The sequence below is a fragment of the Eumetopias jubatus genome, unplaced genomic scaffold (genome assembly GCF_037043125.1).
Source record: "Eumetopias jubatus isolate StellerSeaLion01/CBP00866 unplaced genomic scaffold, mEumJub1_p1.0 scaffold_3, whole genome shotgun sequence".
Classification (NCBI taxonomy): Eukaryota; Metazoa; Chordata; class Mammalia; order Carnivora; family Otariidae; genus Eumetopias; species Eumetopias jubatus.
This window is the reverse complement of record NW_028274809.1, coordinates 193941158-194063695: the sequence shown is the minus strand read 5'-3', so window position 1 is coordinate 194063695 and position 122538 is coordinate 193941158. Positions and strand designations below refer to the sequence as shown.

Sequence of the window (122538 nt, the reverse complement as noted above, 5' to 3'; positions counted from 1 at the left end):
CTGAAGGGCTCCTCCTGGGAGACCACACCACCCTGGCTAAGACGGCAACAAGATTATTTTCTGTGGAACCCTACAATGTGAGGTGGAAATACCCATGTTGTCCTTACGTCACGTCCTTCCTCCATAGATTCCAGTTACCATCATGGAAGCCTTCAGCATGGGTTTTGGGAAACTTGACGGCACGTACAACCGAAGGCCTTTGGTCATCTCTCTGCTACCTGTCTGCTGATCTTACAGATGAGGAGAGGGGCCTTCCAGCCCCCCTGCTACAATGAAGCTGACATGAAAAGGGAAGTCAAATGGCCTCAGATAAGTAATCTTAGCCTCTCTGATGCTCAAATTCAGTTGATAAATAGAAATAGAGTTCTTTGGTAAGAAGACAAACCGCAGTTTCATATGTTTTACCTCTCCTGCATTCCTCCCCAAACTCTGAGTGCTGATACCGTACAGATGAATAAGATCAAGGATCGCTAAAATAGGACAGGCAGATTTGCAGACAATCTGGGCTCAGAAGCAACACGCAGAGGCCAGGGAAGCTGAACTGCCCCCCTCGACCTGGCTGGGGCAGGAGCACCAACATGCAAACTGTGCCTCGGAGACCAGAATGGTTTAAACTGGTCTAAAGGGAATTGCTGTTCTAGAGTCAATATCGTGTACAGAAGCCTGGGAATGGGTGGGCTTCCTCCAATGCTCTAGCTTCTGGTGGTGGTGACACTTCCCTGGGGGGAGGGGGGAGGAGGGTGGCACTTGCCTCCTGCCAATAGTTAATGCGAGTAGATTTCTTTTTTTTTAAATTAATTTATTTATTTGACAGAGAGAGACACAGCAAGAGCAGGAACACAGGCAGGGGGAGTGGGAGAGGGAGAAGCAGGCCTCCCGCGAAGCAGGGAGCCCGATGGGCTCGATCCCAGGACCCCAGGATCATGACCTGAGCCGAAGGCAGATGCTTAACGACGGAGCCCCCCAGGTGCCCTGCAACCAGATTTCTTAAACGTAAGGAGTTTCTTCTGATACCAGCTTCCAAAATGCAAGTATTTGCTACAGAGAGTTTTACTACAAGATGCTGAGGGTCCATAGGGGCAGGGAGGAGCAGGGGTCAGACCCAGGATCCCAAATCCAGGGTGCAGGACCAGGACAAGGGAGAGGCGGGTGTGGATAGCGAGGGCAGCTGGGGCGGGAGGACTGGACACAGGGCAGTTTTGGGAAAGCGTTAATGGCAATGGCACTCCAGGCTGGACAGCAGAAAGCGAGACGTCAATAGGCTGTTGAGAGTGCATTCTTCCTCTCTACCCTCCCTAAAACCTCCCGCACAACACATACGCCGATTCTTTCTCCAATCTAGGTTTGCTGTCCTATAACTAGACCACAGATTCCTTTGGGGAAAACCGTTTAAATTCTTGGCTTCTGGGCGCCTGGGTGGCTCAGTTGGTGAAGCATCTGCCTTCGGCTCAGATCATAATCCCAGGGTCCTGGGATCGAGCCCTGCATCGGGCTCGCTGCTCAGAGGGGAGTCTGCTTCTGCCTCTCCCTCTGCACACCCCACCCCCCCGCTGCTCGCGCTCGCTCTCTCTTGCTCTATCTCAAATAAATAAATAAAATCTTTAAAAAATAAAAATAAATTCTTGGCTTCATGGACACTCTCATAAGCCATTGACAGGAGGTTGGAGTAGAACGACGTCTCAGTAAGGCAACTGGGTGCTATGATTAACCCTTACAATGCCATCTGACACAACAATCATAAACTCACGACTCTCCCACCAAACCCGCTCCTCCGTCCAGCACCCCCGTGCAGGAAATGAACTATGTCCACCCCGTTGTTTGCACTACAAACCTAGATAGAAGTCAGATACCTCATGTGCTCTCAGTAACTAAAACCAGTCACCAATTTGAAATATCTTGAATTCTTCTCCTTTTCCCCATCTCCGCTGCCATTCCCTGGCCCCACTACTATCCTCTTCACTGAGGACTACAAAATAACTCCTCTTATTCCTTCCTCCAAATTTGTCCCACTCAGATCTCTTATCTATTCAGCAGACAGAGTGATATTTTATTTTTTTTAAGATTTTTTAAAATTTATTTGACACAGAAAGACACAGCGAGAGAGGGAACACAAGCAGGGGGAGTGGGAGAGGGAGAAGCAGGTCTCCCGTGGAGCAGGGAGCCTGATGCGGGGCTCGATCCCAGGACCCTGGGACCATGACCTGAGCCGAAGGCAGACGCTTAACAACTGAGCCACCCAGGCGCCCCAGAGTGGTATTTTAAAAATGGATGATCGTGCTCCTTCCTGCTTAAAATTTTTCAGTTTGCAACCTGCTTTTGGGTTGATAAGAGCCTAGGGGCACGGAAATGGACAGACTGCAAGTGAGGCTTCTCTTCAATGCACTGCTGGTTCACACAGGGTAGGCAGAGTCCTGGGCACCTAACCCTGGAGAAGTTTGCATAAGCGCTGGAGACAAATGTGTGTGCTGATATCGCTAGACTGAGTTAGGTCCAATCGGTCTGTAGTGTGGTGCAGGGCGCCGAGTTCTTGCTGGCCTTCTGTCTGGTGTTCTGCCCATTGCTGGAGGTGGGACGTTGAGGTCCCCTATGTTGTTGTAGAACTGCCTATGTCTCCCTTAAGCTGTCAGGGCTTGCTGCCTTTATTTAGAAGCACTGATGTCTAATGTGTATATATATGTATTTGTTTTTTAAGTTTTATTTATTTAGTAGTCTCTATGCCCCACATGGGGCTTGAATTCACATGCTCTTCGACTGAGCCAGCCCGGTGCCCCTAGTGTATATATTTGTTTTTGTTTTTTTTTTTTAAGATTTTTATTTATTTATTTGAGAGAGAGAGAATGAGAGATAGAGAGCACGAGAGGGAAGAGGGTCAGAGGGAGAAGCGGACTCCCCACTGAGCGGGGAGCCCGATGTGGGACTCGATCCCGGGACTCCAGGATCACGACCTGAGCCGAAGGCAGTCGCTTAACCAACTGAGCCACCCAGGCGCCGTATTTATAATTGTTATATCTTCTTGTGAACTCACCCTTTATCATAGTCACATTGTATTATTATTATCATTACAGAATATCCTTTGTCTCATGTAACAATTTTTTTAAAGATTTATGTATTTGAGAGAGAGAGAGTGCATGTGCGTGTGTGCAAGCCGGGGGAGGGGCGGAGGGAGAGAATCACAAGCAGACTCCCCACTGAGTGTGGAGCCCAGCGCGGGGCTTGATCCCACAACCCTGAGATCACGACCTGAGCGAAATCAAGGGTCAGGCGCTTAGCCAACTGAGCCACCCAGGCGCCCCTCTTGTAAAAATTTTTTACTAAAATCTATCTTGTCTGATATTAGCATAGCCACTTCATTCTCTTTTGGTCACTAATTGTGAGTAAAATCATTTTCCATTCTCTCACTTTCAACCTATGTGTCCTTAGATCAAGATCAAGTCTTCTAGGCAGCAAATAGCTGGATCCTGCTTGTTATCCATTCTGCCAATCTATGGTTTTTGATCCATTTACACAAGTATACCTTATTTGCTCAATATATAGATTTATAATTATTTTATGCATTTGTCTGTTAAATCAGACAGGAAATTAAAAGTGGAGCTACAAACCAAGAATACAATAATTTGCCCATGTATTCACCCTTACCAGAGGTCTTTGTTTCTTCATATGGCCTCTGGCTATGTCTAGTGTCCTTCTGTCCCAACCTGAAGGGTTTCTCTGTAACATCTCTTGTGGGACAGCTCTAGTGGAAACAAACTCTTTCTGCTTTTGTCTATCTGCAAATGTCTTACTTTCTCCCTTATTTTTAAAGCACAGTTTCTCCGGATACAGAATCCTTGATTGGCAGGTTGTTTGGGGTTTTTCCCCCAACATTTTAAGTATGTCATCCTACTGCCTTCTGGCATCCATGGCTTCTGATATGAAATTGGCTGTTAGTCTTACTAAGGATCCCTTGTAAGTGATGAGTCACATCTCATTGCTTTAAAGATTCTATGTCTTTGTCTTTGAGTTTGATTATAATGTGTTTCAATGTGGGTCTCTGAGTTTATCCTACTTGGAGTTCATTGGGCTTCTTGGATTTATAGTCATATCTTTCATCAAATTATACACCATGACCAAGTGAGATTTATTCCAAGGATGCAAATATTTTTCAACATAAGAGAATCAATCAATGTAACACATCACATTAATAGAACTATACACACACACACAAGTATATCTGTTAGATACGTCTATGCCAATGTTCATTGCAGCATTATTCACAATAGTCAAAAGGAGGAAACAACCTAAGTGCCCATCAGCAGGTGAGTGGATAAAAAAATGTGGTGTAAATATGCAAAATGGAATATTATTCAACCATATAAAGGAATTAAATTCTGACACATGCTACAACATGGATGAACCTTGAAAATACTATAGTAAGTGCAATAAGTAAGACACAAAATGGCAAACAGTGTATGATTCTACTTATAGGAAATGTCTAGAATAGCAACTTAAGAGAGACATAAAGTAGCTTAGTGGTTACCAGTGACCGAGGGTAGTAGAGAGTGGGGAGAGGTACTATTTAATAGTCACAGAGTTTCTGTTTTGGGTGATGCAAAGTTTTGAAATAGATAGTAGTAATGGTTACACAACATTGTGAGTTTAATTAATACCACTGAATTGTACACTTAAAAATAGGCAAAAGGCAAATTTTATGATGTATATTTTACCACAATATTAGAAAATAATAATATACGAAAAACCATTGAATTGTACATTTTAAATTGGTGAATTTGATGGCACATGAATTATAGCTCAATAAGACTATTTTCTTTAAAAAAGCTATAAAGGACAATTGGGGAAGATTACATATGTTCCAAAAATTAGATAAGAGAAGACATTATTATTTTGCTCAGTATGACAATGGTGTTGTGTATGTGCAGGTGATTATCTTTTTTCTTAGAAGTGGCATGGTGATGAACTGAGTTCCTAAGCATCATGATGCCAATACTTTACTTTTGGATGGTTGGGGAGAAAATGTATGTGTGTCTTTCAGATGGGAGAGGAGGAGGAGGAGAGAGAAAGAGAGAGTCGGGGGAATAATGATAACAGTTGTTTAGATATGGGTGTGTATTTTACTATTTGCTCAACTTCACTGTATTTTTTAAAAGATTTTATTTATTTGAAAGAGAGAACATGAGTGGGGAGGGAGGGCAGAGGAAGGAGAGGGACAAGCAGACTCTCCACTGAGTGAGGAGCCCAATGCAGGGCTCGATCCCAGGACCCTGAGATCATGACCTGAGCTGCAGTCAGACGCTTAACCAACAGAGCCACACGGGTGCCCCATCAAACTCGCTGTATTTTGAAGCTTTCAAAATAGTTGGGATAAAAATCCCATTCTGTTCAACATTAATCAGAAGGTTCTAACCAGTGCAGTAAGGCAAGAAAAAGAAATTGAGGCATAAATATTGAAAAGGAAGAACTTAAACTATCTTTAGTCCTAGATGATATGATTGCATATGTGGAATATCACAGGAATCTACTAAAACCAACCAGTAAATTTAGCAGATTCTCTAGAAATAAGACCTGTGTAATAAAATTAGTATGTTTCTATATAACAACAAACTATTGGAAAACAATTTTAAATATTGTTTAAAATAGCATGAAAAATATCAGCTTATTGGGAATTAATTTAGATGTGCAAAGATCTATAGAAAAAATATAAAACACTGCTTAAAAAATCTAAAGTAGACCAACACTTTGGAGATATATCATATTCTTGGATTGGGAGACTCAGTATTATTAAGATGCCCATTCTTTCCAAACTAACCTATAGACAATACCATCTCAATCAAAATCTCAACATTATTTTGGAAGAAATTAGAAACCTGATTTTGGGGAAAAAAATAGACTTCACTTTTATAGCAATTTTAAGTTCATAGCAAAACTGAGCAGAAAGTACAGAAAGTTCTCATATACACTCTGCCCTGCACCTACACACAAATTCTGCCCAAATTTTAAATGGGCAGAGTCACTACCCACCCCCCACTCCCCAAATTCTGCACCACAGTCGTACATTTGCTAAAATCAGTGAAACGGCATTGGCATGGCATAATCACCCAAAGTCCATGGTTTACACTGGGGTCCACGCTTGGTCTTGTACATTCTATAGTCTTGGCAAATGTATAATGACATGCATAGAATCACACTGATCCTGCCCTAAAAGGCTTCTGTATTCCACTTCTTCATCCTCCCTCCCCACTAAGTCTTGGCAATTATTGACCTTTTCACTGTCTCTACAGTTTTGCCTTTTCCAGAATGTCATATGCTCGGAACCTTACAGTATGTAGCCTTTCAGACTGGTTTCTTTCCCTTAGCAATAAGGCTTGATAGCCTATTTATTTTTAGCACTAAATAACAGTCAATTGTCTGGATGTACCACAATCTTTTTATACATTCACCTACGGAAGGACATCTCAGTTGCTTCCAGGGTTTGGCAATTATGAACATAGCTGCTATAAACGTGTATGTGCACGTTATCGTGTGGACATGTTTTCAACTCATTTGGGTGAATATCAAAGAGCATGATTGCTGGGTCTATGGTAAGAGTATGTTTAGTTTTGTCAGTGACTGCCAAGCTGTCTTCCCAAGTGCTGTATCTTGCATTCCCAGCAGCAAGGAATGAGTTCCTGTTGTCCTGCATCCTTATCAGCATGGGTGTTGTCAGTGTTAGATTTTGGCCGTTCTAACAGGTGTGTAGTGGCATCTCATTGTTGCATTAATTTGCGAGTTCCTAATGACATATGTGGAGCATCTTTTCATTATGCTTATTGCCATATATGTATCTATGTGGGTCTGTTTCTGGCTCTCTGTTCTGTCCCTTGATCTATGTGCCTGCCCTCCTAATACCACATTCCTGATTACTGTAGCTTTACAGGAGGTCCTGAAGTTGGATAGTGTCAGTCCTCGAACTTGTTCTTCTCCTTCAACATTGTTTTGGCTATTCTGAGTATTTTGCCTCTCTATATAAATGTTAGAATCCGTTTGCCAATATCTATACAAAAACTTGCTGGGATTTGATTGGGATTGCACTGAATCTATAGTTAAAGTTGGGAAGAACTACATCCTGCCCTTATGAATGAGGCTTCTGACTCATGAACATGGAATATCTCTCCATTTATTTATAGTTCTTTGATATCTTTCATCAGAGTTTTATAGTTTTTCTCATGTAGATTCTATACATATTTTGTTACGTTTATACCTAAGTATTTCATTTTGTGGGTACTAATGTAAGTGGTATTATATTTTTTTATTTCAAACTCTACTTGTTCACTGCTGGTATATAAGTGATTGGCTTTTGTATACTAAGCTTGTATCCTGTAACTTTGTTATAATTGCTTATTAACTCCAGAGTTTCTTGGCAACTCTTTTGGATTTGCTACACAGACAATCATGTCACCTGCAAAGACAGTTTTATTTCTTTCTTACCAGTCTTTGTACATTTTCTTTTCTTTTTGTTCTTTTTTTTTTTTTTTTGCATTAGCTAGGATTTCCAGTATAATGTTGAAAAGGAGGAGTGAGAGAGAACATTCTTGCCTTGTTCTTTTTTTTTTTTTTTAAGATTTTATTTATTTATGAGAGAGAGAGTGAGCAGGGGAGGGGCAGCGGGAGAGGGAGAAGCAGGCTCCTCGCTGACACAGGGCTCAATCCCAGGACCCCAGAATCATGACCTGAGCCAAAGGCTGACACTTCACCAACGGCCACCCAGGCGCCCCTCCTGCTTTGTTCGTGATCTTCGTGGGAAAGCACTGAGTTTCTCACCATTAACTATGATGCTAACTGTAGGTTTTTTGTAGGTGTTCATTATCAATTTGAGCAAATTCTCTTCCATTGCTAGTTTGCTGAGAGTATTTTAAAATCATGAATGAGTATTGGAGTTTGTCAAATGCTTTTTCTGTGTCTATTGATAGGATAATGTGGTTTTCCTCTTTAGCCTGTTGTAGATTTTAGTACAATTTCTTCCTTAAATGTTTGGCAGAATTCACTGTGAACCCACATGAGCTTGGTGCTTTCTGTTTTGAAGGGTTATTAATCATTGATTCAATTTCTTTAATAGATACAGGCCTATGCAGACTGTCTTTTCCTCTTGTGTGAGTTTTGGCGGATTGCGTTTGTTGTGTCAGAGTCCCAACTTATTGGTAGTGATGCTCTCAGCTAGGAATGCCTGAGGCTTTCATCTGGACTCGTGTTACTCGTGGTGAGCCCACAGACATTCCCTACCAGGGCCAACATGGGGACTGACCCTTGTATTCTGATGGTCACAGATGCGCTTCCACAAAAACCGTCAGGTAACTTTGAGGAACAAGATTTATTACTCACAATTCCTGGAGGGTACATGGAACACCCAAGGGCCACCCAGTGAGATCACAAGGAAACAGAGAGCGCGTGAGCCTGGGGCTCTGCCTTTATTAGGATCCAAGGACACAGTGTCTAGGGTTTTTTTGGTTCTTTATTGGCTAACTTAATGCATAAGACTGGGAATTAGGGCACAGAAGGGATATATGGGGTCATTCAAACAGTTACCTAGGTTACCCAGAGCTTTCTGAAAGAGGGACCTTCATGTTTGGGGATGACATAGTTCCTTATCTGTTTATTTTGGGGGGGCCGCTGGTAGCTGTGTCATACAGGTGGAGATACATTTATTCAAGATAGTTGTCTTTTGAAATGGATGCCTCAGGAATCAAAAACTTAATGTCAGATGAATGGATAAAGATGTGTATATACACACAATGGAATATTACTCAGCCATCAAAGAGAATGAAATCTTGGGACACCTGGGTGGCTCAGTCAGTTAAGCATCTGCCTATGGCTCAGGTCATGATCCCAGGGTCCTGGGATCGAGCCCTATATTGGACTCCTTGCTCAGTGGGTAGCCTGCTTAATCCTCTGCCTGCCACTACCGCATGGATGGAACTAGAGAGTATTAGGCTAAGTGAAATAAGTCAGTCAGAGAAAGACAAATACCATATGATTTCATTCGTATGTGGAATTTAAGAAAAAAAAACAGATAAACATAGGGGAAAGGAAGGAAAAATAAAATAAGATGAAATCAGAGAGGGAAGCAAACTATAAGAGACTCTTAACTCTAGGAAACAGACCGAGGGTTGCTGGAGGGGAGGGGGTGGGGGGATGGGGTGGCTGGGGGATGGGCATGAAGGAGGGCCCGTGATGCAATGAGCACTGGGCGTGATATAAGACTGATGAACCACTGAACTCTACCTCTGAAACTGATAATACACTGTATGTTAATTAAATTGATTTTAAATTTTAAAAAAGAGGAAAAAAAGCTTAACGTCAGTCACTTAACACTACAGTGTCTTTTAAGTAATTAGTTCATTTCATCTGGGTTATCACATCTGTGGGTCTGTGGGCAAGGAATTGTTCATAACATGCCTTTTTTTAAAAGATTTTATTTATTTGACAGAGCACACGCAGGGGGAGCAGCAGAGGGAGGGGGAGAAGCAGACTCTCTGCTAAGGAGGGAGCCCAGTGTGGGGCTCAATCCCAGGACACGGGGATCATGACCTGAAGGCAGACACTCAACCGGCTGAGCCACCCAGGTGCCCCCATAACGTTCCTTTCTTATCCTTTTAATGTCCATGGATCTGTAGTGATGTCCCTTCTTTCATTTCTGATATCAGTAATTTGTGTCTTCTCTTTTTTTTTTTCTTAGCCCAGCTAGAATTTTATGATTTTATTGATATTTTCAAAGAAACAGCTTTTAGTTTCATTGATTTTCTCTATTGATGTCCTCCTGTTTTCAATTGCATTGACATCTGGTCTGGTTTTTCTTATTTACTTCTGCTCACTTTGGGTGTAATTTCCTCTTCTTTTTCCAGTTTTCCAAGGTGAGAGCTTAGGTTACTGGTTTTAAATCTTTCTTCGTCTTGACTGGGGTGCTCACTGCTGTCAGTTCCCTCTAAGCACTGCTTTTGTTGCATACCACAAAGGAGGTAGGTTGTGTTTTCATTTTCATTTAGTTCAAAACACTTTCAAATTTCTCTTGAGATTTCTTCCTTCATCCATGTGTTACTTAGAAATGTGTTGTTTAATCTCCATGTATTTTCAGAGTTTCCGGTGACAATCTGATTTCAAAATTTATATTTAATACCAATACCTGGTAATATCAAGACAATCTTGAAGAACAGTACTGTTGAAGGATTTGCATTACTAGATTTTGATGCCACATTAAGACAATGTGGGGTGGCACAAAATAAACAGATCAAGGAGACGGAATAGAAAAATCCCAACAGACCCACATGTTTACAGTTACTTGATTTTCAAAAAAGGCACTGATGTAATTCAACAGGGAAAGGAGAGTCTTTCCGATAAATGATGCTGAGTCTACTAGATTTCCATATGGAAAAAAATAAACTTTGCTCTGTATTCATACCAAGCTCAAAAAATAATTTCTGAAAGTTAAATTTAAATTTTCCGGAAGAAAACAGGCCCTTGGGATAGGCAAGTGTTTTTAAAATCGGACAAATGTGGCACTAACCACAAAAGAAAAAAAAATGTGTAAACTGGACTTTATCAAAAGCTAAAACTGTTGCTCATCGAAAGCAAGTGTAGAAGACATCCACAGACTGGGGAACATATTCACAATAGATAAGTCTGATAAAAACTCATATCCAGAATATGCAAAGAACTACAAATCAGTAAATAAAACATAAAGAACTCTGTTAAAATTGTCAAAAAACTGGAACTATGTTAACACTATTAAAGAAGAAATCTGAATGGCTAAGAAGCATGTGGAAATGTTCCCAACTTCCTTAGCAATCAGGAAAATGCAAATTAAACGATGGTGGGATACCATTTCACACCCAAAACCAAGGGGTTGGTAATAAAAACCGTTGATAAAAATGTGGTACGACTGGGACTGTCCTACCTTGCTGCTAGGAGTAAAATGTTAGAATCTCTTTGGAAAACTGCCTGGCATTTTCTAATGAAGTCAAGCATACCAGTGCTCCGTGACGCAGCAACTGCATTCCCAGAGTATGCCCAAGAAGAGGAAGTGCGTATGTCTACCAAAGACATCTTCCAGAGCCCTTCCAGGGGCACTGTGTGTAATGGCCCCAGCGGCACCTGCCCAGTGCCCCTGCATAGAAGGAGAAGCAGCGATATGGGCACACGTGGAAGGAAGGTCCATGACCACAGGCAACATTGGGGTCAACTTCCTCACTGCTTTGAGCAAAAGTTCCTGATCCAAAAGACTACATTTTGTGTGAGTCCATTACTACAAAGTACCAAGTAAGCAAAAAAGTAAGCCAGGTCACCTGTGGTTACTTGTGGGGGTAGAAATGAATGGAAGAGGGGCGCCTGGGTGGCTCAGTCGGTTAAGCGGTTGGCGTCTGCTTTCGGCTCAGGTCATGATCCCGGAGTCCTGGGATCGAGTCCCAAGTCAGCTCCCTGCTCAGCGGGGAGCCTGCTTCTCCCTCTCCCTCTGCCCTCCCCGCTGCTCGTGTGCTCTTCTCTTTCTCTGCTCTCTCTCTAATAAATAAATAAAATCTTTAAAAAAAAAAAGAAAAGAAATGGATGGAAGAGAAGATCCTTCTATGCAGGGTCTTTGGATGCTGGTAAGGGTGTACTTCTTGAGCTGGGTGTAGGTTAAATAGGCGTGTTCAGTGAAAATTCATTAAGCTGTAAACTTGTGATATTCGCACCTTTATGTAGGTGTGTTATACTACAATAGAAAGCTTTTTAAAGTGCCATTTGGCAATAGATCAAAAATGTAAAATACCTAGGAATAAAGCTAATGAAAAAAATACATAAGACCTCTTCACAGAAGTCTACAAAAACTAAAGAAGAATTAAGTAAATGGAAGGATCTGCTACACTCATGGATTGACAGAGTCAGTATTGTAAATTGGCCAATATGTATACATTTGAGTTGGTTCTTAGTCTCGTTAATTATCAGGGAAATGCAAATGAAGACCACAAGCAGAAATCGGTTTATACCCATTTGATGTGCAAATCTAAAGGAGTCTGACAGTGGCAAGTACTGGAAAGGCTGTGGATCCATCGCATTCCTTATACACAGCTAGCAGGGATGTAAATTGATGCCATCACTTTTGAAAATAACTTGGCATTATTTTATTGGGTTGAGTATTCCCATACCTTACTGCCCAGCCATGCTGCTTCTAGGGTGTATCCGGGGGCACACTCAGCATCAGGGTTTACACTAACAGAAAACTGAACCACAGTTCAAGGTCTGATAGCAGGAGACCAAACAGGGATGTGTATCCCCCAACAGGATAATAAGCAGCACTGACTGTGAATGAGGCAGAACGTCCCTCACGCCCACCCCACTGACGGCTGAGGAACAGCAGCCTCAAAGCGCACACTCACTCACTCACACACATATAAGAAAACAGATAGGAAGAGACCAGAGGGGATGGTAAGCACCAAATCCGGGGGGAGTAGCCACTTCTTTGGGGGAGATGTCGGTCCTCGGCTGGGTGGGGCTGCACTAGTATCGATGTTCAGCCGACAAGCGTAATGAGCCAAGCACGCACCAGCGTGGCTGTGGGGGGCCAGAGGTCCTGACTACCCGGGTCGTTCCCTCTGAGGCCCAAGGCCGGAGACATCTCAGCGTCACTTCCAACCCCACCTCTGCCCACTTGGCCCTGCACGTCCGGCCCCTGAGGACCACTTCAGCCCTCGCTGGCCCTGTTCCCCTTTGGTAACCGGACTCCGGTCAGACCAGAGACTGGAGATCTGGGACTGCTTCCCCTTCTCACTTTATATAGTTATTTTTAGTGGTGAAATTTATAAGCACTCTTTCTTCTGTCTGGCATTTTCTGTATTTCTGTATAAATATATAAAACAAAATCTTAGTTTTAAAAACCCAGAAAACATCTCTTAGTATGAAAGCTGCAAATGGATGGTTTGCCCTATCCAAGATTAAGAAGGAAAAATAAAAGCAAAGAATGTAGCCAACATTCACAGCTCACAGGATTCTATGCAGAGTTCCAGATTTCTGGCTTCTTTCAAGGACTGGGCGCTCTGGCCCCAGGGGCGGTGCATCCCTGCAGGGTGGGCCCCTCAGGCCCCTCCGGGCCACCTGCTGAGGGGCCCCTGCTGGGCAGCGCAGGTGTGTCTGTGATTTCTGTCTGCCCCGGCTGCCTTCCTTCCTCGGTGGGCTCGTCTTTCTCTTTGGTGTCCTTATAGGAAAAAAGACTCCCCACAGCAGCGGAGAACCATCTAGTCTAACGACCTCCTTTGGCTGATAGACAAAGGAAATGGGCATAAAGTGGTCTGGAGCCTGTTGGGGTGGGTGGGCGGGGGCCTGGGACCCACAGGGTGAGGGAGAGGAGGTGTGTGGGTGTCAGTGGGGGCTGCTGGCTGGAAGGGGTGAGATCTGTTGTGCTGAGGACGCAGGAAAATAGGTCCAGATGGAACCAAAGTGGGAACCAAGGAAGAAATCCAGAACAGACCCATTTCGGGGGCTAGTCCAGTTGGCGATGAGAGAGCCGCAGGGTCAGCCAGTGCTCAGCCTTTCAAGGAGACACCAAAGCAATGTTTTAAGGGAAATTCTCGCTACCTGGGACCACAGAGGGCGGGCAGTGGAGGAAGGCCAGGGAGTGGAGCTGGAGGCCAGGTCAAGGTCAGGCGGGCCTGCGGGCAGGGGTGGGGCACCCTGGGACAACACCAGGCCGAGCCCAGTGTACTCTCCCTTTCTCTGATTTAAAATGGTCCCACCGCGGCAACAACACAGTGTGAGTGTTAACATGACCCACCTAACCCCCACCAAGAAGGTGAGGAAAACCCAGCCTCCCAGGCAAAAAGCTTCGGCACAACCACCTGGGGATGCGGGATCTACAGCCAGAGGACCTCAGAGGAACCCATCTGCTCCCTGTCCTTCTTTCCACGTCGCATCCGGTCGATGATGTCACTAGAGTCCCTGGACGCAGCAGGGCTGGTGGCTGGGGCTGCCCCCCCCATCCCACCAGCCCCTGCCGACCATGGTCTCGGGGCCTCTGGCCGTGGGGAAGAAACAGGTCCCCGGGCAGCCTGAGCAGCTATCTCTGGAGAGCGGGCTACAGAACCCGACGGGGCTTCCAGCCTCCCGCGTGTGGCTGGCGATGAGATGTGTGCTGGAGAGAGCTGGGGCCCTGACCTCAACGCCACACGGACCGGAACCCTGGCCAGGGATCAGCAGATCCCCCAGCAGTCCGCTGGGGAAGAGAGGGTGCCCAGCATGGCTGACGCTCAGTGGGAAGAGGGATGCTCTCAAGTGGGCTATTTGGCAACAGCTTCCCCCCCCCCCCACCTTCTATCACAAACGTCGTGGAACAAAATGAAAATCGCTTGCGCGGTACGTGACAAGAGCGGCGGTCACTAGAGTTCAGTAGAGGACTCCCGGGGGGTTTCCAAAGGTGCTCTGGGCATTCAGCCATTAAGGGAGGTAAAGGGGCCTTTTTAAAGCCACAGGTACATTCTCTTATGGAGACAGGAAAAAAAAAAATAAATCCACAAGTACGATAATAAAATAAGATGCTTTTACTCATTTATTCTCGCCGGAATGGCTGCCGCGTCTCCTGCCCTCCTACACTCCCTCTGTGCACCCCGCAAACCCTCGGCTTCTAATCCATGTGTCATGATTTCTATGTTTAATCCCAAGAGGTTTAGTTGACGCCTCCAGGGCAGGGATGCCCCGGCAGGCCCCCTCCCCCACCGCTCGGTGCACGGCAGCCCCCGGCAGGCCCCCTCCCCCACCGCTCCCCGCGGCCCCGCCCACCGGCCCGCTCGCAGCTGGGGCACTGGGCAGGCCCCGCGCGGATGGAGACCCGGCGCCCCCCGCACGGCTAGGCTCCCCCTCCGCAGTCATTCCTCAACCGCGCCCCCACTGCAGCCCGGGACCCGCACACCAGCACCACCGCGGGCACCTGCACCCCGACCTCCCACTGACCCCCACCTGCACCACGGCCCATCTTAAAGTGAGAACTGTGAGAATTTCTAATGCGGGTTCTTGAAAGTAGTGTTGGCTGAGTCCCAGCGCTGGGTGGCGGGTGAAGTCGCTGTGTGCTTTGAGGGCGTTCCCCAGTCTCCGTCTGAACGGTGCAGAGGGGCCCCCAGAGGCCGGCTGGTGGGCGTCCCGGTGCCGGGAGCCAGGGGGGTGCTGGCAGGCCTGTGTCCGCCTCTCCATCTGTCATCTCTCATCTATCCCTCTGTCCTCTGTCCCTCCATCTACCTGCGTGTCTACGTCTCCATCCGTCATCTCCCTCCATCACTCGTCTACCCTCACCTAGTACCTACCCGTCCACACACGCGCACACACTTGTTCCCGCAGAAACTTAGTCCTTTACGTTCTGTCACTGGGTGTAACTTCTCCTAGAGCACCTGCCTGATGAGGAAAGCAACAGAACCTCCCAAGCTGGGAGGACTCCGCGCACTGACCCCGTGACAGGTGGGGCAGCCTGAGCTCGTGCGCTCCCCTGCGGGAAAGGGACAGCAGCTCCCACGCGCAGCCAGGGGAACCAAGCCGGACGAGTGGCGTCAACCTTCAGGCTCTGGTCTGCGGGGCGGCCCCAAGGAGGCCCACGCCCACGTCCCTTTGTGCCCGCCCGTGTCCCCGCCCCACACCTTGGCCCCGCCTCCGCCCGAAGTCCCGCCCACTCCCAGCCCAACCCCCCGCAGGCCCCCACGTTCATCCAAAGCCCTGCCCCCGCCGAGACCCCCACCCCACCGCGAAGTCCCCCTATGCCCGAAGCCCCACCCGGGCCCGCACCTGAGCGGCTCCCACTGCTGCAGACCCTCGGGGCCCTGTCCCGGCTGAGCCGGCAGGTGGCTGGCCCCAGGGCTGGCCCCGGTCGTCCTACACACCTGGTCTCACGAAGTCCCGCAGCCGCGCGGATGCAGGGCCCAAGGGGGGTGCAAGGCACCCCTGCGCCGCAGGCCCCTTCCTGCGCAGGCACAGGAAGCCTCGGTGTCCTGGGGCCACGGTAACAAGGCAGTTTCACTGGGTGGCGGGCCAAAACTCTAGCCCATCTGGTGGGAGGAGAGGGTCCAGACCTAACGAAGCTCAGGTTCTCAAACTATGCCAGTGATGGGTACACACAATTGCCACGGAGTGCTGGTAGGAGCCTTAGTGGCCTGGCCTCTCTCCCCCTCCAGGGGGTCAAATTCTCTGTGAGTTAGTCCAGCTGTGGGTGTTGGACCAGAATAAACACAATCGAGAACCATCAGCATGAAGGGGATGTGATAGCAGAATTAGAACACCACAAATGGCAGATGCGAGTGTATTTTGGAACTGATAAGTGGGTCAAACGCACTGGGAGAAGTCAAAAATGGAGCTGTCGGTTTTCAGTGCTTGCCAAGGACTTGTTCCTGGTGCAACAAAGTGTCACGGGAATTCGTGCAGTCGAAACACACAGAAGAGACCCTCACGGGACGGAAGGCAGACGTCAGCTCGCAGCATCAGCCAGCTCGTTTCTTGTGACTCTGGGAAAGCTGTGGAGGAAGCATGAATCAGGAAACCTAGAAGCGGGAGTCCATGGTCCTTCATCCAGCCCGGAAATTTCCTTATCGTGGGGCTGCGGCAGGTGATTTCTGGAAGTCTGTGGGCTGGACGGCAGTGTGTAGCATGGTCAGGGCTACCGACGCAGCAAAGGTGCAGGCACCCCACCATCCCAGCGAAGCGTGCCCTATCCACCTCCCTGGGGCCCAGCTCCTGGCCCGGCAGTGGCCCCATGGCTGACGGGCTTCCCGGCATCGGGGATGGAGGACCTGTGGCCTTGCAGAAGGCCTGGCTCCGTCAGAGCAGGCGACCGGGAGGGCGGGCCGACCTTCATGCTTTACACGCTCAAGTTGTGAGGCCAGACATCTTGCCGACTTGCTGACCACCAAACTGTCATTTTGGATTACCCTCCACTTTCCAGTCCTCCTGGGTTTGTGTCCATCTTCCTTCTGTAATCTTCACATTTCAAGTCAAGGTTTGCGGGAAAACGGCGGCTACCAAAAGGAATTTGGAAATGTGCGTGAACCTGGAAGGCTACAGCCCGCGCTGGGCAGACCGGGCACTGGAGCTGGCCGAGCGGCACAGCCTGGTGTGGACGAGGGAGCCACCCACTGCCCGTGCAGGAGCGTGGTGCATGGTCCCAGGGCTGAGAGATGGCATCCTGGGACAGCCGGCCTATGTTCAGCCTCAGTGTCCATCCGCTGGGCTCCCGGGGGCTTTCCTCTTGTTCTTGGGGTTTTCTCCTCTCCACCCAGGATGCGCAAGGTCATGGCCATGACTCCACGGGCACGTGGGGTCCTTCGTGAGGCTGCTGGGTCCCATCCTCTAGCCCACGTGGGGCGGCTCCCCAACCTCCACCTTGATGTGCAAATTCACCTTCCTTTTACCTTCTTGGTGGACCCTCCAAATTTTGGAGGGCTTTTGTAAAACGTCAGGAAGACTTGCAGGCTACTTCTGTCCTCTGGACTATTATGATCCACCCTGAGTCCATTTTGAGGGAAGAAAAGGTAATTTAGGGGAGGAAACACATCTCAAAATATTGTCCAACCCCCCATGTGAGGGATCCATGCTGAGACAATGCTTTGATCCCTAAAGCGGGTTTGAGGTAACAGCAAGTCCGTAAAAGCGCCTCCCACAGGACATGCCCCAGGGAACGGCTGCAGGACCCGCCCCATAGCTAGGGCGCAGCGCTTGATGTGATGTTCTCCCTCTCAGACACTCCTCATTTTGAAATAACGATGCCCCTTTGTAAATGCTCTCTTCTTTCCCCGCGCCCACCTCCCCTCCCCTGTGCGCACACGCTAAGTTCTTGGGTCATTTCTCCACACTTTATTTTATTCATGAATCATGAAATAATCTGGTTACATTAAAAGAGATTCCAGTTACTTGCTTCGTATGGACAACTGGTACTCCCCCAGTGTGCAGCCTGCACCCCAGTACCCCAGTCTGGACGGACATGCAGGCGCTCCCCGAGAAGCACGCCAGCCTCCCTCTCTGCTCTGGACGCCCGCGGTGGTGCCCGCCTGGCGCCTGGTTGGGGCCGAAGCTGCTGGAAGCCAGGGTCTCCTGAGCGCCCCCATGGCCCCCCAGCCCAAGGAAGCACCTGCTTTCTGCCCTCCTGGACCCTCTTCCCTTATGCTGGCAGTTTCAAACTCTGACTGGCCACCACACACGTGACACACATGTGTATGATGGAGCCAAAGGCCCGGCAACAGCACTTTCCTGGCTGGGTGGCTGTGCTCCCATGGCCATGATCCACTCCGGGGGACGCCTCCTCCACCAGAGTCGGCTGTTGGAGAGATGCTACTCAGTGATCCACGGAGCCCAGTGCCGCGGCGGCTCTGTTCCAGACTCTGTTCCTGGCTCGGAGGCCTTTATCTTCACCAACTGGGTTCACGTGTCCAGTCAGCAAAGGCGCAGCCAGGGCCGCCACGAGCTGGACGGCTGTGCCTCCCGGGTGCTCCCGGCCCAGCAGCACCAGCCCTGCCTGGAAATGTGTTAGAAACACTCATGTTTAGGCCCCAGTCCCGACCGATGGGACCCGGACTCCGTCTGGGCAGAGCCGTGCTGGGTGGACAGCTCCCAAGTCGTCCTGGACTCGTGGATGCCCCTGGGCGTCCCCCCGGACCCGTCTGTGATGCAGCCACACCCGCCACAGGTCAGGCGCTTTCGGGTCGCTCCCTACGCCACGTCACCCCTGCCCTGGGACTAGCGCCTCAACACAGGCCGTCAGAGAATCTTTTGTGGCTCGTGAGCATCCTGTGGAGGAGGTGACAAAGGCTGACCGCCACCGGGTAGGTGCTAACGGGCTGCTTGAGAAGCACCTGGCACACACACCTGGGCGCCCGCCCCCGGGCGCACCCCTAGGTGCACAGGAACGCTTCTGTGTATACCTGCAGGAGTCGAAGACCCCGAGGCCGCATGTGAGGAACCCCTGCCTCTTCCTCCGAAACTGTTCCGTGGTGACAATGTTGGGACACGGCTGGCGACAGAAGCACTTTGCAGCGTCTTCATGGAAGGGATGGTCACAGAAGGTGAGAATGTCTGCCTCAGACTCGGCATCAGGATGAGTCAGAAACACGCGGTTGAGTGAAAGACCACAGGACGCAGTGCTTCTGTGAAAGCGTTTGCGCCCCTAACGGCTCCTCAGAGAAGGAAGTGAGCACCGGCGGTGAGCTCTGAAGGGCCGGGGAGGCAGGGCGAGGGGCCTGGGGGGGTGGGGTGGGGGCGTCCCAGCAGCGACAGTTTCCTGTGGCGACCACACCCACGCAGACGCGGCCTGCATGTGAGAAACAGCTCGTGGCAAGGTTTCTAAAGGCAGCGAGGATCCTCACAGCAAGCAAGTGGGATGTGGGCGCATCGGGCTCATCCTAATAAAGGCCTGCCCCTGCCCTCCCGCAGGCACGTTCACCCCAGATTTCTACATAATGTGCACATGATGTTTCTTGATTCTTCACGCTGCATTCAAAGGCAGGTGTCGGCAGGCCCCCCAGGCAGGGGGGTCAGGGTTCAGCCCGAGCCCCCATGAGCTCCTGGAGCAGCTGGGGACGGACCCTGCCCTCGACCCATGCCCGCTGGACCCCTCAGCACATCCCTCCCTTGCACGGTCCATCCCTAAAGCAAGCAAAGCAAAAGGCCTCTTCACTCTGGCCAGGTGAGGGAGGCCAGAGGCCTGCAGGGCACTAGGCCCTACTTACCCTCAGGAAAGACATGCCTCGCTCTGTCTGGATGAGCTGATGGAAACGGGACCAGCCGATTTCTCCACCCGTCTTGTGTGCAGGGGGCACAGACTTTCCACAACCAGCCTCGAGGCCCAGTACTGGCGAAGGCGCCGCAGCAAGAGGCCTCCTGAAGCCGTGGACCTCGGCCCCAGGCAGCCAGGAGGAGGAGGGAGCCGGTGTGTGGCCAGGTGCCATGGGTGGGCCGGGCTCAGTGACTCCCCAGATGAATAAGGACGTATGGAGGGGCCGGGGCTGCCACCAGGCACGAGGAACAGAGAGCTCTGGGGCCCCGGCCCACAGGTACAGGCAGTCTGGACTGGGAGCCACGGAGCGGCGGGGGCGCCCTGACCTTCATGCCGAGGGCCAAGGGCCGGCAGCGGCCGTGTCCCAGGGGGATGGGGAGCCGGCAGGAGTCCTGGAGTCGGACACCGGAGCAGCCGCCCACCCTAGGGAGCCCGCACGCCCTGGCCTCTCCGTCATCTTCACCTGCGTGCCCCTCACCTGTCACCTGCCCGAGCCCGGGGGGGTCTCGGTCTCGCTGGGGACCACAGCCCCACCGCACCTGCGCCCTGCAGGTTCTGGGCACCCAGGCTCCTGCGCCTGCCCTGCATCAGGTGCCCATGGCCCGGGAGCCATGGGGGAGGCTGCCTCACACGCTGACTTCTGACCACGAGCACCTGCTAGCCCAGCACCCCGCACTGCTCCTGGGCACCCCCAACCCGCCTGCTTTCTCCCGAGTGGTTGGCTGTTCCCCGGTGCATCCCGTGCACTCCGCCTCCACTCTGCACTCTCCCCTGCCGGCCCTGCTCACGGTCAGTGATGCATTAATGTTCTCCTCTGTCGCGTAAGCAAACCAAGCAAGCGTCTCTCCCAACTGACCTCCCACGGAAGATCTCCAACAGCCATGGCTCTCAACCTTCCAGCCAGATGGTGCTGCACATCCTCCTCCGGCTTCCCTCAGGCCGAATGCAGCTCCTCCACGTGGGGCTGCAGGCCTCCATCCTGCTCCCCACGCCCAGCAGAGCGCCAGGACACAAAGGATGCGGGTACCTACCTCCCAGAGGCTTAGGGCACGACTCGGACCCAGGGAAGGGGGGAGGGCCGTGCGAGGGCGCCAGCAGGTTGGGACGCGTGCGATGCGTGTGGGGCCCAGAGGCGGGAGGAGCTGGGGGTCGGGCGAGCACTCCTGGTGTGATGATGGGTGACTGCCCAGGTGACTTGTGCTGGGGACTGGGCGAGGCGCTCGCTGTCAGCAGGTGGCGTCCCCACCTGCCCCTCTGGTCCTTAGCCCTGCATCTCAGATGTCAATCCGCAAGGAACAGACTCAAACCGGACACCAAGTTTTAAATTCCAGGTGAGGACATCACTGCGGGGCTGGTTGGCGAGCACAATTTCCTCCAGCCAGCGACCGAAGCCGGGCTCCGCCGCACACAGAGGAAACGCTGATGGCCGCAGGGGCAGAGAGGGGAGAGCTGAGCTCCCCAAGGCTGGATGAGGAGGGGAGAGTGAGGGACAGGGCCGTGGAGGGCTCTGTGGCCTCACTGTGCGGCGGGGGCGTGGGTGGTGGGCCCTGAGAGGGGAGCGGAAGGTGAGGAGGCCTCGTCCGGGGGCTGGGGTCTTCCAGAGGTGCGTCCTCTTGGCGTCTCGACTCAGCACTCTCTCACGGTGATGCTACCTCCGTGCTCTGGGGAAAACCGTGTCACACAATCCAACACAATTTCTCGAGCTCCTGGCTCTGCCCGCAGGTGCTGGGGATCCAAAGTGAAAGAACGGGAAGAAGAGGCGCCCCAGAGGCCGCCGCGCGCGGATTCCGCCTGCCGGGCAAGGTGGGCACGCACAGCTGAGAGCGAGCGTCCTGTCCACATGTCCACACCCAGCGGTTTGGAGGGACGGGCACTCACGTGCTGAGAAATGAATGAAACCAATGCTGTATCACTTCTCCGCCGATTTCCTGCGGACCGGAGGCAGCTCGCTTCCTCCCACAGAGCGTCAATCACACGGGCACATCTGCGGTACGTCGTCGTGCACGAGGCGGCCTTCCCTCTGCTGTGAGGGCTCTGGTCAGACTGCTAGGCTCCTAAAGCCCATCTTGACAGGACACTGCGCTCACAGCGCCCCTCGGGGAAATCTGTAAGGATCAGACCTTCCAGCCTTGGGTTCTCCGAAATGGGCCATATAGGAACCAAAATATACTTTAAAAATCAAAGTTACAACTTAGGCTTTGCAAATAGCATCGTATTAACATGGTCTCTTAGAGAATGATGTGGCAAGGTACAAATCATCCTAACTTTTGAAAATTGTCAAAGATTAGTTTAACATGAAAATCTAACAAAAATTCCAATAAATTTCAATTAATTCCTCTCTTCATGAATGGTCTTTATTAAAGCATGCATATTCTTGTGATTCAAAACAAGTATTTTAAAAGAATGACATATTTAATAAACTGACATGAATGTTTTATTTAAAATTATTGTAATAAAAACAAATAGACATTTAGAAGATATTTGTCATTTTAGAAAACAGACAGGAAGGACTAAAGTAACTTTCCAAACTCACTGCCAGAATTAAAATTTCATATCACAGAAATGTTTAATAACAAATATTGACCAACAGATTACAACACAAAAGTCGAATAAATAAAAAAACCTTTCTGATTTTTTTTACCAAAAAATCATGAACTGATGAAGTAACAATAGAAAGTTAACAATTTCAGAAAAAAAGGCACATCCAGGCAAAACAGTCAAGGTGATCTGTAAAATGCAGCGTTATATTTATACTGCGCATGATCAACTGAATGCAATAAATTACTCTGGAAGACCCGAAGCTACGGCAGGAAGTCGGCACGCTGGGCAGACGGGGAGCCCCTCCCACGGAGCGCTTTGTCCCCGAGGTGAAGGGGTCTCACTTCTGAAGCCGTGTATCCCTGTGGCTACCCTCAGAGACTCGACCGTCTCTCTGGCCGAGGTGCACACCTCGTGATGGCGGCTCTCCACAGCACCGGGGCCAGCAAGAGGCTGAGTGTGGTCACACTCAGGATGAGGAGGTACACCTGCAACAAGTAAGGCTGACAGTGGTCACACGCAGGACTAGAAGGTGCCCCTGCACACCCCCCAGAGCCACGGGCACATGGCCCTGTGGACGGGAGGTGCAGGGAGATGTGGGTCCTGATAGAAACTGGTGCCCATGGGCCCACCCCGCGGCCTCAGTGCAGGTCTGGGACGGGGCCTGTGCACAGACATCACTCCTTACCCATGATTTCTCCACAGTCGAGATGCATCCTGTCTTCCTCACACTCACGGCTACGGGGGAAAAGCACTGAATTCTGAGTGCTTACAGCATGTCCCATGCACTAAGAGGAGCTTCTATAGTCCCTTGGCCCAAATTAGGGGGCAGGTGTGCAGAACCGGATACTGGAGGCATCTTGTGGTGGGGGGGGTGTCTTACCAGCAACAGGGTGCCCCAGGGAGGGATGCTCGCTGTAAGGGGGCAGGAGGCAAACCCCTGCCCTGGTTCAAGGACCCGCCCGACACATTCACACACACTTGCACAAAAAGGGCAAAACAAAATCAGATGCAGAAGGGTGCTGGGGATCCAGTTAGGTTTGAGTAGAAACTACCATTCATGAGCTTGTGTGTCCACAAACGCCCAACTTGAGAGCACCCGTTTCTAAGCTAGAACCATGGGTGTGGTGAGCCGGTCCCCATGGTTACGAGTCTGGGGAAAGCGTGTGCGGTCTCCTGTCTGCTCCTATACCATGACCCGGTATTTATCCATTTATCCACAGCAGAGTCCCGTTAATGTCCACTCTGCTTCCACTGAAGCAGTGACATCACCGGTCCTCAGCTCACGGAGGGCTCCCACTGGCCCTGCTCTAAAGGACATTAGCTCTTACCACGGTGGACCACAGACTGTGGCTCACTGACCCCTGGTGTGGGGGTCACCGCCAAGCACAAACGTCCTGCTTGTCAAGTGTAAAGTGACGACCAGGGGTCATCAGACGATATGCATCACGTTCTAGTTCAAAGGGCGAACGAACAAAACTAGAGAGGAGGACAAGACAAGTGCACGGCCGTGGGGGGTGGGTGTGTGCACCCGGCACATGCAAGAAAGCCAGGCCCAGGATGGAGGGGAAGGAGGCAAACGGGGGGCAGAGGGCGCACCTTCCAGGCGCCACGCAGAGGGCCCAGCGCCCTGCAGGCTTAGAGCTGTGGTGGGGGAAGGAGGAGCTGATCAAAGAAGCCCCAAACTTTGGTATATACTGATACTCAGGAAAAACCTCGGTGTATTTTATACACAGGAAGCCCTGCCATAGTCCTATTAAAGTTTTCGCTCCAACTCCCTAAAATTTGGAGACATGGTGTCTTCGGAAGCACTTGTCACAGCAACCCACACTCACCTTTTACGTGTAAGGCAAATGTTACAAAGTATTTCGTGAAAAAACCCCAAACAAACCAGGGACTTTCACAACATTCCAGCTCTGCCTTTTCAGTGGTTTCAGGGGTCAGACCCGAGTGCGGGGGCGCCGCTCACAGACACGGTCCCAGGAAGGCCGTGCAAAAACCAGCGGGGGCGCCTTAAGATTTAGTTCTTCCACCAGATGCGGGAGGTGACCGGGCAGCGTCAACAATGACGTTAGTCGTCCGCGCCGGGGGAGAGGCAGAGCGCCGGCCCCGCACCAGCTGCGCAGCCGCGGGCAGCACACTCAGACGGCGGGGGGGGGGGGGGGATGCGGGGGGGGGGATGCGGGCGGGGGGGGCGGGATGCGGGCCGGGTTCCCCGACCACACGCACAACACGCGTGCGGACTCACCTCCCGAGAAATGATACCAGCTCTGCGTGCTCTGCTCCCCAGGACAAAAGAGAGCTCGCTGACCTGCGCCAGCCCCGCGGCCACGATCCACTTGACGTACTGGCTGCTCTTCGGCAGGAGGAGGGACAAGACCAGAGCTGCCAGAGCAAACTGCGAGAGCGGCCCGTTACCGCCTCGCCCGGGCCGGCCGGCCGGGCAGAAAACACACAGGAGCCCTCGCCGGACACCCTGCGGAAACGCACAGAAGCACCGAAGGGACACAGAGGGACAGCAAACCACGCCAAACAACGTAAAATCAAGGGTTCAGGTTCACTAGCAGATAGCTAGGTCTTCCCCCCAAACTAGGTCAACAGCAGTAGGTAGCAGGCAGCGCTCAAGAAGGACATTTTACTTTCTAGCGAGAGGACGGTAGCTCTCTCACGTAGGCAAAATCTAGAGGTGAGCGGTCCAGAACCCGTGGGGCAAGTGCAACAATTATCAGGGATTCGGATTCCTTCCAGTCGAAGTATTTTAAGTCAGGGGCGCCTGGATGGCTCCGTCGGTTCAGTGTCCGACTCCTGGTTTTGGCTCAGGTCCTGATCGTGGGTCGTGAGATCGAGCCCCACATTGGGCTCCATGCTGGGCGTGGAGTCTGCTGCGTGAGATTCTCTCTCCCCCTCTCCTTCTGTGCCTCCCCACCCCAATTAAAAAAAACTAATATTTTAAGTCAACTTTTCTAATCTGCAAAGCCAGACAGCTACTGAGCAGGCAATCAGACCCTGAAATGAATGTTAACACAGGCAACTCAAGCACCTGCAGTCATGGAGGACAGACAGCGATGAGGTCATCCTCTGCAGCTGTTAAACCGGACTTTTGTGAGGCATTCCGACAGGCACGGGCGCCCCACAGCCCGCCCCCACGGCCCGCCCTGGGCATGACTTCCATCTGGCTGTTCCTGAGTTATACCCTTTTATAATAAACCACTGATTTAGTGGGCAAAAGTATTATAATAATTTCAAAACGTATAAACAACGAACTGTACGTGAGCGCAGGTTGCTAGCAGAGCTCGGGAGGAACGTCCAAGTGCAGGGGCCTCCCGGGACATCCAGAAGTCGCTTCTCCTGGCCCAGCTTTCGTAACTCCCATTTCAAACATACCCAATTCTGAGACAAATGAAGGAAAACAAACCCAAAGGCCCCGGTCCTACCCTGCCCCGTCCTCAGACTGCTGGGAGGCAAGAGGGGTTCAGGGTAAGTGGTGCTGTTGGAGCTTTGCGGACTCAGCGTCCTATGGGTAGAAAGTTAGGCTCTGTGACACATAAACCAAAAATGACAGGAATTGTATCAAAAGCGAAGCACCGAGGAGAACCCGTACCTTCATGATCACCACCGACAGCGTGAGGACCATCAGGATGGTGAGCTCGTACACCACGAAAGTGGGGAACACGTGAAGGCCTGTTAGGGAAAGGACAGACAAGGTCATTCTCGCAGGCCCACCCGCCTCATCCTCAACCATGAGTCCTCGATGCTCAGGCTTCCTTCTTTCCTTGCCTTACACGAGGGCACCCCGTCCGGCTCACACTGGCCCCTGCTGCTGGTGGCTCTGAGCCGGCTCGCCGCAGGGACAGCGGCCTGGGTGCCCAGGGCCACCCTCCACCAGACTTCACTTCCAGGACTTGGCCAAATGGCATGGCAGGCAGCGGCTAAGTGATTTTCCTTTGTGAAAACGTTCTGTGTGAGGTGCAGACACCTCCTGGGGCCTGGAAACAAGGGGGGAGAAGCCTGGCCACTCGCGGCTGCTCGCTGCCCTGGCGAAACCACCGAGAACGATTTTCCCACTGCGGTCAGTGCCTACTGGGAGTGTGCCAGGGACGAGGGATGAGGGGTGGGTGCTGGTGGGCCCCTCCTCGCTCAGCGGCCGGACCCACACCTCTAGGGAGAGCACCTGGAGCTCACGTTGGGGCAGGGACACACCTGTTTGACTCAGAAACACAAACTCCAGAACCCCCGTGCTCACAAGATAGCCTTCTCTTCCCTGGAATTCGGCAGCATCTGCCCGTGGGGGCCTGCTGACAAGCACCTGCCCCAACCTCCTTCCTGGCAACGTCCCTCTTCCTGGGTCTGCCTCGGCCACCTCCCCAACCTGCAGTGTCCCGAGCCCTGACGACCCCCCAGCACTATGGGTGCAGACCAGCTCATCACACTGTCACCCGCAGTCGGAAGTGACCAGTGTGGGCGCTCCTGTGCACACATCCCCAACCTGGCCCATTGCACGGACCTGCCTGGGGAACAGTGGCCCCCGCCCGCCCGCTTCCCCACCAGGCACACTGACGGCTGTGTCGCTGACTTACTTCGAAGCTCAGGGGCCTCCCTCTCCCGAGGATAAGCGTGCATCAGGCCCAAGCACGCAGGCCAGACGGCAGAGGCTCTCCACTCTGAGGGTGGAGACACTGCTCACTCGGACCTCCGTGCGGCGAGCAGAGCACCGTGTACACAGATCCACACTGGCGCACCTGCCACACACACTTCTGACAAAAGGCACACGAGCCGCTGTAGTTTTCCTGCTTACGGACATTCAGTCATTCGTCCTCCCAACAGATACCGGCCATGTCCCTGGGACACGGGCTCTGCACGCCCATGTCAGGTCCACCACGAACAAAGCATGGACCCTGGCACACCTCCTGACCTCTCTCTGCAGATGTGGGAAGCAGAACATGGCACACGGTCTGTCAATCATCACTAGCCCCACAGTCACCTCGCATGTGCACTAGGCCCACAGGTGTCAACGTGAGCCATCACACCCCAGATGGGCCCACGACAGCCTCCAGGGCGCCTCCAAGAATGAGGATGGGCAGTGCCCACTTCAGAATTCCTGTGTCCCAGGAAGGGGGATCCGAGAGGATGAAATCCTTGTTGTAAAGTCTAACAAGAAACATCACATGATTGGCCTCATCCATAAGACAAGGAGTGATGGGAGATTAGTTGCTGTGGTTGTACAGGATGGAGTGGGGCCCGCACAGGCCCGGTCGCCCCCACTCCTTTCTGCCTCTGGAGCTGCCATGACCGCGCTGCCTCCAGTTCAGGTGCTGAGGCCACAAGCCCGTGTGACTGCACCTGGAGATGGCTTCCAGGGGGTACTGAGGGCGATGAGAGGCCACGGGGTGGGTGCCTGAGCCCGCAGGACTGGTGTCCTCGTAAGGAGAGGAGGGGACACGGGAGTCCCTTCCTCTGTCTCTGGGTGTCTGTCCCCGAGTGCGCTGTGTCCCGGGAAAGGCCGCACGGGGACCCAGCAAGCAGGCGGCCATCTGCAGACCAGGAAGAGGCTCCGTCAGCGCTGCCGCCGCCCGCATACCAGCATCCATTCTGGCAGCATGAGCCACAGCTCAAAAGCCTCGTCAACACAACACAGGGGAGGGCGGCTCCATCAGTGAAGTGTCTACCCTCAGTTCAGGTCATGATCCCAGGGTCCTGGGATCAAGCCCCGCGTCGGGTTCCCTGCTCCACGGGGAGCCTGCTTTTCCCTCTCCCACTCCCCCTGCTTGTACACGTGCTCGCTCTCTCTCAAATAAAATCTTAAAAAAAATGCAGCACAAAGGGATGGGTACAGTGGTGTTTCAGTGACATGGGATTTATGAAGTCAGGTACCAGCTGATTGTGATAAGGAGCAGAGCCTGCGACGCCTGGTCTAGCAGGAGGAACACGGGGGCTGAGGGTCGCACTGCCGCCCACCACCACATGGGCCTGGGGCCTTGCTGCCCTCTGAGGGTCCCTCCACCTGCACCGAATCCCCACCCCGATGCCCTCCAGGGCCAGTGCCGGCCACTGCTGCCTCTGCATTCAGCCCCCTGGCGGGGGGCCCTCCTTCACTCTGGGCCCCAAACTGCCCTTTGCTGGTCACACTGCTCTCACTGCTCAGAGCTCAGCCAGGGCCCTCAGTGGCCCCGTTGTGGTGTTGGGACCCCAGGGTCACTGCCCCTGCCTGGGACTGACTGCGGCCAGTGGGCCTTCCACGCAGTCTCCCGGCTCCGCGGAGCCTGACACAGGGCAGGGCTCAGGGACCGGGTTCATGGGCACATCCCCGAGGCGTCGTCTCAAACAGACCACTTCTGTGTTGCTTAGAACCCCAAGGAGAAAGACTCTGTCCCGAGCAGTGGAGTGCACACGTTTCTCAGCTGAACGCCCTTCGCATGCTGAGTGCGAAGAACGAAAGCAAAAACACATACGGCTCTGTCCTCGTTAGACATCTTTGATCTCGGCAGGTCAAGAACCCTAACCTGAGAAAGAGTTCAGCAAGCCTGTCTGTTACATAACACATCTGCAGGATTTTCATTTCTAACCAGCACACACTCCATGCAGCCCTGCATGCAGGACACGAGCCACACGCATGTCAGTAAGATGCGGCCCCGGGAGGAACGTGGCCTGGGACCCAGTCAGAGGGAGCTTGCCCCTGTCGGCCTCATGGGTCCTTGTCTGGAGAAGTGATGGACGGAAGGGGGCGGGCAGGAAGGGGGCAGGAGGGACAGAGACAGACCCAGACACAAGGACAGAGGACAAGGGACGGGCAGGGGACGGACAGGAAAGGGGGCAGAGCAAGGGGCACGTGTTGGCGAGAAGGTTCTCTTGGAACACCGCGGACACCTGTCACTAACGCAGCTGCAAAGGGTCTTATCCCGCCGGGTGATGGGCGGTCTCCCCACTCTGCATTCTACTCTCAGGACCGGCTGCCCTGTGCTCCTCAACGTTCTCGGGCTCGCTGGGGCCGTGCCGAGCCCATCAGCGAGTGTGGGCGTGGTGCCTGCTGGGTGGCCACTCTGGGTGGAGGGCAGCAGAGTGCATGGACGTGCCAGGTGGAGGGGCACCCGACGCAGGGGCACTTACACGGCAGTACACCTCGACACAGCAGCTTAACTTTTTGGTACCAAAATTAACCTTTCCTCCCAAATGTCCCATTTTGGTGCTGACTCTAGGTTGCTAACCTGCTGGGCATCTATACGTTTCCCATGGAGTCGAAAGTGGGGGTCACCCTCCCCGAGGGCATCTGAGTGCCCCCAGAGCACGGCCGCCGATCAACAAGTTAGTGTCCCCGAGTGCACATTTTCCCTCTTTTCAGTAAGATTTCTCTGCGGACCCCAATTTTTATGGAACTGTTCTTGCTGAATAAAAAGAAATATGTAAGCAGGTCACAGAAGTCACGTGCATCCGTCCCACAAACACCGCACGAGCGTCCTCACGTGAACGAGAGGGGTTACCTATGGACGCGAAGAAGATGATGACCAGGAAGTCACGGATGGGCTCGGTGTAAGACACGACCTCCTCAGTGACCGCGTGGCCTTGGGAAGAGATGAGCGCTCCGGCCAGGAAGCAGCCCAGCTCCATGGAGATGTCCAGCAGCTCCGTGACCTGGACGAGAGGGGAGGGCCGCTTGTCACTCACAAGTGCCACCGGAGACATCTCTGGCCAGGGGCGTGTTCACGCTCAAAGGCATGGCGCCATCACAGCAAAGGCCCATCTCGAAGTCCCCAGAGGGGCCACTGTGTGGACGAGCTGGGACATGCACAGCAAGCAAACGTTAGCTGAATCTGCCATATGGGGAGAAAAAAAATTAAAATATTTGAAGCAATCATTCAAAGTTTTGAATGACAATATTTTCAAAAATTTATTTTAAATATTTGTGGTAGATTTTCTTTACCTTGATTCAGTGAATAGCTCAACTATGGCAATAAAACATGTATTAATGTAAAAACTGTCCCCGTTTCCACCTGAAAGCACGTAGAGAAAGCGGACAGTCTGATGAGCGATGCCCGGAGAGAACAGGACCCCAGAGGGAAGCGCCAGCATGTTCAGCGGCCCGGACGCGGTACAAGTCAGGATTTGTTGGGCTTCTAATGACAGTTGTTAAATGCAAAGCTTCGGGTGGACTTCTTCACGAGGTGTTACTGACATAAAACAACTTGAAAGAAGTAGGTGTTTCTTATTCTGAGGAAGTAAAACTACACACAGAAGCCAGCAGCCAAAGAAAGAATGTTAAAGAAACACACTTCACAACAGCGCCAAAACACACCCAGCACCCGGGACAAGTCCCACAAGGGAATGCACGACCCTCACACCAAATACCAGAGAGCTCTGCTGAGAAAACACACGAGAGCCAGGGCGCACAGAGTACGTGCTCACAGCAAGAGGCTCGCAGCCGTGAATGCACGAACTCTCCTCCCATGGGCCCTGAGTCCCTGCAGTGGCGTGTGAAAACTGACAAGCTGAATCCAAAACCCCACGCGGATGCTGGAAAGACTATGAAGATAGCTGGACAACCTGGACCGAGAAGGCTGCTGGGCACAGCACCACCAGCTGTAAAAGCAGGTGAGCCAGCAAGGGGACAGAGCGGAGAATCAGAAACACACAGGCAGACTCGCATGCTTGTGCTCACACACTCACGAAAGCACACGTACACAATCACATATTCACATGCACGCTCACACCCACGCACTCATGCACTCGCGCTCACTCATGCAAGCACACACACACTCACACCCATGCACTTGTGCTCACATTCACACGCTCACGTGCTCACGCTCACATAAGCACACATACACATATACTCACATGCACACTCACACCCACGCACTCATGCTCACATGCACGCTCACACACTCATGCTTACTCATGCAAGCACACGTGCACTCACACCCACACTGTGCTCTCTCACACACACTTGTGCTCATTCACGCACCTGTGCTCACACACAAGCACACGTACACTCATGCACGCCCCCACCCATGCACTCATGCTCACAATCCCACATTTTCATGCACACTTGCGCTCACACTCATGCACTCACACGCCTCTTGGCTTCAGACAAGGTGACCCTGTGCCCCAGTGTGGTGTGGAGAGATACACGTGGTAACACGGATTCGTGTCCACAGCCCTATGCCATGTGCTCTACATGCCTCCAGACAGACACAGATCTAATGAGAAAAGCAAAGCAAAACGTCCCAGAGGACGACACGGGTACCTCTGGACCAGGGGAGGCAAAGATCAACGCAGGACCGAAAGAGTGCTATCCATACAAAATTCAAAACTTCGAAGACATGAAAATTAAGAACTTCTGGTTATTAAAAAATGCCATGAAGAGAGTGAAAAGTCACAGACTGGAAAATATCATCAAAAATATACGGAACAGAGAGTATCAGCCATAAAAGGAGCCAGTACGGAAACGTGCCCGCATGGATGGACCTTTACGGACGCCGCACCAGATCGGCAGACACACAGGCTAGTCCGTGCGCGCAGAAGGCAGGGGAGCGGTTACTACGGGCTGAGGGGTACAGGTGGGAGTGGGGGACTCGGGGTCTCGGGGGGGGTGACAGAAATGTTCTGGCTGTGGCGTTGGTCGCACGGTGCTGGGAACGTGCTGAAAACCACTGACTTGTACACTTTAAAAGGGTTAAACAGCGGATTTTGTTATAGGAATTTCATTTTAGTAAAAAGAAAGAGAGACAAAAAATTTGTCAGAATATATAAAAAATTCCTACAAATGAGTAAGAGAAATAACCAAGCCAAAAGGAAAATGACCTGAGGGTTGACAGGCCAGCTCCAAGGAAGGTGTCCACACAGCTCACAGGGAAAGGCGAGTCAAAGCCCCAAGGAGACACCGCTAGCACCCAGCAGAGCGGCTGAAACCGCCCCAGTGCGCGCCAGGGGTGGGCACGACTCGTTACCAGTTGTCCCGTGCACACCTCGGGCCAGTGAGCCGACTCCTACACCCCCCGCCCCACCGTGAGCATGCGGGAGCGCGGGAAGAGCCGCTTTCTTCACAAGAGCCCTGAATGGGAACCAACCCTAATATCCAACCACAGAGAGGACAAACTGTGACACCGAGGGACTACCTCAGGTAACGGCAGTGCGTGAGCTCTAAGACCATCTGATGAGCAGATGCCCAGCACCTACCACGCGGGGACCCTAGCAGCTGCTCAGGAGGAAAACCGAACCCACAAATGCACAACCAGTTGAACTTGCAGCTGCTGCGAAGACAGCATGGAAGGCATCCAGACAACACAATTTTGCCAGATGTTATTTTCAAAGAGAAAAATACTCCAGAATGGCTAAAGCAATGTAAAAAAAATTAAGTAAGTCACACATGAGCAGCTTTGAGCAGAAGCAAATCTTAGACTTCTCCCAAGATTATAAAACACTAGTAGACAATTAAATCATATACAACATATACGAGGAAATAGTTTTTGTCACTTTCCTTTAAATTAAAATTAACCTTTTAAAATTAACCTTTTATTTTGAGCTAAGTGTAAATTCACTTGTAAGAAACAATCCAAGGAGATCTCATGTACCCCTTGCTCGGCTTCCCCAATGGCAGCATCTTGCTAAGTCAGGCACAAGATCATAGCTGTGATAGGGACACAACACAGTGAAGACACGTGCACCTTTCTGTCACAAGGATCCCCCCCGCCCCCAATGCCTGGCAACCAGCAATCTTCCATTTCTGAAATTTTATCATCATAAACGTCACATAAATGGAATTACACAGTATGTGACCTTTGGGACTGGCTTTTCCTACTCAGGATAATTCTCTGGAGATTCATGTACTAGTTGTTTTAAACCTGGGTGGTCTTCGTTGGTGTGGACGGACCACAGCTGGTGGAAGCAGGCACCTGCTGAAGGACATCTGGGTGGTTTTTGGCTGCTATGGATACAGCTGCTGTGAACATTCACACGTGAGCTTCTGTGTAAACCCGTCTTCACTTCTCTGGGGCCCGTGGTGAGCAGCACCGCTGCGGGGCTGTGGGTGATGCTGGCACCATGAACTGTTTGTGGGGGTCTAACAGCACTCCCCATTCTCTCACAAGAAGCACATCCTTTAAATAAGGAGAAGGCTGCTTCTAAAAGGAACCTTCTATTTTCATTTTCAACTTTTTACCTTATGGCAAAAGAAGTTACACTGCTGACCAGCTTTGTCCTTATCGAATAGAACTAACAATGGTTTTAAACTGTATTCTGACTTCAGATCCAGAGTCGTTTGGAAGTTTAAGACCGTGTAATGCTGGTGATGCTGGAAATCCATGTGGCTCTCAAGGCCACCCAGACCACCTGCCGTGCCACTTCAGCAAAGCGCGTAAGAGGGTGGGAGCAGGGCGCCTGGGGGGCTCGGTCGGTGGACCGTCTGCCTTCGGCTCAGGTCATGATCCCGGGGTCCTGGGATCAAGTCCCGCATGGGGCTCCCTGCTCCGCGGGGAGTCTGCTTCTCCCTCTGCTCCTCCCCACCGCTTATTCTCTCTCTTGTTCTCTCTCAAGTAAATAAAAATAAAATCTTAAAAAAAAAAAAGTATGGGAGCAAACAGGTTTAGCTTACTGTACTAATACTGAGCGGGTAGAGTGATGACTGGGCAGAAAATAAAAATACGACTGTGTGTTTCAAACATTTTAACTACTATTGAAATAAAAAGATAAAGAACTGATCATAAGCTTTCAGCGAACAGATTACAAGTCAGAGTATATAAATAATGGATATTTTGAGAATTACCATTAACATTAAAAAGATGAAGGCAGAGATTCCCAAGATAAGGATTTCTTTGTTCCCTTTGCTTTCCACGTGCAGCTTCCGGTAATATGGTCCAATGAGGTAAGTCTTTATAACAAGACACAGAAGAAAAGCGGCAGCTAGTGAGAAGAGAATCTGACCGACCAAAGCCAGGATCCGCAGGGTCTCCATGACAACACTAGGAGAGAAGAAACAAAGGTCATTTCACCTCCAAAACACATTTCCCTAACTAACACTCCATAAAATGGGCTTTCACTCATTTTTCTTTGATATGTTACAAAACAAATTTCCCAAATCACATTTTTATTTCCAAACACTAAAAACCTATCAATCACATTAATTCTAAGTAACTTGGTTCAATTTAAGTTATTTGGATCAAATATTGAAGCTGGCTGCTTTGCCGTCAGCTGTGAAACAAACACATCTTACAGGGTATGAGGACTCCTGGCCGCAGCTCAAACAGCTCCGTGACTGCTAACAAAATCCCTCACCAGGAACTAACGCCCACTGGGAATTCCTCCTGAGGCAACTGTCACCCTGCAGGCTCCGCACTGGAGGCACGGAGACAGAACCCCAGCGACCCGCAGCAAAATAGCTCCTCGTGGCCAAGCCAGAACTCCGAATTTCGTGTCTCTTTATGGAAGATAACTTAACTGCCTTAGTCTCAGAGAACAGGATTCTGTCCTAAGCTCTTTTTAGAATACGCTATTTACCTCGCAGAACGTATTCTTAAGATCACAGTCAAAAACTTTCAGAAGAAAGGCACTATTGCATGCTTAGAGTATTTACAATGAGTATACATATTTTTTATTTAATTAGTTTTTAAAAACTTAGTTCTCCATCATATTTAGGAAACTATTTAGTCTAGAATTCTGGTTAAAAGTTCCCAAGGGAAGAATACAGATCTGATCACTAGGAGAGAATGCATCATTGTAGTCAAAGCCTGAAGTAGCAGCTGTGCCACACGACTGATCACGTCGGGGGAAGGCTCCACGCAGGTTCACCAAGAGGGAGGTAGGCATGTGGACCCGGAGTCTGCAGCCCTGGCACGCCTGCACAGCGCGAAGCAGGCTGGGTCCACCTCACTCCCCGGCCAGTCTTTCCACCCCAGTCATGCGGTACCTGCCCTGGGCCCGGCACCCCGCACCCCTCCCCGAGGTGCCGTCACCTCCCCACACGGCTGCACTAACCTAATTGGTCTCGTGATGCTCCAGAGGCCAGAACAACCGTGGCAATACCAGACGAGCCCAGGCTTCGTGGCCCAGTGCAACTGCCCCCTCCCGCACCCACAGCAGCCTCTGTTCTCTGGAGGCCCACCTTCCCTCCAGCGGCAGGACCCGTGCACCGGGCCCCCACCTCGGGGGCTCCCCGCCACCCCATGGTGTCTTCTGTGTTTCCGACTCAGAGGCCTGCCAACCTGACGTGGCCGTCCATTGTCCGCCACTCCTCACACTACTCCGGTCCTCTGCACAACACTTACCTGACCAGAGCCCTTCTAGTGACCGCTCACACACTCACTGCTCACCATCCTCCCCAAACACTCCGCTCACCTCTCTGCCCTGAGCACTGGAGCTGCGCCCTATCACCCCACTTTTAAGGGTCTGCAGTCTGACGGGTAGAAGATGCCTTCTGCCTTATGTGGCAGCATGAGCATCTTCCATTTGCTCATTTCTAGGTTCGCTGCTCACCTATTTTTTAACTGGGCTATTCAAAGTTTTCTTACTAATTTGTAGATCTTTATGAAGTAAGAAACTTAACTCTCTTTGATGTGTTCACAAATATTTTTCCCATTTGTTTTTGGCCTGCTTACCAAATGTGTACCTGCATGTTTCAGAGCACGTATGCACATGTGTGTGCACACATGTGTATTTACAAGCACGTGTGTATGTGTATACGTGCAGATATATTTAAATACCCACAGTATAAAACTTTCATACAGTAGCAATGATCACTTTTCCTGTCCTTTATGGCTTCTGGAATTTCTGCTCTACTTGAAGCCAAGGGCCCCCATCTTCAATATTATAAACAAATCCATCCATACTTTCTTCTAGAATTTTCACGATCTTGCAAGATTTAATAATTTATATCACTCTTTTTAAAAAGTATTCTTTAGGGACACCTGGGTGGCTCAGATGATTGAGCGTCTGCCTTCAGCTCAGGCCATGATCCTGGGGTCCTGGGATCCAGCCCCGCATCGGGGTCCCTGCTCAGTGGGGAACCTGCTTCTCCCTCTCCTTCTCCTGCTCCCTCTGCTTGTGCTCTGTCAAACGAATAAATAGAATCTTTAAAAAAAAAAAAGTATTCTTTATCATATAGTCTCTGTGTTCTGTTATTTAACTGTGAAATATTTGGAAGACGTTAATTCTTTCCTTTAGAAAAGATCAAGATTAATTCTGATTAGAGGGGCTCCTGGGTGGCTCAGTCGGTGAAACATCTGCCTCCGGCTCAGGTCATGATCCCAGGGGTCCTGGGATTGAGTCTCGCATCGGGCTCCCTGCTCAGCGGGGAGCCTGCTTCTCCCCCTCCCTCTGCCTCTCCCTCTGCTTGGGCACGCACATGCTCTCTCTCAAATAAATGTTTAAAAAAAATTCTGACTACAGCTTAATAAAGAGGCAACATTCATATTAACATTACCACTAATTTTATGTCTTGTTTGTTTACTATAAATTTTCCCTGGTTGTCAAAATTAGAAGAGGTTTTCCCAAATTATAAAGAAAATATACATAGTGGACAATAAAATGATCATCTTTCCGTCTAGTACAAAATCATCAATCCTTATTTTATATATATATATATATTAATTATATACGTAAGTAGATCTATTTCTAGTCTCTCATTTTCTTCTTTATGTAGTTGAAATATTGTGTTTAATTTTTAAAAGCTTTATTAAAATATAATTCTCTTTCCATACAATTTACACCTAAAAGTGGACAATTCAGGGGCGCCTAGGTGGCTCAGCCAGTTGATGTCCGACTCTTGGTTTCCACTCAGGTCTTGATCTCAGGGTTGTGGGATCAAGCCCCACCTTGGGCTCCGTGCTCAGCAGAGTCTGCTTGAGAGTCTCATCTCTCCTTCTGCCCCTCCTCTGCTTGCGCACGCTCTCAAATAAATAAATAAATCTTTAAAAAAGAAAATAAACTGCATACTTCAGTGGTTTCTAGTATGCTCACTGAGGTGTGCGCCCACCACCGTCTGTTTCAGAGTGTATTTACCCATCCCTCAACGCTCCTGACAGCCACTGATCTACTTCCTGTCTGTGGATTTGCCTGTTCTGGATGCTTCACATAAATGGGATCACATGACATGTGGCCTGTGTGTCTACTTCCTTCATAAGCGTGATGTTGTCGAGGTCCGTGGAGTTGCACGTGGCCTGTGTCAGGGCTCCATCCCTTGCCCCATGGCTGAGCATCCCGCTGTGTGGTCGCAGCACTCTATCCAGTCAGTAGCTAATGGACCTGTGAGTGTCCACTTTTCAGCAACTATGCATAAAGCCACTGTGGACATTCATACACAAGTTTCGTATTTTTTATTGCGGTAAAATATTGATAACACAGAATTACCACTTAAACCATTTTAAAGTATGTAACCTGTGGCATCAAGGATGTAAACACTGTTGTGCCACCATCAGCCCCACACATAGGTTTTCATGTGGACAGATGTCTTCACTTCTCTTGGGTAAACACCTTGGATTGGAACAGCTGAGTCTTTTGGCAACTCTATGTTTAACCTTTTGAGGAATACTGTGTATGATCTGACTCCATTTTTTACAGCTTAACATAATATAGAATATCTTTTCTACATCATTAAAACTATTATGTCTCATGGCTAAAGTGGAATAATATCAATAGGATCAATATATGTATTAGATTTTTTAATTGGAAAAATAGAAAAGTTCCCAAAGCTTCCTGAGATAGTGTCCTACGGTGACAGTTTTACCTGCAGCTCTTTGTGGAGGTTCTGCTTCCCATTTGGTAAGGAGACTCTCACCTCTACAGGTCATAATTTACTGTACACTTCTTAAATAGAACGCCAATGATTTTCAACTAAAGTTGCAAATCTTCCTTTGCTGTCCAAATTTTGTTCAGTTACTTATGTTGAAAATCTGTAGCCAGAAGGAAAAAGAACTGGCTCTGAGTTATAGGTTGTGATGAGAAGTGTTACTTTTCTGATAGTTAAAAAAATTCTGAATCAGAGAAAAATGACAAGAGGACCCTCTCAATAAACTAACAGTTCTATCCACCAGGTAGTGACCTAGACCCTCTGCAGGATTCTCTCCTGAAACCTTCACACAGCCCATGAGGCAGGCACTATTTCCATACCATCCCCACTGTTTTTTTAAGATTTTATTTTTTAAATAATCTCTATACCCAACATGGGGCTCGAACCCCCACCCCAAGATCATGAGTCACATGTTCCACGACTGAGCCAGCCAGGCGCCCCACCCCATCCCCGTTTTCAGGGAGAAAACTGAAGCCTAGAGATTGCAAGGCTGGTAAGTGGCCAGAGCTGGAGCTCCAGGGCCTGAGCCTTAACCTCTGGAAATCTCAGTTCAAAAGCTATTCATTTCTTCTACTTTCCCTGCCAGGCAGATAAGAGATCTTAATCATTTTAGGATTGCTGAAACTTAATATAACATCTGGCAAAAGGTAAACATCAAGGTGAATCATTATTAGAATTATCTGACAAAGATTTTAAGCAGCCATCAAAAATAGGATTCAACAGCAATTAAAAATTCTCTCTTGAAAGAAATGAAACTATAGAAAATCTCAGTAAAGAAACAGAAGTCATAAAAAGGAGGACCAAATGGAAATCACACAACCAAACGATATACAGTTGACCTTTGAACAATGTGGGGGTTGGGGGGCACCAACCATCTGCACAGTCAAAAAATCTGCATATAATTTTTGACTCCCCCCAAAACTAACAGCCTACTATTGACCAGAAGCCTTACTGATAACATAGTTGATTAACACATATTGTGTGTATGAATTATATATTATATTCTCACAATAAAGTTGGTATAGGAATAAATATGGTATTAAAACATTATAAGGAAAATAAAATATGTTTACAGCACCGTCCTATGTATATCCGTGGACCCACACAGTTCAAACTGCATTGTTCATTCATTAACTGTAATAACAAAAATAAAAATCTTGCTGGGTGGGTTAAACAGAGTGAAGACAGAGGATAGAATCTGTGAACTTAAGGACAGATTAAGAGAATTTACCTGGTCTGAACAACAGAGAGAAAATAGGAAAAAAAAAGTCATTTCAGAGGCCCATGGGACAGTAATAAAGCCCCTGGAGTCCTAGCAGGGGAAAGCATGTGGGACTGAAACAATATTTGAGGAAATAATGGCTGAAAATCCTAAATTAGTCAAGAGACACAAACCTACAGATCCAAGAAGCCAAGCAAAACTCCAAATAGGATATGCCCAGAGTGTTAGGAATTGAATGTACCACCCCCACCCCATTCCTATGTGAAGTCCTGACATGATGGTGTTAGGAGGAGAGACCCCCGGGAGGTGATTAGGGTTAGGTGGATCACAAGGCTGGGGCCCTGAGGTGGGGTCAGTGCCCTCCTCATAAAAGACCAGAGACTTTCTGTGCTATGCACCCTCTGCCACGTGAGGACACAGCAAGAGGACAGCTGTGTGAAAGCGAGCTCTGGTCAAGAACTGAATCTGCCAGCACCTGATCTCAGACATCCAGCCGCTAGACTGTGAGAAAATTTGCCTGTGGTGTTGTTAGAGGAGCTGAACCAATGAAGACACCAAGATGCACCACAGTTAGATTTCTGAAAACTAAAAACAAAGAATGAATCTTAAAAACAACCAGTGGGAAACTACTCCTTTATGTGAGTAATTCTCTGTAACTTGTGTTTGGAAAAAACACAAATTTGAATGGCAGCCAATTTCTCATTGAAGCCACTGGGGGCCAGAGAAGTAGCACATTTTTCAAGTGTTGGAAGATAAGAACTGTCAACTGCAAAATCCATGTCTTGTGAAAATGTCCTTCAAGAATGAGGGGAGATAAAATGTTCTCAGATGAAGAAAAACTGTGAGAATTTGCCACCAGAATCAGACTAACTATGAAAGAATGACCAAAGAAAGTCCTCAGACAGAAAAGAAATTGTAACAAAAGAGATCTTGAGCTCGAGGAAGCAAGTAAGAATAAAAGAACTGGTAAAAATATAATAGATAATCCTCATGAGTTTAAAAATCCTATTCAATTATTGAAGCAAAGTTAATAAACCCATCTGATATTGTGCTCAATATAAGTAGGGACAATGCAACAATTATATTTAAAAAGTAGGGAGAGGAAAGGGAACTAAACGGAAATAGGGTTCCTACATTTCACAAGAACAGGTGAAGTGTCGACAGCAGCGAGCTGATTATGGTAATGTGCGTACTATAGTGCTTAGAGTAGCAACTAAAGTAACTATACAAAGTAATACACTCAAAAACATGCAATCCCTAAAAATATGCAAGTAACCCACAAGGAGATAAGAAAAATGTAAAAGACGGACAAGAAACAGAGAAAACAAATAACAAGAGACTTAAGTCCTAACATCAATATTTATCTTAAATGCAAATGGTTTCAACACTAATTAAGACAGAGTGGATTAAAAAAACATCGTTAGCAGTACCTTGTCTATACGAAACTCATTTCAAATACAATGGCATAAACAGACTAATCGTAAGAAGATGGAAAAGACAGACCATTGTAGACATTAATAAAAAAACAAGCAGGAATGGCTATATTAATATCAGATGAACTGAATTTCAGAATAAGGAAAATCACTAGAAATAAAAGAAATACTACATAAGATAACAAGATCTATCTACCCAGAAGACAAAATGATCCCAAATGTGTACGCACCAAACAAAACAGCCCCAAAATATATAAAGCAAAAGCTGACAGACCTAGAAAAACAGACAAATAAACAATTATAATTGGGGATGTTAATAACCACCCTCCTCAATTGTTGGAACCACAGCAAGAACAGAGAAAAACTGAACAATGCAGCAAACAAACAAGATCTGACACACACACACACAAAAAAAAAACTCCACTCAACATCAGAATACACATTTTGTTTTCAAGTGACTTGGGAGCACTTACCACAGACCATATCTGAGGCCACAAGACAAACCTCAACAAATTTAAAAGATTTAAAATCATACAAAGTGTGTTTGTTTTGTGACCACAGTGGAATCAAACTAGAAATCAGTAAGATAAAAGACAACAGGAAAATCTCCATAAACACTTGGAAATTAAGCAACAGACTTCTAAATAATCCATGGGTCAAAGAGGAAGCATCAAAGGAAATGTTTTACATTAACCGAACTGAATGAAGATAAAAATACAATGTATCACAATAAAAGAAATGCAGCTAAGACAGTGTTGCAAGGAACATTTGTAGCACTGAATACAGCAGAAAAGAAAAAAGATTTCAAATCAATAATCTACGTTCACAGCACAAGAATAGAAAAATATAAGAGCAAAATAAACCCAAAGCTAAGGGAAAAAAAGGGTAGAAACCAATGAAATTAGAAACAAAAACAAAGAGATAAACCAATGAAACAAAGAGGCGGTAATTTAAAGCAATTAATAAAATTGCCAAACCTCTAGAAAGATTGACAAAGAAAAAGAGAGAAGATGCAAGTTACCAACATGAGGAGCAAAACAGATCCTATAGACATCAAAAGGATGATAAAGGAATATTATAAACAATTCTACACATACAAATTTGACAAATGAAATGGAATGGACCAACTCTGAAAAACCAAGCTACCACAACTCAACAAAATGTAGTAGGTAATTTGAATAGCCTTATAACCATTAAGCAAATTGAATTTGTAATTTAAGAAAAATCCCCCCAAAAGAAATCTCAAGACCCAGGTGGTTTCACTAGAGAATTCTACCAAATATTTAAGGAAGAATTAACAGTTTTATACAATGTTTTCCAGAAAACAGAGAGAGAAGGAACATGTCCCAAATCATTTTATGAACCTCGAATTATCATAATACCAAAACCAAAAAACGAGATTACCATTAAAGAAAGCTACACACCAATACCTATCGTGAACTCAGACATAAAAATTCTTCTCAACAAAATATTAGCTAATTGTATAAAACGTATAAAAAGAATTATATACCACAACCCCCACAAGGTGGGATTCATTCTAGGTATTCAAGGCTGGTTTGACTTTTGATGTAATCCACTGTATCAACTGGCTAAAGATGAAAAATCATACAATCATATCAACAGACATGGAAAAAGCTTTTGACAAAATCCCACATGCACTAACAATAAAAACTCTCAGCAAACTCAGAAGGGAACTTCCTTAAATTGATAAAGAACATCTACAAAAAAGCCCACAGTGAACATCACATTTAATGATGAAAGAGTGGATGCTTTCCCTCTAAAATGAGGAAAAAGGCAGGAACATCCACTCACATGTTACTCAACAAAGTACTGGAAATGCTAGCCAGTGAAGCAAGGTAAGAAGAAGAAATAAAAGGCATACAGATTAGAAAGGAACAAATAAATTAAATGACAGATCTCGGCATTTCAAGGTGATTCCAAAAAAATTTCAAAAAAGTCTATTAATTTGTGACCTATGGCATCATCACTGCGAGACATGAAATAAATAAATGTAGCATCCAGAAACACTCAAAGCCCAATATTTATATGCACAGAGTATATTTGCTTAAAACAAACTCAAGCTTATAGTCCTAACCCATGTGTAATTTACCTTTAAATTTTATGGGGCTCCTTACATTTTCCAAGTGATTTATTTTCTGGCTGGTGTTCTTGTAATAGGTTCTATATACCACGTAACCTATGACTTTCTGGATACATTTATTTTTCCACTTTTCAATTTGACTTCTCTCTGCATATGAACCTAAGCAAGTGCAGTTCAGGTTTTGGTATTATTTTATTGGAAGAAGGGAAAGAAGGATCAGGCGAAATGTTAACGGTGCAGACACTGACAATGACAAATCCCCACGATGGCGTGCATGCACGCTCACGCACACGCACAATCACATACCTGCACACACGCAATCACGCACACAATGCTAACAATGATAAATCCCCACAATGATGGCGTGCATGCACGCTCACGCACACGCACACATACCTGCGCACACGCAATCACGCACACAATACTAACAATGATAAATCCCCACAATGATGGCGAGCATGCACGCTCACGCACACGCACAATCACATACCTGCGCACACGCAATCACGCACACAATGCTAACAATGATAAATCCCCACAATGATGGCGTGCATGCACGCTCACGCACACGCACAATCACATACCTGCGCACACGCAATCATGCACACAATACTAACAATGATAAATCCCCACAATGATGGCGAGCATGCACGCTCACGCACAATCACATACCTGCGCACACGCAATCACGCACACAATACTAACAATGATAAATCCCCACAATGATGGCGTGCATGCACGCTCACGCACACGCACAATCATGCACACAATACTAACAATGATAAATCACAATGATGGCGAGCATGCACGCTCACGCACAATCACACACATGCACACACGCAATCACGCACACAATACTAACAATGATAAATCCCCACAATGATGGCGAGCATGCACGCTCACGCACATGCACAATCACATACATGCACACATGCAATCACACACATGGTCACACACATACCCCCCCCCCAATGTTCCAGGCATTGTTTTAAGCACTTTTATATTGTAACCCATTTAATCCTAAATACTCTGTTAGGGACTGACCTCACCCTCACTTTCTAGGTGACAAAACTGAGGAAGAGTGAGGTTAAACAGCTTGCCCAAGCTTGACAGATGGAGCTGGAGCCTAGGCAGCTAGACTCCAGAGTCTAAGCTATCAGTCTGCGCCACACAAGCTCTGAACATCTCTTCAGAAAAAGGCATTAAATAGCATTTTTATAAACAGATGATGGAAACTAGAAGCCCAGACCGTGCCGTGAAGCAACGTCGCACACTGACCTGGAGTAGGTACCGGCTGCAGCTTGGATGAGGGTGGGCATGCCGGCTATGAACAAGCCCAGCTGCACGTCCTGCACGACCAGCATCCCAAGCAGCACCGCACCGTAGTCGATGTCACCTGCTGGAGGAAACACCTGTCAGTAGTCAGTGTCACCTGCTGGAGGAAACACCTGTCAGTAGCATAGGTTTATGGTAAAGTGTCCCAAGTCAAAATACAATCGCTGTGCACATTTCCAAAATAATTCAAGTAATTTTGATACTTTAACATTTAGAGTATAGACTTTAAAATCTCTTTGAGAGCAAACACTGAAACATCTTAAACATTAAATAACTTTTTGTAAAGAAAATCTCCAGTTTATTTCATTTCTACTACCGTTCACTTTTATAATTACAGAAAAAATGTCATCATAAAAAGAAGGCATGGGACATGAATATGACAGGCCTGGACAGCCAATTTCACTCTGCATCCCCAGAACACAGGAAGCAGACTTCACGCCCAGCTGTTATGGCTCTGCTAAGCTGTTCGGGAGACCTGGCCTCGCCCCCTTCTGGTCGCACCTCCAGCCCACTATCACTGCTACACTGAGCATCTGTCCCTGAGACAAACACAGATCTGCTACAGAAACACGGGTCTCACCAGGTGGACCAACAGAAAGGCAGTAGCCAGGGCTGCCTGAAGGGACGCCGCCACTCCTCTACAAAGACGACAGGACACGGAGACCATTTTCCCCAACTCAGTGCGTCACGTGGGCCTCTCACATCTCCATTTCCAACCAGCAGTTCTGGCTTTGGACCAAACTTTTTTTTTTTTTTAAGATTTTATTTGTTTGAGAGAGAGGAGTGAGGGGAAAAAACACAAGTATAGGGAGCAGCAGAGGCAGAGGGAGAAGCGTGCTCCCCGCTGGGTAAGAAAGCCCAAAGCAGGGCTCGATCCCAGGACCCTGGGATCATGACCGAAGACAACTGACTGGCTGGCCACCCAGGCGCCCCTGGACCAAACTTTCAAAGGTGTTTCTAAACACTTAATTGTCATGTTCCTCACCCCCACCCCCACAAAATAAGCTTTTTTTTCTTAAACAAAACAAAAAAAAAAGCTACTCATAAGAACAGATATTTAAAGGCCAATCTAATAGGTGTAACCTTATGGAAAAGAAAAAGAATGAACCAAATAAAATAAAAATCCCTCATCACCAGCAAAAGTCACACTTGATCCTTCTAGGAGGCTTCTTTTATTTTCCACGCAAAGTTAAATTTTTGGTGAATAGAGTATCTTGCCTTAGTTTTTACATCATTCTGAACGGACAATCCCATCAGGTTGTTATTGCGTCCTTGAGGGTTGCGCATCTTAGTAGGCAAGAATCCTTCCCTCACAACAAATAATGGAGGTGTGGGACACTTTCAACAAACACCTCGACGGGTTCATGACCCCTGACTCTCTTGATCTTGGGAAATCTGCCAGGTCCCATGCTCACAATGACACAGCCGTCTTCCTCCCCAAGTCCCCACACAAGACTAAGGTAGTTTAGCCCTGTGCCCAGGATGGTTACTTCTTTTTGACTTTGAGGAAGTACAAAATCTCCAGTCACACCTTACTTTTTAGAAATGGCATTTGATGATATACTGCCAGCATTTTCTAAATGTTTTTTTAAATTCTGTTCTTTGTTCACAGTCCAAGGTCTTGATTCAGTGAGCATGAACTATCTGCCACCAGGGGGCAGGCAGCATGGAACAGGGGCGGGGTGCTCCCGGGCAGCTGGTTTTCAGGAAGGCCCTGCAGAGAAGCAGCTCACTGAGGCTGGAAGGGAAAGATGTGGGATAGACGCGCACCCACTTCAGTGACTGATGGGAAAGGTAAGCGGCACAGTCAAGACACAGCCGAAAGTAATTACTCAGACCTAACTATTAAAAATTAAAGACACCACTTTCAATAAAACTGTATTCTGCACTAAGTTTAATTTTTGTGCTTATCACTACTATAGCATTTATTTCTTTCCTGTTTTCTATCCCTTTTATTAAATACTTTAAATGTAAGGAAAATAAAGAATATGATGAATAACCACATACCCATTACTGTGCTTTGCTAAACTGTAAACTTTGGAGACATAGGGTTCAGATTTTTGACAAGTAATAAGACCCTGGAGACAGTATGTACATTGGTTGCCATAACAACGGGCAGCGGAGTCCATCGGCAATGGCCTCTAACTTTAAGAAGGCAAGCATGGCATCATCTGTCCAGCGAAAAAGAATGAGTCCTAACCAGAGCTTACTGAAGAGCAGAAACAGGAAATCTGGGAAGCTTTTGATCTCTTTGATGCTGATGGAACTGGGACCATAGATGTTAAGGAAGTTAAGGTGGCAATGAGGGCACTGGGCTTTGAACCCAGGAAAGATCAAGAAAATGATAAGCAAAATCGATAAGGAAGGGACAGGAAAAATGAACTTTAGTGACAAGGAGTTGGGTGAGAACCTCACTGATGAGGAGCTACAGGAAATGATCGATGAGGCTGATCGAGATGGAGATGGAGAAATCAATGAGCAGCAGTTCCTGCACATGATGAAAAAGACCAGCCTTTACTAAAATCAGTCTCTTCTTTTCATATTGTGTGAAACCTGGGTTTTGAGAACATAAACTATTTTCTCCTACTGACCTCCCTGTATAACCTTAGTAACAATCTTGAATCTCTTTTAGGTATTTGAAAGTGTTCTTTGACATTTAAGTTCTTTGTACCGTGACCTGCTGATTGCTTCAATTCCCCAGAGCAAAACAAAAGCACATTAGGGTGGTGAAAAGGGTCTTAAAGCTTTCACCCACCTGCATTTCTGCCTTGTATCACCTCACTCTTGTCATGCATTTCCACACTGATGCCACCCCAGAACGACTTCTTAGACAAGCACATGCTGTATCCATGCCACCAGAAGCAGAGGGCATCTCCTTGATGTTTCTAGTTATAACTGACACCCGAGTGCCGCTTTCTCTTTTATAAAATCCAGCGAACTTACTCATGTGCATTTGGATGTGTTTGTGCTATTTGTTTTGTCTTAAAAATAAAGCCTTTCTTATAAAAAAAAAAAAGAAGTAATAAGACCCTGGAGACACTGCAGGTACTACCAGTAAGCCCCCCACCTGCAGCTGGACCCCTCCTGCCACACCCCCAATCACCACCTTAGTTTTCATGCTGATCATTCCCTTGAGGGTTTTCTGCTTTAACATGATAACATCTATGTATTTGGGAACAACACCGAGTTTATTATTTTGCAATTATAAACTTTATATAATATAGTTAATATTTCTGCAACTTGGTTTTTGTTTTTGCTCACCATTACATCTGAAAATTATCCATTGCTGATGCATAAAGATCCCTTTTTAAAACTGCTATAGAATGCAGCAACTTACCCATTCCCCAATCGATGGGCACTACTCCAAGCATGCTACGGTGCACATTCTAGCACATTTACTGGGAACACCCCCTCCCTTCCTCATGTTTTCACGAGGAGATTCCCCTTTATCACCACTCCCGGCCTCCACCCTGCCCATACTACTCCCACAGATGACCGTGGTCCACCTGGGCAAGAGGACGGCAAGGTCACAGTATGGGGGTCTCTTGCAGGCCTGTGTTTCCCAGGTGGCCTCTGTGGGCCCGTGCAGCCTGGGGCTGGCAGCAAGCCTCATTCTGGGAACAGGGACCGAAAGCCACCATTGCCACATCTTGTGATACCTTTTGTCACAATCAAGCTGCTACCATGACCTCTGGCTCCTGATAATATCAGCTATTCTTGGCCTTTGCTTTTCAATCAACTGTAGGCTCAGTTTGCCAAGTTTCACGAAACAACCTGCGAGATTTTTTTACTGGGATAGCTGGGAGTTTATAAATTTGGGAGAAACAAGGTCTTTATATAGTGAGGCTTTTCATCATGAACATGGGCTCTCTCTTCCACAACATTCTGCACTTTTGTCCTCAAAGGTCACACACATCTTTTCAGAGATTTATTCCTAAGTTACTTTTTGTGGCCATTATAAAGCAAAGCTTTTCTTCCCCCAAGTTACATTTTCTAACGGTCCTGCAGGTGCGATATTTTAGCCTGAGAGTTTAATTATAAATTTCTACACAGCCCAAATCTGCCAGTATGTGCACCCACCTCCCAAACCTACAGCCCTGTAAGTACTCCTAACTTCTTACAGTTCAGAGTTTCAGGCTGGCCTTCTACAAAATGAAAGAACCTTCCTCCTAACAGTCCATACATAAAATACACGAGGCACCTTGGGTACGAGGTTAATGGAACGTGCCAACCTGGAAACATCCGTCCATTCTCCTTTGCTTTCTTGCGTTCTGGTGCTTAGTGCAGGGCTGGATGGGCAGCCATGCTCTTGAGCCTGGGTTGTGTCTGACACCTTCCCTTCTACCTGCTCCTCAGGGACAACTCTGATGGGCGTCCACCACCCAGTGCGGTGGAGGTGTGTGGGTCACCTGCGTCCTCGGACAGGTGTCAAGACCTCCCCTTTGTCCTTGGAACTCTGCTGTTGTACTGGGACATGCCTAGAGTACATTCATTTTCCTGTTTCCTGCTCAGTTCTGGAGTGGTATGTTCAAGCTAAAGGCTCACTCCTTTCTCCAAGTCTGAACGTTAACAGATGTTTTCTCCCCTCTATTCTTCCAGGACTTCTACTGTATATATACTGAGCCTCTTAGCTAGTCTCCCCGTCTCTTGGCATTCTTTCCTACATCTTCTGGGTACACTGTGTTCTATCTTTGTGCCTACTCAAATTGAATAGGCACAATTCCTTCACTTACGTTTGAGTGCCTCAAGCATGCTCATCTTACAGGGGTTATGAGACTTTTCCACATCCTGACGTCGGGTTTGTTACGGGTCTCTCCCAGCCAGCGACGTCCTCATGCGCACTGGCACCCAGTGTGTGGGTCCTTATGGAAGTTGTTTTCATTCTCCTACTTCACTGAGGCTGCCCCCTTCACCTCCTGTCACTTGGGTCTCATGAGCGGTGGTCTTAATCACCGGGCCACGGGGACACTGGGACCCCCACAGACAAGACAACCAGGTAGTCCAGTTCCAAGCCAGGGGGCTGTGTCCATGGCCCACAAGTCAGCAGAAGACACCAGCTTGTTTACAATGTTCCTCAGCCTCTGGCGCAAAACCCTCGGCGTCAGGCACTGGTGTGCTGCATGTGGCCGTCGGGGATGCCAGGAGCCCATAGCCCACGATCAATTCCGTGTACAGCAAGGCAGGTCTTATCAGAAAAGCCAGCCCCAGGGCTCTGGTTTTCCCTTTTCATATTTCCCTAGTGTGAAGTTACTACAACATTTCAACCCTGTTTTTTACTTCTACAAAATAAAAACAAAGCAGTGAACATCACCATAATGAGTTCACATGATGTAAAAAATGGCAGTGTGGTCGAAGCATGGCTGTGCCACCGTGAGACAACCTGGAATGTTCATCCCTAAGCTTCTGACCCAGTCTGGCTTCAACACGTCCAGTAACGATCACAGGCCAGTGTCTCATGCACAGAGCTGAAGCTGGTGGCACCAAAGAGCTGAAAATGCCTTCAATTACCATATGTTATAGAAGTATGTGAGTCTCCAGCCCCAGCCAGAGTTAGCACCGTGGAACAGTGTCCGTGAGCCGTTCCGTTTCAGGCTGCAGGTCAGACACACTCGATGACCTCACGTGAGTGCAGCGCTGACATGGGGTGGCTCCTGCTCGGGTTTAGCACACTCATCTCCTAAACCACCAATTTCCATTTTCCAACATGGATTTGTTTCTTTTGAACGTGGTCCTCAAACTATCCTAAATTAACAAGTATGTAAATACCACTTTCTTAGTCCAGTGGAGATTTGGAAAAGCTGAACACCATGACTGCTAAGAGGGTTCCAAAGACGGAGGCAGAGTTGTAATTTTTCTAGAAGGCCTTCAGAGTGAATTCAAGTCAATGACACACCTAATACTTCAACACATACTTACAGCACATCATCACCTACCTTCTTTTTCACCCCGGCCACTGCCCACGAGGAATCTGGACACCAAGGGTGTGCTCGATAAGGACAAGCAAGTAGAAATAAAGACGCTCTGAGTGGGTCTGATCTGTAAAAGGTGTCCCCATAACAAGCCAAATGCGATCATTAACAGCGTCATGTAACACGGTCCTTGTAAGGCTATCTTCCACACCTTCAAAAGAACACATTCGTTTACACACATTAGTGACGACATGCAGAGCACATACACACACTGCCCGCTCAAGGGCCTCAACCTCTCAGGAAGGAGCTCTGCCGTAAACACCTCATCAGCACAATACCCGAAGTCGTGATCTGAACACAATAAAAACAGTGACCACTCTTGTCGGCTTCCTGAGTGCTCGGTGTTGCCACAGGGACGAAACACATGCCTCTCTCTGTGTATACATGTTCGTGCACATATAACCTAATCCTCACAACATGTCTCCACAGCGGACTTCCCCAGATGAAAACACGTGGTCCCATGGAAGCCAGCACAGCTCAATAATCAAATACTGATGAGGCACCTCAGTGTTTTCTTAGCGCTGTGGATGCACAGCCCCGCGCAAGGGTAAACGGCTGTCAGTGGAAAGCCCAGAGCACTCCAAAAGCAGTGCCACGCTGACAAGGGCGTGCAGTTTCATACTGTTTAAAACTATGTTCACGTTATGCTAAATAATGTTCTCATTTAACACTAAATACTATCGTGGTGAAAAACAGAAATTATGAAAATGCAGAGTCAGAATAAACTTTAATCTTTCAACCCCCGACTGTGTAGATGACACCAATGTCCAAGGCGTGAGGCACTCCATTGAGACCGCCAGGCCAGTCGAAGCAGAGCCAGAATTCTGCCCCTCTCTGTCCCAAACCACAAGCTGTTTGCTGTCAACTCCACTCAACTAAACACACACGAGACCCTGGGGGAGCCCGCGCTGAGCACGAAGAGGGGACAGCCTCGAGGAGGACCTTCCTGCCCACAGGCCCCTGGCTCCTTGCAGACCCTGCCGGTCCCCGCCAGGCCCCCTCAGCACAGCGAACAGAGGAGCGGGGCAGTGTCCTTTCAACTCTGGATCTGGAAAGTCACATACAGAGGTTAAGCCAGAAGCACACAGAAGGGTCTGAAATACCTGGAGGAAACACTAAAGTGATCAGAATGAGAAGGCCTATCTTGAGAAGCACATTAAAGGAAGTGACAGTGATCAGTAGATGGACAAATGGAGCTTTCCCCAGAAAGAAACAGCAAAGAAACGAGAGGTCACAGAGGAACAGGATGAACCAACGCTGACACTCCAATGCATTTTTCTTTGTTACCGCCCAACTCTCAACACTTCTCCCGGCACACACGCCACAGCATGACCACCGCACCCAGCTGCTCCTCGTCTTTCATAGAAATGCCATGATGTGGAGCCCAACACCTCTTGTGGGTTCATTTTTTTCAAAAACTCGTGCTGCAGTCTTTCCCTTGGACCGAGAGCCGGCATTCACACCGGCAGGTTAAGGCTCGTCAGTCACCCTGCTGGGCTGCTCTGCTGCCCAAGTGGCCTGCGCGGCCGGGCCTGGGGTCCTGGGGCACTGCGGTCGCCCGCCCTGCCCTCTGTCCCCTGGCTGCTTTCCTCCTCTGTGAGGGAGGGGCTTCTCACTAGCTCCCTTCTGACTCCCTCTCTCTCTGCTCTGGCCCTCAGGCTCAGAGCGAGTGCGCTTCCCGGATTTCACCGTTCCCGCACACGCGCACGGTCCCAACTGCGACCGGCCTTGCAGGGACTGACACTTTACAGGGACAGAACGACAGATTCACAGTTTGCCACTTGTTTAGGAATTAAAGACCTTTTTCCAGGGTAACACACCAAACATCTGATCCGTGTGACAGTTCAGCCTCGAGCAGTGTTGGACCTACTTGGAGGGACCCCAGTATTAAATCTCAAATACGTCACTTCTCAGACCCTTTTTGGAAATCAGCCACATGAAAGCTCATTTTATTTATGCATTGAATTTTCACGTTTTCCAGCATTCTTTATCTTTCAGAATTTACGTTCCAAAAATAGTATCAAACTAAAACCTATTCTAAAATGTTCAATTTGATAGACCAATCATGGACACACACGGAAAGTAAACAAACTGAAACCATACGATGATAAATTGGGGGCAATAACACCGCTTGGTGAGGCCCTTACCTTTCTCAGCCTTTCTGGGGAGAACTCCAGGCCAACGAGGAACAGAGTAAAGAACACACCGACCTCTCCCAAGGTCTCCACCTGCACAACAGACTGCAAACACAATTGGAAAACCACACAATTTAATAATGTATTTCACCTCTGAAGTATACTTCATAGAACAATCTTATACTAACATACTCAGTGGGAACACACCAAAAAAGCAGTGTTTTTTTTTTAAACTAACTCTTTGTATGTTCTCTGTATCTGAGATAACCTGAACTTCCTGACTGTACTGTTCTTTTCCTTTTTCTTGATTAGCTGAAGGACTCTGGGTCTTTTTTCCTAAGAGCTAGCTCATGAATTTGCCTGTTTTCAGTTTCAGCAGCTGCTGCTACTCTCTTCATTTCTGCCTGCCTTCACTTTCTCTGGAGGATGGCGCGGCACCGAACCTGAGTGGGGCGTCTGAACCCCGAGGGCCCACTCTCACGAGGGTCTGCACACGACTGCATGTACCCACTTTCCCCTGGGCGCCACAGCCGGCCACATCCCACAGGTTTTGGGACACTGTGTTCTTGTGTTCCGTGTTTGTTCTGGTTCTTCGTTTGCTGTTGACTTCCTCTGCCGTCAGGTGATAGTAGAGAATGCTTTCCACACTGTTCTATTTGGTACCACTTACGTTATCTACACTGTGGTTTCCAGTGCAGCCGTGAACTGAACGTCTGAAAGTAAAGCACAGGCCTCCACGTGCCCACGCCCGCCCTGACGGGCTGTGCGGGGACTCGCACGCAGCCTGCCAGCCGTCGACGGGACAGGCCCCACCCTCTCTTTCACTGCCGTCTCCCTCCATTCGCTTCAACCTTTCTTACCCACCGCATTTTCACTGAATCGTGCTCACTGTACATTCTTCTGACTCCATCCGCAAACCTGCTTCTTTCAACAGAGAAGTTGATTCCACTTCTACTCACTGTGATAACACATTTCGCTCTTACTCTTTTGTCTCCTGCTTTTACTTCTCTTCCCTTTTTAAAACGAAGCTGTAACCTATGACTCCAAAGTAACATACTTAAACCTGTTTTTCTCAACTTAATGAACACAAGCCTATCAACTTCCTACTAGGAAAAGATAAATATTTGGCACCATCACACTTCCTCCATGAACCACCTCCCACTTCCGGCTGGCGTGCCCTAGGGTTTTCACCTTGGTCTACTGTAATTACATTACTTTCCAAGGTAGAGCAGGTTTGTTAGGGATTGTAATATTTGTAGCTCCCAATTGTATTTATTACCTTACTCAGCCTTTACTTATTATTATTCAGCCTTAATTCTTTTTTTTTTAAGATTTTATTTATTTATTTGACAGAGAGAGACACAGCGAGAGAGGGAACACAAGCAGGGGGAGTGGGAGAGGGAGAAGCAGGCTCCCCCCTAAGCAGGGAGCCCGATGCGGGGCTCGATCCCAGGACCCTGGGATCGTGACCTGAGCCGAAGGCAGACGCTTAACGACTGAGCCACCCAGGCGCCCCTATTCAGCCTTAATTCTCAAAAGGAGTCTTTGCTGTGAAGAAAAAAATAAAAAAGGAAAATACATTTGTATTCGATATCATTTATAAATACTCTGTAAAGGGAGGGATGGGACAAGGGCAAGAAGAGATTTTTCATCTACAACTTAAAAAATTATTTTACCCACGCCATTTTGTTCTCAATCACATGGATATTACCTATTCAAAAAATTGAATTAAAACCATTCTTCCCAGGGGCGCCTGGGTGGCTCAGTCGGTTGAGTGTCCAACTCTTGGTTTTGGCTCAGGTCATGACCTCAGGCTTAGGTCATGATCTCAGAGATCGGGCTCTGTGCTCAGCGAGGAGTCAGCTTCTCTCCCTCTGTGGTGCCCTCTCTCTCTAATAAATAAATCTTTAAAAAAACAAAAACAAAAACCATTCTTCCCAGAGGTCACCCTGCCAAGTTGAGCCCAGCCCACAAGAGAACCTGCCATGAAGGTCCTGGGCTTTGAGCCCGAGCACAACCTTCCCGTCCCCCTCAGCCAATCAGACCCGCTGTTAAGATTCCTTAGGGATGAGAATTTTTTTCACACCTTCTTCTGTGATCCGGTCTGGAGAAACTGCAGCCGTCCTTCTGCCTGGCAAGGTGTCAGTTAGCTGTACGGGTGAGGCTGCAAGCGGAGCGCCCACACCTCTCCCTGTCTGCCTGCCCCTCTTCTACCCAGCTAGGAAGGCCAGGGACAATCTGAGGACCCTGCTGCTTGTTTCTCACCGCCCTGTACTACTCCTTCTGTGTGGGACTCATGACGCTCATTCTTGGCATTCTCTTTTCATTTTGTCTGAATTGTGTGTATTTAGACGACACATTTTGGAGCCCACAAAAGTTTGGGAGCCCTTCCTTACTGCCAAAAAGTGCCATCGACACAGGACAAAGCTCACTTCAATCTGTCCAGCAAACAGCCTCTAGTAATAGCAACCTCAGCACTCACTGTCTCCTGGGGTTTTCACAATACCCCACATTTAGGCTTCATAATTCCTCACTACTTTATCAGCTTTAAAATATGTTACAAATTTTTAAATTATACGTTGAATCCAGCATTTTGAGTTGTTTTCAGTGTCTGAATAATATAGTTCATCCTATTACTGGAAAAAGAATTTCTAAAACTAATAAAATTTAAAGACATTGATTTTTTCTCTAGTCAAGTCATCCATTCACTAATGAACAAAATTACTTCCTTATGGTTTAGAAATTTCTTATGAAACTTTATGGGGCATCTTTTTTGATATGGTTTCTAAGAAACTGTTATCTTAATTCAAGTTCAAACTTCGAAACTCTTTAGTCTTGGTGTTTCTTTAGTATTCTGTTAAACAGATACTAAAGCAGTTAAATTTTGCTCTTACCTTAATACTGTTTAGTCCTGAAGGCCCCAGAAGTACACCACAAATGATATAACCAAACATCGTAGGCAACCCTATTGTTGTGCACAGCCAGCCACAAGGTAAAGACAGCATTCCTATGGTAACAATGTCCTGGAGGAGAACAAACAAAAGAGACATAAACACTCAAGATAATAGTCGGCAAGACAAGGAGACAGGGCTGGTTATTAGCATATAAGGCAGATGTTCTGCAGACCTGGCCCCTCCCAGTTTCCATTCTGGTCATAACGAAGGCAGGCAGTACCTGGACTGACCCTCCTGGTTTGAGTTTCTCGGCACAGGAGTCAGCCGCTCCCAGCACTCCTTGGGGATCACGTACCTTCCTCCCAGCCTGTGCTGCCAGCCTCTTTAAGACGAGCACAAATTCCGGCTTCCAGGACTAGGCTAGAGACCTGACAGCGTGTCTCAACCCCGCTGACCTTCCCTGAACAGGCTGCCCAGGTCACTCCTACACCTGCTGCCCACTCTGGTCCCAACCCAAGCCGTGCTCTCCACCCATAACACTGTCAACTGCAAATCTTTACTAGACTGGCTTCCTCAGAGGGCACAGATGTGCGTCTAGCTCAGTCTGGAACACCAGTCACTTCTGCCTTTGATGAGCCGCATCTCATCCCGCACCCACGGCTACACAAAGCCACACACGACACCTGAGCCAAAGCCTCTCTGCCTCATCCGATGTTCCATTTCAGTGACAGAGCTTGAGCCTGTCAGAGTAGCTCCCGACTTCAAAAAGACTTCCAAATTCCCACAAGTAAAATTAATATTTTAAATATTAAAATGCCTTATTCCCTTATTCTTTTGGGAAAAAATGAAAGATCAAGAGAAAATGTTTCAAGTCACAGAACACCGGTAGACTCTCTGTTAGGAGGAAGGTCGCGCACCCTAATATGATGCTCAGGAAGTAAAGCTCAATCTTATTTCACATGTATACAAGGAAATGGGAAAGAGGGAGTGGGGATTTTGAGAGCAAAGCAGACAGACAGACCACCTTTAGGAAGTGGTGATCTGCGCGTGGAATCGTGGCATCTCTGGGCTTGGTCAAGATGTACCGGTTGTTCTGGGAGTCGATGAGCATGCTAAGGCCCAAATCATCTTCTACTTCCCGCTTTGTGAGGTTTTGCTTGGAATTGGCCTCTTCTTCTTCTACTCTGAGAACTGCCTCAAAATTGACCCCTTTCACCTGTAAGAAGAACCAATATTGTGTAATTTAAAACAAGGAAATGTTCTCAAGTTCAATTTTTAGAGCATAAATTCTATAGAGAAGTGACGGGAATGTTTCCAGTATTCTGTCATATGAAATAAAAGATTGATAAATGCTCATTAACATGAATTAGGAAAATTGTTTCAAGTAAAAAAGTGATTTAAGGGTGGAAGTGTTTAGGGTTTCTATTATTTCCAAACACCTGCTCTACTTGACTCAGGGTACAACCTGTAACAAGAAATACACATTTGGTCTTCACCCCCCTTCCTGGCTGACAGCTGCCACAAACCGTGTAATTTCCTGTGTGTAAGGTGCACCTTATGAGCCCTTTGCAACTTCACCTGAGTTCACAGCAGTGAGGGGATTTTTAGAAAGCCGCTAGCTACCCACAGGATGGGGCTGGCCACCCAAGGAACCGACCATGTGACCTCCAGGAGGAGGGGGGCTAGAGGCTGAGTTCATCACCAGCCTACACAAGGCAGCTTCCATTAAACCCTTGAAGTACAGGGTTCAGAGAGCTTCCAGGCTGCTCAGTACACGGAGGTGTTCAGCTGGGAGGGAAGGAAGCAGGCCCGAGAGCAGGGGTGCTGCTGCCACACGCTTTCACCCCTCTTCCACCTGGCTGTTTCTGAGCTGCATCCATCACAATGTCCTGGGAACCTAGCAAATAGAAACTGTCTCCTTGTGTTCTGAGAGCCCGAGGAAGGAGGTATGGGACCCTCCAAGGTGAAAACTTGGAACCCATGACTGGCATCTGAAATGGAGGACAGTGTTGGGCTGAGCCCTTTTCTGCAGGGTCCGCACTGACCCACGGTGCGGGGGGCAGAAGTGATCTCCAGGATCACGTGGTAGGGAAAGCCCGATGGCCCGACACAGAAGTACTCGGTGAGCAGTGCATAAAGGGCACATTCTTTCAAAAAGACACTCACGTGTCCTCCTCCCCTGTCAGGGTCCGCGATGTCAGAGAGCAGCCTGCTTGGCGCTCATCCGCCCCCAGCTGTGTTCCCATTTGCTTTTATTACCGCATGCTTTTCTGAGTCCTTTTTAGGACTATCAATTTTTGGCATTGATCTCACTTTCCCCAGAGAATCCTGAACATGTCACAGCAAGTGAGAGGTCTGAAAGCCTGCCAAGGATATGATTCCTATAAGGACTTTATGGCTCCCCTGGGTAGACCAGCACTGAAACCCGCCTGTCCCTGGGCAAGCTTTCTTGAGACCAGAGTCCCAGTCCCCCTAAAGGCGAAAGTGGGACAGAGACGAGCCATTGGTGGGACACTGACAAAAACATAAGGCAAAGTCAAGGGCATCTAGTGTACCTTGGCATAACCAAACCAAATCACTTTCTGAGACACAGGTGTTTTGGTTCTGTCTTCATTTTCAATCCACACTAGAAACAGACATGCCAACAAATTCAATCACACATCCTCTCTGCAAGCAGCCCGAGCAAAGAGGAAATTGTCCTGGAATGCTACTTACTGATTTATTGTCATCAAAAGCATGTTCTTCTATTTCTTCCTCTAGACGATCAGCTGCCTTTCTCACATCTTCAAGAATTTCATCAAGTATGGATAAACTTTTGTTCTGATGTTGCATATTTTTGAGAGCTTCAACTTGATGTTTTTCTGCTGCCAGAAGTTCCACATATTCTGCCTCTTCCTGTTCATTGGTGAGAAATGAAATGTGGGCTTATCAAGAAATGGGCCAGGCTAGGACTTCCTTCAGGTGCCTGGCCCGGCCACACCAACAAACATGCTCTCGCTGTCAAATATGTTCATAATCATGTAAATCTGGCTGGGGTCAACGAGAGAAGGTCAAGTATCCTAGATCACTCAAACATAACGGAGCTTACCAAAATGTTTAGGGAAAGCTATTTGTATGTACACATCAACAAATGTGATATACGACTGTCAATAAATTCTGAGGGTCACCTATTCCTACAAAACCACTCACTGAACAGATTACAGTCCAGACATCATGCCTACTAGGTATGGACGTTCAGCTGTACCCTAAAAACACCTGTGATACTTGATCATTGAGCTAAAAATTTCTAAGCAGGATATACACAAATTCCAAGTTACAAAGGAAAAATTGTTCCAGAAGAAACTGACAGCATTACTTGGGAAACTGACGGATGGTACCAACAATACCGGTATTTTAGACAATCATATTTAAGCTCAAGCTATCAATCAGATCAGCATCATTACTATTAAGATATGTAGTCGTACTTTAAAGGGGTGGGCACAGCTGGAACAGGGAAGCAGCAGGACACTGCCAAGGACAAGCATGGCTGTTTGAGAGACCCCAACTCAACACCTCTAACACACACACACACACACACACAGGTACCAACACCTGGACTGTCTCAGATGTGGGGCACAAACCATGTGTAGAAAGCATGTATAGTTGGGTCAACATCGCTCAAACTCATGTTAGTTCTCTATTTTATAGTAAAACCACTCAAATCAATACCACTACGTGCCTATCTTTAAAACCAAGGAGTTTTAATGTCTTAGCTGCAAAGGATCTGGTAAGGCAGTAACATCTGTTCAGATGAGAGCATCAAGGTCTGTTTCCAACATACAATCACACACACTAAACAGACATGCTACTGAACCAAGGCGGCCGAAAACCCTGACTCAGCCATCTACTCCATACCATGTTTCTACCAAATACACCATACTTTGGTAAAGAAAGTTTAATAAGTCTGTACCCTCTCTACTTTTTAAACTGTGTGATAATACCATAACCTTTCTAAGAAGATGAAATATTTCATATACCAATGGCCTCTGACTTCATGATGATGTGAAAGTGATACACATTCAGTAGAAACCTCACTTGGAATTTTGAAGTGATCTTTTCCTGGGCTAGCCATAGGCAGAGGGGTCCTCTCTCGTGATGCTGGGCAGTGGCATGGGACCACAGCTCCCAATCAGCCAGCGATCACATGGTAAACAATGGACACAATGACAAGCATTTTGTTTTCACTTTTAGTACAGAATTCGATATATTACATGAGATATTCAGCACTTTATTCTAAAATAGGCTTCATGTTAGATAATATTGCCCAACGGTGGGCTAACGTGAGTGTTCTAAGCACGTAATTTAAGGTAAACCAGGCTAAGCTATGGTGTTGGGCAGGTTAGGTTCATTAAATGTATTTCTGACTTGCTGTACTTTCAACTTACTGGGACAAAACCCCATCATAAGTCAAGGAAGATCAGTATTTAAAGTGCCTGGCACAGGGGCACCTGGGTGACTCAGTCATTAGGCGTCTGCCTTCAGCTCAGGTCATGATCCCAGGGTCCTGGGATCGAGCCCCGCATCGGGCTCCCTGCTTGGCGGGAAGCCTGCTTCTCCCTCTCCCACTCCCCCTGCTTGTGTTCCCTCTCTCACTGTGTCTCTTTCTGTCAAAAAAATAAAATCTTTAAAAAAAAAAATAAATAAATAAAGTGCCTGGCACATAATAAATGGCATAAATTATGGCTTAAAAAAATCATATAAATATCACATCTGATACAGTAGTTTCATCTCACCATTTTAAAAATACACTTCATCAAAATCCTTATTTCAAATGTATACATTTAAAACGAATTTTAGTATTTTTATTTTCAGTGGATGGACATTAAAGACAGCCAACCTTCACACTAAAAAGAATTGTTGTCAGAAACTCAAAATGTTGATCGCGGTTACAAATATATTTATTTCCCCGTCAGTTTACTGGGATAACTTGAGTCACTATTTTACTTACCTGGGGATTTCCACAACCGAGAAAAGAATTAGAACAAGCCCTAAAAGTCATGAACTGGAGCTATGCTACGATGTCATGCACAAGGAAGGGACATTTTTTGTATGTGTTTTGCTGTGAACAGGTGCCTGACGGTCCACAGCTGCTGGAGCACAGTGCCCACCGCCCTCTCCCCGGACTCCTTGGCCCTGCTCTCTGGCTCAGAGCGGGCGGGACTCACCTTTATCGCAGCCTCTCTCAGGGCCTCCAGACGCTGCCTACTGCTTTCCTTCATGTTCACAACATCTCTGTAGTCTCCCTGCAGGGCTCTCTGGAGGCCACAGATCGCCTGGAACACTGAGTTTTCACTTTCATTCAGCTCTTTTTGGAAAATTTCAAATGTGTGCACCTGAAATAGTTTCTCTTCATCTGACAGGCTAACATCTTTTTCTACTGCTCTGATTGCACTTTTCAGTTTGTTAAGAACCACGGTCTTTTGGCGAAGCAGCCCAGAGAGCTTTCTGCAACTATCGAGGACCCACTGCTTCCTCTGAGTGATGGCTGCCCCTCTGCCTCGGTGTAACTTGATGGCATGTTTTGCTACCTCTTCATGTTCCGCAGCATCGGCTATCAAACGAAGCAGTGGAAGCAACATCCAGAAGTAATTTTTCTCCAATACCTTCATGATCCAATTTTAGGACAGGGCAACACTGTCCGAAGGTTTCTGCTAAGGTGAGCTTGCATTTTAGATACACATTTTCAGCTGAAAAAGAGATTTACTGTCACGTATAGCTGAACAATGATTCATTACTATTGAGATCAGACTTAAAAGTATTAAATAATTACATCCAGAAAACTATTACTTTTTTGAAGATGTTATTTTTCCTAGATAAACATTAATATCTGAGCTCTTGTACCTGGATTTAAATCAAATACTGAACATTAAAGTATAGGGCCTGGTAAAGAATTGAGACTAAAAGTTACATCGAATTTAAAGGCAATTTTTTTTTCTTAAAGAAAACTTAGCCTCGTATACCTATTAAATCTACTGTGTGCAAAAGACAAAAACCAATTCAACTTAAGAGGGTCATATACCTATTAAATCTACTGTGTGCAAAAGAGAAAAACTATTCAAATTAAAGGCCAGAAAATATCATCAACTTCCGCTATCTCAGATTAGTGACTCACCTGGAGGAAACACGCTCCACATCATTTTTAAATGAAACCGTTTGAGCTACTATTAGCTTACGCTACCATATTGTTTTCTTTCCAAAATCATTAGGTATTTTGAGAAATTTCCCAAGTCACAGATGTCAAACACAGAAAAAGAAAATCACAAAACACAATCACACCTGGATCAATAGGGCTTTATTAAATGTTCAACCTTTTTTTTTTTTTTAAGATTTTATTTATTTGACAGAGAGAGACACAGCGAGAGAGGGAACACAAGCAGGGGGAGTGGGAGAGGGAGAAGCAGGCTTCCCGCCGAGCAGGGAGCCCGATGCGGGGCTCGATCCCAGGACCCTGGGATCATGATCTGAGCTGAAGGCAGACGCTTAACGACTGAGCCACCCAGGCGCCCCTGTTCAACCATTTTCTATCATCCAAATTTAGGCTCCTTCTCTCCCTCTCCTTAGGAAGCGCCCAGACACTGTGTGGGAATTTATCCTGGAAAGTGAAGCACAGACAGGACCCTGACCATGACAGGCCGAAGGTTTCACTGAAGGTTGTGCTTCGGGCAGCAGTGTGTGCTGCAGCTGAGGAGTCCTGATCACACTAGGAGGGCAGGGCTGTGTCCTCCAGAAGAGTGATCAAGGAGCAGGTACAAGCTGTATCAGCAAGGTCACCAAGAAGGAATCACCTCAGAGGTAGAAAAACGGAGAACAAAGAAGGAAGAAGTAACAAACAAAAGACAGGCCAAGCAAGCTATGCCCTAAAAAATAACCACTGAACCTGGCAACTAGATCACTGGGCACAAGTACTTATGTCAAAAAAGAAAACAAAACAAATCTGCCATTTGCACAAGACTTGCAGTTTGAAGAAAACAAAACATTACTACAAACGAATCATCAGTAGCAGCATCCCATGGATTACCACGTCAAATGTACCAGTTATCTCCCCTTCCTGAGGATCTGTTTACTCACACACATATCTGTACCTGTGTTATTAGTAATCCCAATTCTCACGAGTTTAAGCTGGTTTCCCAGGCAAAACAGGTCAGATGCAGCAAAAATAAGACTGTGACATTTCTAGAGATAAATTCTGACCAGACCAAGAAATGACAGCCAAGGGAAAGTGGAGACAAAACAGAGCTTCTGAATAACCAGCACAAGAACTCTGCAAAGACTAGCCACCCGGGGGTCTGGTGAGGGCTGAACCGAAAATACCGCTACTGGAGGATAGGAGGGGCACCTGCCAATCAAAACTCACCAGAAAAAAATTATATCCTGACTCAATATTCTGGTTAGAAAGTCAGGAAACTGCTCAATTTCAATACATTTCTGAATCCTTCAGCTCCTGATGTCAGAGAATTCACGTACCTACAACAGGTCACTTTTTTCCCAACAAGGTAGGATACATGAGAACATGCTGTCTAAATTACCCAACTTTACGTTACAGTTTTAATGTGACTTTAAGTAAATGTTACCACCTTAAAAATAAATGATTTTTTTTAAAAGATTTTATTTATTTGACAGAGACACAGCGAGAGAGGGAACACAAGCAGGGGGAGCGGGAGAGGGAGAAGCAGGCTTCCCGCGGAGCAGGGAGCCCGACGCGGGGCTCAATCCCAGGACCCCGGGACCATGACCTGAGCCGAAGGCAGACACTTAACGACTGAGCCACCCAGGCGCCCAAAAATAAATACATGATTACCTAATCATAGTAATGCCTAGCAACATAGTTAATGTCATTTTAATGACTCATTTTATTGCTAAGCTTCTACTGTTCCACGGGACAGAACAAATTCAATCACTACTTCAGAAATGCATGCTTTTTTAGTATTTTTCAGAACCGAGATAGAAATTTCCAAAGCTTTGTCAATGTTTCCCATATTCCCTAAAAGATCTCAAAAAATGATTCTTTTATGGATTTCAAACTCCAAATAACCTGCCACACAGTTTGTGAACAACACGCCTCCATTCATCTCTGGTTCCTTCCCCAAACAAGTTCCTGAAATTAAATACTTATAACTACCCCACAACACATGAGGGACTATTAATTTTTATGAGAAATCATTAAGAATTTTAGTTGTGGTCATATAATATTTCCACCAAAACAAGCTTATATCATGAACATGAAACTGAAATTATTTATAGACTCTGAAAATATCAATCACTCCTTCTTCATAAATTCAATTTCATCTTACCTTCAAACTTGGTTACCAAATCCTTTGGACTACTAAATTGTAGCATGCTTTTTCTTGAGTAAATAATAAACATTCTTAGCTCCAGTGTTTTGTTATTATTACCTTCAATTATAAAAAAGACACTTTGGATTTACTGTTTTTATAATGAATTCCTAGAATTTCTATATCTTTTTTTTTTAAGATTGTATTTATTTATTTGAGAGAGAGAGAAAGATAGTGTGCACACGCCCATGAGCAGGGGGGAAGAGGCAGTGGAAGAGGGAGAAGCAGGCTCCCTGCTCAGATGTGGGACTTGGTACCATGACCCCGAGATCATGACCTGAGCCAAAGGCAGACACTTCACCAACTCAGCCACCCAGGCGCCCCTAGAATTTCTATATCTTGATTCACTGATCCAACCTCAGTGGATCTCAAGGGTGCGTGAGGGCAGCCCATCACACAGGGCCCACAACTCCTTTTACACAGTATTGCGGAATGACAAACTGTGGAGGGGGAGAGCAGACAGGGGCTCTCAGGGGTCAGGGAAGGGGGAGGAGGTGCCCTGTGGATGGAAATGGTCTGCGTCGTGGCAGTGCCGGTGGCCCCAGGAATCCACACGTGACAGAATCACACAGATCGGAACACACACAGACACACGAGTGCAGTGAGCGGACTGGAGTGATGCAGTCTTCTGCTTATACCATATGTTTTGTCAGGAGTTATCACTGGGGAAATCTGGGTGAAGAATCTGTGGGATTTCTCTGTATTAGTTCTTATAACTACATATGAGTCTATAATTATCTCAAAAGAAAGTTTTAGAAAGTCAATATAAAAGCTTATTGTTTCCCACTAAGCCCTTATTTTGTGTAATGATCACCATTTATGTTGCAGAACAAGGAAAACATCCCCCTGACATTTTTTTATATTTTAAACTAGGAAATGCCCTAAACCAGAGCCAAAGGTTTTCAAAATGTCTCTGCTATAGTAAAACACAAGATTACTTTTCATTTACAGCAACAGCAAAATCAGTACTTTTTTTTTTTTTTAAGATTTTATTTATTTGAGAGAGAGAGAGAATGAGAGACAGAGAGCATGAGAGGGAAGAGGGTCAGAGGGAGAAGCCGACTCCCCGCCGAGCAGGGAGCCCGATGCGGGACTCGATCCCGGGACTCCAGGATCATGACCTGAGCCGAAGGCAGTCGCTTAACCAACTGAGCCACCCAGGCGCCCAAAAATCAGTACTTTGAACACAACCCACCCCCAAAGGTTTCATTTACACATTTCCAACATTAATTAAAACATATATCCACAGCTTTGCCAAATTTCTAATGCGTGTTGCTTGCTTGATAAATGCAGAACACGATTCCCAAAACTTACCTTAAAACTGATGAGACTACTCGATCAAGAACAAAAATATTTAATAAATGTCTTAAGTTATTCAGGATAAAAAGGCAAATGGGTTCACCATTAAGCCCACTCAAAAAATCAAAAAACAAAAAAAAACTTCCAGTATTTTCAGGGGCGCCTGGGTGGTTCAGTCAGGTCCAGTTCAACCAAAACCAAGAGCGTCCAACTCTTGGTTTCAGGTCAGGTCATGATCTCATGGATGGTGGGGGTTGAGGCCGGTGTCAAGCTCCACACTCAGCAGGGAGTCTGCTTGAGATTCTCTCTCTCCCTCTGTCCCTCCCCCACCACACACACGCTCTCTCTCAAATAAATAAATAAATCGTTAAAAAATAATTTCCAATACCTTTAATTTACTGTCGTATGAAAATCACGTTACTCTTATTCTCTCGAAAATCTTTAGTAATTCAGAAATGTTATGTCATTTATTGGATAAAAAGCTCAAAATCAAAGCACAATAATGTAGTCTAAAACCAGCCTTTTTCGGAGCAAAGTCACCCAGGTTAAAGATTTCTCCCACATGCCTCTAACTCTGAGCTCTATCAGGACTGCAGGGCATGTAAAGGGACTATTTCCTTAGACATCTGGTATAAGACAGAGTCCTAGAGTCCTGGGGTTGCTGAAGTCCCTTCAGGGAAGGGGGTTGGGGAGGCAGAGGGGGAGGGGAAACAGAAGGAGCAGCAGCTCCTCTATTTTTTTCAATTTTCTATAATGGGCTAAAATTTGAAAACCTCATGGCTCTGCCTCCCAGCCTTTTGCTTATGTGTAGCGACAGGATCCTCCATCATCTCTCTTCCTCTGGACCTTCCAAACCCACTTTCTCCAATTTTCCTGATCAAACTGCTAAGAAGAATCTAGTTCATTCACCTTACTAGTACAGCAACCACTGTCTGTCCGGCAGAGGCCAACCCAGCCAGGCTCCAGCACAGCACTTCGGGGGGACCCCAGCCACATCCACTCAGCTGAACCGAGGCCCTAAGTGTGGGGCGTACTGACCTGGTACCCACGGCGGTGCCTGGCGCCCCGTGCAGGAGATCCCAGAGCAAGCAGCGTGGGCGTGCAGGAATAAAGTTAGCAACCAACACCGGTCATTTAGCTTCTTCTGAAACAGGAAAACATAAAGATCATTTGCAGAAATGGTTTAACGTTGGAATTTCTTTGTGATACCAGCACAACACAGGAAGGAACAGGAAACAAAAGCTGCACTCATGGAAAGGTCTTGGGGAGCAAACTCCGCAACGGAAATAACCTCCCTCAATCTAATTCGGGGAGGATTTCAAATAGGAACAATTTGAATGACAGAAGTATAACTCTTAAAAGATCAAACACTTATAATCTTATAAATACAACTTCCAGATTTATATCTAATTGGTAAAATAAGTAGAGAACGAGTTAATAGAAAGGAAAATGAAGGAAGCTAAATTCTTACGGACACGAAAAAGCTTTAAAGTACTTAATGTTAACTAAACGACAAAAACCACGTCCTCCACTAAGTAGTCCAAGCCTTGATACACTATTTTTTAAAAAGCTGATACTGCAAGAAAAGACCGAGAACCAGTAAGACGCTCTGATCCGAAGGACGACCACGAAGACGTCTGGAGGCGGAGGAGGAGGAGGCTGGGCTACGCCCCCCCAGACAGCTGTGGCCTCACGAGCGAGCGGCGGCGCGGCCCCGGCTCCCTTCCGCTCGTTTCGCGCGTGCCGTCAGCTAAGATCCCGAGAGGACCGAGCGCAGGGCCCGTGAGGAGGCCCCCGCTCTCCCTCCACGGCCAGGAAAGCAGGCACGGGGTCGGGGGGGCCGGTCAAGGTCGGCTGCTGCGGAGCAGTCGGCCGGCGCGCGGGCCCCTCCCAGCTCCTGCGGCCGGGACGCCGAGCTGGCCTCGCAGATCTCGGCCGCAGGCGCCCCCCGCCCTCGCCCGGGAGCTGCGGGCCTGCGGCGGCCGCCGAGGGGGCCTCCGGGGCCAAGCGGGCGGGCCGCGCCCCGCCCTCCGTGGGCCTCCCCTTTACCAGAGTGGCTACCCGCGGGCACCTCAGAGCCGGGCGGGGACGGAGCTGCTGCTCGGGGAAGCCAGGAGCTGACCGCAGGCTCTTCTCCGTCGCCCCTGGCAGCTTCCACGGTTTTGCCAGTAAGTGTGAGTCCTGGCGCTGCAGCGCCCCGCCCCGGGCCCGGCCCTCCAGTCCTGGCGCCCGGGGCCACCGGGTGGGGGACCACGCAGCAGCAGACGCGGAGCGGGGGAGACCGCCGGCACGCAGCCCGGAGCAAGGAGGAGCGGGGGAGGGACGCGGGGCAGGGGAGACCCCCCGGCAGGGCGCCTCGAGGCCCCGCGCCCGAACTGCGGGCAGCGCTCACCTGGACGCGGCCCGGCAGCCGCGCCTCCTAGGCCCGGCTCTCCGGCGCCGGGAGCCAAGGAGCCGACGGCGTCGCGCCTGACTCGCATCCCTTTCCGGGCGGCAGGCCCGCCCCCGGGGCGGGGACCCGGACGCCGTCGGGCGCGGGGAGGCCTGGCCGTCCGTCACCCTCCCCGGAACGCCGTCGCCGCGGACGCGGCCCAGAGAGGGGTGCGTTCCCCCTCAGGGGGGCGGGGCCTGCGTCCCGTCGGCCCTCGGGCGGCGCAGGGCACGTCGGGATTCGTAGGCGAGGGCGGGCTTGGGTCCCGCCGGGCGGCGCAGGGCACGTCGGGATTCGTAGGCGAGGGCGGGCTTGGGTCCCGCCGGGCGGCGCAGGGCACGTCGGGATTTGTAGGCGAGGGCGGGCTTGGGTCCCGCCGGGCGGCGCAGGGCACGTCGGGATTTGTAGGCGAGGGCGGGCTTGGGTCCCGCCGGGCGGCGCAGGGCACGTCGGGTCGGAGTAGGGAGCGACGCCCGCGAGTCTCATTGTTCTTGGGCGGCGCTGTGCACGTCGGAGCCCGGACGGAGCGCGGGAGGCGGGGGTCCCGTGAGGCCCCGGGCCACGCTGTGCACGCTGGGAGCTGGGGGGGCGAGGCCTGGGCGCCTCCCGTCCCCGGGCGGCCCGGTGCACGCCGGGAGTTGGAGTTCCGCGGGTGTGGACCTGTCGCGGTCCCCCGCGCTCCTTCCCGGGCGGGCGTCCCGGGCGCCGACGCGGAGGAAGAGGACAGCGCGCCGGGCCGGGGCGCCTGCGCAGACGGCCGGAGCCGGCGGGAAGCTGGGGTGCGCCGCGGAGAATGGTAGGTGATCCGTGGCGTCTCCTCCCACCGGGTCCCTCCTGCGCGCCGCGGGCCGAGGGAGCCCCGGGGTCGGGGCGGGAGCCGGGGAGCGCCGGCGTCGCGCCTCGGGGGCGGGACTGGGGCGGAGGCTGGGGAGCCCGGCGAGCGCGGGGCGCGAAGGTCGCCGGAGTGGCGGGCCGGCCGGCCGGCCTCGGGCCCGGAGGGCTCCGCAGGCAGGCGCGCAGGTGGGAGCCTGCGGGTGTCTGACGAGGAGGAGGCGACTCTGAACAGGGCTGGAGCGGACACGCGGGCAGCCGGGGGGACGAGGAGGAAGGCCCCTGGTCCGGAGAAGAAGCGGGGAAAGTAGCGCTTTGGAGCATTACCGCTAACGCAGAGCGGCCGGCAGGTGGCCTGGGGAGTCAGGAAGGTGGCGCGGCAGGCAGGGCCTGTGTTCCGTGCGCAAGGGTGGAGTTCGTCCGGGAGACCCTGGCGGCGCAGGAGGTTTTCGGAAGCGGCGTGGGCTGTGGTCCTGTTTGTGTTTTGTCGGGGGAATAGGAGTTGGACCGGAGGGCTCAGGGTTGCGGGGAAGACCGGTGAGAAGCTGTTGTGATAATCCAGGCCGGAGGAGGTGACGCTCTGTAGGAACAAAAAGGAGAACTGGAGGGAGGGAGAGGATCTTCACTGGACTACGAAGACCCCGCTTACCGGCTCCCGGCTTGGGCGCCTGAGCCCCTGGTGACATTATTGGCCAGAATCGGAAGTCTAGAAGGAAGAGCAGGCTTATGTGGAAGATAATACGGTCATGCCGAGGGGGAGACATAGAGGGACCGCTCAGAAGAGGGGCTTCTGGAAATAAACACCTGTTTGAGATGTAGTGCAAACTGTGGTCGTGGGGGGGGGTCACCATTTGTTCAATAAATTTAAAGGTTTCTCTGTGCAAGGAAGGTAGGGGACTGGGTGCGGGGGTTGGACCCTGAGCAAGACAGATGTGGGTCAGGCGTTCATGGAGCCTCTTCCCTGGCAGACGGGACAGGCACTAAGGCGCACCTATTTTATTACGGTTGGGGTAAGGGCTCGGGAGAGGCACAGGTTCTAGGAATCTGTGGGATGGGCTGGGTGATTGTGCCCCGGGCTGAGGCAACAGAGCCTTCACCAGAGGAATACAGAGTGTAATGCAGTGTGGGCTGTATTCTGCAGAATGAGAGATGTGGGAGGGGCGGCCAGTTGGTTGCAGCACTCCAGGCAGAAGCAACAAAATAGGTGGTTGGAGATGACAGTTTCCAGGACCCGGAAGATCCACCGAGCTGGAGTGCAGAGAGCCAGAGAAAGGTGATGCGCAGGAGACCGGGGAGGGGACAGGAATCGGGTGTGCAGTCTTCTAGGGCACAGGAAGAGAAGGTTCCGTGTTTGTCCTCATGCTTGTGGGGGGCAGGTGGGAGGGTTTCAAACAGGAGGGAGATGGTCCGGGAGGAATGTGTAGGGGAAAGAGTGGAGGCTTGAGAGTTAGGGAAGGAGGAGCAGAGAAGGAGGCGGAGGAGGGCTGGTCAGAGAAACAAGAAGACCAGGGCGAGTTGGCTTAGAAACCCGGAGGGAGCAGGGGCCTCAGAGCGGCTGCACTGCCCGGGCAGGAGGAGCCCTCCCCAGCGGGGCGGGCTTCAGGGGGCGGGGCTCCGTGGGCTGGCGGCCAACTTGTGAAAGCGTGCGGAGCCATCGCTGCACGGGTTGAAGATCCAGGAGTGTGTAAGGGGACACTTGGATTTAACTCCACCCCAGCCTGCTGTACACCAAAGCAGAAAATTGGAGTGACAAAGTTTATGTCGTTAATTTGATCAGTATGGTTGTCCCGGCTGCCCCTAACCAAAGATTTTGTCATATTAAGTGTCTGTGGACGGGCACTGCAACAGTAACTGTTTCTTGGGGCGCCTGGGGGGCTCAGTCAGTAAAGGGTCTGCCTTCAGCTCAGGTCATGATCTCAGGGTCCTGGGATTGATTCCCGTGTCAGGCTCCCTGCTCAGCGAGGAGCCTGCTTCACCCTCTGCCTGCCACTCCCCCTGCTTGTGTGCTTGTTCTTTCTGTCAAATAGATAAAAATCTTTTTAAAAAATTACTTTTTTTTTCTTTTTTTCATTTTGTATGTGGGCAATCTTGGTGCCCAGATTATATAGGTGATTTTTTTCAAAGTCACAGTTGAAATGTTTTAGACTTTTTCTATAGAGATTTTATTTGATTTTCTACTGGATTGTCCATATTTTTATTTCAAAAATTGTGTATATTTAAACAAAATAAAACAATTGAACACTCCCCATCCCCCCCCCAAAAAGCTGCTGTTAATTTCCTTGATGCAGTAAGCCTTAGTGAGGGCCATGAGCTTGAAGGGTAGGCCCTGGTCCTGCCAAATATGGGCCTTCATTAATTTTACATGGATTCAGCCCGTCTAAGTGGATCCAGAGCTTGCTTCTATCCCCTGTAATTTTTTAGTTTATGAGACATTTCCTTGTAGAAAGCTATATGCCAGTTCCTTTTTCTACAGATTGCAACTTGAGTCTCCTAGTTCCTTTTGGACGGGAAGCACACATAGTCTTTATACTTAGCCACTGAGCATTGTTTCAGTCACAGCTACTTTCTGGAGAAACCTGTAAGGTGTAACATCACATTGTTGCATGTCGATTGAGAATCCCTTTCCTATTCATTCTGGCCACAGACTTTTATGGGCTAAGCTTAGACCCATGGCTGCTCCTACACACCCAGAGCCAGCACCCGTGGCCCTCGGCACTTGGGATAAATGGAGGAGGGGCGGACTTGTGATCTCTCACGTCCGCCACTTCGTAACTTACATAGCAACATTTCAAGCCACTTTGCCTGGCTTGGTCCATACACTCCTGTATCTCTTTTTCTAGAGTTTTCAGAGTATTCTTCTTTACACTGTTGATATAACTATTTTGTCATGTATTAGGAGAAGCTTCAAGAGGTGATTATCAGGAAAAGTACCTCAAGACCAGACATCAGATCTTCCAGGTATCTGCCAACATTTACTTGGTGTGGATCCATCAGCTGTGTGATCCTGGTGAAATACTTCAGTTATCCAACAGTATGCTACTCTGTTAATTAATCTTGGAGGTTTTAAGAATGCTATGTTGAATTTTTTTTGAAGTAGAATCCATATAACATAAAATTAGGTATTTTAAAGTGTATAATTCAGTGGTGTTGAGGACATCCACAATGTTGTATTATCACCACTGGCGAGTTCCAAACCCCTTCACGATCCTCAAGGAAAACCCCATGCCCATTGAGCAGTCACTCCCCATACCACCCCCCCCAAGGCCCTGGGCAGCCACTGGGCTACTTTCTGTCTATGGATTTGCCTATTTGGGTATTTCATATAAATGGAATCATATGACATCTGGCTTTTCGTGTCTGACTTCTTTCACTTGGTATAAAGTTTTCAAGCTTCATCCACATCGTAGCATTTTTCAGTACTTTGTTCCTTTTTATGGCTGAATTTCATTGTTTATGTGCACCAAATTTTATTTTACAACCATGACAGAATTTTAAAATCTAGCACCGATGACGATTTGCATAATACAGATGTTAGGAGCATTGATCGCTAGTGATGCGCTGGTAGGTATCGAACATCTCTCTCCACTTTAGTTACTGAGGGAGTCCTTGGCTTTACCCACCCTCCCTCGGGGAGGTGATCACCTTCATGAAAGATGCTGCTTTCCCTTTTGTCAGCTCACTGTCAAAGCATATGGGACCTGTCCTTATTTAGCTAAATTCGATCTTACCAGAAAATACAACCTCGAGCTCTTTGTCTAGTTCTTTTCAGTGGCTCAATTTCAGGAAATAGCATACAGAATATATATTCTGTATATTCCTCTAGAGTCTAGATTAGGATTAGAAACTGCAGCCCACAGGCTCATTGCCCATGTGTGTAAATGAAGTTTTATTGGTGTACAGCATATCCGTCATGTACACATTGCAGAACTGAGTAGCTGCAACAGAGACCAGTGGCCCCTCATCTACCTTACTGGGCCTTATAACCTAAGTTTCACCTTCCCTTTGCCTCTGAGGAACCAATAGGTAGGCTTCAGTGATCTATGAAAACACCCACATTTTATGCAAAACCACATGTTTTGCTGGAGAGAGGATCTGTGATTTTCACCAGTTTCCAGAAGGGACCCAAGACCCCAAATGATGAACAGTCCTTGTTCTAAGTTGCCAAAAGGTCAGTGCCCTGTGTTATGCTTCATCAGCAGTTCTGAGACTTGCTAGAACCCTGTCCTCTAGGCACTTTAAAAAATTGCTGGAGCCCCAAAGAGCTTTTGTTTATTTGAGTTGTAGCCATCGGGATTTACTGTATTAGAAGTCACAATGAAAAGTTTAAAAACATTTGTATATTTAAAAATAACAATGATCAGCTGATTGCATATTTATGTTGCATTTTTGCAAGGATCACAAGTCACGGGGTGGCCTCCGCTGCATTCCAGTGAGCATGAGAAAGGCAGATAATGGCTTGGGATTGTTGTGAAGGTAGTTTTGTCTTGGTGGAACCCCTGAGAGGTCTCAGGGCCCTGGGATGCCCAGACCGTACCTGGGGAGCGGTGTATTTGGACTGCATTATGTTATTCTCCTGGTGAATTGTACTCTGATATTTTGGCATCAGCATGAAGTAAGGGATGCTGTGAGAAGCAGCTTTGGGAGCTTGCTCTGCTGTTCAGGGTCGGCATTGGGGGAGGGGCTGGTCTGCTTCGAAGGGGCAGGAAGGGCATGGGGCAGTCGCCCTTTCATGAGTGACCACAGGGGCCACTCCTTTGGGTTTCAGTGCCAGGAGGAGCTGGGCCACCTCTGAGCCACTGGTAGGTTTTTAAATCTTACGAAAACAGATTTTCCTGACCAATCCTGTTTTCATCTTTGGTTTGGCAACTGGGAAGCTCAGAGCCGAATTTGTAGCCTGCGTTCAGCTCTTGGGTGTGGTGTGTGTGTCTGAGTCTCACCCCCGACTTTCCTGCTTTTCCCTCCTCAGTCTCTCCAGAGGCATGTGTATTCCATTTACGTATTTCTGTGAGCTCTAATGTACTGTGTGTGGTTTTATAAACTGTCACATCCTTTTTTTGAACGAGATTGACTATAAATCCTTTCAAGTGGAACTTTTCCTCTTATATTACTTTGTGAAACGTTTTAGAGCATTAGCATCTAGTAGGTTAGAGTCTGTTGATTTACAGAGGCCAGGGAGTTACTTTCGTTTCTGATGTCCTTTTCGTCAGGTTACCTTAGATAAGTCCAAACCTAACCATTCCGTATCTGGACGTACTGGGACGCTATTTTGTTTCCTTACATACTATATATAGTACAGTCACTTGGCAGTTTTGTTATTTACTACCTCCCACAGCCTCTGCCCTATTTTTCCATTTTATTTCTGTCTCATATACAAAGATATTTCTGTTATTTATATTATTACATTTAGTCATAACAGGCTTTTTGTGGCTGCTTTGGAACTTTTGTAAGTGGTGTTTAACACTATTCTTAGTTACCTGTATATGTTTTCATCAGTGTGGCTCTGCTGATTTTAAACAGGGAAAAACAAAACATTGATGTTTACAAACTGTGAAGCCCTTCTATTCATTAGAGCCTGAAATTAACTGAAGCTAAAGAGGACCCTGCAGATGGGCTGTGGTGATACGGTCGTGCCTTGGGTCTAACACCCAGCCTTGCTGCTTTTAGAAGAGGGATTTTCCTGAGACTTAGGGAAAAAATAATGTGTTTTATGCAAATTGAAGTGGGTAGAGATCAAAATGTATTTTGTATAAAATACCGATTCTCATAATTGTTTGAAGATTACACTTTGCGTATTTGTTATTAAATTGCTGTCATTTCAGTTTTCAGAAGACCGTGCAGTCTTCTCGAGTAATGAAGAACGAGGCATGTTGTCCCGGGGTTCTGCAGTGAAGCTGACCCAGTGAGAAACAGCGAAGTCCAGTTAGAATAGCAGCAGTAGTCATGGGACGCTGAAACAAAGCTCTGGACCAGTGGTGTTGGCTTTCCTGCTGCTTCTGTGCCCCACACGTACACGTAGGTCACCTCGGAAGAACACGGCCTCCAGTTTATGGCATTTCCTCACTGTGGCCAAAGGAGTGCCGTGTGCTGCGTGACGCAGGATGAGTGGAAACTAGACGTGGCTGCAGACAGCTTCTTACCAAACCCAGACTCTTTCCTCAAGGAGCCCATGAGGAGCGCAGTGGACAGAAAGAAGCTGGAGCAGCTGTACGACAGGTACAGAGGTAGGAGGCCGCGGCGGGGGCAGACGGCAGGCAGCTTGCTTCCGTCTCCGGGGAGCGGGAGTATTCTGGCTCCTCAACTTCTCAGGCCGAGTTCACAAGACCTCCAGAAGGCTATTTCCCCTCTTTCTGGGACTCCGCTGCAGCGTCCAGTCCGTCTGCAGGGAACCTGGGCTGGGGTGACAGGAGAGGGGTCTGCAGACGCATTGGTGGTGAGCCCGCCGGGGCAGGGTCTGCGGCACACGCGCCCAGCTGCAGCATCGTCTCCTGCTGTAGGGGGTGCTGTCCCGGCCACACGCTGATTTTCCCCCACACTTGTGTGTAAACTGGAGGATTCCTGGCGAGAAGGCAGTTGAAGAAGTAACTCTGACCTGAGGGTAGAAGTCATCTTTCTGCTAACACAGTGTAGCCACGTGGTGGGCCTGGAGCCACTGGGCGGTTGAGGAAGCTGGCCCCGGGGCGGGGGGGGGGGGGCTCTTAGCAAAGAAACGTTTGTGCTATAAATTGGGGACATTGTTGTTTTATTAAAATCAGCACTTAGAATGGAGCTTTCCCCATCAAAATATGGTCGTGCTGCAGGAAGAAGTCTCTCTGACGAATCTGTACCGATCAAATCCCTCAGCAGGCTGTCCGATTTCACATCACATGTCCAATCCATGCTGGAATTGGAGAGGCAACAAGTCTTCAAAGTTTATTTTTTCTTTCTAGCACTTTCTAAGGTTAACCTTCAAAAACCTCATTTAAACAAGTATTACCCCAAACAGAATAACTCCTGGGCTTTAAATTCTTGTTTACTTTCATTTTTTACTTTTGAAAATATCAAGTGTATATTTTAATCTATTTAGATCTGAAAAATAGATTAAAAATTACATTCTTTTTTTTTTGTCTTTGGCACAGAAACATACTCTGTGGTAGAAAGACCAGATTTGTATTTGAAAATGAACATTGGTTTTCAAAATGAAAAATCATTGTTTTTAATAAGCTTTAATGTGCTTTAATTTTTTTTTGTCTAAGTTAATTGTGGAGCTGTTTGTGAGTCACATGCTATGCAGATTTCTGAAGTGATTCAAATATGTCTAGCGCCTTTAAAAATATACTTTGTGAGAGTTATTACTTTAGTTTAAACAGTATCCTTTTATCATTTAATTTTATTCATGCAATTCTTGTCATTTAAAGTAGACACATTGTGCAATCATCTTGGGTCTAGAAATAAGTATATTGTTCAAAGACTGTTAACGAATATAATGTTGGTTATTATGTTAACGTATGCAAATGAATGAGTACTTCCACACTTTAAAATAGTCAGTATTATCGCTTGTGAAATTTATGAGGTGAGGGCCTTGAGGGCAATTTTGCTCTCCTGAAGATCTCTAACTCTGGGAGCATTGAATAATAGGCGGGTGAGAAGCAGAAGCCCAGTTGGACAACTGCTTGCTCATTATATAGGACAGCAGGTTGGGAGGAAGCATGTGCTTTCATTTGTTTAATTTACGGCATACTTTTTATTTTATTTCATTTTGGTAACGACATGCCTATAAAAATGTAGCATATACTTAAGTGACCAAAGTTAGATTTTATGTGATGGAAGAAAAGTTTGTGACACTTAATCTTTATTTGAGCAAAGAAGCTACAAATTTTCTATTCATACCTTCTAAACCAACAGAATTAACACATACGTCATGATGATACATTAGTACACGCACATTCTATTGGAAATTACTAGACCTAGTTTGGTGAGGTCTTGCTGAGATGTTTCTAATAGATTTTACTTTTTGATTTTCTGATAAATGCTAAGTTCCTTAATTTCATTTCTAAATCAGAAATGGGGAGTGAGGGAGGCCTGAATTTCTAAGCCATTAAATGTGGATTCATGAACTAAATGATTTTGAGACCTAAATGTTGTACGGTAGCATTAAAATTATAGCAAATGAAATCACTTTGAAAAGAAAAACATCAGTTTCTCTATTGTTTTGGCAGGGTTGTGATAAAAACTTACAATATTGTAAACACTTTACATGCAGTATTTTTTAAGTATTTTTAAAATTTTAAAATATTTTTAAAAATTACAGATTTTTAAAAATTTTTAAGTAATCTCCATACCCAACTTGGGGCTCAAACTCATGACCCTGAGATCAAGAGTTGCACACTCCCCCTGCCCCGACTGAGCCAGCCAGGCGCCCTACAATGCAGTTAGGGTTAGGGTTAGGGTTGCCTTTGGGCAAACTAGAATTGTGTAAAGTTGAATTTTTATTTTACTTTATGGAAATTAAATTTTTTCTTAATGATTAGGTCTTCTCAAAGAAGTTGTGGTATTCTTTTTTTCTTCCCCTAAACTCCAGTAACCTAGATTTTTAAAATAGGGCTTTTTTTCTGGATAAATTATTATATGCTGCTGTTTCATATACAGTAGAAAATTGTGGTCCATTCATTGATTGATATATCTGAAACATGCTTTCTAGGGCTATGATTCTAACCACCCATTTTAGTGGTACTTTTCAAAATAGCAAAATTTCTTTCTCTCTTGATTTTAACTGTAGACCCACAAGATGAAAATAAAATTGGAATTGACGGGATTCAACAGTTTTGTGATGACTTAAACCTAGATCCTGCCAGTGTCAGCGTTTTGGTTATAGCGTGGAAGTTCAGGGCAGCGACGCAATGTGAATTTAGCAAAAAGGAATTTGTAGATGGCATGACAGAGCTTGGGTAAGTAAATTGGTCTCAGTTTAAATTTTTTCAAAAAGGAAGATGCTTTCAACATTAATTATTTTTCAACAACCTATAAACATTCATTTCAAATTAATTTATTTTCCGTATGTATCTTAAAAATTTTTTGTGCCTCTTCTCTATTAATAATAGCCTTTGGTTTCCTTTTAAACTCCAGTTAAAGTTTTATTTAATACTTTTATTCAGATTAATCCCTTTTATAATTTACTTTTTTCTTTTTAATTTTTATCCCTCCAGTTTTGAAGTCACAGTAAATATCAGGGTGTTTTTGTTTGTCTTCAGCCATTCAATTTATTTTATGATGCTGTATCCTAAATGTATTATTTGTATTGCTATGTTAAACATCAATAAAATATCATTTTGGTTTTTTGCTTGTAACACTTCTCTGTTCTACCCACAGGGTTGGTATAAAAGCTTCATTAATTACTTAAGATGTTTCTCACTTGTAAGATAAGTCAGAGAAGTAAATGAAAGCATGTAATGTTAATGTCTTAATCATGAAGCTTACTGAGCTATTTCTTAGGGTGGTCTAAATGCCAACTTGCTTGACTTGCTGATACTGTGATATTTTAGTGTTGACAACTTAAACTAGCTTATTTTTAGCTGCTGAAGGAGCTTAAAAGTCTAAGGTAAACATGTTCTTAAGGCATGGACTTACAGCTTCCCAGGGGGAAAAATAGAATGGTTTTTCCACTAAATGGATGAATCTGTTATATATAACAGCCTTGTGTGTTTAGATGATAAACTCTACAAGACTTACCCTACTGCTGCTGGTTGTATAAAACCAAACAAAAGACATCACTGCGACAATGGTGTGACAGCACATTGTTTCATGTTCTGTGCGCTCAGGAAAGCCAAGGTGAACTACAGGGAATTTTAGAATGGAAGACACCTATTACAGAATATCCTCCTGGCATTGTACTACACTTTACCCCATCTGCTAGAACCTTCCCCAAATGGGAGATTTTGGAAATAAGTGCTTCTTATGGAAACACTTGCATTTCTTAGGCATTATATAGAAATATGTTGTAGGGTAAATTTTAAAAAATTCCTGTCATCCTAATGAGTGTTATAATTTAAAACATGTATTTTTAAGATTTTGAGTGTGAATCTTCCCAAAATGTGTTAGATAAATTCATGCCTCCTTATATGTATTTTAAGATTATAACTTAGTGCTACTTAATGGTGCAGCTCTTCACATCTCACAGGGCAGTTAAAAGGGAAAGCACTTTGTAAATATTAAAGTACTGTATACTAAGTATCATCAGTGTGACAGTAAACTATATTGTAGAGATAACCTCAGTGCTTTTAGGGATATAAAAGACTGTTGTAGTCCAAACAGCACTAAGCTTTAAAAAATACTTTGGGTTTTGTGTCAGCTCTATTATTTTTCACACTTTTTCCTGGCTATTAACCCCTGACAGTGGTTGGAATACCTACCTTTAACAGTTAATCCTACGTCCTTTCTTTGGGGGTTTGTGGATTCGTAAGTGAACTGAATAAACGTTATGAAATTCCTTGATATCTTTGTAAAAACAAAAAATTGGCCATATTGTGTATCTGTTTCTAGACTCTGTTGTAGTTGGTGGGTCTGTTTATCCTTAGCCCTGCAGCATGCAGACTTCATTATTGTAGCGTTAGGTAAGTCTTGAAATGAAGTAGTAAAGTCTTCCTACTTTTCATCTGAAGATTTTTCATCAATTTTTATTATTTCAGTGGGGAGAGAAGAGTCTTTTCAGCAGCTGACACTGAAATAATCGGTGAGCCTAAGAACACATCACCTTGGTCCCTGCGTCAGAGCATGGGCCACAGCTAGAGATGGATGTGGGCTGGATTGCACACCCGTACAAGAAAGTGAAAACTCTAAAGTTCTCGACAAAACATGGGAGAATATCTTTATTAAAACCCAGATTAAGGAATAAAAAGCACTAGCCATAACAGAAAAAAATTAATAAATTGGACTTCATCACAGTTAAGAGCTCTGCTTAACTAAAGACAGAACAGTGGGAGAAAATACTTGCTTTCTGTGTGTATGTTACAATCGTGATAAAAGTGGTAGAGGATGTGTGATTTACATATAATTCCTAAATAATGGAGCAGGAATAAAGTAATAAATTCAATCTAAAAGAATGTGAGAGAAAAAGAACATAAGGAAAATTAGCTTAACGCAGGACAAATAGCAAGCAATGATAAAATAGAGGATTGAAAACCAGTGTGTCAGCATTTACATAATTACATTAAATGTAAGTAAACTGAATATTTGATGGATTTTAGAAAATCAACTATTGTGTATACTGTTTACAATAGATACGATTAAAACGTAAGGGCACAGAACAATTTGAAGGATAAAAGTTGATGTAATTGGCAAACATTTAACCAAAGAAATTTGGTGTGGCTATGTCAATATTAAAACAAGCTTTAAGGCAAAAAGTAATTCTAGCGATAATGAAGGACATTTCATAATGAGGAAGGGTTTATTTCACATGGAAGGCAATTGATTATTTAAGGCAAAAATAAACACTACACAAGAAAGATACAAATCTGCAATCAAAGTGGGGAATTCTCACACACATCTTAGCAACTGATAGAATGAGTAGGTGAAAAATCAGTAGGGAAATAGATTTGGACAGCATAACAAATGGCCTAATGGACGTACTTAGAACATTGCCTTTGATGTTGAAGAATACATATTTTTTTCAGAAGAGTAGACCATTTATAAATACCGACTATAAACTGCACCATAAAATAAGTTGCAACAAATTTCAAAGGATTGAAATGATACACAGTATATTTTCTGACCACAATACAATTAAGGTAGAACAAAAAGATAACTTGATAGGTTGAAATATGTGTAAATATTGTGTACGCCTGAAAACCCTTGGAAGTAAGAAGAAGTTACAGTGGAAATTAGAAAATATTTTTTCTAATTTCTAGAAAATTCTAAATCTAATTTCTAGAATCATGAAGAAAACACTACCCATGAAAACTTGCAGGATTCAACTTCTTAAATGCATATTTTAGAAGGAAGAGTTGAAAATCAGTAAGGAGAGCATCCATCTCACGAAGTAGAAAAAGAGCAGGAGATTAAACTCAGTGTAGAGAAAAGGAATTAAATTTTTTTTAAAGATTTTATTTTTTTATTTGACAGAGATAGCGAGAGAGGGAACACAAGCAGGGGGAGCGGGAGAGGGAGAAGCAGGCTTCCCACCAAGCAGGGAGCCCGACGTGGGGCTTGATCCCAGGACCCTGGGATCATGACCTGAGCCGAAAGCAGATGCTTAACCACTGAGCCACCCAGGCGCCCCAGGAATTAATTTTTTTAAACAGGAAGTAATTTAAGGAAATAGAACTGAAGTTAATAGAAAAAATCCACAATGCCAGAAGCTTTCTGTTTGAAAAGATTTACAAAAGTAATAAGTAACAAATAACCAATATGGAATGAAAAGGGAGACATCACTGTAGATCCTATAGATGTTAAAAGATAAGAATATATTACCAACAACTCTATGCTAGTAAATGTGAAAACCTGGATGCAAGAGAGGAATTCTCTTAAAAATACAATTTACTGAAATGGACACATAAATAGTTCTGTAACTCTTAAATTTGAACCCATAATTTAAAATCTTTTCAAAAAGAAAACAATTGGCCAGGATTGGTGCACCAGCACATCCTACAGAACATTTAATGAAGAGAATACCACCAACTTTACACAACCTCTTAGAGAATCATACAGGAAGAAACACTTTCTAATTTGTTTTGAGGCCAACACAACCTGGATAACAAAACTTAGGAAGGATATTTTAGTAAATGTGCTGCCGAAGCAAGCACAAAAGGATATTTTGAGAATGGAAAATTATTGGCCACTTTCAGCCATGAGATTCAAAAGATGCATAAGATGCAAAAATTTTAGACAAATTATCAAAAAACTAAATCCAGCCCCCAAGACAAATCAACCAAAAAATGGGATAATTTATCATGACACAGTTTGTTATAGCCCAGGATTGTGAGATTTGTTTAACGTTACAAAGTCAATCAATGTAATTTATTAACAACAGAAAAGGGGGGGATTATCTCAAACCCATAAAATGGGTTTGAGCTAAAACTCAATTCCACTCATAATTTTTTGAAAGAGAATTTAGCACAAACCAGGAATACAAGGGATAGTCCTTAAGCTGACCGCCCCCCCTTTCCTGCCAAATCCTACAGGGTATATACTTAATTGGAACATGAGTGCCTACTTTTATTCAGCATTGAACAGGAGGTGTTAGCTGGTCTGATCCACAGGTAAAATATTTGAATCGATACGTGAGGTTAGCCAGACTGCAGGACCGAAGATCAGCAAACCAAAATCAGTCTTATTATAGAACCCTGAATGCAACAATACAACAAAGCAAAGTGAATTTTAAAAATATGCCATTTTCAGTAGCATGAAAAATACAAAACACCTAGGATAAATCTAATCAAAGATGTGTGCTACCTCCATAGAGTAAATAACTCATTGAGAGGCAGAAAACCTGAATAAATAGAGACATAAACCTCATTCATAGATTGGAGCTGTCGGTATTTAATCCCTAACTTTGTCTATGAACTTGGTGTGATATCAGTCAAAACCCCAAGAAGTAGTAGTTTCATATGTGTAATTTGACAAACGGAGTTAAAATGTGTACGCAAGTCCAGTCAAGAATAGTCAGCAGTTCTTAACAAGGTGGGAAGATTTGCTCCTCCAGCTAATTAGGACTCTTCGAGCTGCAGTAACTAAGACTACATGGCACTACTACGGAGATAAATAGACCAGTGGAACAGAATGGGGAGCAAGAAACAAATCCACGTACATGCGTACATTTGACTTACGGCCAATGCAGCGCTTCAGAGGAGTGAGGAAAGGCATCTTCTCCATAAAGGTTCTGAGGGGCGCCTGGGTGGCCCAGATGGTTGAGCGTCTGCCTTCGGCTCAGGTCTTGATCCCAGGGTCCTGGGATCCAGTCCCGCAGCGGGCTCCCTGCTCCTTGGGAGCCTGCTTTTCCTTCTGCTTCTCTCTCTCTCTCTCTCTCCCCTCTGTCTCTCATGAATAAATAAATAAAATCTTTAAAAAAATAAAAATAATAAATGGTTCTGTGAGCATTGGCTAGTCACAAACTTACCTTGATCCCTACCCCACACCATACATAAAAAATCAGTTCCCAGTGGATTGTAGAGGTCCGTGTGAAAGCCTAAAGGCAAGAGCCAGAAGCCCCTGGGAAAATCACGGAGGAGGGTATCTTCACGACCGTGCAGTAGGGAAAATCGGAACACAAGCAAACACTGTGAGGAAGACAGAGGATATTACACTAAAAATGAGGACTGATCATCAAGAAACACCCCCCAAGGGAGTGAAAAGGCAGTCCACAATCTGGGTGAGAGTACTTTAAAAATGCTTAGCTGACAAAGGCTTGTGTCCTTCATATGTAAAGAAAGCCTGAAAACAATAAGAAAAAGATACCTAATTGAAACCAGGCAGGAGACTTGAACAGGCACTTCACAAAAGAGAATTTCCAAACAGCCAGTCCAAAACACAAGTTCAGTCTTGTTCACGGGGAAGTACAGGTTAAAGTTACAGTGAACTGTCTCTGAAATGGCTAAGGTAAGACACAGTCGCGTGGATCAGTGAAAATGGGAGCGAAAGGAACCCTGCTCTCCTGCTGGGGGTGGTGTGAAGCAGTCTCTTTGGAAAACGGTTTGATATCACATCACCGAAGGTTCGTGGACCCTGTGACCCAGCTGGCGCACTCGGGCTTGGCCTAACCTAGCACATTTACGGGAGACATGTATGGAAACCTTTTTAACAACTTTCTTTGTTACCAGAGAACTAGAAACAGCCAGAATAGTTACCATCGGTGGGATATATAAGTTAGGAAGTATGAACACAGGGGAATGCACCTTGACACAGAAAATGACTCCACTGAGTCAGCATAGTGAACCTCGCAGACTCGACCCGGAAATAACACCGTGAGTTCCCATGAAGAAAGTTCAGAGTCGAGGTAGCCGACTGTCAGGGAGTGCTGGTTCGGGGGTGATGCAGGCACACAGGAAGGCCCACAGTGGCCCGATAGAGGGAAGGCCAGTGGTGGGGAAGGCACAGCCCCCGAACACCCTCGGTGTGGGTCCCTGGAGCTGTAGGCCCGTGCCTCCTGGGCTTGTGGCCGCTGATGCACGGTGTTCTGCTCTCTCCAAAGCCCTGCTGATGGGGTGCACATCCGTGAAGCGTGCCTGGTATTCTTTTCCTTGCTGGATAGTCGAAATAAAAAAGATTTTATGTTTTGCTATTCTAGATCTCTGCTTTAAAGGAGTTTAATACTCTTTTTTAATTTTTTTTTGAAGATTTTATCTAATTTGAGAGAGAGAGGAAGCACAAGCAGGGGGAGGGGCAGAGGGAGGGGGGAAGCAGACTTCCCGCTGAGCAGGGAGCCTGATGTGGGACTCGATCCCAGGACCCTGGGATCATGACCTGAGCCAAAGGCAGACGCTTAACCAACTGAGCCACCCAGGGGTCCCAAGGCTTTTTAATATTCTTAAAGGTTGTTGACTTTTTGGAGGAAAATCCAATTTTATTATTTATTTATTTACTTTAAATTTATTTATTTTTGAAAACTCCCGTATAATTAACATATCGTTATATTAGTTTCGGATGAACCACATAGTGATTCACCAATTCTGTACCTGACTCAGTGCTCATCCTGATAAGTGCACTCAGTCCTCTCACCTGTGTCCCCCTCCCCCACCCAGAAAACCCAGTTATAAAGCAGTGGAGTTGTGTTTTATCATACTTGGGTTTTTTAACTCTAGCCTTAACTCTTCCGTAGGAAGAGACCCCAAGATAGGGAGCTGGCAGAGTGGTTCGGCTTCACGAGGTGGCTGAGGAGGTGGGGTCTTTCTGACTTGCCCGACTGTCATCCCAGGGCCGTGGCCTTTGTGTGGGTGAAGGTGTGTCTGTATTCCAGCTCATACAGAGGAAGTCAAGCAACTGTGGGTTTTGTTTTTTCCTTTTCTTTTTTTTATTAAGATGTAATTCCTGTACTGTAGAGTTCGCCCACTTAAAGTCTACAGGTCGGTGGTTTTGGTGTCTTCGCAGAGCCGTGCGGCCATCACCACAATCAGTTCTGGGACTCCGGGGCGTCAGTCCTTTTAGCCAGGGCAGGGGGCCCATAAGCAGTCCGCCTCCCGGGACCCGAGCATCACCCAAGTGTCAGGCCGCTGCAGCCCGCGGGTACCAGGGAGCTGCCGGGCGGGCGGGGAGGCGTGTCTCCCACCACCACAGCGCTGTCTCTCATTGCAGGTGTGACAGCACGGAGAAGCTGAGAGCCCTTCTGCCGAGACTAGAGCAGGAGCTGAAGGACACGGTGAAGTTTAAGGATTTTTATCAGTTTACCTTTACCTTCGCTAAGAACCCCGGGCAGAAGGGTTTAGGTGAGCATAAAATCCACGTTCGTAAGAAGCCACATCTTCATGAGACTGAAAGTCTGACCAGCCAGGTGTCGGTCCTGCCACGACAGTTCCTCCTGAGCGGTCCTCTCTCCGCAGGTTACACCACGCCGCTCGCAGGCAGGCCGCCCTCTACCACCAGCACTTGGTAGTCACTCTCCAGCTCTGGGTTCAAATATTTAAATTTCAAAATGTAAACTAATTTGCAAATGCTCCCTGTTCTGTCATGTTTTGTCCAGTTAACTCATGGGTTAGAGAAGCCAACAGTCAGTGTCAACAGAGTGTTATCAGCCAGGTGTGTGGTCGGCAGACGGTATTTTTGGGACCAGCCAGGTGACGAGTCCTTTCCTGGTCTGGAGATGTGAAACAATTCTGATGTGCCTTGGATCACATTCTAGTACTTCTTTCAGAGTTGTACAATTTTGCTGTAACATAACTTGTTTATTACTACATACAGCACATTTGGAAAATTCCTAACTTAAATTTTCAGTCTGAGTTTTGGTTTCCTTGAGGGTTTTATTCTGCTTGTTTTCATTTGTTTTTCCTCCTGAGTACAATATAATTTATTTCTGTTTAATGTAATAAATATGGTTAGTTCAGTAAAATGTCTTACAAGTTTGGAGCAGGGACTTACAGGGTCTCTAAATAGGGATTAAACAGGTATATTAGAAAGAACATTTTGAAGAAGAGTTCTTAAACATAAAACAATATTATAAAGCAAGCAAATTTAGGTAGGAAACCAAAAGGGGCTTGAAAATCCATAGATAGAAAAATCCACTGCAAACAGCTAATTTCAGGGCCTGATTTGGCTCATGCATGTTTGCAGGTGTGTGTGAGCAGTAAACATTCTTATCCCTTCTGTCTCTGACATTCTTCCTTTCCTTCTCCTGTCAGCATATCAAATGCAGGTGCAGATTGAGGGGGCAGGCTCTTCTGTCCCAGAGCAGGGGGTGGGGGGGGCGGGGGCAGGCTCTTCTGTCCCAGAGCAGGGGGTGGGGGCAGGATCTTATGTTCCAGAGGGGGAGGGGGCGTGGAGGGGTGGAGGTGGGGGGGCACGGCCCTGTGCTCTGTGCTTGTCTGGACTAGTCTGTGGTCTCCACGTTCCCAGGACCTTCAGGACCCACCTTTCAACAGCTTCTGGGCGAAGGTACTTCCCAGTTTGCTCACATCTTGTAGTTTGTTAGTCTCAATTTCCTTGTTTCATGCTATGCTTATATGTTGTATGAGCAAAATATATCACAATTTTTAAACTCCTAAAATAGTCACAGTTCTGTTTCTGTGCAAATGCCTTCACCTCATTTTTTAAAAGCAAAAACCAACCAAAACCGTAGTGATTCCTCTGGTCTGCTTCATGTGGTCATGTCATGGTTCGCGCCCTTGAGAGTGACGTGCCGCATCATTTGTTCCTTGTATGGATGGGAGAAGCTTTCTTGCTCTCTCAGAGTGGCCACAGCGTGCCCTGAGGACAGGTCACTTGGTGGTCACACAGTCTTAAGCCAGATTACAAGGCTAGAGTGTCACCTTAGGTAGGAAATGGTGTGACTTTGGTCAAGGTCACTGTAATGGTTGGCTGGAGCGTCCTTTTGTGTGTGGTGCTGTCTTGATGACATCAGCCCATGGACTGGCTGTCTGAGGACACTTTCCACCTCCGCTTTCTTTTTGTGTGATATATCGCAGCTCCGTTCTCAGCGGTACAGACTTACCCACCTGGAGGAATTCCATCTTCACTGCCGTTTCCACTGTGGCAGGGTCAGGAGCCTGCCAGGGGAGGCAGCGTGGTGTACAGGGGCAGCTTCTGAGGTGTGCATGGCCCTCAGAGGGGCCATCTGAGAAAGAGGGACAGGCGTATGGGAGGGCCGGGGGTCCCAGGTCCCTTCCTAAATCACCCGCCCTCCATCTGGGCTATAACAGGGCCTGGACTGCCAGCCTCGGGTTTATTTAACAGATTGAGGAGTGTTTTTATTTTAATTATGTTAGGACAACTAAGAAAAACGGGTAAAATGTTACTGGCTCCGTGACACCCCTAAGGTGGCCAGTCCGCTGCCCGGTGGTGCTGGTGTGCACCTGGGGGTGTCCCGGGTCAACGCACACTCACCTTCCAGCCTTCAGGGAGACTAGGCAGTGAGGGCTGTCTGGATCAGACCTCGCCTCTGGCCATCTTTTGTTTGGGACACTCACCGCTGCTTATGCGGCTCACTGCCCACATCTGTCCACCCGCTGTGGCCAACTCTGTGGTTCTTTCATGTATTACGTAGAAGACTCTTCACAAGGAGATGCCTCGCTCCCAGCGGCTGCAGCTCATCTAGGGACGGCAGGATAAACGTTTGCTTCTGTGCCTTTCTCCCGTGTTAAGATAACAGACTGCCTGGCATCCTTTCGATCCATCAGCGTGTATTTTTGTCACATCATTGTGAACTCATGGACTGAATCACAGGTGAAGGTTTCAGCTGAAGCTCAGAGATAATTATTCCGCCTGTGGCTGGGGGAGCAGGGGGAGCTCTTGCGGGTCGGCCCCGGCGTCCTTGATGTGATCCGGGAGTGTGTGGCTGTTGCCTCCCTATCCGCCAGGACAGGCTGCTCGGGGCTCATCATCCTCGTTTCCTGCCTCAGACCCGAGGCTGGCCATTTCTGCAGGGGGCCCTGGTTTCTTTTACTGACCAGAATGCCGCCAGTTGCAGTGCTCGTGAATACCGACTTGGCCTCTATTTCTAGGTTCTTCGGTAAACACAGCTTCATGCTAGTGCTTCTCATTCAAATGCAGGACCGCAGGACGTTTTTTAACTTAAGGTTTTCTGTATGACAACCGTATTTCTTTTCTTCTGCCACCTATGTACATGCTACAGATTGTTTTTAAAGGTTACATGCTCTTTCTGACCAGCGGTCTGCGTGTTCGCGGCGCACACTGACTGGCGCAGCTGGGGCTGTGCCGCTGGACCGGGGGCCGGTGCCACCGTCACTGACTGGCGCAGCTGGGGCTGTGCCGCTGGACCGGGGGCCGGTGCCACCGTCCTCCACGTGCGTCTGCTGGCAGGCCCCGGCCCTGCGTGCTCAAGCAGTCCTGGACATCAGGTCTTGGCTCAAGTGCTCCCGTCCTTGAATGTCCTATGCGCGTCCTCCTACTCTCTTCTGGTCCCACCTGTGGATCAGTCCTCTGACGAGACTCTGACTGCCCAGGACGCCCCAGGATTGTTTTCCTTCCTGCCCGAGGCCCGGTGGTTGTTGCTGACGGTGCCTGAGTGCTGGCCCTGCAGGACCAGTGCCCTCGCCCAAACCCTGCCTGGTCTTCCTCCAGGAGGGCTCCCGCCCCGCCCCAGCTCTCCTTCCTCCTCCAGACGTGCCCTTCCTCTGCAGCCCCCGCAGCTCCTCGCCAAAGAGCTGCCTCCCCTGTCCGCCTCCTCCGCGCAGGCTGCTGTCTGTCGGGCCCCTTTGCTGGGTCCTCCTTTTAACTTAGCTGTTTCTGAACCAGTTTCTTCCGTTTCTGGTTCCTGAGCTTCGTCCTCTCCTCCGAGTCTCTCTGTTGTGTGTGTGCTGTTCTCCCCGTGTCTTGTCATTTCTTGATCTCTTCGCCTGTTTGACACGGAAGGTCTTGCTTTCCTGGGGTGACAGTCTGCATTATCGTTTTTTCTTAAAGTATCATGGTTTTTGCTTGGTCATTTTTTTTAAAGATTTTTTATTTATTTGAGAGAGAGAGAATGAGAGAGAGAGAGCACATGAGAGGGAAGAGGGTCAGAGGGAGAAGCAGACTCCCCGCTGAGGAGGGAGCCCGATGCGGGACTCGATCCCAGGACTCCAGGATCATGACCTGAGCCGAAAGCAGTCGCCCAACCAACTGAGCCACCCAGGCGCCTGCTCACTCATTTTTCTGTGAAATTACTTTCTTGAGCTTCTACGAGGCTGGTTCGGGGCAGCTTTCCTCAGTTAGCTCCCCTGTGTGCGGGGACTGGCCTGCCTGTGGGTACCCGTGTGTGTATGCATGTGCATGTGGTGTCCAACAAGGAAGTCTGCTTCCTAAGGTTTCCCGCCTCTGTCACTCTCCCTGCTTTTGTCTTTCCGGTCTCTGGTGTCCTTGCCGCCCACTCCCCACTGCCTGTGTGGTGAGGCCCTGTTTAGGAGGTGCCTGGCAGGTGGGTCCTGGGATGCGTGGGGACCCACTGGGGGCAGGTCCCTGCACCCACCTCCTGCTGGTCACCAGCGGCCCAGTTCAGGGTCTTCTCCCCTTGTCCTGGCCAGGCTCTGTGGTGAGGACCTGCTGTGGCCCCGAGGCCCCCGTTGTCCCATCCGCCAGAGACCCCGCGCTGCTCTGACCCCCACAGCCTCGCAGGGCGAGTGGCTGCTGGTGGGTTGTCCTCTCCTGCCTGGACGGCACTATAAATGCTGCCGTTGGTTTGGGTTATGCTGTTCAGGTACTTTTTCTGTTTTTATGTGAAGATTCACAGAAATTTAAAAACCATGCTTCCGGGGCGCCTGGGTGGCTCAGCCGTTAAGCGTCTGCCTTCGGCTCAGGTCATGGTCCCAGGGTCCTGGGATCGAGCCCCGCGTCGGGCTCCCTGCTCGGCGGGAAGCCTGCCTCTCCCTCTCCCCTTGCTTGTGTTCCCTCTCTCGCTGTGTCTCTGTCAAATAAATAAATAAAATCTTAAAAAAAAATAAAAACCATGATTCCTCTCCCTCATTTCCAGAACCCTTCCAAATGCCCAGGAACTTTCCTTGTCATCAGTCGCTTGTTTAAGGGACGGAAAGTAGGGGCGCCTGGGTGGCTCAGGGGGTTGAGATTCTACTCTTGATTTCGGCTCAGGTTTGGTCTCAGGGTTGCGGGATCGAGCCCTCGATCTGGCGCCGTGCTGGGTGTGGAGCCTGCTTGAGCTTCTCCCTCTCCCTCTGCCCCTCCTCACCCCTCCCTCTCTTTAAAACAAGGTGGGGACAGAAAGGAGGGGCTGAAGCACAGGACTGCTAGTCCTGAATCCTCACCAGGGCCCTGGGGACTCCTCCCCAGCCTGTTGTCCCTCTCCTCTGCTTTTCTTCTTTTCTTCCTTTTTCTTTGCACTCTGTTTTAAGTGGGCAGCTCAGTGGAACCAGCAGCATCCCCTCTGTTGTCCAGCCACTGCCCCCACCCATCTCCAGAACCTTCTTGGCCTGAGAACTGGGCCCCCCCCACCGGTGACACCCCCTGCCCCGCCCAGTCTGTGCAGCTGACTCCCGCAGGTAACTTGCGGCGTGCGCCCTTCTACCCCAGTGTCCCCGAGGCTCATCCGGCTGTGTTGTGTCAGTCTCCTTCCTTTTTAAGGCTGAATGATACCCCCGTAGCGCGGTGCGCACGCCGCATGTTGTTCACACATTTGTCCATGGTGGACACTGGGGTCGCTTCCAGCTTTAGCTGTCGTGAGGAATGTTGCTGTGAACATGGCTCATCACACGTCTGCTCGAGCCCCTGCTCCTCGGTTCCTTGGGCTTATTCCCAAATGTGGACTTGCTGGGCAGTGTAGTACGTCTGTGTTGAGTTTCCCGAGGAACCACCATGCTGTCTCCACGGCGGCTGCCCACTTGACCTGTTGCGAGCAGAGCAGAGCTGGGCTGTCTGCACGTCCTCGCTGGCACCTGTTACTTCCTGGGGGTTTTCATGTGGGTTTTTTCCCTTTTTCATGATAGCCCTAATAGGTATGCCCAAGGCTATTCTTTTATGAGCTGATTTCTTACTTGTGGAATGAAAACTTTTGCTTTATCATCTTCTCTGTTCCATTCGATTCCTTTCTACGAGGCTGAGGCAAAATAGTCCTTAGAAATTAAAGCCTGTGACTGACCGGTGCCTGCCATGAGTGTCAAGACAGCAGTACCAGGCTTTTCTAGAGACTGACACACAGCACTGAAGGGGGCTGGGTGGGCTCGCTCTGTGCTCGTGGGCATCTGTAAGAAGACCCCTCGATTGGGGAGGACAGGTGCCGTTTCTGTTGTGGGGTAGTATTCTTATGCTGCTTTTCTTCTTCTAACTTCTGTTTCCTGCTTTTCCCTAAGTAATACTCACCTGAGCAAGAAATGGTGCCTTCCATGCTTTCCTAAAATTTGGCTAATTCAGGTCTGAGCTAATTATTGTACTTTAAAAGGAAAGTTTAGGTAATGCTTTATTTTGCGCAGCTTAATTCTTAGATCCTTATTTTACTTCATTTTTTCAAAGTGATAATGAGTTTGACCCAAATTTCAAAACAACAGCAGTTACTCTTTACTGTGAAATGGTGACCCTTTCTGTCTGCTTCATTCTGTAACTTTAGGATCTTCAGTATAGTTTCGGAAAATTAAGCTTCTGTTAGAAATGTTTACTTATATCTATTGATATTTTGCAATGTATGGGATTCTTCCCTTTTGATGTTCAAAGGAAAGTGGTTGAAGACTTAGACTTCATTCAGCCTTCATGCGTAGGTATTGCTCGTGAGAACATCTGCCTTATGATTGCCAAGTCACCTTGCCAGGGGTGGAAAAGTAGTAAGGAATTTTTTCAATGTGACTGTTTATCTTAGGTCCTTGCACAGGGAGGTCTACAGACCAGCAAATCGGCATCACCTGGGAGCTTGCGAGTTCTCAGGTTGCATCCCAGACACACTTTATCACAAAGTACCTCAAAGTGTAGTGGCTTCAAACAGCGATCGTTTTCTATTCCTCAGGATCCTTCGGGTCAGGGATTTAGGCAGAGCTCAGCCCATAGCTCTCCTGTTCCAGCACTGGCACGGAATTGTCTCCTGACCTGCACACCAGCTCCAGGAGGGGAAGGGTGGGGGTGGGACACCTGCAGGGGCGGGGCAGGGGGGCAGGGGTCAGACAGGGGTGGGGAGGGGGTGGGACAGGCGGTGGAGTAGGGTGCAGGGGCAGGGGCATGGTGGTGGGGGGTAGGGTAAAGATAGGAGGGGGAGCAGGGGTGGGTGGGCCTGCTTATCTCCGGCTTCAGCGAGAACTCGCCCACTCAAGTGCGGTTGTAATTCCAAGCCATTTCCAGGAGGTTGTCAGTTAGAATCTAAATTAAGTACCTGATTTACAGTCTATAAATCTATTTTCTTTCTCCATGAGTATTTCAAGGAGACTCAGTGTGAGGGTAAGGAGTGTTTTTGGAAGATGTTTGCAATACAAACCTAATACGTTTAGCCTCTGCTTTAGATAGATCGGCCTCTGCATCGGTCGGCAAAGACGTGAGATCTCCACTCTCACCTGTGTCCCCTTTCCTGAGAAGGGATGAGTGTCTCAGGCTTGTCTGCTGGAACCTGTGGGGACGGACACCTGTGGGGACGGACACCTGCGGGGACAGACACCTGTGGGGACGGACACCTGTGGGGAAGGACACCTGCGGGGACGGACACCTGCGGGGACGGACACCTGCAGGGACGGACACCTGCGGGGACGGACACCTGCGGGGACACCTGCGGGGACGGACACCTGCGGGGACGGACACCTGTGGGGACGGACACCTGCGGGGACGGACACCTGCGGGGACACCTGCGGGGACGGACACCTGTGGGGACGGACACCTGTGGGGACGGACATCTGCGGGGACGGACACCTGCGGGGAAGGACACCTGCGGGGACACCTGCGGGGACGGACACCTGTGGGGACGGACACCTGCGGGGAAGGACACCTGCGGGGACGGACACCTGTGGGGACGGACACCTGTGGGGACGGACATCTGCGGGGACGGACACCTGCGGGGAAGGACACCTGCGGGGACGGACACCTGTGGGGACGGACACCTGTGGGGACGGACATCTGCGGGGACGGACACCTGCGGGGAAGGACACCTGCGGGGACACCTGCGGGGACGGACACCTGTGGGGACGGACACCTGTGGGGACGGACATCTGCGGGGACGGACACCTGCGGGGAAGGACACCTGTGGGGACGGACACCTGCGGGGACGGACACCTGCGGGGAAGGACACCTGCGGGGACACCTGCGGGGACGGACACCTGTGGGGACGGACACCTGCGGGGACGGACACCTGCGGGGACACCTGCGGGGACGGACACCTGTGGGGACGGACACCTGTGGGGACGGACACCTGCGGGGACGGACACCTGTGGGGACACCTGCGGGGACGGACACCTGCGGGGACGGACACCTGTGGGGACGGACACCTGTGAGGACGGACACCTGTGGGGACACCTGCGGGGACGGACACCTGCGGGGACGGACACCTGTGGGGACGGACACCTGTGGGGACGGACACCTGCGGGGACGGACACCTGTGGGGACGGACACCTGCGGGGACGGACACCTGTGAGGACGGACACCTGCGGGGACGGACACCTGTGGGGACGGACACCTGTGAGGACGGACACCTGTGGGGACGGACACCTGTGAGGACGGACACCTGCGGGGAAGGACACCTGTGGGGACACCTGCGGGGAAGGACACCTGCGGGGACGGACACCTGTGGGGACGGACACCTTGGGGGACGGACACCTGCGGGGAAGGACACCTGTGAGGACGGACACCTGTGGGGACGGACATCTGCGGGGACGGACACCTGCGGGGAAGGACACCTATAGGGAAGGACACCGGAAAGGACAGGGAACTGCCAGGAAGCAACAACCTCTTCAGGAAATCAGATTATTCAAGTACATTACCTCCATTTAGAAGATTTTTGAAGGCTTTAAAAAAAATAAAGCCAGATGAATAATTTTAGGATTACATACCCAAAGCAGAACAATTGCTTTTACAATTTACAAAGCATATTACGTGGTCTGTCTCCTGAAGGATTAAATATAGAATTTTTTTTAAAGATTTTATTTATTTGACAGAGGGTGAGAGAGCACAAGCAGAGGCAGAGGGAGAAGCAGACTCCCCGCTGAGCAGGGAGCCCGATGTGGGACTCGATCCTGGGACTCCGGGATCATGACCTGAGCTGAAGGCAGACGCTCAACCATTCGAGCCACCCAGGCGCCCTGGAGGATTAAATATAAAGAGATTGGTACAGGTGTTCTTATAGTTCCTAGAAAAAAACGTGGATAGCTGTCAAAAAGCTTGATCAAGAAAAAAAGATTTTTTCTTCATTTCCTTCCAGTTTGTGTGTCTGTTTATATGTATGTGTTAGAATTCTGTGGATTGTATTGTGTTCTGGGTGATTATTCTTTGGCCTGTCCTTAACTGATGGTCACTCTAATAGAGAAGGTGATTAAAGTCACGTGACTTTGTTGTAACGTAAGAAAAGTCGCATTGTTTCATACCGGCTGGAATCTAGAATCAGCTGGTTTTGAGAAATCTTGACTTTCGAGAAAGTAAAGTTTCATGATAATTAGCTAATTTTTATATCTGCCCCCAAATCGTTTTTTGACAGCAGGGACATCTTCATTATGTAATTGTAAGTGGAGCTTCAGAAACCAATTGTAACAAGTAACCCCTTCCTCTGAGCGTTTCCTCCTCAGGAGGTAAGACTTCCTGGAGGTCACCGGAGGGCAGCTGTCATCCTCTCTTGGAAGCTGCTCGGGGAGCTACTGTTCCTGCTCCAAGTTCTGTCATTTGGGGTGTTTTTACTGTTGTTATCTTACAATGGCTAAGTCCGTGAAGACCATGTTAAACATTTTTACACAGATAATACTAAATATGGAAAACGTGGACTTTTACTTTTAGTCACAAACATGCGAATCAGGAACTTGGAAGAAAGGTTTGTAGGACCAGACTAACCCCAAAATACCTAGATTAAATATCTGCCATACAACTTGATTCCTCTTTCCTCCCCAGGTTTACCCCCATTTCTCCATGTGGGACTTGTCACCTTGAAGCTGAGTTGAGTGTAGATCTCAGTTAATGTTCCTTTGAAGTCACAAGGATGTAGACTTAATGAGACAAGATGCTTCTCTCTGCGTTAGACTGCGCGCGCGGCAGGCGAGGGTTAGCCACGTCCCATATGGTCAGTCCTGCAGACTTCCTGACCGTCTCTTTCTCGTTAAGACTCCAGCGTATTTAAGACTGAGAAAGTCTGTAACGGAATTTAAACAAGGGGAATATAGGCATTTTATTTAAAGTTGGTGCTACTCATACTTTGCTTTGCTTATGCAGTTTTCCTGGAAATCTCAGGTTACAGCTCTATATTTTTTTTTAAGTTTTATTTAAGTAACCTCTGCATCCCACATGGGGCTCAAACTCACAACCCTGAGATCAAGAGTTTAATGCTCTACCGACTGAGCCAGCCAGGCGCCCCTACAGAGCTACTTTAATCATTTGTCCAAGTGGGACCAACCAAGAATTAGATGAAAATTTTCTGAAAAGTGGTTAATTGGATATTTTGCATTTAAAAGAATCTGTTACCTGAAGAATTTAGGTAATGTCTTGTTTTTCATGTTAGCCCATCCTGACATTTGTGTAAACATGTAATTAGGAAATTGTTTTATTATAGCTGTTCTTTTACTGTCTGAAAGTGGTGAGCAGTTGGGATTAAAGCATGTGATTAAAAGTTGTCAGTTTTAACAAGCAAACTCAGCTCAGCCTCTTAGTATACTTGCTATGTCAAGCATACAGAAAGAAATAGATATTAAACTTACAGTAAGCAAAGAATGGGTCAGTATTCCAAAAATTATGGCTTAGGAGAGTATTAGTGTGCAGTCCTAAAACTCAGCGACCCCATTCCATAAGACATCATCGTCCCCCCGTCCCTGCAGCGAGGGTCTGTGTCAGGGAAGATGGAGGATGTTGACTCTGACAAATACCCAGTCTAGATTCTAAGTGTCCTTCTGTCAGTGGACGTTCTCTCTCTAGCCATGGTCTTGAGAAATGTGGAGCCCTTATAGTGCATGTGTGGCTGAGTCTGACTCTTTCCGCTCCCATGGTAGCAAATGGCAGGTCCACTTGGAAAGCACTGATAATAAATGATATGCACAAACTGTATCCAGATTGGTTCAGTCAGGTTTGAAGAAAACCCAACGCATATGAAAACGAGAGTCTGCAACACTGATGTTAATGAGGGGATAATCCTTTACATGTCTGAATCACAAATGCATAGATCCCCAGAGTTACAAGATTAGATTACACACAATTTCAGGAACACCTGTGTAAGGGTTAGGCTGCATCTAACTCTTGGGTAAGAGTGCTGAGTTTTATTGATTTAAGTGACTATCAGTGTGCTAGTAAGTGGTCACGTTTGGGGCAGTGGAAAAAGAAATTGGGATTTATTAACTGCTCTTTCTCTCTTTTTTGCCAGATTTAGAAATGGCTGTTGCATACTGGAATTTAGTATTATCTGGAAGGTTTAAATTTTTAGATCTTTGGAACACCTTCTTACTGGTAAGTGTCCTCCGGCTTGCTGTGTGTGCCCAGTGTGATGGGGTCAGCAGATTACGAGGCTATGTTATCTGACCAAGGTGTTCCGTATGGACGGTGGGTCGTCGGGGTTCCTTACGGTGACCACACGGCCACACCGCCATGCACAGTGCCATAGCCATGGAGCTCTAAGCAGGGCCGTCCCGAGGCCAATGTCCAAAGCAGCTCAGGGAGCCACACACAGAACCCCCAGCTAGACTTTCAGATGCCCTGCAGACCTGGGCCGTCATCCATCCACTACCTTTTCTGAGGAACTCAAACTAATTCTGTGCTTCCTCTGAGAAACTTGAAATGCCTGAAGAAAGCACCAGTCGCACACGTCCTGGACGTTGATTCTGGCCCCAGACTGTGGATTGTAACCCGGTGTCCAGCGCGCTCATAGTGACACACTTTTAAACGTGTTTACGATCTTCAGAAGGAAAAAGGAGGGCTTAGTTGGCCCCTTGGAAGAGTCTGTCCGTGCCAGCGACGGGCCTCTGAGTGGTGCTGGGCCTTCGTGGTGGGGCGGCTCCTCCTTGCTGTGAGTCAGGGAGCGGGTGTCACAGTGTGAAGCGTGTGGAGCATGGGGTCTCGCTGCAGAACAGTCACATGATGTCGGTGTGCCCAGACCCACTGTGTCGCTCCCTCCGTGAACGTGTGAGGGGGCGTGACTCCTCACGGCACAGACCCCAGCCTGGCTGACGCCCATCCTTCCTCGGGGGGCCCGTGTGTGTAGGGGCCTCTTTGAAGCGGCGTGGGAGAGCTGAGACGCCCGTCACATTTCCTCTGCTCCACCACTTAGTAGTTTGGGGCCGGCGACCTCAGTTGCAGACGTTCCCAGAGATGGGACAGCACCCTCACAGCAGCACCTTGGGAACCCCCCCAGAGCCCTACACAAAGTCAGTAGAACGCTCCCAGACGTAGTGACCACAGCTGAGTCCAGGCCCACTGTTGAGCGGGAGAAAGCTGCTGCATGTCCTGGGGTAGCTTTAGATAAATGCACAAGGACAGGGTGAGCGTGGTGCCTGGTCCCTTGAGGGTGCACTGTGCTAGGCGGGGAGGGCAGGAGAGGACCATGGCCGCCAGGACTGCGGGGTGGAACCTTCCGCGAGGCGGTGCATCCCAGCACAGACATGCGGTGTTCTCCACCTGTTTGGTAGATCTCAAGTATTGAATCACGTGTTTTTAGACCATCACCCCATCCTAGTATAGAGAGAAATAAATTGTGTCCAAATGCAGTTTGCCTGTTCGTCCTGCATTGTGTCTGAATCAGTGGGGGTTAGGTAGAGATTTGAAGTGCTGCCCTTGTATTTGAAACAGATTATAATCTTGGTATTTTAAATGTTTATTCTGTTTTTTAAGTAAGTCTACTTTTCCATATTTATATGTTGACACTGTGCAGCTCCTAAGATTTATCCAGAAGCCTCTTACTGTTCCTAATGTCCAGCAGTGTGAGTGGTGGTTCTTAGTCTGCATCAGATTGCAGACTGAGCCAACTAGACAGTGGGACGCTGGAGGTCACGTCTGTTTCTCAAGTCTGGTGGGTTTTTTTCTCTTATGTATTAGGAGCATCACAAAAGATCAATCCCAAGGGACACTTGGAACCTTCTGCTAGATTTTGGAAATATGATTGCAGATGATATGTCTAACTATGACGAAGAAGGTACGGGAAGTCCTGGTGCTTCAGATGGTGGCCAGAAACGCTGACATGCAGGCTCCCTCTCTCTGCCCTGGGGCACAGGACGGTGCTGACCAGCTCCAGCCGACTCTGGGCCGCCCCCTCAGGGCAGTGGGGGTAATGGCCGTAATAATAGTTACCCCTTTAGTGTGTCTGTCAACTGCACGAAAGAGAAATAGGGCTTCAAGATGTAGCTTCAATTCAGAGGAGAGTGTCCCCTAAACTAAAGCATTTCCCAGGTGGCCATGCAGAGAGGTGTTTGGGAACCGCCGCCCCAAGTACACGATCCTGTGTGGACCCCCCCCCCCCCGCCCGTCATGCTACTGACGTCGGCCTGAAGATTCCAGCTGGTGCTTGACGTAAACATAGTCACATATCTGTGGTCCCTCCCCCCAGCTATCTCGGGCCAGCCGTTCAGGGATCATTTACGTGCCCGCCACCCTGGGCGCTGGGCCACGGTAGGGAAGGAGGCTCCGTCTCGGCCCGCCCGCCGTGTGCTTCCTCCGTGCCCAGCCTGGAGGCCACCCTCTGGGACAGCTCCTCACCTCCCTGCTCTTGGCACTGGAAAGTGAAGGCTCACCGCCCTGGCGTGCATATCTGTGTGTGTCCTCTGCACTGAGCATGGAGCAGGGTGTGAGTGAATGGGTGGGTAGTTGACCCTAGACAGGCCCCGCTCCTGGGAGCTTAGCTACGGCGGCGAGACACAGCTCGTCCGTCCAGGGAGAAGGAGCCAGCCACTTACAGTGAGTGTGTGTCTGGCCGGCGGGGGGTGTCCCAGGTTCTTGGGTGGTCCGGGCCGCTTGGGAGTGTGGGGGTGGCCTAGGCTGGAGGGGAAAGGCCCCAGGGAGAAAAGGAAGGGTGCTGGGTGGCCAGGAAGCTGTGTTCCGCAGGGAGGGCAGGGGGCCCTGCAGCCAGCCAGGCCCGCCTGCCCTGTCGTTAGAGGCCGTGTCCGCACGAGCGGGTCTGGCCAGAGCCGGAGAAATGGGTTTCACTGGCCAATTCCTTCAGAGAAACAGGCTGGAAAACTCACTTGAGTTCTTGCAATACAGACATTGTGAGAAGAATGCTCTGAATACAAAAATATTACTCTAAACTGTTGATTTCTTAAAATATCCATGTGTTTGCTTTCCCGTAGGAGCATGGCCTGTTCTCATAGATGATTTCGTGGAGTACGCGCGGCCAGTCGTTACGGGCGCTAAGCGCAGCCCTTTCTAGGCAGGAAATTAAGATGCTGAGAGGAAGGGCCTCCTGCAAGGGGACGCTCGGTCGGTCGCTGTGCCCGTGTCGCTGGCCCTGGCAGTCACCCTCGGCCAGCCGGGCACTGGAATGACCTCCCCCTGCTACAGAAAGGGCTGAGTTGGACACTGGAAGGAGCTCCTCAGAAGACACTGCTTTGGGATGCCTGGGCGTGACTATTACTTTAGGAGATTTCTGCTTGATTATTATTATACTTGCGACAAAGTGACTCAGAGCCTGTTTGCAGGGCGGCAGAGCGTGCCATTTAATTCATGATGTACGGTGATCGCCACCAGTGACCACAGCTCCTGCTGGGGCGCCTTGTAATTCCGCTTAAAAAACAGTATTTGTGTCCTCGGCAGGATGCTGTGTTTTTCTGCAAGTCAAAGCTGGTATCCGTGTGCCCTACAGAACATCTGACACGGATTCAAACATTTAATAAACTGGTGCCAGGAATTCGAGATTTCTATTTTCTGATTTATCAAATATCTAGATTTATTAGATCTATTTTTATTTTAATTCCCTGTCGATGTTCACGTGAAAGTCATTCCGTGGTCCTCGGTGTGTGGCAGTTTGCGAGGTGATGACACGTGTGGGCTGTGACCCCGGGGGCGTTATTGTAAACAGTGACAAGTTGCGGATCTTTTCTTTCCAATGTCATTTGAATAAGCTCCCTAAAAAATTTTGTAAAGTATGTTTTTTTAAAAAATGTATTTTATTACATTTAAAAAGACATTTTTCCATGAAAAGTATTTCTTTTACAAGCAAAGGAGTCCAGATTTAAAAGTCATGTGAGTTGGTTCCTTCCAGCGTCTGAGAGGCCCATCGCCCGCCCTCTGGCTGTGTGTGTGGTTGCACACGTCTCGTTGCCCGCAACACCCACGGGGAAACCTCCACCTCATTTCCACCTGAAGCCCGTGCACGTCATGTTGCTGTCTGAGTCTTCCAGTGTTTGCTGGCCAGAGAAGACTGTCCAGCGAGGCCCAGAACCTGCCCTCCGAGCATGGGAGGCCCGTGATGCCACCTGCTTTCCGTTTGGAAAAAGCTGCGTGTTCTAAAAATCACTGTGTGGACCCTACCTCATGCGTGAAAAGATCTTCATGTCACAAGTGTTTCTGCTGCCGGCCCGCAACCCTGTGTACGAGACAGATGAGTTGGGGTCACTTCACGGGAGAGAGGAAGCTCACTTTGGATTTTCTGTACATGGACAGTGTGCCTGAAATGTGTGCTTGAGTTGACTTTCACAAACATGGTTCTGAGTTTCTGGAAGCCCCATGCCCAGTGGGGGGTTTTTGCCTACTTGCTGTGTGTGAACTATGTATGCTTTTGGAAAGGAGTCTTTCAAAGGGACAGCAGGCCGTGGAGGGCAGGAAAGGGGCCTGAGGCCGGGACACCACCGTCGGGGCTGGGGCGGCCCCAGCCCGCTCTCCCAGGCCTGTGCATCCATGGCAGCAAAGGGACAAACAAGGCTGTCTCCACCTGCGAGCCTGGGGTTCTAAGAGAGCACTTATTTTGTAGAATAAAAGCCTCTACAATTTTAATGCATCCTTCGAGGCTTCGTGGCTTCCTGCCATGGAAGTGTTCTGCTCAGACAAGGCTGTGGAGCTTGGGTAATCTCCCACAAATCCTGGAGGTCTGTAGCACCTGTTCATTCTTAGGATTCAGAGTTACGGCAGGGGAGGCTCTATGCAGCTGTTTATCAGTAGATAACAGAACCTTAGTGGTTGGACAAAGGCTCTTCAAAAAACTGTAGGTTTCTTTTTCTTCTATTCTATATATTTAAGGCATGCATGCTATGAGGGTGCCAAGAGCTTCGGAAACATTAAAATAAATTTTTTTCTCTGGTCTGGTGGGGTCCTTCCAGTTCTGTTCTTGGCTGCCCAGGTGCTGGGTGCCATGGGACCCACAGGACTACAGCCCCTCTGGGGACACCCCCCGTGTGCAGCCTGCACCCCTGCTTAGACGGACAGCCTGGCCGGGTGCTCTCCTTCCCATCACCAGAGTGTGCCCACTAAATGTGGTTGTTTCCATGTGAAAATTAGAGGCTTTCCTTTAGCTGATGGGCATCACATACCAGAACACACTGGAATGCAAACTATAAATCTGTTGAGAACACACAAACCACCCAGATATAATAGGGCTTAGTAAAGACACGGAGCGCCTGCCAGGAATTTCCGGAAGAGATGGGACCCCGTCTTCCCATGCTGGGGGCGTGTGCATGTCTGAGTGCCGCACTCCGGCCCTCAGACTCCAGGTGCACAGTGGGGCTCCAGGCGCGCAGTGGGGCTCCATGAATGCTCCCCCACCAGGTGGGGGGTGCCCACGCTGCCCGGACAGCATGGAGCTGCTCCTGGCCACTTCACGAAAGGTTTCCACAGCCTCAGAGCCAGCAGAAGAAATGAGCCACAGACCACCTCTTCATCCAAGTAGCTGTTCGAACGACGCTCTTCCACCCGCACCGGGTGGTGGTCTGAGTGGAGGGCCTGTCTTGTCCCGCTGGATGGGGAGCACACAGGCCTCGCCCCACAGGACCCTGCTGGCTGGAAGACTATTCCAGAGCCTCCTTGTAACAAGTGCTGATTGAACACTCCCTGTGCTCAAGTATCCGGTTATTAGTGAAAGAAATGCTATTCTTATTAGACATGATTCTCAGATCCAGGTGTGATGGGTCCCACTTCTGGTCTGATGAGTGGCCAGGTCCCGTGGGCCCACGGCAGGCGGGGACGCTGCTTCCTAACTCCCGACTTCCACCCCAGAGCCTGGTTTGCTCATCTGCACCCTGGCCTCTTCCTCTGCGCAGATCTGGGGATGTCTGCGTGCAGGCCGTGGTCCAGAGCCCGGTCCCAGGAAAGCCCACCTCCTGCTGCGTGGACGGGGAGCGAGCCCCGCACCGCACGGGCCCTAGAGCCGCTCCTCTCCTTGGCCCCACGCATTTCCTAGGTTTTCTGCCAAACAGTGTGTAATCAAAAAGATTTTCCAAAAAGTAAAACCGTGCATGGAATGAATGAAACTCAACGTTCTGCTGAGTGAGAGATGTCGGGCACAAAGGCCACAGAGTCTATGATTCCATTTACTTGAAATGCGAGAGAAGACCAAGCTGTCAGGGCAGAGGGTACAGGAGCAGGTGCCTGGGAGCGGGGCGGCCGGTTGGACGGACTCCACCCTGAAGCTTCAGGAATGTGCGCGTCTTCAGAACACTGGCAAGGGCTCAGCACTTAGAGGTCGTGGCTCTTCGGGAAGCGGCCGCAGCTGTTGGGGACGCTGACTAAGCCCCCGGCTCCTCGGCTCCGAGCTGGTGCCTGTGCTGACGCGGAAGGGAGGGACGCCGTCCACGTGGCTCCTCGGCAGGCGCGGGAGCAGAGGGGGCCAGGGAGGTTCTCATTGGTGCCGCCGGCCCGCGGAGGTAGGCGTGCCGGCCGTTCAGGGAGCTCCTGAGAGCGGCACTATGAGCACAGCAGAGGTCGGTGGGACGCACTGAAGGCCACTGCCACGAAGCCAAGGGCCAGAGGAACAGCCTCCCCATGGAGAAGTTCAAGGCTGCCATGCTGCTGGGGGCCGTGGGGGACGCACTCGGGCACAGAAACGCCCACAAGGACAGCAGTGCCTCAGGCAGGAAGGTCCGGGAGGGGCCGCAGACAAGCGGGGGCCTGGACCACCTGCTCCTCTCCCCAGAGACGTGGCCTGTGAGCGACAACACCATCATGCACCTGACGACGGCCGGGGCCCTGACCACAGGTGAGCCGCCCCCACCCCCGCCGGCCCCCCACACACCAGCGCCCCTTCGCGCGGCCCCTACAGGTCCTGTCACTGCCTGTCTGCCGTCAGCCTCCGAAATTGTGACTCTTGGTTCGTGTCTGTAAACGTGTCTCCAGAGTGAAACCACTTGAATCTCTCACTTTGAGGCTGTTTGGGGAGAGGGTTCAACCTTTCACGGCAGATAGTAAGCCCTCTGATATTTTTCTCAAAAGAATAGAATATAATAAGCCCATTTGAAATTTGGCCCCATTAAGATAATATTGTTTGGGGATTACTTCCAAATCCCAATGAATTTGAGTCAAAACGCCATCTCCCAAAATAGGATTCAGATATCTGCTTAAACAGAGCACATCCTGGGGAGATGGGGAGATGCGGTGAATTTGGGGGGCCGGGGGCGGGGAGGGAGCAGGTGGATGACAGGACCGCGTGTTTACACGACTTACAGACAAGCAGCGGGTGTGCAAGCGCGGCTTTCCCGTAAGGTTCAGGCTACCAGCCTGTGTGTGCTATCGGTGAGCAGCTGCAAAGTGAACGTCCGGGGCAACGCTGAGGTCCAGCGTCGGGCCCGCGCCGTGGGCTCGCTCAGCTTAGCTCTGTGCTCATCCGGCAGGAATGCTGGCCGCGCCGCAGCCGTTCCAAAATAACCCGGGCGAGGGCTGGAGCACACAGATAAGATAGCGTCGTGGCGCGTTGAGTGGTGGGGCGCCTCTCTGAGTCTACACAACCGTGACATCCGAGTATTTCCAGTTTCTCGTGTTCTCAGGCTATAACCGAAGCAGGGATGCCCACCTGCCTGCTGGGCGTAAGACTGTGCCGGCGTGCGTGTCTCCCAGAGCGGAGCCCTGCGTGTTTGGGCTCCCCGCAGCTGGTCCTTGCTCCCTCCACGGTGTCTGTGGCCGGGCACGTGTGCTCGGGCCCCCGTGTCCTGCACTCATCTCTTTGGTGAGGGCAGAGTCCACGGCGTGTCCGCAGTCTCCAGACGACCGGGACCAGCTCTCTTGAGATTAGATTAAGCCCTCTTGACAGAAATAGAACAGAATCTGCCCCAGTGTGAAATGTGGGAGGACGGGGATGTTTGGGGCCTTGTTTCCAAGCAGACACGTGCCCCCCGCCTCCGGCCGTGGGCGGGGGGACCACTGTGCCCTCAGCACCCTCTGGCCCACCAGCCTTGAGGGGACGCTGGTGAAGACCACCCCTGACTCTGAATCTCCAGGAGCTCAGCAGGCAGATTTTTTTCCAAGTCACTAAAACTCTAAGTTGAAATTTTATTTAAATGTAGTTGTCAAACAGCTGGATATTTTTTCAATAAATAGCAAATTGTTGGGGTGCCTGGGTGGCTCTGTCATTAAGCGTCTGCCTTCGGCTCAGGTCGTGATCCCAGGGTCCTGGGATCGAGCCCCGCATCAGGCTCCCTGCTCAGCGGGAAGCCTGCTTCTCCCTCTCCCACTCCCCCTGCGTGTGTTCCCTCTCTCGCTGTGTCTCTCTGTCAAATAAGTAAAGTCTTTATTAAAAAGTAGCAAGTTGTAGCCTATAAAGGGGTCTCTGAGCCCCGTTCGCGGGGACCTGGTGTGCTCTGATCCTGCCCGTGTCCTCGTCTGGCCCTCATGTCACCCTGAGGGTTACATCGTTATTATAGCGTTCCAGACACAGACACGGATGCCCCACAGCCACGAGAGCGAGCTGCCCGATGCCCCACAGCCACGTGAGCGAGCTGCCCAATGCCCCACAGCCACGTGAGCGAGCAGGGATGGGACCAAATAACTCACTTCCAACACATCAGCTCCTCAGTGCCGTCCCAACCGCCTGCAGTCAGTGGCCACACAGGGACCTCGAGGGTCCTTACAGACGGTGGTTCTTCACCACTTTTCCCAAAGACCCACAGACTTCCATTGAGTGGGTTGGCATTTTCAAGTGCGTCCCTCTGTTCTGTGCTGTGAGGCTGTGAGGTCCGCCGTCGTGAGGGAGATGCCGGGTCACGGACAGCCTGCGTGACCTCCTACTTTGGGCCGTGTCTCTGGCACATGCAGAATTGGACGAGATCCGATCCTGGACCCGGAAGCGGTGTCCTGTACCCCACAGGCCGGTGGGCAATCCAGTCTCCACAGCGTGCCCCGCCTGCTCACTGCACACACCACAGGCTGGTGTGTGTGTGGCCCTGTGCCCGCCGCCCAAGGATGGGGAGGGGGCTCCGCCTCGGGGGCCCTGGGGCCTGGCACTCCCTGGCCCTAAAACTCATGAGCTTGCTTTCCCTCCTGCCCTTCGGGATGTTGATGCCTTCGTCATAGGGTTAAGTGAGATTAAGTGGGCGGTACGGGCACGCAATCAATTATTAAGGGAAGATGGCTCATGGCAAGGTAGTTAATGCCTGTCTTTCTAAGTGTCCTGGTCTGAGGGTCAGCAGCCCCATCTGCCGTGGCCACACAGGAGGGGTGGGGGCATGAGCCCACTGGGAACCACGGCAGGTGCCACGAGCACATCCTACCTGCAGAGGAACGTGGGCCTGGCCCACATGTGAGCAGACCAAGTCTGTCCAGACTCACCCTCTCTCTTCCTCCATCACTGGCTCCCTGATGGTAACAGCATTTTGAAAAGTAGACATTTTTACTACAAAGCAAGTTGATAAGGGTAGTGTGCCTTTTCTTTATGGTGACATTGGTTGGGAGACATGTCTCTGAGGAGATTGGGTGGGAAGGTGGAGAAGAATGGGCTGGAAAGCCATGTCACAAAGTGGAGAAACTCTGACAAGGGGTCCGTGGCATTGCAGCTTTGGAAAATCCACTTCTAGTTTGATTTTTAACCTGAAACAAACAGAAGACTGTTTGTTGCCATTTTGTTTTTAAGGAGGTTTTTGTTTTTTCTTTCGGAAGGATGTGATTCCAGAATAAAATGAATTATTTGAGGGACTCTGGAAAGGCCAGGCTTGCTAACCCCAGATCCAGTTAAGACAGGCTGCTTGTAAGGGAGGTGCTGGTGCCCCAGGGTCAGTCCAACCCCAGCGGCTACGTGGCCCGCAGAGCCCACTCCTCCCGGCCCTGGGTTGGCCACACACTCTCCGTCCCCACTCAGACCCGGGCCACGCAGGGTGCATCCCACAGGATGCCCGCCGTGTGAAGCTGGGGTCAGAAGGAGTGAGGACCGAGTCCTGCTTCCAGAGTCACAGCTTCAGGGCCCGAGGACCCGCCGGCCCTGATGGTGGCAGGAACCGTGGCTCCAGTCCCAGAGCAGGGAGAGACTTGGCGAGTGCACCTGTCTCCCTCACCACCACGTGGGGGTCCGGCCCTGGGGTGGCCGAGAGGGGGGCTCGCTCCTTCCGTCCTCCCCTCTCCCACACCCCCCAAAAGTTGGGGTATGCACCCCATGCAAAAGAGGGCAGTCCCGGCTTCTGAGGCCAGCCCAAAGGCCTGAAATGCAGTTTGGGTACAGAATGAGTTTGTTGGTGGCTGTGAAAGTCACATTGGCGCCCTCCACCTGCCTAGCTGGCCCAACACAGCGTTCCCTCCACCACCTGGCCCTGCTCTCTGATGGAACAAGGCAAACTGGACCCCACATTTGGAGCTATGTGGCCTCCATCCACCACGCTGCACATTTATTTAATGACAGCCATGCTCAGGCCTTGCACTCGAACTCCATTTACCATCATCTCTGGCCTCGGGCAAGTGGCATAACCCACTGAGCCTTACCTGTAACCCCAACATGACAAGACTGGCAGTGTTGGGGGGTGCCTGCAGAGCCCCCTAGACAGCAGGTGGACGGTGCATTAGCTCCTCTGCCCTCCACGTCCCTGAGCCTTGAGGGACTTGAGACCACACTTGTCCCCAGGATGCCGTCCCACACTGGGTGCGGTTTGGGACAAACTGGGTCTGCACTGGCTGCTTCACAGGAGGGAGAAGGCAGACGGAAGTGCAGAGGTTCAGCTCCCTGTGTGGACACGGGCTTGTGAAACCCCAAGGAAGAGGCAGATCTCAGGCCGGTTTGTCCTCATGTGGCTAGAACTGTCGGCAGGAGATGAGGATTGTGGGTTTTGTCTAGATTCTCCTGTGTAACCAGAATGAAAAGCACAATCTGAATTCTACGTAAAATCTAGAGTGAACTGTGTGCATGCTGCACATCTCTAGGGAGCCAGGACTGTGGGAGGTGGGTTGCCAGAAGCTTTCTCCTCTCCTACCCACGTGGGGACTTGGAGCAGGAAGTGGGGACTTGGAGCTTCCTGCCGCCTGCCTTGTTCCTGCCGCCCTGGGGGCTTCCTGCTCAGTCTGACCCCATCCTCCTCTCTCCTCCCCAGACTACTGGTGCTTGGACGACCTGTACCGGGAGATGGTGAGGCGCTACGTGGAAGTCCTTGAGAAGCTTCCGGAACATTGGGCAGATCCAGCTACCCTGGAAGGCTGCTCGCAGCTGAAGCCGGATAACTACCTCCTCGCCTGGCACACGCCTTTCAACGAGAAGGGTCAGGGAATGCTTTCTTGCCCCCCGTAAAGTGCCTGCTGGACAGTGGCCTGGACACTAACCTGTGTCGTCCACTAACCAGCAGCACTGCAGGTTTGCACGGCAGAGAGGGACGGGCTGGGGCTCCTTTGGGCTGCAGCGTGCTGCCCAGCCACCCGCGCGACACCAACCCTGGGTTCATCTTAAGGAATACTTTTGACTACTTTCCCTTTAAGTTTGTATTTTGCCAAAGAGTCAGGAAAACATATACTAGCAACATAAAGGTTTGTCTCCAGGATGCTCTGATGTGTTTAGAGGTGACATACTTCACATAGCCAAAGTGTCTGCCTCCATAGCACCTGCTCCTGGGTCCTAGACCTACCCCTCTAGGTTTATAGAGAACGAACTTGCCCCTTGGGGTCTCTACTGAGGATGGATCCCTGTCTGGATTTATACTGAGGATGGACCCCTCCTTGGGGTTTCTACTGAGGATGGACCCCCCCCTTGGGGTTTATACTGAGGATGGACCCCTGTCTGGGTTTATGCTGAGGATGGCATCCAATCATGTTACTTGGCATGAAAGAAGCAGGAAAATATAATCTATAATGAGGAGAAAACTCAGTAAATCAAAACCGATTAAACCTGATGCAGAGTTTAGAGTTATCAAACAGGTATAAAATAGTATGTATTCCATAGGTTGAAAGTTAAGTAAGGACATGGACATATAAAAAGAACCTAAATCACGTTTCCAGAAAAAACACTACAATGTCTGATTTTCTAAATGCATTGGCTGAGATTAACAGCAGATTAGGCATTTCAGAAGAAAAACGTAGTGAGTCTGAAGGCAGAGCAATAGAAACAACCCAGAATGGGACACATAGAGAAAAAAGAATCCAAAAATATGAAGAGAGCACTAGTGAGGCATGGGGCACTTACAGCAACCTCATGCGCCTGTGACAGGGCTCCTGACAGAGCGAGGGGCAACGAGATCATGTGAAGAAATAGTGGCCAAAACCTCAGAAGACACCAACAGACTTTTCTCCAAAGGAGACACACAAATGGCCAACAGACACATGAAAAAGTGCTCAACATCGCTCGGCATCAGGGAAATCCAAATCAAAACTCAATGAGAAACCACCTCACACCCGTCAGAATGGCTAAAATGAACAAGTCAGGGAACGACAGATGTTGGCGGGGATGTGGAGAAAGGGAAACCCTCCTACACTGTTGGTGGGAATGCAAGCTGGTGCAACCCCTCTGGAAAACAGTATGGGGGTTCCTCAAACATTTGAAAATAGAGCTACCATTCGATCCAGCAATTGCACTACTGGGTATTTACCCCAAAGATACAAATGGAGTGATCCAAAGGGGCACCTGCACCCAAATGTTCATAGCAGCAATGTCCACAATAGCCAAACTGTGGAAAGAGCCTAGATGTCCATCGACAGATGAATGGATAAAGAAGAGGTGGTATATATACACAATGGAATATTATGCAGCCATCAAAAGGAATGAGATCTTGCCATTTGCAATGATGTGGATGGAGCTAGAGGGTATTATGCTGAGTGAAATAAATCAGAGAAAGACAATTATCATATGATCTCACTGATATGTGGAATTTAAGAAAAAAAAGATGAACAAAGGGAAAAGGAAGAAAAAATAAAATAAGATGAAATCAGAGAGGGAGACAAACCATAAGAGACTCTTAACTCTAGGAAACAGACCGAGGGTTCCTGGAGGGGAGGGGCTTGGGGGGAGGGGGTAACTGGGGGATGGGCATGAAGGAGGGCGCGTGATGCAATGAGCACTGGGTGTGATATGCAACGGATGAATCACTGAGCTCTACCTCTGAAACCAATAATACGCTATATGTTAGCTAACTATAATTTTAATAAAACCCCCCAAAAAAGGGGGAAAAAAAGAAATAGTGGCCAAAATCTCTCCAAATTTGATGAAAACTGTAAACCCACAGACTGAAGAAACTCAGTAACTTCCAAGCACAAGAAACATGGGGAACACTACACTATGGCACATGGCAATCAAATTTCTCAAAACTAATAATAAGGAGAAAATCGCGCTGTGTGCTGACAGCCCAGGGAGGAGGGTGTGGGTCTCTTGTGAAAAGCAGGTCATGTAGGCACCAAACACTTCACCCGGAGTTCTACTCCCAGAACAGCGTCCTACAGAAGCAATGACCACATAGCCCTTTCCAGGCAAACAGAAGCTAAAGGCTTCATCACCAGCAGTCACACACACTGTGAGAAAGGCGAAGGGGTGACCGTGATTCGGGCAGAAGTAACCGAGCACAGAATGGAATCCACAGAGAAGAACGTCAGTGGAGATCATAGTCACATGGTTAAATAGGGAAGAATTTGTAACTTACTATTGAAATCTCTTTAAAGGATCATCAACTTCAAAAACTAGTCATGTACCACGGGTTTATAAAGTGGTTGTGAGCAGGTGTCAGACGCAGTGTGGCGGAGGCCAGCTGGGGAGGGGGGAGGCAAGCAGCCACATGGTACTTGTCCGGGGCGTGGGGGCTGTGGTAAGTTACAGGTGGGAGTACTCAGCCCCACAGCAACTACTAACATCACAAGACAGTTGTAACTAATAAGCAAACGAAAGAGAAAGTGGAATCATTTACAAGTATTTGCCAGGGAAGTTGCCACAAGTGACGCGTGTCCCAGCCTGGAACACTCCCGTCTGGGGAGACCAGGTGCAAGGCTGTCCCTCAGCCTTGGATTCTTCCACGTCATCAGGGGAAAACTTCCCCTATTCCAGGTATGCAGTGACCTTCCCCAAACTGCTGAGCATCACACAGCCCTAACCAACGCCGCCGGAGTGGCTGCCCCATGGGGAGAGAACGGGTCTCTGCTGCGGCACGAGCCCCACCTTGGCTTCAGGACCCGCCGCCACGGGAGAGCAGAGCATGCTACCAATGTGGGTTTTCCTGCGTGTCTTCTCTTTCCAGGGAGGGAAGCGCCGACCCCGTGTCCCTGTGTTACATCCTCCTGGGCAGAGACCAGAGACCAGAGAAGAGGGCCAAGGCCTGAGGGCTCCTCCTTGTGGTGGCGGGCATTGCCCTCCACATGGTGGGCATCTTATCTCACTGCTCAGGAATATTCGATCCAAAATAGGCAGATAAGAGAGAAAAGGAAGCAAAAACAGGACCACAGACTTGACCCTGATCACATCAATAATCACATCTAATGTAAATGGTCTAAAGACTCCAAATAAATGGCAGGGGCTCAGGTGGGAGGAAGAAGCAAGTCCCAGCTCTAGGCTGCTCACGGGAAACGCACCTTACATACGAAGGCACAGGTAGGTCAGGCAGCGGAAGGGTTCACCCCGCGAACACCAGTTGGAGGGAAGCTTGCATGGCTCTGTTAATACCACAAAAAGCAAGTTTTGGAGAAAAGACCATTGCCAGAGGAAAAGAAGGCAATTTCATCATGACAATGCACCCATTCACCAGGAAGATACAGCAAACCCAAGCATTCGTGTACTAGCAACAAAACTGCACAATGTAGGAGGCTGAAACCGATAGAACTGCAGGAGAAATAGACAAACCCATAATTGTGGGCAGAGAATCAATATTAAGGCCTGAGAAACTGGAGAATAAAGGGCAAATTAAACCCTTCAGATCCAAGTGGAAATCAGTGCCGCAAAAAAAAAAAAAAAAAACAACAAAAAACAGAAAAACAGAGAAAATTGACAAAATCAAATGCTGGTTCTTTAAGAAGATGAAGAAGTTGACGGACCTGGAGCCAGACCAGTCAGGACAAAGGGGACCCAAAGTGCCAGCGTCCAGCCTCTCTGCACATTCTATAGGAAATAAGGGAATATTATTAAAAATTCTGTTCCAATAAATTTAACAACTTAGACGAAATGGACAAATTCCTCGAAGGACACAAACTACCAAAGGTCACTTGAGAGGAAGTAGATCATCTAAATAGCACTATATCGGAGAGAAACTACGAAGAAAACCCCAGGCTCAGACGGCCTCACTGGGGAATTCTACCAAACAGCTAGAGAAGAAAGAGAACCAGTTGCACACAACTCTCCCAGGGAACTGAAGGGGACACATGCTCCCCAAATTCATCCTGCTCTCCAGAAGATGGTTGAAAGAATAAAACAGCAAATCACAGATTGGGAGAAAATACTTGGCAAAGCACACATCTGATAAATACTTAGAACTCTTCAAACTTAATAAGAAAACAACCCAAAACAGAAATGAGAGAAATACTTAAGTGAGCAATTCCCCCAAGAAAAGACAGGAGTGGCCAACAAGCACACAAAAACATGCTCAGCACGATTATTCTTAGGAAACGAGACACCACCGCGTGTGCTGTCGTGGAAAGACTGACCGTGAAGAGCGTCAGGGGTGAAGAGGAGCTGCTGGTGGGACATAGAACACGACAACCACTTTGGAAGCCAGTTTGGTAGCTCCTTCCAAGGTAAGCACTCATCCGCTGGGTGGGCTAAACGTTCCAGTCCGAGGAGTCTGCCTGCGAGAAAAGAAAGCATGTATCCGTACAAAGATTTGGTTAGGAGTGTTCACAGGTCATCCACCACTGGAAAGAGCCTAGGCATCAGCAGGTGTCAGCAGGTATCGGCAGGTGTCAACAGGTGGGAGGGCAGGTGTCAGCAGGTGTCAGCAGGTGTCAGCAGGTGGGAGGGCAGGTGTCAGCAGGTGTCAGCAGGTGGGAGGGCAGAGCAGCAGCCCCTCTGCATGCAGAGTCCAGCCAGCTGGAGAAGGGGTCAGCTATGCTGCAGGACGGCTCGGATGCATCTCCAGGGGTCACTCTGGGTGAAAGATGCCAGGCGGGAGAAACCATATTCTGCGTGATGCTGCACACATGCAACTCTAGGAAATGCATACGGACCTGTGGCCCCGGGTCTGTGGTGGGCGGGAGGGCGGGAGGGCACAAGAAAATCTTCAGAGCGACTGGCAGCCAGGTCCACCATCTTTATTGGGGAGCCGGTGCTGCACATTGCTCCGTGTCACAGCGGGACCCTGTCACACCCTGGGACCCTGAAACCCGCGCACTTACAGCTCAGCTGAACCCCCTTCCCAGAGAGCAAATGTGTCCAGCTAAAGCATTCTGTGTCTGCAGCTCTGTGTGCCACGTCTTCCCCAGAGAGCATGTTAAGAGCACTTCCCCAAGCCATCAGAAATTCTGGGTTCAATGCCGGAATAACGTTCCAACATACGGGAGCTCTGCAAGTTACTTACTCTTTGCTCTTTGTCGGGCATTTGGGTCGTCTGCTTATTTTCACTCACTTAAATGACACTGTGATAAACATTCCATAAATGTGTTTACGTGTTCGGGTTACATGTGAAAGGTCGGTTGCCGGAGGGGGGTTATTGGAGCACACGTCTGAAACTGGGTATTCTGTGTTCCGTGTAGGCTCGGGGTTTGGAGCCGCCACGAAAGCCATGTGCATTGGCATGCGGTACTGGAAGCCCGAGCGCCTGGAGACACTCGTCGAAGTGAGCGTCGAGTGTGGCAGGATGACCCACAACCACCCCACAGGTGACGCTTCGCGTGCGGTGCCTGCGGAAACCCTACCCACCGTGTGGTTCATTTGCCTGTCGGCGGACTTGGGCTTCTCTGTCTTCAGGTCTGCTTACGCTCTGTTTTCGACCTAAAAGCAGGTCTGGCATGGAGCGTGGTGATGCTGGGGGGAGACTCCCCAGTAGGTGCAGGGCTGTTTGCACCAGGAAGAAAGAGCAGCCCCAGTTGTCTGAGGGAAGCTGGGCTTTGGGTTGATGTCCTGAGCATGCAGATTTATGTCACAAATGTTGGGCATCATCTGCTGCCAAGTGCTGCCCCCGGGTGAGGCCCTGAGCCAGACCAACACTCACGGGCCTTGTGAGCTGCATCCCTTCACTGCCCGTGCCTCTGTTTCCCCACCTGATGGTGGCACTGGGAGCCGGGTCTCCCTGAGCACGAGGAGAGAGTGGGTAGAACAACGGGCCTCTTGGCTGGTGCTCCTAGGTGAGGTGGCGTCAGCTATGCCCCGGGGTTCCCCACCGCATGTCCAGCACACGGAGGGAAGGCAGGCGGGGCCCCAGCTGACTGTGAGTCATGACCTAGAAGGGCAGGCAGCGCCTAAGTTTAAAAAAGAAGGACTTGGAACTCCCACACCTGTAACCACCTTGAATCCTGGCAAGGCGGGTGCCGGGCCCTCCCCAGCCCCTGCAGGTCCACAGACTGCTCGCTGCTGCCCAGCCACTGTTCCCTCTTTCAAGGCCACTTTTTTTTTTTTTTAAAGATTTTATTTATTTATTTGACAGAGAGAGACAGCGAGAGAGGGAACACAAGCAGGGGGAGTGGGAGAGGGAGAAGCAGGCTTCCCGCCGAGCAGGGAGCCCGATGCGGGGCTCAATCCCAGGACCCTGGGATCATGACCTGAGCCGAAGGCAGACGCTCAACGACTGAGCCACGCAGGTGCCCTTCAAGACCACTTTCAATGTCCCCTGTAACTGGTGTGGCCACTCTGTGCCCTCCTGGCGACACCCTCGTGGGTGTTCCTTAGGCCCTTAAGTCTGTGTGAAAGGCAGAGAATTTGAGCACTTGCTCGCTAGTGGTTCAAGGAGAGGTGGACTGAGCATAGGAAGCCTCCAACCATGACCGTGCGGAGCGTCTGGAGATGATATGAGGAGCATGAGACTCCGGGTCGAGAATCCGAACCTCTAAAACTGGCTAATATATTGCCCACTATTATTAAAGAAATGTTTCTTTTTTTTTAAGATTTTATTTACTTATTTGACAGAGAGAACCAGAGAGAGAAAGAGACAGACAGAGAGCAAGCACGAGCAGGGGGACCAGCAGGCAGGGGAGAAGCAGACTCCCCTCCGAGCAAGGAGCCCGATGCAGGGCTTGATCCCAGGACCCGGGGATCATGACCTGAGCCGAAGGCAGACGCTTAACCAACTGAGCCACCCAGGCGCCCCTCATATAATTTGTTTCTAATGAAAGATTTGATGAAACACTGAGGGTTTGATGGCATGCGGGCAACACCAGGGAAGGCATGTCAGCTCCTGTCCAGTGTTCCAGATACGGCTGGCTGCAAGCGTCGTGGTGGTGTTACCGTGTGCATGTCCTAGACGCTGGATACCCAGAGGGGCCGGGGTGATGGCAGGTGGTCAGGACAGTAGTGGGTCTGAGAACTGGACACTCACTCCCAGCCCGTGGCGATGCCTCCCAGAGTGGCCAGCGAGCCACTGAGAGCATCTCTGGAGATGGCCGTGCCTTCTCCTGCGTGGTTGTGGTCTCCGTGCGTCTCGGGCTGGCCTGGCGGGCGCTCCTCTGTGCTGAGAACCGTCTGTCCCCACGATGGCCCTTGCTAGGGGGCATGGCACCCCTTTGTGCAGGAAACAGAAGGCCAGAGTGCACAGGGCAACGGCCCAGGACGCGAGCCCAGATGCCATTGTTGTTGTGTTGTTCTGCCCCCTGCCCTGCAGGCTTCCTCGGGTCCCTGTGCACGGCCCTGTTTGCATCATACGCTGCACAAGGGAAGCCTCTGGAGCAGTGGGGCAGGGACATGATGCGGACGGTCCCTCTGGCTGAGGAATACTGTAAGAAGACCATCCGGCACCTGGCAGGTGAGCCTGGCCCCCCTTCCGGTCTCACTTGAACGGGTTGCTCTGATTCACCCTCGCGGCAGATTTGGACACACAGGGTTCCCAGACAGCTCGAGGTCTGTTTGCCCCACCCTGAAACCGAGGGCTGACCCCACCAAGGGGGCCAAGGCACCCCTGGCAGAGGATGACATCTGCCCAGGGGACCCCAGTAGCCAGGAGACCCGGCACAGTGTGAGCCGCTGCATCCTGACCCCGGGCCTCCTGCTGTCTGACGGCAGCCGGAGAGATGGGAGGGGTGCATGCTTAGGTTCGATTTTCCAGATGGTCCTTAAGTAGCCCATTCCCCGGAGACGGACGAGGGACACCCACACCGACGTCCGCACTGCTCCTGCACCTTGTGGACGGCCTGACCCGAAGTCTGCTGCCGCGAAGGCCAGACGGGCATCTGTGCCCACTGGTGACATCCACATCCAGGAGGGTCTGTCTGTCCCCAGTTACCTCAAACCCACCGTCAAATGACACACACCCTCCTTGGCCCCCCGTGGGGTATCCATCAGCTTGTCCAGCAGAGGTCCTAGGGGATTACGGTGTTGCTGCGGGTGGGCGAGTGGTGGCCTGACGGACCAGACGAGAGAAGCTGGTGCAGGACTAGGAAGCCCACGGCTTCTCCTTGGGCGGCCAACCCTGCGCAGGGCTCTTTCCCTCCAGGAGGGATGGGAGCTGCGTGAGAATGTTCTGAAGTTGTCCAGGAGGGTTTCTGGCATAAGTTGCCGCGTTTGTCCCGGGGCAGAGGGGGCTGAGGGTGTGAGTGCAAGAGCAAGGTTGTTGGTTTTCTGGGCAGCCTGAGGCCGAGGTCTTGAGACAGGAAACCCATGAGTCACTGTCACCCTCCGGCGAGCGGGGATTCATTCTAAATGCCTCTGGAGAAGCTTCCAGAACAGCTTGACAAGGAGAACTTTGCCTCTCCTTCTGCAGTGAGGGGAAACTCTCATCCACTGGACTCCGTTCCGATGTGAAGCAGAGAACATTGTGTCCACCGTGAACTGAAGTGTCCCCCTATAAACTTAATTATAGAACAGGGCTCCACGCTGGCCTTATTTTCTGCTGGCTTAAGTCACTCTTACCCCAGGCTCTCTGCAGTGGGTGAGGCTGCCTGTGGCCACCTCCTCCCAGCTGGGGAGAGACAGGTCAACAGGGCCGAGTGTGGGCCACGCGGTGCATTCACGCCATGTCGGGGACGGTCCCCAGAGCTCTGGCCTCCCCCAGGGTGTCCCCACAGAGCAGCCGCGGGGGATGCTCCTGGACAGGAACGGGGAGGACAGGCATTGGTCAGAAAATCTGAGACTGTTCTTTCTGTTTAATTTTAAATGTGTTCAACCTGGAGTTTTATGGCCTCCTATGACACACACCCTTTTTAACAGAAACCTCAAATCGTCCAGAGACAGTTGTGTTCAATTCTTCAAGGGCCTTCTGCATAGTGGTGCCCGTTGGCACATCAGCTCCCCGTCTTACTGCTTGGACATCTGTTCCCAGCCTCGGCCGCCCACCGGCCGGGAGAGAGGCGGCCGCACACGGGCCGAGCGCTGGCCTCTGCAGGGCGGCTGCGGCGTCCCATCGGGCCTGGTCGTCTTGCCTCAATCTTAGGTCGGCTCTGCTTTTCGTTCTGTAAAGCAGACTCGGGCCAGCTTCCCAGGGGCCTGTGGCCCCCTCGGACTTGGAGCCGCACCCCAAGACCTGTCCCTGGGCCTGCCTGCAGCCCCCGAGCCGTCCCCTCTCCCGCGGGCAGCACTGTGCCCCGCGAGCCAGGAGTTGCCGTTGGGCTGTGCGCCGGCCCAGCCGCCTGCTGGAGGGACGCCCAGGGGCTCGTGCGTCTACACCTGCGCCGGCGCAGCTGCCGCCACGAATGTCCTCTTCACCCTGTGATTTTGGAAGGTCCTTTCAACGCTTCTGGGGTTTGTGCGCCGGGCGGTCAGCCGGGAGTAAGGAAATGCCTCCTCCCAGGCTGCGTTGCATCAGGGAAGAGATACAGGCTCAGAATTTTCAAGCGGATGCTCTTGGAAGCAGAGCAGTCCTGGGTTGGGTTCGGAATAGAGTCAAGGAGGTTTGGCGTTGCTTTGGGCCCCGTCTCCTCCTCCCTCCCTCTGGTTCCAAAGCAGCTGCAGACACAAGCGCCGCGGAGCCGCGGAGCCGCCCCGCGCCTGCAGCCCGCCCTGCTCTTTATGTTTAGAATACCAGGAGCACTGGTTTTACTTTGAAGCCAAATGGCAGTTTTACTTGGACGAGAGAAAGATCAGCGACGACACGGGAAGCAAAGCTGTCTTCCCCGAGCGCTACGACTCAGAGGAGAGGGACAAGGTGAGTCTTGCCGGGGCGAGGGCTGAGGACAGGACTTGTCGGGGTCCCAGGGCCCGGGCCCCGCCGAGGAGCCGCTGCAGCTGGGCTGTGTTCCTGCCGCGGCTAGCGCCCGGCCTGGGGCTCCCCCAGCAACCACCAGGGGCCCAGCGCAGCTGTGGGGGCGGGTGTGGAAACCTTCCTGGAGGAAGCATGTGTGAAGCAGACAAAACTTTATCTTTCCATTTTCTCTCCTTTAAAGCATGGTACGTGCTAGACAATTTGGGGAAAATATGATTGTTAAAGATGTTCTATTCCACTTCATTTTTTCTAGGGGCTAGGACTTAAAGTCGTACATGATGAATAAGGTTGTGCAGGCCCTCATCCTCGTGCTGAGCAGACCCCTAACTGGCCGACACGGTCAGCATCGGGTTTGGTAGTACAAGGGAAAACCCTGAGTCACTGTGGCTTAGCCAAGATAGACACCTATTACCCGTATGTCCACGGATGCCAAAGCTGAGTTGCAAGTCCCTTGCGGTGAGGAGCTGAGAACATTCTGTGTGGCCCCTCTGTCTTCTGAGGGCACCACTGTCCTCCAAGCCGGCCACTCTGGCTCCAGCCAGCGCGTCTGCATTCCATGTGTCCGGACGGTGCAAGGGGAGAGGGAGGGCCCACCCTTCCCTCCTTGGGTGCTCCCTACTGCCCCTCTAAGTGCCCCCTGGGGACCTCCCCTGGATGCAGGAAGGCCCTGGTGTGCAGTCCTGCAGGTGGTGCTGCCCCAAACCAAGGCTGACTCTGTCGCCAGGGCACCGGGGTGCGACCGGCCAGTCTGCACCCTGGCCCCTGCCCGCTCCCAGCTCTCTCCAGCCTTTCCGCTCATGGCGCACCCCCAGGCTTCATTCGGCACCACCACCCGGCCCACCCTTGCCCGCTAGCCCCATGCTCCGCTCAGACGCGGGTTGAGTGGCTCCATCACCACAGACTTGGTGGCTACCCCAACATGTAGTCAGGTTTGTTTGTCTTTGGAATACCTACATCCGTAGGAGCCACGAGAAGGGGATCTTTCCCGGGTACGGTCACCCCAGCCCTGGGGCAGTGCATACAGCCAGTGCTCCATAAGTGCACAGTGAGTAGGTGCCCAGCGGCACCCTGGACGAACCTAGGAAGCTCACGCTCCAGCCAACATTGGCTTCGCTGTCTCGCATGACCCTGATCCCTGGCTCTTCCTGCAGGCTTACCGAAAATGGAGCTCGGAAGGCCGAGGGGGCCGGCGGGGCCACGATGCCCCCATGATCGCCTACGACGCTCTCCTAGGAGCAGGTGACAGCTGGGCAGAGCTCTGCCACCGGGCCATGTGTCATGGAGGTGAGACCCCTTCTTTAATGGTCTTGGGTTCCAGGTGACCAGCACCCCCTTCTCACCCCAAAGCACCCTCCCAGGATGTCCAAGGGCCCAGCCTCCTGACCCCCCGGAATATTTGTCCTTCTCTGGGCGGGGTGCTGCCTCGAGTGGCCGTTGGAGTCGGGGCTCACAAGAAAAGGGCATCTGGGGGAAGAGCCGGGGTGCGCATCCCTCTCCTTCAAGGTCGCCGGGCTAAGAGCGGGGATCCTGCAGGTACAGGCCCCACACAGTTCTACAGACTCCGTAGCCAGAGAGAGCTCTGTAGCCCTTTGCATCAGGCGGCCACGGGTTCGAGCCCTCCAGGGGCGGCAGGGACGCAGGAATTCCCCGCCTCCTGGTGCCCGCTCTCCCCTGCGGGTGTGAAATGAGGGGATTTCTGGCAAACACCACCTCGAGCTGAGCACAGTCTCCGTGGGCATCCGGGCCCCTCGGTCCCTGGTGCTGAGGTGGCAGAGACGCCAGCGCCCGCAGACATGAGCTCCCCGAGCGCCCGGCCCCCAGGACGGCCCCGGCATCCGCACACACGTGTGCCAGGGTGTGCAAGGAGGGAGGGTGGAAGAAGGACAGCAAGTCCCCCGGGTCGGTGTGCCCAGAGAAAAGCTGGGGTTAGGCCCCGGGGCGGGGGCTGCCCTGAGGGTCTCTGAGACGGGCCACGCCTGACCACTTCGACCCTGGGGCCCCTGAGAACCTGCGTTTCGTTCCAGGCGAGAGCGGGGCCACCGGGACTATCGCGGGCTGCCTGTTCGGGCTGCTGCACGGCCTGGACGCGGTTCCCACGGGCCTGTACCAGGACCTGGAGCACAAGGAGGAGCTAGTGCGCCTGGGCGAGGCTCTGTACCACCTGTCCACAGAGGAGAAGTAAAGCCCTCCCGCCACCGTCCCTCCGTGGGGAGCTGCGTCCAGCTCTGGCGGCCCCACGGCCCTCCTGGATGTGCACCACGCCTCATTGGCCATAATCACATTTTAACTCTCTCCTCCCCCGATGTCAGAACCCTACGTGCTGTAGGAAATGCACTGTCTGTCCTGCGAGGATGTTTGTCCTGCCCTCACGTGGCCCTGGGGCATCACTGGCCCCACGCCGGGTCTGTGGCCCCGAGCCTCCAAACACGGGAGCACAAACAGTCTCGGGGATGATCGTGTATTTCACTCTGTGCACGACTAATGCTACTCGCTCACTCATGCCGACAAAACTAACCACGACCGCTGTGCGCGGACCGAGCGTGCGTTCCACCGCTTCTGGCCTTAGATGGCGGCAGCCGGCAGGCACGCGCTTACCTCCAGCCGACGTTTTTAATCACACTAGATCTTAAAACCAACCCCTTTGGAAAGAGTGCCTGAGAAAACTGGGAAATAAAGGGTCCTCGTGCGTCCCCGCTTCTCCTTCGGCGTGGTCTGCAGCCGTGGGCTTCCCAGGCCCACCCTCGGCCACCGCCACCTGCCCCACCAGCCTTGCCGCTGGGGACCCGCAGCTGCTCACCGGGGACGGTGCCTCTCTCTGCGAGTCTTGAGGAAGAGAACGCTCGCTCTTGCTAGAAATAACCTTGGACATGGTCTTTCTCAAGTAGCATCTGGTGTGAATAAAAGAGCAGTTGGTGTTTCACGTTTAACACGGTGCTTCGGCGGCTTGGCGGGGGCAGCTCTCTTCGTGGAAGGCAGCCTCCAAGCGCGGCCGGCGGCCCCCAGAGCCCATGGGGTCGCCCCCTCACTTCTCAGGACGGGGGGGCAGTAGATCCGGGGGCGGCTGGCAAGGAGGGTCCCGGAGTAACTGAACTAACCTTTGCTGCTGGTGGTGCTTTTCTGTGGGAAGAGGCAGAAAGCCGCGTGGCGGGGGGAGGGGGTGGCCTGGGCCAGGTGACCCAGGCTTGGGGGACAGGGACGGTGCCCAGCACAGCCTTCAGGAGCAGAGGACCATAAAGGTAAGCTGCCATGCTCACGTGGCTGAGCCACGTCCCGCCGACCCTGGTGGCTGGAAGCAGGCCCCAGGGGAGGGGCCCAGTCGGGCGCAAGGGCACTCCGTCTTCATCGTACCCGCAGTTCAGGAGAACCCGATCCATCCTTGAGAGTCAGGAAGTGGGTCTATTCACAGGTTGATGATAAAACATTTCAGCAAAAGTTCACAGGACTCCTGAAAGGAGTGGACTGCCTCCCCATCTCACTGCAGAGAAATGCACGCGCTAAAGAAAGCAAGACCATAAACGTGATGAGGTGAACAGCGCACCTGCTCAGATTTTAAAACGTTTAATACTCGTGATTTCATCCTTATTACAGAGGTAATGCACACACATGGCTTCTGAAATTCAAGTGTGGTGCGTACGTGGTGGTTTGTGGAGAACAGGAGGCTCTGAAACCCTCAGCCAGTCGCGCTCCCAGGCCCCTCAGGCGGCCCCAGAAGTGGCCTCTCGCGAACGATGTGGAAGCATTTCTGCACACATGCAGGCCTTCCTTTTGGCATTTTTTGGACCTCATCTTTTTAGCCGCTGCACTTTCTTGGGCACCGTGATTCATGTAACTCAGTTGTTCCTGCTTCTGCTGCCCCATGTCTGCTTTAGAATGTCGCTTCCGATCCCTCCTGAAGGAACATTCATCTCCGCGGTGGCCCGGCGACTTTGCATTGTGCGAGCAGGGGTCAGGCAGGGGCGGGTCCTCCTCGTGCAGCTGGTGTGTCCCCCTGCACTGGCTCGGCGTGGGCACGTGGGCTCAGAGGCTGGGGCTCCGGACTGTGCCGGGCAGCGCTGGGCAGCCCCCATGCCCTCAGGGACAGCCCCCCGCTCCTGCCATGGCTCCAGTGTTGGAGCTGGTCCCTGCTCTGCTCACACGCGTCTAGACTTCAGGGTGATTTGATTAATCTGTGTCCCCGGACTCTTTGGTTAAGAGGTTTTGCATTTAGATGTTGAACCCTTGTTCCCAGTGTTTTCGTATCTGGAAGCCAGAGCGGAGGTGGGTTTGGCAGACACGCTGCCCCTCTGAGAGCTGGGGGCAGCCCACCCGGTAAGTCCCCTGACATGATCAGACGGGTCCACACACAATGGCCTCAGCCCGGTTCTCTGGGACTGACCCCTCCATTGTGGGGTCCCCGGGTTGGGGGCGGGGCGGCAGGAGGGGCTTTCACATTGGACACAGGATGGTCGGAGCTGTTCATGAATGCAGAATGTACACCCTGCTTCCGAGCTGCCCAGCAGCCTCCCCGATGTCCCCAGGCCCACGGGCACCTGGTGCAGACAGCACACGAGGCTCAGCCAGGTGTCTGCGGGGGGAACTGGAAACACCCCCCGTTTCCGAGGAGGCCACTGGAGACACAGGACCTTCTCGGGGCCACAGCCCATGGGGACACAGACGCCAGGGAGACCCCCCGCCCACCTGTCAGCCCTCGGCCCTCCGTCCATCCTGCCCTCTTATAATAGCTTGTTTTCAAGTACGTTAAAACACACAAAAAGCCACAAAGGGGCCCAAAAAGCCCCATTCAGCAGCTGCCCCAGCTGCTTGCGTTGGGCTAATTGCTGCCGCATTAACTCCGGGCCACATTCGCCTGGTGTCTCTGTCGGCGATGCGGACGGACGCGCCCAGCAGAGGCCGTGCCCCGGGAATGAGGGAGGGGCGCCTGAGAACCCTCGCCTGCCTGCTTCTACCCCGGGCCTCCATCCGCCGAGGCTGGACCGATGCCCCTTTCTCCCTGCAGCCGGGCAACTGGGGGGCTCGGGGGCAGGGCCAGGGGCCCCCCCAGCCTAGATGGCCGCCCACCACTTCCAACCAGATTGATTTCTAGGAAAACACAGGCTCGGGTTCCCTGACCCTGACTCATGCACAGGTTCAGCTTCACTGCCCCTCATGGGCAGCAGGACCGGCCTGGTCGGGGAGGTGGTCTACCGAGTGCCCGCAAGGAGGGGCTGCAAGGGCACGGGAGGGCACAGGCCGTGTGGGGCGAGTGGGCAAGTGTGCTGGGCCGGAGGGCAGCAGGGGGCAGGCCCGGCCCCAGGCTGACCCTCCGAAAGGCAGGGAAGGGTGCGTGCAGGTCGCCAAGGAGCAGGGTCCGCCGTGGGGGCGCAGCTCTGTGTGGAAGACAACGTGGGAGCAGTACTGTGGGCGTGATCCTGGCTGGCTTCTCTCCCCTTTCTTTCCGAGGATGCACTTGGCTGGGGGGGGTCCCTGCTGCCCTCGGACTCGGCGGTCTGCCCAACAGGGCCTAGGAGACCCCATATCTCAGAAGAGGACATGGAGGCCAGGGACGTCCCCTTGCCGCCCGAGGACACGCTGACAAGGGCGGACCCGTGCCTGCTGATAAAGCAGATGGTGAAGGCCAGACTCTGCCCACCAGGAAGGCCCCACCGAGACCCCCGAGGGACCTGGTGCTGCTGGCCTTTCGGGGCCGGGCTGGGGTGGAGGGTCT

At 49.6% G+C, this 122538-nt stretch overlaps 3 protein-coding genes and 1 pseudogene across 13 annotated transcripts; 3 read left to right on the top strand and 1 right to left on the bottom strand.

Annotated features, from left to right (window-relative positions):
* Positions 1-17797: 17797 nt before the first annotated feature.
* On the bottom strand, positions 17798-67399 carry SLC9D1 (solute carrier family 9 member D1). Of its 7 annotated transcripts, XM_088021920.1 has the most exons (16): positions 67195-67397; positions 65841-65946; positions 60336-60857; positions 57847-58026; positions 56156-56347; positions 55132-55260; positions 52250-52342; positions 50067-50253; positions 44077-44197; positions 34026-34221; positions 29749-29899; positions 25875-25954; positions 24522-24671; positions 19689-22761; positions 18885-19270; positions 17798-18478 (listed from the first exon to the last, which is right to left on the bottom strand). In XM_088021920.1, the coding sequence occupies exons 3-14, from the start codon at positions 60777-60779 to the stop codon at positions 22648-22650; spliced, it is 2037 nt and encodes a 678-aa protein (XP_087878046.1). In that variant the 5' UTR covers positions 60780-60857; positions 65841-65946; positions 67195-67397; the 3' UTR covers positions 17798-18478; positions 18885-19270; positions 19689-22647. The 7 variants fall into 7 exon arrangements, with proteins under 7 accessions (XP_087878046.1, XP_087878044.1, XP_027943151.1 ...); XM_088021918.1 differs by having other exon boundaries at positions 18885-22761; XM_028087350.2 differs by having other exon boundaries at positions 18885-22761; positions 44077-44194.
* Positions 46253-46654, top strand: LOC148164788 (centrin-1-like; annotated as a pseudogene).
* DCUN1D2 (defective in cullin neddylation 1 domain containing 2) lies at positions 66793-100478 on the top strand. 5 transcript variants are annotated; one of them, XM_028087358.2, is made up of 8 exons: positions 68968-69337; positions 70961-71022; positions 73884-74285; positions 76820-76988; positions 84322-84452; positions 95639-95721; positions 97303-97399; positions 98550-100478. In XM_028087358.2, exons 3-8 carry the CDS (start codon positions 74111-74113, stop codon positions 98627-98629), a joined length of 735 nt encoding a protein of 244 aa, XP_027943159.1. In that variant the 5' UTR covers positions 68968-69337; positions 70961-71022; positions 73884-74110; the 3' UTR covers positions 98630-100478. The 5 variants fall into 5 exon arrangements, 4 of the variants coding, with proteins under 4 accessions (XP_027943158.1, XP_027943157.1, XP_027943159.1 ...); XM_028087357.2 differs by lacking the exons at positions 68968-69337; positions 70961-71022 and adding an exon at positions 66793-66970; XR_003606755.2 differs by lacking the exons at positions 68968-69337; positions 70961-71022 and adding an exon at positions 67877-68029 and having other exon boundaries at positions 97303-97531; positions 98550-98634.
* Positions 100479-100620: 142 nt separating this feature from the next.
* Positions 100621-119761, top strand: ADPRHL1 (ADP-ribosylhydrolase like 1). The gene is made up of 7 exons (XM_028087355.2): positions 100621-102385; positions 106689-106853; positions 112243-112368; positions 114303-114443; positions 116650-116777; positions 117986-118118; positions 118859-119761. Exons 1-7 carry the CDS (start codon positions 102172-102174, stop codon positions 119014-119016), a joined length of 1065 nt encoding a protein of 354 aa, XP_027943156.1. The 5' UTR covers positions 100621-102171; the 3' UTR covers positions 119017-119761.
* Positions 119762-122538: the final 2777 nt, after the last annotated feature.

Coding starts and splice junctions, on each gene's coding strand:
- SLC9D1 (XM_028087348.2), bottom strand. CDS start 60,779: ATGAAGGTATTGGAGAAAAATTACTTCTGGATGTTGCTTCCACTGCTT. Junction 50,254..52,249: donor CCCCAGAAAGGCTGAGAAAG/GTAAGGGCCTCA, acceptor GTTCTTTTGAAG/GTGTGGAAGATAGCCTTACA. Junction 44,198..50,066: donor TGGCCGGGGTGAAAAAGAAG/GTAGGTGATGAT, acceptor TGTTTCCTCCAG/CAGGTGACATCGACTACGGT.
- DCUN1D2 (XM_028087357.2), top strand. CDS start 74,111: ATGGCATTTCCTCACTGTGGCCAAAGGAGTGCCGTGTGCTGCGTGACG. Junction 84,453..95,638: donor CCCCGGGCAGAAGGGTTTAG/GTGAGCATAAAA, acceptor CTTTTTTGCCAG/ATTTAGAAATGGCTGTTGCA. Junction 95,722..97,302: donor TTTGGAACACCTTCTTACTG/GTAAGTGTCCTC, acceptor CTTATGTATTAG/GAGCATCACAAAAGATCAAT.
- ADPRHL1 (XM_028087355.2), top strand. CDS start 102,172: ATGGAGAAGTTCAAGGCTGCCATGCTGCTGGGGGCCGTGGGGGACGCA. Junction 114,444..116,649: donor GACCATCCGGCACCTGGCAG/GTGAGCCTGGCC, acceptor CTTTATGTTTAG/AATACCAGGAGCACTGGTTT. Junction 116,778..117,985: donor ACTCAGAGGAGAGGGACAAG/GTGAGTCTTGCC, acceptor CTCTTCCTGCAG/GCTTACCGAAAATGGAGCTC.